The 121,896-nt window shown below is 44.8% G+C and overlaps 1 protein-coding gene across 1 annotated transcript; it reads right to left on the reverse strand.

Moving 5' to 3' along the window:
- Window positions 1-2,117: 2,117 nt before the first annotated feature.
- Window positions 2,118-120,706, reverse strand: LOC135919683 (potassium channel subfamily K member 12-like). The gene is made up of 5 exons (XM_065453533.2): window positions 120,273-120,706; window positions 13,910-14,106; window positions 11,578-11,889; window positions 7,182-7,354; window positions 2,118-6,690 (listed from the first exon to the last, which is right to left on the reverse strand). The coding sequence occupies exons 1-5, from the start codon at window positions 120,625-120,627 to the stop codon at window positions 6,303-6,305; spliced, it is 1,425 nt and encodes a 474-aa protein (XP_065309605.2). The 5' UTR covers window positions 120,628-120,706; the 3' UTR covers window positions 2,118-6,302.
- Window positions 120,707-121,896: the final 1,190 nt, after the last annotated feature.

The raw sequence follows: 121,896 nt of genomic DNA on the forward strand, positions 1-121,896 counted from the left end.
CGTAAACAGTCGACCGCAAGTTAAGCAGGTCTTCAAGGAAGAACAATCGTCCTCAGAAGTTGGGGAAATAATGAAACTATTTGCCATTATAGGCCAGTAATTGATGAACAGATAACTATACTGGGCGTTGTATCCCCCAATCAATGACCAGGGAAGTGTTTATCGCCGCCAAATATGAAATAGGGATGAAGAATTTTTTCAAATCTATGGATCTGATAGCTCCTATTTATATTCTTGCTTTTCATTTTTATTTTCTTCGCGTATGTGCTTTAGTTGCTGCTTATTACCCGAGTATATCAAAGCATATAAAGAGCTATTTACTTGTTACTGACTCATAAGTATTCTAATTATTTGATGCACCGAAACTTTGATTAGAGCTGACTTAAATTCCAGGTGCTTCTCGGCTTCTGACGTTCACACTGAGTGAATTTGCTGCAAGGATTTCGCTGCAAGTTATATGCTATATTGTATACATGAGGGACACAAACTCGCGTAATCACTACCGCGATAGCGTTGTACAGTCGTAAGCAAAATGAGAAGGAACAACGAATTCCTTTTTAGGAAAAGACGGCTTGCGACACATGGATTTGAATATCGCATGTTAATGGGTAACGACTCTCTTGGATCTTGAACATTTAACTCTAATAAACACTTTTCTGCATAGCATGTGTCGTTAGTCGTCGCAGCTTCTTGAAAACAGTTTAGAAGTTCCTTGTCATATTGCCCAAGGGGCCACAGCTAGCACTTCGAAAATGTCTGGTTTATCTATGTCCGCAAATCTGCAGCAACACTGTGGCAAATGTGTTTCTCAGATTTGCTCTAAACGGGAATAGGAGAGACATTGACAATAGCGCGGAATGTCAGTACACGTCGGTTCACTCCGTTAAGTAAATCGTGTCAGGATCAACAAGTGCATCAGGACCCTGAAGCCCATCCGGTAATACGGTTCTGCCCACTCTTGCAGACAAATTCCGCACGTTGCCGGCAGAGAAAGCCGCACTAGCGCATGATTTTTCTTTGATCACGTGGGGTGCTCGCTCTGCTGAGATACAAAAAATATGGCGACCAGCAGTACAACGACGTTGTGTTCTTCGTACCTGGGACGCGTTACGTCAAGAAGACAATGATTTGAAACTATGCAGTCTTTGTCCCTATTGTCACTCACTTCTTTATTATATACACGTAACCCCACACAGTCGTCCTTTCCCTTGTCATGGCCAGGCAATTGCGGCGTACAGTACAAGGTTAAACGTCCACGCTTCGAAGTGTCATAGCACGAACACATTCTACATCCGATGAATCTTGCAGCTTGCATCTTCATGAGTGGCCGAACGAAGGAAACCTCACCAAGAGCCGACATTTCGACAAGAGAACTTGTCTTCTTTAGCCATCCGCTCGACACTCCATCTCGACTCAATAACATAAATTGTGGTGCCACCTATAGACAAAAATGGCCACTGCGTTTCAGTGGCTGAATTGCTGCAGATATTGCTGAACAAATTTTTAACACGACAGCGTTAAGGGCCCTATGTCGCAGAAAATCCGGTGTCGGTGTCGGCGGTGGCAGAGTTGTCTGTGAGCGAAAATTTCCGCATATATTTAGGTACGAGTATATGCCTCACCTAGATATATGACATGCCGTACATACGGCTTATATTGCCACGCCATTCTATCACTAAAGTTGCTCATACCTTGAATTACATTCTGGAGAAAGTTGTTTCTCGCAATTTTGCGGATGGTAGTCTACAAGCAAATGCCATTAAACAAAACACCGAAAGCTAATCCCTTTCATACTAAATGTTCGCAGGCTTAAATATTAAAAGTGCGAAACAATAACAAAAACATGAAAATGATGTGCTTTTTTTTGGATCGGCCTTGGACTACCTCCGGGATCAGCTCACGCAAGAGGCCGTGCTTCTGCCAGAAAGCTTGCCTTCGTGCATAGCGTCTGTCGCCAGCGTTTCCTGATAAACAATGTGGTTACATAAGCTGCAGTTGCCGGGAACCGTGACAAGCAGTCAGGAATTTTTTAATGCAATTGCGATCCACTCTTGAAGGCGAACCTTAAGCGTCCTCCATTTTTTTTTGTAATGAGGTACTCTAGGCATCTACTCGAATGCGTTGGAGTTATTGCCACTCTCAGCTCCTTGTAGGGAATCACCGGAGAACTTTCTTTAGATTTGAAGAGGACAAGTGACCCTGTTGATACGTTGGCTCCCGGCCAATACTCGTATTCCCAAATGGACATGGACTGGAAACTATCCTACCGTGCTTCAATAACACTCCTCAGCTATTCCGTTCGAAAAGGAGTTTCTTCAGAGGCACACTTTAACTCCAGTGCATTCGAGTAGATATCGAGGACATGTCAGTCAATCAGTTTTATTCAGAAATATTCGTAGCTAATCAGTGACGCCCAGTGGGAAAGCAGTATAAAGACAGCACCACCATTCATGCAGTTCAGCCGAGGCGTTGGGTCGATGGAGGTAACGTTCTAATATAAGGAGGTAGGTTTTCCTCCTTCACCCATTATTGATTACCTCCGGTTTTTCGTCTTCCTGTGAACCATCGCTTTCGTTTGAAGCACATGTGCAATACATGGAGCACTCGCACAACAAATGGATTGTCCTCGGGGTCCTTCAAGAGTCTCTCCTTTGGAAAGATGTAGTCTTAACGTCACGCCTTTGCCTGACCGTTGTATTTGCATACTGCCTCGCTTCCGCCTGCTCACTTCTCCCGGAAGTCACCTTGCCTGCAGCTATTGTTGACGCTGTTCTTTTTCTCCAGCCTTTCGTCTCTCTGTTGTCTCTTGCCAGGAATGATTCGGACAGCTCCTGACGTCTTGAAAAGCTTCTCTCATTTTACTTTCTGGGCGCATTGTTTTCACAGACTTCCTTAGTGATACAAAAATGTAAATTTGCATCATTGAGTGTTGTTCATCAAGAGTGGCTTAAACCACCAGCCTCGATTCCATGTTCCAATAAAGAGTTGTTGCCCTGACGAAGGCAAATGCCACTGTTGCACGCTTCCTCTATCGATTTAATTGTGAAAACTTTGTCGTGTTTCAATTGCAGCCGCTTTAGGTCCGTAGTTCTGTTATTTTCGCAGGATTTTATGGAGTTCATGCAACAATAGAGTCAGCTTTCCGATAATAAATGCTCTGTCCAACCGTTCTTTCATTCAACGATAAGTGAAAGTCAGTAGTTGAGCTGGCTGTCTGCATAGATGGTGAATAACCCACCGTAAAACATGTGTACGCTTTCTTCTGAATTTCGATTGGTGAATATCAATTCGACTGCTTTCCCAAAAAACTCATGCTAGACCGCCACTTTAGCTCTATACCATTGCCGTTCTTGTTACCGTTAGCCTCCCTTTCTCAATTCCCATAGTCAACCGGCTCGGCTTCTAGCGTTGCTGTGAACAGAAACATTATGATTTAGCTACGCTTACTATTCTCTGCACGTTGTGGTACATAACAGCGAGATTCACAGTCGGCAGTTTGGTCATCCTGCCTTTGAGGTACTGTGTTCAAGGGCTATCCAGGTGTCAGCCTCAAATTAGCGCAACTGCAAACCTAGACACTGAGCCAATCACTCATTTGCAAAAGCAACGAAGTCTGTGCGGCCCCCAATTTACGTCCGTTGAGTTACACTTTATTGGACTGCAACGTCGTGCAGTTTGCCACTTTAATAGTGGCTACTTTTTACCGGAATTCAGTTTATGTTTTGTTTTGGCAAATCGACTGACTTGAGGAAAATAAAACACTAGGGATGAACCCTACTACGCATCACGAGAGCGGAATAACGAGAACTATTTGGGATACGAATGTGACGAATGGGTTATTTTTGCAGTGTGCCGCATTCGGATTGTAGTATTTTAGCGCCAGATATTGATATATTATTTAGATAAAAAGTAATATTTCTTTTTTGGGGTAAACCGAAACAAGTTGCGTGACCAACGCATTTGTGCGCACCTTTTTACCGCGGTATCGCGTAGCTGTGACATAAATTATTTACGACATGTTGAATAACCAGGGCTGTGTCACATTAAAAGTGAAAGACACAATTTTCAGTGCACTCTCTCGGTAAGAAGGTACAGACGGTAATGCTTATTGGCTCCTTACATTGGTCTCTAGGCTGCAGTGCCTCTGAATCTTTCTCCCCAACTAATGCACACCTAAGCACATGCTCATGGGTAGCTAGCTTTTTTATTACCCTGCTTACGGAATAAATTAAACTTCCCTTTAGTGACTGACTTCGCGAAAGAATGGGATTTGATACTGGTACCACTAGTACCATTTAAAGTACTCCGAATTACTCACAACCCGTGGCCGTATCACATCAAATGCGATCGAGAACGGTATGTAGGTTTGTTACCTTTCACGTAAGGTGATGGCGAAATGATATTTGTCAAACAATGCTGTATATTGTCAAATGCTAAACAGGCGTCATTGCTTAGGATGGGACAATTTTTCAAGCGCTCAGCATAAGCAAACAACTGTGCTGTGGGTAGTATCTATGGGGCATGCTTCCGTCATTATTTCTGTCATCTCGGCTTGGAGAAGTTCGAACTATTGGAACTAAGGTCCGCACTTTACTCATTGAGAGTTACTCCTTCAGTGTGATGTCCGTGGTTGCTAGGGCGTCATTGCTATGAAAAAACAAGCGTTTCGGAGTCCATAGGAGTTTAACCTGCTGTTGCGTCTTCGCTGAGCGCTGGTGGCGGTGCCGGTCGCTATATCATGAGCGAGAGCCAAATTACATCGGTGACATCTCTTGCATTCTTTCTGCAGGTATGACTAGATCTCAATGATACGTTTCTAGCTACGTCCTGCTTCTAAAAATGCTGGAAAAGTGTATTTAGATTCTCCGCAAACACCAACGTGATATTCTAAATTCTGTGGTACTGTCACTTCATGCAATATTTGCTGCTTGATAGCCCAAAACAAGTTGATCAGGGCCAATGTGCGCAGCTAGTCTTGGGTCTTCCAGGTCTGGAACGAACTTTCGGAATGGAAAGTATGGCAACCTATAGGTAATCTGGCCATACGTCACCATCGCTGAACATCTGGTACACTATCTTCAAAGGGCGGAATAAACCAGGCTTGAGTGTCATTGTTCTGCAACTCCGCGAGGCATCTACTTGTGGCCATGATAGCTCATTTAGGTCGCTCCACCAAGTCCGGCTCCACCAAACATCAATCTGTCCTTGTTGAACCAGGCCGGTTGGCTCCTGATGGCTAACACAGCGGAATTAATTGTTTTGACCATAAGTGACCATCACCAAACCTTTAGAACACCATGCTGAGAGCGCGGAAAGCATCAGGCTTTCTAATCTTTCTGCTGCAACGTCTCCTAGTTCTTCTGCTACACTATATGTGTGACGTGTATCGGCCCCAAATATAGCGTATCTCTTGAGGTCAGGCATAGCATTCGCCATACCTTTAGGACGTCATAACCAAAGGCCGACGTCAACGTGTCCTTGGTACTGCAAGTAGGTGTGACGGGTAATCGTCACAAAGGCAGGATGTGTCTCGTCATTCCTGCCATTCATTGCCGTCACCGAACTTTGGGTTACGATTGCCTAAGGGCCAAGTGACACGGCCTGAACGAGTTCTTCGCGCTGCAGCCAGGCATGACGTTTCTAAGGGGAGAATGTGGCCTTTCGAATCATTCTGCTCATACATGATCACAGTAAAGCACTTCAGCATGCTTTTGAAATCAGGCCGTCTGCAACAGATTTCCGCCTCCCCTTTTGCAACCAGCCATAACGTCTCTTGGTGACAAATGTGGCAACTGCGACCATTCTGGTCAAATGTAGCAGTTGCTAAGCCGTTGGTACGCTATAACTAGAGGGCCCACATAAACAAGTCCTTGTTTTTCAACTATATATGGTGACAACGAGACGCCTTTGGCTATCTTGGTTATAAATTACCGTCACAAGATTTTTGGTACAGTATAGCCTAAGGACTGACTGAAAGGGCTCTAACACGTCCTTAATTCTGCAACTATGCACGACGCGTGTTGGTGACAACGCACTTGTGGTCCTTACGATCATACGTGACCATCTCCAAACGTTTCGACACTGCGACTAGAGGGAAGTCTTGCGTGCGCCCTTGTCTTTCAAGTATGTGGTGGCAAATGTGGCCTCAATGGTCATTTTCGTCATACTTTGCAATGGTCAAACATTTTATGACAGTGACCGTTGGACTGACTGCAACAGGCTTGAGCGTGTCTTCATCCTGCAGTTAGGTGTGACGCCTGTTGGCACGGTGTCGGTAAGGGAACGCTGTCTTGTCATCCTGGTCACACGTTGCCGTCGCCGAACTTTTGGGACACTATGGCCAGCGGTCCGACCGATCCGGGCTTGAATGCATCCTTGTCCTGCAGCGCCCTCGGTGGCAGCAGCATGGGAGCGCCACCGCGCTGCGCTGTCTCGTACAGCTGCTTTTGCATGATGGCCAGGGAGACCTTGTTGGCTCTGAGCAGGTCCGACATGCAAATCAGCTCGCCAGTGTGGCCTCGCTCGTTGTCCGAGTCGTACGTTGAGTCGGCGTCCGAGTCGGAGTCCGCGGCCGCAGTCGTGTCATTAGCCGTCTTTCCGGACGACCTCCGGGACGACTTGACGCCGCTCCTGGCCGCGGCTTTGGCTTGCACGCGTAGTTGAGCCGGTGTCAAGGCGTTGCGTCGGGACCTGCATGTGCAAGGAAGATGTGCCGCTCAAATTTGGGTTTCATTCGAGCATTGCAACACCACGAGCTTTCTACTGATGCGTCACCAGTTAATTGCCGAGAAAGCTTTATAAACGACGCTTTTCATTCGAGAGATCGATGCATTTCACTTCGGACGTTTTCAAATACTTCGCGCGTATTTGGTACTGAGAAGGGCAAAGCTACAGGGCGCCCGTTGGCGGCGATGAGGCGTACGGTGTGGGTCACTCAGGAATGAGAGAAAAGTGCAAACATGTAATCGTGAAATTTAAGTGTTTCGCAGGATAACGAACTTGGAAGTGGTACGTTCAATGCTTAGGTACGTGTGTTTAAAACAGTTTAGTATTGACAGCAGCAATGAAAAAAAGCCTGGTAAACAGAATATATGTGTGTTATTTTCCCTGGTGTTCTGTCCTATTGTGGTGTCTTTCATTCCCGATAAGTAAGAAGTACAAAAGAATGTAGCTAAGTGTACCTGGTTGGTTTCTGTCCCGTCTTGCGCCTTAGTCTGCAGGTGCAGTCAAGCCTGCGGATAAGCCAATTGAGTAATTGCTTGATGACGATGGATGTGACGTTGAAGAGGCTGTAGATACAGCAGCAACCCGCTGATAAAATGAGGAAGTTTGCCACGTGGTACCAGCTTGTCACCTGCACCAGAGAAGCACAGAAAGGATAGGAAAGAGCAAAAAAATGGGAAGGATTAGAATTGAACACGGGCAAAAAGCAAAGTAAATGACGGCAGGTGGAGAAAATGGCCGGTAAGGCAAAGCTTAATCTAATAAACACTGATACAGATCGACATTGTAAACGCACTTACAATGCGGCACAGCACATAATGCGGACGCCCAATAACATGCCCGACATACCCAGAATGTGCCCCTGAATATAACAGGGACGTTGTTTTTAAATACGTAGGCATTTCTACGCTTATTGCACAAGAAAACCTTCCCTCTGTCCATGCTGTAAGATGACCGCTTCTACGCTTTCTAGATGGCGCCTGCAGCAGTGAGCTAATTTACTTTGATTTAAGTGATATTTAATTGAAGCGCCGCGTCTCGCTTCAACGCCAGCGAAGCGGTGATAACACATCGCTCACGGAGCTCTCAGCAAACTCCTCACTCTGGCACTTTCGCAGATCGCTTTCAAGATGCGGGCCCGCTCGTCTCTTAAACGCTAATTAGGCTGCGACAACACAGCGTGCGAAGCTATCAGCAGTCGGCGCTCTTTGTCAGCATCGCAGATCTCTTTCAAGATGCGGCCCGCATGACGGTGCCATACGAAGCCTCCACCTGAGTGCGTTTGGTCATGGTTCATAATTTTTCGACGTGGATGGATGAAGCACTGAAGAGCGATAATGACTTATATTGATTGGAACGCCATTTCCGCACCTGGTGCCGCCACCCGCAGCATACTTTGCTCGCGTTATCAATGCACCTTGCGCCACCGTCTGCACCAGATTGTGTCGCCACTGCACTGTCGTTATTAGTGGTCTGATCAAGTTTCATGACATGGATAATGACACCGGGCTGCGTGGAGATGAGCAAGCGGCACAATGCTTACGCATACTTATACAACTCCCGGAAGAATTTTTGCATGAATATTTTTCTTTTTATTTATATGCGATAGTGTCATACAGGACCATAAGCAGTGTTCATTGCTGTAAAATATAGTGGCCTGATTGATCAGACCGTGTAGGGAGAGACATGGTTTTGCTAAGCCTATAGCTCATGCTATTGCTATAGCATGATAACCCATGAGTTTCGTCTCTTCATATTTGAAGCAGTTGAACTTCCCGAGTCACTGTCCAAGATATTGAGAATGTCAGAATAATCTAACAATTTATCCGCTTCCCAAGTGATAGCTTACCCACTCGGCACCCAACTCTAGATTCCTGAATTCCCTTCAAGTGCTGGCTCGATCATAGGGCACTCAAAGGTAGGTCTTAATGGAGGGGCCGTGCGAAATATTCTTCCATACCCACCCACTGTTTCTAAGTTTCCTTAATGGCTATATCGGGCACTTCCTGCAAAGTGAAAGGGGCTAGGACAATGCTAGTCGATGGCAAAAAACGCGTACTTTCCATAACTGTAGCGTAACCATAGAAAAACGACCACAAAAGCAAGTTGTTGAGAGGACAGAAAATTCGGGCACCCTATTTAAAGAAAACAGCAATAAAAGTGATGGTAAAAGTAGCAAACGTCGCATCTATCTTATCTTGTGCTGCCTCTTTTCCATCTCCGCACTTTATTTCATATGTCAACTCGCCTAGAATGTGACTTTTATTAATTTCCTCCTGCCCGTCTCAATAAACAAAGGAACCCGTCAAAGTTTTCAGGGTCGTTCTTGTGGACCGTGACAAAATTACATTTTGCTAAGTTTTAGACAGACTTCATTTAATGATTAGTGGATGATGCTCCATGCACTTGTTTTTAGGTTGTCATAACATGTCGACACTTCTGCTGATCCTGCTTCTTATGTTCCTTCTAATAAACAGTGCAGAATAACATTACACGTACCTACTGGGCGTAGAATGTTTCAAAAGTAGTTTAACATATTCTATACAATTCTCTTTTCCCTGTTTTTCTGCTAGCATTCTGCCACTTTGTTCATCTTTCTCCTTGCTTTCTTTTGATAGGCTCTCTTTTCTTTGAGCTGAATGTAGTGGTAGCCAGCAATTTAGTAGCCAAAATTCATAAAATTCGTAAAAAGACGATTGGGCTGTTTGATTGGTCGTCCTTAAAAATTAATTTATGGGGTTTAACATGCCAAAACCACTTTCTGATTATGAGGTGCGCCGTAGTGGAGGACTCCGGAAATTTCAACCACCTGAGGTTCTTTAACGTGCACCTAAATCTAAGTACACAGGTGCTTTCGCATTTCGCTCCCATCGATATGCGGCCGCCGCGGCCGGGATTCGATCCCGCTAGCTCGTGCTCAGCAGCCCAACACTATAGCCACGGCGGGTGAATGGTCGTCCTGAAGATACCGAATGGCGGAATGGCAGGAAAAGAAATAATTCGGGTCAACAAGATGGCTCAGTGTGGTTGCGATTTGGTGCCATTGATTGCGCATACCGATGACAAGTTAGTTTACGCAATAGTTCTGCGGAAACCCACAAGGAGAAGAGAAGTAATTAGTTAAGACAAAATGAGACATCCACCCAATGATGACGTCCACCCATCCATCCCACTAATTTTTCTTCAACTGTGAGGCTTTTCTTTCGAGGAACCCATATTAGTTTCCCTTGTGGCACTTGCTGCCATAGGGTGGAGGTCTCATTTTCCCTTAAATAAATACCTGTCTGCTCCTTGTGGGCTTCCGCAGGACTAATACGTCAACCTCTTGCCTTCGTTTCAAGTTCGCCCTGCCATCTGCTAGCCGCCTGGTTAGCTCAGACAGTAGAGTGGCTGCCCCGGAAAGACGGTGGTCCCGGGCTCGAGTCCCGGACCAGGACGAATTTTCCTTCAACTGCGAGGCCTTTCTTTCGAGGATCCCGCGTGGGTTTCCCTTGTAGCACTTGCTACCATTGAGTGGATGTCTGATATTTCGCTTAAATAAGAAGTTAGATTATTTTAACATTTCAGGCTCCGTTCATGTGACGTCAAAGAATTTCTGTTTCTCTGTAACGCAATTGGTGACAATTTTGCTTCCATTCGTCTTTCTTTATTTCGTATTGTGTTATCACATTGCACAGTCGGTATGTAAGTGCGCATTCTGCGAATAATGAAAAAAATCAGTTGGAAGTGAGAGCTGTGCGTGTTGTTTCTCGCTTTCTCTTTTTTGGGCTCAGTTTTACGTTGTGAATAGAGTCGCCCTACCTAATCCGAATAATGGAGTAAGAATTCTAGTGACATAATTTAAGAAAGCTGACTGTGAAGAGCCAACAGTCAATGGTATGAAAGTATGACGCATCAAGCTAACACATTCAAAATGCTTGGGCCAGAAGACTACAGGGGCGTCCACAGGAAAATTCAGAAAGTCGCTTAAGGTAACTTCAGGTTGAGGACGGTAGAAGCTATATATTGAGAGTTCCCATAACTGTGCAAAATTTTGTTCGCCCCTATAACGAATCTCATATGCGCCATCAGTCGCATATCCCATAATTTCATTGAACAAATAGACAAAACACATCAAAATTTGTACTTTCACATTTGTCATGTCGGATTGCACAAATGAGGATCAAATATAGTAAAATTTTTCACAGCAAATAAGTAACAACAGAACATGCAATACAATGCGAGAGAGAGACAACACAAGGATAATACAGCGTTTCGCCTTGTCTGTTTTGACGTCACGTAATTCTGCTCAAAAATATTACTATAAGTCTGTCTAATTGGTCGAACAGCATAATTTTCGCAGATACCATCTGCATGTGTATGTGTATGTTCCCATATGTCATACCGAATACTTTACAAATGGGCAATATGAGCGTTTATTTATTAAACATTTTTAGGTGCTTTTCGTCATTGCACTGTCAGTTCGCCATGCAATGAAAAGTAGCCCGTGCCATCCAAGAGGCACCAACCTCTCCTTTGAAATTATGTTATTAGGAAAGAAAAAAAATGGCTATGGCTTAGCTAAGGTTAAGCCCAGGATGCGAAGCATACTAGCCTGGTTGTTGTTGAACCACTGTTTTGCCTGGTGAACTGCTGTTGCTTGGCTATATTTGGTTCGGCTAGACGAAGAAACAACTCATGCAGGCGAGCGCACGAGCTGAGACTCGGCTATGTAGCTACGCGGCCGCAAGCGAGCGCACGAGTTGAGCCTCCGCTTTTGCAGCTGTTATGACGTCATATGGTAGCTACGCGGCCGCGCGCGGCGCAGCAAGGAAGAGCGTGGTTGTGCGGCTAGTATGCTTCGCATAAAAATACCTGCAGCTCCAGAAGTCCAGTGGCATCGGCGGCCTCGGCCTCGCTGGAGACGTCTTCGTCGTCCTCTGTAGTGACGTTTGCCGTCGCCGAGGACGCCCTGAAAGCGAGCTTCTGCCCGGGCACCAGATCTCCGAAGCCGATGGTTGAGAAGGCGACGAAGCAAAAGTAGAAGGACTCCAGGTATCCCCACTGCTCGGTGCGGGCGTAGAGCACCGACGCCGAGGCCGAGAGCAGTGCAGTCGCCACGAACAGGCACAGCATCACCCAGTACACTGAGGGCTTCCAATCGTCCAGCCGGTCATCGAAAGAAAGCTGCGATTTGTGGGCATTGAAGTCGGAGAGAGAGAGAGAGAAAGACAAAAAACGAAGTAGTTGTGAAGCATATGTTTTGTAAACCCGAGATAATCTGGTCTCATGCTCATTTGCTACGACCTCCGTAACACGAAACAAAATACCATATTAATTTCTTGTAATAACAATAGGATCACTTTAGAAGTTGTCCATCACTTTTGAAGTCATTTTTTGGCCTCCAGGTTTTCCATCATTTTATAAACAATAGCTTAGCCTCGCAAGAATTGCGCGCATCCTACGCGCTGCGCGAATAGGTTAAACGACTTCTGCTTTGATGCAAGCCAGGAACGCGCTTCTTGTTCAGCGAGCATTCGCAAGCGTAGCCCAGACGACAAAATCACGTTTTCACCTAAAAATGACTCGTTCGACGTAAAATTGCGCCCCTCTAACACCGCAGACAGGCCAGACAGGAACCAGAGTCCATTTTTCACCGTCTATCATAGATGGTGAACCAGAGTACATCATACACCAAACAAAGCTCGCCCTTCGCGTAGCGTGTCTGAAAGTAGTTGCGTGCATTTGTAAGCGACATGGTTCGCATTCGGTGTGGTCTCCTGGCGAAATTGAGCAACTCTGAGCTCGCGTTCCAAACAATTCTTTGCTGCCAAATAAGGATGGCTATTGAAATGTTGCTGGCATATTGTTGATGAGTTGTTGACTCAATGGCCTTTCAGCAATACCTCAACAACTATTGAGAACACACAGCAATAATTCAACAATAACGTTATTGCGTAGTTCACAAGAAAAAAGTCGTTGACTAAATGCTGTTTCCATATAGTTGAAGGTATTGAGTATTATTGAGCCATGTTTGAGAAGTTCACAACAATATATTGACTGGGCCTCGCTTCTCGTTTCTGAGCGAAATATTCACCGCTCGCTTTTTGTGCTCATCGACGTCACTAGACGCTGCTTCCCTTCGCGCTTACGAGTCAACATGTAATGATGTTCTAAATCGTGTGTTTTGAACCATTACATTCAACAGAGCCCACCAGCCAAGCTTAACTATCACACAGCCGATCAGTAGTGATAATTTCAGCCCTAAGTCATCGTGATCCATCGTGCAAGGCAGTAGACAGCACCCGCGAATTGGGGGGAAGGGAGAGAAAAGAAGGTTCGCTGTGATTTGAGTACCCTTATCATTAGTGTGTTTCAACGTTATGTGTACCCTTATCCATTTTCATTGTTTTACTTTCTTTGTAAAGATGCACATACTACGATCAAAATCATTAGCCTTTTTATGTCCACCAGATAATGAAGTGTTGTCCAAGGGACCTCCAATTACCCTTGTCTAGCTCCAGTGGACCTCATCACAGGTGCATATTTTTCTAATTCCATCCCACCAGCTAATCCTTGTCACACTCGAGTGCGCTTTTATTCTGTGTGCATGTACTATGTAACCACATTAGATCACTATTTACTGGTCGTATGCATTGTTACGTAGGCCGCTCAATTCTACTTCTTTTTAGCGTCAACTAAAATATCCGTTACCTCTATTTACTTTGTATTCCACACCGCTGCCTTCCCGTCTCTACGCGTTACGGACGTGCCGTAAAGTGGTATAGGAATATTATTTCGCCTGCTTTCAGGAGTTGGCCCCGGCTATGCCTTGAGAATGTCACGGTACCGCGGTGGTAGAAGAAAAAATGGCCAGGCTTAGCTTGGTTAAGCCAAGAATGCGTTGCATATTGCGCGAGTTGGGGCCCAGCTTTACCTCCGGCTGTCGTGACGTCACGTCACGTGGTTGCGCTAAAGGTCAATGGTGGCTGCCCGGCCGCGTCCAAGGGCTCAACTGAGTGATTGCAATATGGAACGCATAAAAATAGAAGAAACTTAATAACAAACATAGCAAACTTAAAAGAGAATAGACCCACATATGAGACGCGCAGCAGTGACCAATGGCTCATGCCCTCAATGGTGGCTGCCCGGCCGCGCCCAAGGGCTGAGCTGAGTGATTGCAATATGCAACGCATAAAACACTCGCCTGCGAGTCCCTCCGATCGAGCAGCCCTCGCCTTCGTAACTCCCTCTCGTGCAGACCCTTGAGCAGGCACGCAAGCAGCGTGATGATGCGCTCCAGGAACAGGTTGAAGAATAGAATGGCGCCCGAGCAGCCCAGGAAGCCGTACGCCAGCACCAGGCTGCGGCCGGCCCACGTGCACGGTGTCGTCATGCCGAAGCCTGCGAGTACAAGAAGACGAGCCAAAAAAAGGACGCATTTCTTTTCTGATACGAAGAGCCTTTACTTCACCCTCTTGGGACGGAACACAGGGCTTTAGCAAACGTTACTCAAACACTAATTTTGAGCGAAGTTGATCACTCCGCGCACACGCGCGCAAACGCACACACACACACACACACACACACACACACACACACACACACACACACACACACACACACACACACACACACACGCACGCACACGCACACACACACACACACACACACACACACACGCACACACACCCGCACATATATATGGAAGGTGAAACGCTCAACTTCGCGCTTTTTATGGTTGCCACAAGTGTACAATGGACAAGTTGAAGCAGTTATATACATATATATATATATATATATGTATATATATATATATATATATATATATATATATATATATATATATATATATATATATATATATATATATATATATATATATATACAAAGGGATGCGGAATAGGGGCTCCATTCTGTTCTTCGTGCCCACAGAAAGCCAACGGAATGTCTGGTGTGTATATATATATATATATATATATATATACATACAGGCAGAGTGAGGACTCATAAACAAAGAAACGCAGGCGAACGATTCTTTCCTCCAGAGAACAGTACTCTTATGCGCTGCAAGCGGAGACGAAGAAAATGAAACGATAGAAATGGGGCATACCAGAGGGAACAAGTGACATCACAGACAGCACTACACAAAAGAGTCGATTCTCTGGTATCAGACGAATTCTAGTGCACCTTTGTGAGGAATTTTATGAAAGTGTCTTATACAATTCCCAAGAAGGTCATCTCCTTTTTGGAGACTGATCTATATCCATGAATGGCGGACACTTGGCGTACCGCATAAATTACGCCGCTAGGAACGATGAAAGAAGGAACTCCATGTAACGCACTCCAACTCCTTACAGATAATGGCGAAGCGAATTGGACGGCGCGTTTGTCAGTCCGAAATCTTATTCGCGAGGAGTCTGTTGTCAGATTTTACAAGTACTGTGAAATGCTATTGCATTGTATTGTCCATAAAAAGAAAGATCGGCAGGGGGATAAATATGCTCGCCAATAAGGGTATCTATGCTATCTACACGAGACATCCGTTCTTCAAAAAGTTAAAAAGTTAAATCAGTAGTGCTTTACAGCGTTCATTTGGGTTCGTAGTTAAGTCGGGTTAACGGCGCAAACGCAACTAATATGCCACAACAACCCCGACACGATATATAATAAGGAAAGATGAAAGTAAACGTAGTTCCATTACTCGAGTTGGTTTTAAAATCCAGTGTCGTCTAAAAATTTGAGAACTTCCGCCGGTCACATGAGTGCAAGTTTAAAGAGAAACGCAAAGGGAGAGGTAGAGAAGAGAGGAAAGGCACCAAGGTTAGCCGGACGCTTGTCCGGTTCGCTACCCTGCACTGGGGGAAAGGGATACAGAAATAAAGAGAGTGAGTGAGAGAGAGAAAGAGAGAGAGAGAGATAGAGATAGCCCAGTTTCAAGCACAAGAAAGTTAGGGGTAAAGGCTTATGCAATGTGCACAATTCCTTAACATAATTTCTTCTTCGCACTTCAATAGCACGGTACGTGTAATGAAAATGCGTGGTTTCAAAAGTGGTCCTTTGCATTCGTGGCGCAGATGCCGCCATGTCTCTTCCTCAATCAATACTTTGTATATGTGCATGTCGTATACCCAGACGGTGTAGAAACGTTCCGTCAATTTGGAATATCCAGGTCAGCGCAAGTCGCAGCCGACCCACACTGCACCCTTCTTGGTGCCAGATGATTCCCGAGGCGCCGTAATTACAGCCAGTCATTCCGAGTTGCCAACCGCACTCACTTCCGTTTCCTGCTGCGAAACTTCCTGAAGTCGGACGTGACGAGGTCCGACGCACCGTTGGTGGCAGGAAACGGTTCCTGTCTCCTCGTGTATGCGCGTAGTTTGAGTGCGCATGCGCCGTGGAGGTGGTGACGGATTCAAAGCAAAACACGCCCGGCCGTCGCAGCGCCACCAGCATGTTGGGGCTCGACGGTAGATAGAGCATCCGAAATGGCCAGTGAGGAATGAAGTCCTTTCTGACGGTACTCGTAAGCGCTGACATTTGTTTTGCAACTTGCGCCTGGGCGCTAGCTTCGTACTTGTTACTTCGTACTTCGTACTTCGTACTTGTTCGCACTTTGTACTTGTTTGCCATCGTGAAGCTTCTCTATCGGTGTATCCAAAATAAAAAACAGAAAGTTCTTTGTGAGCCAGCGCGGGTGAGAGAATTTTTTTTCTTCTTCTGTCGAAAAGGTGCCCTGCTTTTTTACGCCAAGCTTCTAACGACGGGTGACTTCAGAAGCACCGCGTCGAATTTGACACCCGAGGGAATATCAGCCAGCCAGTTCGGCCAAGACCTTACGCTTATCCGCCGGCGCTGCGTCTTCTGAGGCTAATGAGTTCGCGCCGATGTTCTCCGTGCCGCTTCTCCCGGTATTACACCGGTGCTGTTAGCTGACGCTGCAAGTGTCTCACTTTCTCGCTGGCTCGTCAGAGCCGCAAGTCCTCGTGAAGCAGATTTATGGCATATATATATATATATACACACACACACACACACATTGAAGTACTTGTTCTGTTTACCTTATAGCATCGCTCAAGTTCTTTACGTTTCAGAGGTAGTCTACAGAATTCCTAACTACATCTGTGGTATATATTCGCAGTTTATATATATAATGAACCAGAAGAAAGGAAACAGAGGGGCCCAATCTTTTATTAGTCATATGCTTAGAAGTCAACAAAGACTGACACCAAGGATAGTATAAAGGAATTTATGTGCCGTTCTTAGGTGAATTCGAAAAATGATAAATCAATAGAACTGAAAGTGGATGATAACAATACTGGCCGCAGGTGAGATAGCAAACCACGTCTTCGCATTACGCGTGCGATGCTCTTACCTTTTCTTATCATTTTTTAAAATTCAATTAGGAAGTGCAGATAAATTGCTCTATGCTAACTTTTGTGTCACTGTTGGCTTCTTATGCTGTGATAAATAAAATACGGCCTCTCGGTTTCCTTTCTTCTCGTTCATTACACAGCGAGGCTCTCGAATACTGCAGCTCTGATGCATGATTTCGGCTTCTAGCGCGAAGTGAAACACGGACACAGAAAGCAGCAGACTGTGTCCGTGTTTCACTTCGCCCTAGAAGCCAAAATCATGTTACCGTACCAACTCGCCCAACTGTCTATCCTTTTGCATTACAGCTCTGATGCCTTCAGGCAGCACATGTGCGGGTTTATTGACCAGCTGCCTTCAGCCAAAAAGTTCACGTAGACGTGACGCAGAAAAGATGTGCCACATCCGCCGCCGAGGCCGTGAGTGGTGGCGCTGGCTAACACTCCCAGTGTTAATTCTAGTGGCTAAACCTATAGATACCCAGAAAGCGGATAACGAAATGGCGCCGCGGTAGCTCGATTGGTAACAGCATCCCACCCGTATTGCGAAGACGCGGGTTCGTGTCCCGCCTGAGGTCAGTTGTTTTTCATCCATTTCCATTCATTTATAGTTGCTGTAATTCAGTTAAGAACTACAGACAATTTCCGCCATGCTGCCTTTGGTGTCATTGTTTGTTGACTTTTGATATGACTGTGCGTACACACACACACACACACACACACACACACACACACACACACACACACACACACACACATATGTATATATATATATATATACTGCTCCGCCATTCAGACGAGATTATCGGCCCTCATGGGGGCGGGTGCAAAATGCGACGGCCTCCTTGAGGACCGATTACCGGGTGGCCAACACCAGTCATTACGGGTCACAAAGCCCTCGCTTTCATTTTGTACCACAATGCATCATCAGCTCGCAGTGGCGTAGCCAGAAATTTTATTCGGGGGGGGCTACGCCACTGGCCCCATATATATATATATATATATATATATATATATATATATATATATATATATATATATATATATATATATTGTAGCGGTCCTACTTAAAGGACACAGTAAACGTAAAGCATTGCTGTGGAACTGGCGTCCATCTTGTCTACATTTTATTCTCACTTCCCTCTTCTCTTCTCCTGAACCCAGACTCCTGCGTTTCTTCATCTTCTATTCCAAGGCTCATACCGCTTCACCCTTCCAGGTTTCTTTTGCTAACCCCTCCTGGGGTAATACTTGAAAACGTTTCCAATCGAAGCACATTCAACTGAGCCACGTTCGCCAATGTACCACACAGTCTTCAATATTCCTTTCTGAGTGGCCGTCTTTGTCACAGAGTAAGGACCATAAAATTTGGCATTGGATTCTCTTACTCCTTTCCTAACTAGAATGAAGTCGGTGACTTGAATGTCTGGAATATCTGAGCAATGTCTCTTGTCAAAATTTTTTTTCATTCGTTTACGGTACCTCTCCTCCTGCGATTTCTGTTTCCTTTCCTCGACGATCTGGAGATTTTCTAACAGCCCAAGTTCACGGTCCGCCTGAAGAATAGGGGTTTCTCCTGAAGAAGCGAATTGCGGGCTGCATCCCAAGCCGCTGGTGTAGGAGCGATTGTGATGTCTTACAGCTGCTTCTAAAGAGCATTTCCAACCACCAGGGAAACTATCGTACATCCTGATGTATTGTTTAACATCTCGTATAGCACGCTCTGCAAGCCCATTCGCTGCGGGATGGTATGGCCCACAGAACTGGATTGACATATTATGGTGTCGAGCCCATCTTGCTAGCTTTTCGCTCTTGAACGCTGGACCGTTGTCACATACAATTGTCTTGGTTGTCCTAAATATATCCCGTTCGAGAAGGGCGATGACACTATTCGCATCTTCTTTTCCTGCCCGTGCCGCGACCATCCTGGTGCATTCATCTATGGCCAGAAGAAAAGCTTGCGTTTTTCGGACTCCTTCTCGTTTCTTATTTAGCTCGGCGAAATCCAGGTGTATAACTTCAAAAGGCACGTTTGAGTGGCAAGGTATTATCATGGCGTCCGTAGGCTGCTTATATTTCACTTTGTTAATTTGACAAATGTGGCATGAACGAACGTATCGATTGACGTCGTCTTTCATGTGAGGCCACGTAAATCTCTTGACTAGCTTGTTGTAGGTGCGCCAAAATCCGTCGTGTCCTCCAGATTCTGGGCTATCGTGGTACAAATAAAGCACCCTGGAAACCAGCGTTGGCGGGACTTGATAGCGACCTTCCCTAAAAATCAATTGTTCAGTGCCTTCCCACAATTTCATTTCATTGATTTCTGCCGATTGTTCGTTGTTGGCCTGTATCATCAGTCTAGACAATGCATCTGCATCAGTCAAAAGGGGTCCAGGTCTGTGGGAGATGGTGAAATCGAACTGCTGCAAATAGTTCACCCATCTGGCGATACGTCCCTTAGGTTGGGTCATATTCAAGAGATGAGTGAGGGCTTGGTGATCGGTGAACAAAGTAAACTTCGCACCTTCTAGGTACGTACGGAAGTACTGAATTGCTTTGAGGACTGCAAGAGCTTCCTTTTCAGTAGTGGTGTAGTTGACTTCCGGTGGCTTGAGGGTGTAGCTGTAGTAACCTACTACGTGTCGCTTTTCTCGCCCGGATGCTTCTGGACATTTCTGGTACAAGACTGCACCTGTCCCATATTGTGAGGCGTCGGTATTCAGTTCAAAGGGTAAAGTGAAATCTGGTATGCGTAGAATAGGGTCAGCAGATATTCTGTGCACCAGATCACGGTAGACTCTCTCACATTCCTCATTCCACTCAAATGGAACTTCTTTCTGTGTTAGGCGCGTGAGGCATCTTGTTTTGATGGCAAAGTCTTTTATGAAGGGCCTGAAATGTCCTGCTAATCCCAAAAATACACGCAATGAGTGTACGTCATATGGTTTTACCAGTTGGGATATCCTCTCGACGGACTCTTGTTTCGTGCTTTTGGTAGTCCCATCAAAGACTCTTCCAAGAAACACCACTTTTCTTTGAAAGAACGCACTTTTCTTAAAATTAACCTTGAGGTGTGCCAAGCTCAAGGCATTTAATACCTGGGACAGGTGTGCCTGATGCTCCGTCTCTGTTTTGGAGAAGACGATAATATCGTCTATGTACACGTTACAAAAGACACCTAGGAAAGGCTTCAGGACTTCGTTCATAATCTTCTGGAACCATGCTGGTGAGTTTTTCCAGCCGAAAGGAAGCCGGTTATACTCGTACAGGTCGAAGGGCGTGATAAAAGCAGTGTACATTTTTGTTTCTTCGGTTAGCGGGATCTGCCAGAAACCTTTGCACAAGTCAATACGTGAAAAACATCGGCAACCACCTGTCTCATCTATAATCGTGTCTATCTTCGGCATGGGAAATGGTATAAGTTCTGTCTGTCGGTTGAGAACCCTGTAATCTGTGCACAGTCTGAAAGTTCCATCTTCTTTCGGCGCAATAGTTATGGGAGAGGCGAAGGGTGACACCGAAGGCCGGATTATATTGGCGTCTAGCATCTCCTGCAATTCCTTCTTCAACCATATCTTGCGCTCTCTTGACATGTTGTAAGGTGATTTTCGGATGACGGTCTTGTCGGTGAGTTCGAAAGGCACCTTGTGTGACGTCATCGCCGGTGGATAGCTTCCTATGCATACTAGTTCAGGATAGGTCGTTGCAATATCCTCCGCGCAATTGACAACTCGCAGGTTATCCTTTCTATCCGGCTGTGTCTCTTGCCTTGATAGTCCTTCCACTAAAACCGCATCGTCCCAGTATACGTTGATTTTTAGTTTCTTTATATCTGGTCTGGATAGCAGAAAGTCATACGTCACCCCCTCAATCACCAGTACTTCACTCGCTATTTCATGACCTTGGAACTCGATGTTTACTGAGGCCCACTGATTATGCATTGTCACTTTTCCATCGTAGCCTTGCACCCGTAGTACTCTTCCACTATGCAGGTGACTTGCATCTACCAGCTTGGCATTTATTATAGACACAGAAGCACCGCTGTCAACCAAAGCCATCATGTGTCTGTTTCCCACTTTCACAGGGATGTGAAGTAGGCTAGAGCAAGTTAAATAAACAGTCTCAGTTGTGGTCATCGGGTCGGACTGATCACCCTTGTTTATCAGTTTTTTGTCGTCGGAGCCTCTTCAGCGTCCGAAAGTAGGGGAACAGGGTCGCTGTCGATGTTATGCACCCGACCTCTGGGAGCGCGCCAACCCAAGCTCTCTGTGCCGCCTGCAAGGCGGCGCGGTTCTCGCTGATTACGGCTTGACCAATCCGTGCCGGACCGTGTGAAGTGACCGCTTGAGCTAGCGTTTATATTTTCTTCTGAAGTAAATGATATGTCGTGAAGGCACTCCAGGAGCCCGTCCATAGTTTTAGGTGACCGTAGTTGCACTTGCTTCAGGACTTGCGCGTGCAGTCCGTGCATTATTAGTGCTACTACGGCAGACGGAGGAAGCATAGGCTCGGCCAGCTTTAAAAGGCGGCATTTGTCAAAGAAATACTCTACGAGGGAGCCTTGCTTGAATTTGAAATTAAGCGCGGCGTCCCACCTTTGCACTGGGTTGCTTCGGAATGTCGTCAAGAATTTTTCTTTCCACTGATTCCAAGAGTTGCCAGCCTCTTCAATAATGTGCAAATCATACCACTTCCGTGCAATACCGCTTAAGTAACTACGCATGTTAGTAATCTTGTCCTCATTAGAGTGCCAGTTGTTCTTTCCAGCGGCATATTCATAGAATTCAAGCCAACCTTCTGGACTTGATGACATGCCGTCGAATGCATCAGGTTCTACAAATTTAGTCACTGGCTTCTCAGCGTTTAAAGAGCTTATAAGCGATGTCACCAGCTGGTTTTGTTGCGAAATCTGTTCTTGTTGTAGCCGAAGTGCTTTCAAAACGAGGCTCACCTCTTCCGTCGACGACTGTGATCCAGAGTCCTTCCGACGCATCGGTTGAAGAACTAATTCGTCGAAGATCACCAGAGGCAAGTTCACGTTCACAGCACCCTTCCGACGTAGTTCATCAGGGTCCATGGAAGCCTTCTCTAAAACCAGGTTCATGAGTTCTGCCGAGTTGAGTTCGCGAGGTAGTTCCACCGCTGGTTCATCTTCAGCTTGGTATCTCGAAAAGATGATCTTGTCCGCGGAGGTCTCCTCAAGGAAAAATCTCACCCACATGTTGGAGTTCGCTGTCGACTGCGCCAAAATAATGTAGCGTTCCTACTTAAAGGACACAGTAAACGTAAAGCATTGCTGTGGAACTGGCGTCCATCTTGTCTACATTTTATTCTCACTTCCCTCTTCTCTTCTCCTGAACCCAGACTCCTGCGCTTCTTCATCTTCTATTCCAAGGCTCATACCGCTTCTCGTATATATAGTATATATATGTACTGCTCCGCCATTCAGACGAGATTATCGGCCCTCATGGGGGCGGGTGCAAAATGCGCCGGCCTCCTTGAGGACCGATTACCGGGTGGCCAACACCAGTCATTACGGGTCACAAAGCCCTCGCTTTCATTTTGTACCACAATGCATCATCAGCTCGCAGTGGCGTAGCCAGAAATTTTATTCGGGGGGGGGCTACGCCACTGGCCCCATATATATATATATATATATATATATATATATATGGGGCCAGTGGCGTAGCCAGAAATTTTGTTGGAGGAAGCTTCAGCTCGGGTTCTCCTATTTAAATATATGTAGAAGGGGAATTCGTTTTTCCCTCCAACCACTTGACCACATTTGAGGAGGTTTGTTGCATTTAAAAGAAAAAGCTTAATTCTAGTGACTACTGCTTTCGAATTTTTGATTTAGGTGGTCAATTATTTATTAAAAATTGCCCAAATCGAAAATTTTCAGAAAACGAAACTATCAAGTTTAAAACTCCGTGACTCAACAATCAAAAATGATATCACAATTCTGTGAATTGCACCTAATAGTACATCGACAGCGGACAAAATAGATATGTTACAAATCAATCTCAAAAAAATTTAGTATTGTGGAAATACGGCTTGTGCAGAACCCTTGTACACAACGTAACCAATTCACGTAAGATAAAAATTGACATTGCAAACTTGTCCAATTTGACTGTTATAATAGATGCCGTTTACAGAACCACAATGTCTGTTTTTCATGCATAGCTATTAGTTTGTAAACGTCGTGCTTCTATTTTTTCAAGCTTTCGAATTTTTCAAAATATTTTAAACAAAATTCAGGCCCTAAATCGAAGTTGTGTTTCCAACAGAACTAGGATTTAACTTTCTCTCTCAAATGCAACCAATTTCAATAAAAGTGATTAGCAGGATTATCTAAGAAAAGCGTTTCTGCGTTTTACGAGTATTTGAATAGGCCGCGTCGGATTGGGCCCGAGCTAAAGCTTCTTCTTAAACAATTTGTCAAGCGATCAAATCCATGAATAATAAGTGCATTGTCATTGCCAAAGATGCTGGAAACGAATTCTTGAACCCTACGCACAGTCAAAACAATAAAATATGTACTTTTTTATAAAAGAATATACTCGTATGTGCCAAAAATTTTGCCCAAAATAACTGATATCAATGCTTCCATATTTTTGTCTATTTATTAAGTAAAGAAAATATCACACGAACTTTAGAACTACATCAGTTCGAAACCAGGAAAGCAGTGCATGCCGCTGATATGAAAAATTAAAAGGCAATGAACTGAACAATTTGAGGACAAATATGTTAATGAAACTTTGTCATTCAAGAACCGTGCTTACATTCTTGTATATATGCAATGGCCAGTGAAAAATCTCAATGACGCTGTCGTTTGTTCCAATGTATTACGCAGGAGCAGCTGTCATCGGTCGTGTATCGTGAGTAATTGCACCGAAATTATAGTCGCAACAGAGGGCACGTATAAAAAGCAGGAATTCTGTCAGATATACGAGGGCAAGTCAAATGAATGTGAGCCAACAACGGGGTACTTTATTTAAAAGTAGTCTTCATGAGAATTTAGACATTTATCCCATTGACTAACGAGTCGCGTGATTCCCGTCTTATAAAACACCTTGGGTTGCTGCTTCAAAAAGTCTGTATCTGGTTCCCTTGAGCTGTTTTTTCGGTTGCCCCAAAATGTAGAAGTCGCAAGGTGACAGGTCTGAGCTGTATGGCGGATGCTGCAGCGTTTCCCACTTGAACTTTGCCAGTTTTGTATTAACCACATAAGCGACGTGGGGACAGGCATTGTCGTGGAACAAGATGACCCCATTCGTCAATTTTCCACGTTGTTCGTTCTTGATTGCGACACGCTGCCGTTCTGGCGTTTCACAATATCGGAAACAATTGATAGCCTCTCAAGATTTAGCAAATTCTATCAGTAATGGACCCTGACGACCGAAAAAAAAGTCAACAACGCCTTTCCAGTGGAAATGATGGCCTTTGCGTTCTTTGGGCGTGGTAAATTCGAATGTTTCTACTGTAAGCTTTGACGTCATGTTTCAGGCTCGTAGTAGTGGCACCAAGGTTCGTCCCCGATCACAATTTCAAACACGAAGTCGTCATCCTCGTTGTGATACCCGATCAGATGCGTCAAGGCAGCGCGAAACTTCTCCGTCTTCTCGCGATGGATCAAAATCTTGGGGATCCATTGCGCACAAAAGAGCCGATAACCGAGAAGCTCATGAATTATGGCGTGAACCGAACCGTGACTGATGTTCAGACCGTCTGCCAGTTCATCGATGCTTATCCTCCGTTCTTGTTTCATCAGCTCATGAACCTTTGAAATTGTGTGGGGGTGATTGCACGATGGTTTTGGCCCGGTCTTGGAATGCCTTTACAACGTCCTTTAAACCGTTTGCTCCAACGCTTCACAGTGGCCAATGATATGCCGTGTTCAACGTAAACGGCAGCCATACGGCGATTAATTTCTGTTTTGGAAACACCTTTAGCTGTCAAAAACTTCGCGACACCGTGCTGTTCAACTTTTGAAGTGTCCATTATGTGATGCAACCATATTCAGCCCAGTGTATGAGAGCATTACCGACCCCCTCTGCGAGGTAGTTTTTAGTGACTCGCAATCCGCAGTTCGCAACTACGCGCGGGGGCGCATTTCCTCCGAAGCTCTCCAGATTCTAGGGAAAGCTGGTCGACAGCACTTAGATAACACCGCCATCATATGGTTTCCAGCGCACGTCGCCACCCCCACCGATGAGGGCCTCATTAACTTGAACGAGGTAGCACACCGCTCTGCGCGAGAACTGACCCGCCGCGCAGAATCGGAGACCGCCTCTTCGAGTTCAGAACTGCTGGCTCAAAACACGCGAGAACGCCTGGTCAGGTACAATGACATCACCAAGCACTACCAGCTAGGCAGGCGGTTGCTGCCTCCACCTCACCCCATGCTGAAACGTCGCCAGGCAGTCATCTGGCGACAATTGCAAACACAAACCTTCCCCAGTCCGGTGCGATTGCAGCACATTTTCCCCGCGCAATACCCGACTGCTCTTTGCAAATTATGTCAGGCAACTAGAGCGACGCTGTCACACATGTTGTGGGAGTGTCGGGTTACATCAGCTACAATGGCAGTAGCTCCGGAGGCTCTTGCGTCGAAGTGGGCCGCCACTCTGCGCAGCTCCAACCTCAAGACACAAGAATGGGCTGTCCAGCAAGCCCGAGAGGCGGCGACGAGGCAAGGCCTCGAAGTCCCCTCATGGCAGACCTGAGCCCGGGTCGTCAAATTTGCCGGATTCAGAATAAAGTTGTTTCCATCCTATGAGAGCATTAAAGAACATTTATCTTCACACCTGCGTGTCACTTTTGTAAATGAGACATGCCGTTCTCCTACGCGCATGCCTCGCAGATAATGAACCGAACCATTATTGCGCGGTTAGGGTAGGCCCACTTTCATTTGACTCGCCCTCGTACATTAGAAATGCAAAGATACAGTGGGATATACAAATGCGAAAATACGGTTGATAAAGGACAAAAAGTGTCACTGGAAACAAAGTTCACAGCATGTGTACACGAAACCTCGCAACAAGATATTTAAGTATACGTATAAGTCTCCAATGAGTCTATGTATGTAAGAAAAAGTAACTGTATATAATGCGTCAAACAAGACAAATAAACATGTTGCACAATCATAGATTCACAGAATCCTAGATTCCGCCCCCATTCCATCCACTCCCCCCGGTGTATTGCGTGCGACGGAAGGCGGCGCGCTTCCTGCCCGCTTTTTTTCCTTTGCGCGCACAAGACTGAGCCACCATCGTCGGCTCACCCATTCCACCTCCCCTCTTACGCTTTCACTCGCACATACAGCATGCAGCGCGTAGTCACGATTTTATCACCCTTGGACTTGATACGAAACATGAGGGCGACGGCGACGGCAGGAATGCGCCTGGAGTGTCCATATAATTGCTTTCGCAATAATATAATAAACGTATCCGGCAACTGAAGCGTCCCGTCGCCCATTACTTTCCGCAAAAGAAGTATCAAAATCGAACTTTCACCATGCGACAATTCGCTGCGCCGCAACAATGAATTTTTTTTCTGTGGGGCGGAGGCACCGAAATGAAAAAAAAAAACGCATAGGAAAGTATGTTGGCCAGAATCGAATGCCTACATCGGGCACCTAATGGGGCTACGGAATTAATACCGAAGAAAACATGAGACGCTTGGCCCACTGAGAACCATACGCATACTGCTCAGTATCCTACACCGGCGAAACAAGACTTTCCGGAAAGGTTCCGCTCAAGGAATGCGGTGCAATCCTTCGAGTCCTCACAGTGATGGCGGCGAGCGACCATTCTTTTTTTTTTCTTGTCTGCTGGCCAGAAAGCTTCCAAAACTCTGTCAGGTGAAAATCCACTCGGCCAAAGCAAACCGAACGCCCACCGAAGTGCACCGCGCGGTGGTCGGGGCCATACGAGAAAAACATATGCGCTCTGGCTCGCTCTGGCAGCCCGCGGGTAGGGTAGCGAGAACAAAAAAAAATTGAAAAAGCTCAATGTGTCCTCCGCGAATAAAAGTCAAAGTAGAAAAAATAAATAAGAACGTAGATACTTTGGCTGGCTTTAGTGTCTTGACATGGATGTTGTGGCGTAGGTTAAAAAAATGTTGATATTTTTTTATGTGACATGACGGCACAAATGAACCACCCCAACGCATCGTCTCATCGGACCTCGCTGCGTGCTTTGTCAACTCGTCTGCTAGTGTGTTGATTTGGCTTGTCTCGTTGTATGTTCCGATGTAAGACTTTAGAAAAGTCAGTGGGCCTTTGGCGTCAAATGTTTATAACAACATTAAACCGACAAAGTTCCGCAATAGAAAATTTAAAACACAACTTTGGAAATGTCAATGCACGTTTCACATCAAGAGCTTATGAGATTTATACCCATAAAGTTTCGCAATTGATATCCATGCGCTCCATAGATTCCGTGGCCTCAGTGAGATGCCGCGGCGAGCCCACTCACCATCAAAGCGCCCTTGAAACTTAGTGCTCGGATGGCACTGCTTGGCGTTATGTGACTGCCGGTGTATGGGCGTTGCCACGAAATCCAGCCCGAGTTCGCAATCTTCGCGGTTAAATGTCATTTCGAGCGTCAAAAAGACATTCTGGACAAAATTCAGAGTGGTTTCCGGCGCCGGGGGTCGCTTTGGTTGGCGGTTCATGGACAGCACTAAAAAATTTCGGGGGGGGGGGGCTCAAGCCCCATAAGCCCCCCCCCCCCCCCTGGCTACGCCCCTGTCAGCTCGGTGTCTCCAGCCCCAACCAGTGGCGCAGTGAGGCGGGGTCTGCCATGAGGACCGATACTATCACGTTCGAATCGATGTGCACCGCACATTGCATTCAGCCGGGTGCGCTGCCGTTTCCGGGTGGCGACGGAGGCGCTGGCTCGGCGCTTCCCACTCGCGGTAGTTCGTGTATAGACCACCAGATGGGGCTACATGCAGCGTCATACGGAGACGGGGACGTACAAAAGCACAGTTCGCTATAGGGGATCAGAAAATTTGGGCGTGGTAGTTCATAGTGTTTTTTTGTCTTTTTTCATTGTTTAACCTAGGTAGGATATCAGGCAGTATAGTAGCAAGAGCTTGGTGGCGCAACCCACCGCCCCGTTCCAAAGGGGAGGCTCATAACATCCATCCATCCATCCTACTAAAGCCCCTCAATTGGCTTTACGTCACACTTGGCTCGTTGGAGAGCGCCGTAATCGAGGCAGACAAGTGAGTGTGCCACGTGCGTTTTCCTTCTTTTTTTTTCGTACACCACCGCCTTTGAATGAGGACGCCGACAACGTGATTACGTGACTAGCGGGAAGTTCAGAGGTGCTGATTCGGGATGTTTACCAGAGCACTCTGGATTTGTAAATTTTGGCCCTAAAGTTATTACTTGCGAATGTAGTTAATTAACTATGACTATGTAGTTATGCAATAAGCAGAATAAAAAACAATATATTCGGACTTGTTTCGTAGAAAAGCCAGATGCATGCATCCAGTTGTGTCCGGCTCTACAGAGTGATTTTACATGTGTTTAAAAGTAAGGTATATGTAGCTAGGACACCTTCTACGAAAACATATTGCTCTTGAGTAATGAATTGAAGTCTGTATTTCGAAATTGCTTTATATATATATATATATATATATATATATATATATATATATGCATATGTATTTCAGTGAAGGCACGAAAGTGCCTTCAGAACAGGCGCAGAACAAATGTCGACAGGTCGGTTAATTCTTTACGCTGTTAGCTCTCGCTCTGTAACGTACAGTCATGTTTTGTTACCCGCCACCCGTCTGTGAAGCTCTGAGCTGTCGATACACGCAAAGTACTCGCAAGGAACTGTGAATAAAGAAAAAAAAAACTTGATCCTACGCAACCAAACCCGAAGTGGTTCGCAAACACAGAATGAAAGAAACTATGGAGAGGCGAGCGCTTTCGGTGAGTGGCAGTTACACACAAACCACGCATCTCGGGGGAAGCTAATCGCGTAAAAAGCGAGGCTTGATGGATGGACTGCCATTTTTCGCACCGCCTTCTTCCCGAATCCAGGAAAAGCGTTTCTCCGAAAACCCTCCGAGGCCAATGGTCGAAAGAGACGTGTTTGAAGTGGGCCGCATGAAGCTGTTCAAACTCAGTGCATCTCTTTACCTCAAAAAGAGAAAGAAAGAAAAGGAGAAAGAAAAGAAAAAGAAAATGTGAAGACAGTTATTGCTAAAAAAATTCGAGTGTCCCACACTACGGGAGCGTTCCTCCGGATACGGAGTCGAAAGATTGAGTGCCTAATCTTGAGGGTTGCCGAAGGCATGAATTGCAAAAAAATATCCCGGAGCGCACAGCGTCGATGCATTCTGACGGCTGCGTTATGCATGCGAAAAATGATCTACCGAACAGCCACTAGAGGGTGCATGTGTGGGTTCTGTTCTCCCTCTCTCTACATCGGACAATCAATCAACTTATCGACATCACTGCCCAGAGGCAAAGGCTCAACGGCCATTTTTGGAAAAGGCACCCCGTAAGTAGCCAGACGTGCCTTTAAAGGACGCTGTGGTTCAATTCGTTAGAAACTTTCTCGCATTTCATAAGCTTTTGTCGCATTTTGGATGGCTTAATTCAGATATTTGCTCCAGACCACTTTAATAACCTTTGGGGGACAAATTTTACTCAGGATAGCTAAGCGAATTCCTAAAAAGAAAGCTTCTGCGTTCACATGTATTTCAATAGGAAGGGTAAAATATAAAGCTTAATCTGAAACGCGCCGCTGTCATTCCAGATTACTCAACATAATTTTTTGGTCAATTCTTGCCCATGTTTTCTTTACGGTAGCAGGTTTCTTTCCGTGTTGGAAATAAGTAAAAAAGAAAAGTAGGCCTAAAAATGAAACAAGTTAGTGAAAAAAAAAAGAGTCGTGTTTTGGGAAACGCCTTGATGCAAATGCTGACCACGAATAGGAAACTGTCGCGCTTCTATAACTCAGTCCCTGTTCGGTCTCGCTCTGAGGACACAGAGACGAACTGCACTGGATATCTGCACCACTTTGTATGTTTGATTCTGATGTCCGCATCTATTTCGTATATGCTGTCCGGCGTCTTCGAGCGCTCCAATCTTATTCGGCAGTGGCAACGTCTTCTGGTTTTAGCAGTTCATTCCCTCGCGTTATTTTGAGTGCCTTTGGCTCTCGCATTCTAAGGCGAGCATAGATTTATTGACTGGACAGGCAATCGAAAATGTCAGACAAGTGCTACGAATGTCGTGTCTGCTTGTTCGGTTTCCACGCGCTAAACTCGCGAAATATTCAACGCACGGAACGCAACGTACATCCTTGCAGTGCAGGTTTCTTTGCGTTCCCTGTTATCACTTTTCACGAAGGAATATTTTTTTTTTCGTTTGATTATAAATGCACCGAGTGCACCGTGGCCATCGAAAGGGTTGAGCGTCATGGTACACAGACAGAATCGATCATTACAAAGTCAAGGATAGCAGTGCTGGCAAAAAAAAAAAGAAAAATCGCATCACCACCGAGTTATCACGAATTCTGTTAATAACTCCGGTAGGAGTTAAAGCTTCAGACTTCGGCTCGCAGTGTTCGTTGTCCACCGTATCCGTTGCGCCTTCGTGGCTCATCGACAAGTAGTGCTCGTTATATTGTTGTTGCGAGGTTCAGAAAGAAGCATTTTTTTTTTGCGGCCTACTTACATGCCATTTTGTTCAGTGGACAGAATCAAAGTGTGCGTACCAGCCTCCCGTGTGAACCTGTTTATCGACTGTTTCGTTCCTAAAGCAAGGCGAGGCTGCCGATACGATTTCCGAAACGGACGCATTTCGAAGAGCGGCGAAGTGCCGGAAACGTTGCTTTGCTTAGATTAGGGGGCAGGTTAAAGACAAGTTCTGCACCATCCGGGGGCTTTACGTGCCACAGCCACTATCTGATCATAAGGATAAAGTGGCAGGGGGCATAAAGGTGGGGGGGGGGGGGGGGTTCGAGTTAATGTTGACCACCTGTAGTGCTTTAGAGCTCACCGTATGCACAACGCACTACATACCTTTTCGCTGTATGCCACCATTGGAATGCGGCCGCCGCGGTTGGTATTGAACCTGCAACCTTAAGCTCAGTAGCTCAACGCCATTGCCAATGGGCTCCCCTGGCGGGTAGAGTTAGAGTTCGCCAAAATTATTCTGTAGCCGCAACTACGGTCCACTGCGCACTTTATCGTGGCATGAAACTTGCCATTCTGTTTTTCTTTTTGTACAAGGCGTTGACTATAAAAAAACAAACAAATTTCCGGCCCCGCGGCTGTTAATCTCCGAGTCCAATAATTTCAATGTATCTCGCGGTTCGGTAATGTTCAGTACGTGCATGTTTTATCGGATGTGCACAAGTCAGCCGGCCGCAAAAGTTCCTGATACACGGCGGCTTGCAATGGAGAATGAGAATTTCTGCTTTGTTGATGCTCGGCGTTTCTCATTTATTTAATCACTGCGTGGCTCTCAAAGGCGCGGTAAACAGCTCATCTCAAAATTGGAGGGTTTAAGCCTATATCCTTTGCGGTAATGCAGCGTTTACGTGAATTGCGTGTCCCGCCAAAGTTTTGCAGCCGGATTCACATCTGCAGAAACAAATCGGCGAATGCTCAAGCAGTGCCGAGTCATGCCAAGTCACAGCAAGATCACGTAGACGCAGTGCCATTAAACGTTCAGGAAATTGCAAAATATTTTCAGCAGTATGTGTAAATCACGCTCGTGTAATAACAAAAAAACTGCTATTATCGCAGGCTCAGTAAACCAGAGAAATAAGCGCAAAAACGAAAGGTCGGTGGCGACACCGCCTTGAATTTTCATCACTAGGTCGTAGTGACGTCATAGGTATTCATGGTTTCTGATCGCACCTATAGTTAGTTTTTTGTCGGTAGAAATGAACTACTGGGTATTTTAAAAAAAGACAGTCAATCAAATTCGTCAGTTCTGAGAATCGTTAGAGCATGAGCATTCAAAATACTAGAAAACACTTCTGAAAACACATTGCTGCACTGTATTCTTGCGATGCTACACCCCCTGAGATATCTGGGTAGGGGGGCCTTTGTGAGGCAGTTGTATCTGCCTTTAGCCCTTACATCCCAGGCAATGTATTGTCTAAATAAAGCATTCAAACATTCAAACATGCGCGACGTCGGACTGGCGAGCCGAGACTAGGGTTTCGATGCACAAATGAAAAAAAATTATTGGGGCCTTTATATTTTGCTGTAATAATGAACATGTTAAATCGAAAATAACTAAAATAGAGTTTCATGAGCTATATCACTTTGAACAAATTTGGCCTATTTCTTCGGTGTGGCTTTAGGATCCATCGAGAAAGCGCTATAGGATGGGCAGGTGCCTCGCTTTGGTGTGCCTGGTACGTCTGGCGTGGAATTACTCAAATAAATGCGCCTTCACTCACGTTATCACGTTCCTGTGGTTTTACTGTCTGTGTTTGCGTGCGCTGTGTTTTCCACTTGTGAACACCACTGTGTACGTCAAGTGAGCACTTGAACACTTGTGATCTGTGTAGAAACACTTCTTTTTGTTCTACGTATGTGGACTTGTAAATTGTTGCGGTAGTGTTCTAGAACTGGTGCCGCGCCACATACAAAGGAAGAAACAAGCCGAGCCGGCCATATAAATAAACAGAGCGCTGACTTCCAACTGGCTTATTGGCAAGTTGCACGAAATATATACCTACAAGAAAGCATCAGGACAAGTCGTCACAACGCTTCGCAAGACGTCCTACCGATAGAAAGCTACACCATCATAAGTCACAGAACGCGCAGTTCTGTCATGCAAGGTTAAACTGATCAAGAAACCTTGCTGCCTGTGGAGACAGGCACAAAGATTGCTTGGCCATAGCTGAAAAGCTATTAGAGCAGCTAAAGAAGGACAGTGACATGGAAGCTCAACAAAGAAAGAGTGATCACAAGAAGCCGGTAGTCATACCATATTTGCATAACTTCTCTTACAGATTGAAAAAAGATTGGCCGCAATGGTTACGAAGAAGTAGTGTTTTCTGCGCCGGTTACGCTACGCAGGCTCTGTACTGTCGTAAATGCGTTCCATCCGCGCACTACTTCCTGTTCGACTACGCGCAAGAAGCGTTTTACAGTCTTGCGTTGTTGGAGTTGTTTATTCAATTCCACTATCATGCGGGAAGAGATATATAGGTCAAACTGGTCACTGCCTTAATGAAAGGCTAAAAGAACATGATTACAATGTGCACCGGGCAATACAGGGACACTTAGGAATTCACTGTCGTGACTGTGTATGTCAAGCGAATTTTTCTCGGTGTGAAGTGCTAACGAAAGCACCGATCACAACTTACGCGGGAGATCATTGAAGCTGATCTCATCGCAAGGGCTGGCAGCACGTGCGTTAGCGCGCCATCTTTGTGCCTGCCTCCACAGGAAGCAAGATGCCGATCAGTTTAACCTTCCATGACAGAACTGCCCGTTCTGTGACTCATGATGGTGTAGCTTTCTATCGGTAGGACGTTTTGCGAAGTGTTGTGACGACTTGTCCTGATGCTTTCTTGTAGGTATATATTTCGTGCAACTTGCCAATAAACCAGTTGGAAGTCAGCGCTTTGTTCCTTTATCTGGCAGGCTCGGCTTGTTTCTTCCTTTGTATGTTGCGCTGTACCAGTTCTACAATGCAATACCAATTGCCCAATCCTCAACCCTAATGCTGTAGCGTTTCTTTAACTTCTCTGTATAACTTTACTCAAGCTCGTGCATTAATTAAGAGAATAGCTCTAGCCAGCGTCGCCTAACAGGCAGCATCGCCTCCTCGCATACAGGTAATTGTACACATTCTGAACAAATATGTAGGTGCTATTTGTAGGTGCTATGTAGGTGCAAAAATGTAGGGTTGTCATTTCTTGAAGATTTCCCATACCATTGTCTTCCCAGTGCATGCATGGTGCAAAAAATGCTATTGCATTAAAAAATTTCATAACTATCTTTAAAAATCACGTATTACAATAGTTACGTTGGTACAATATTCAAGGCCACTTAGCGTCAGTGATCCAGGCTGATTATTGTTTTTGAATATGCCCAAAAATTTATTTTTTTATTTTTTATTTATTTATTTCTCTATTTCATCAGAGGTCTCTTGTTGAGACATTCCACGAGTCGAAATGTTCATTACACCTGTTTGTAGATTTAGTGTGCATTTGTAGCTATGGTATGTGGGTGCCTGCTCAATGAGAAAATGACTGACATCAATTTCTTTCCTGTGTCTTGGGGCAAGGTGGCTCTGATAGCTACTATACCTTCCCGTTTGTCTAGAGTTATTTAAATAACAAAGAAATTGCACTGGGAATTCACATTCGCATGTTGCCTTTGTGCAAACGTTTCCCCGAAATTCCACAGTCCGAACAGCCAACGCCCAGTGCTATTCCTCGACGACGCACACGTAGAAAGAATCTTTGCAGAGTGCCTTTCTTCCAGGCATCTGCAAGAGACAGCATGTTCCTGGCTACCACCACGCGAACTCAAAGACATTCCATACCGCATGATTCGGACTTCTGCATTATGAGCCAGCTACTTTTAAGGCGCTCGCATCCTTTGGTAGGAACCGACGTCACGTATTGACCGCCTCCATAGGAATTCGAAATGCCATCCGAGTGTGGTTATTGCAACAGCAGGCCCCTAAGACACTCATTCCGCAGAGGTTCACGAGAGAAATGCGCTCACATCTGATGAAACGCTACAGCGAGAGGGAGTTAATATTTTACATAAGCTATGGCAAGATGCAAAGCATGCGTTGCTAATAATTGAAATTTGTAGCAAACCGGATCTTCCCCTCTGGTTAACCTCCCTGCCTTTCCCCTTTTCTCTCTCTCTCTCTTGAGCTGCGATGAGAATATCTTGCATTTTTTCCGAAGCAAGGTGAGTAGATGGCACGCTGAAATCCATATGAATAGCGCGTGAATCCTCCCGTCTTGAAGAATCTCTCTGTCGCATAAAAAATGACATTTGGCTACAGACGAACTGTTACACACGTTACATAGCGAAAGGCCGCTTCAGTACTCCGGCGATTTTTTTTTATTTGATAGCAATAGCTGTCGAGAATGCTTCGTCAACGCTGTCGCGATGGACTTCTGAGGTAGCGTAATTGTGGCAGAGGACGTTGACTTTGTGGTAGGGTTATAGTAACTGCATAATCAGAATCAAAATCAAAAATTTATTATTACAAATTGGGTCACAATTACAAGTACTTAGTATGCAGAAGGAGGTCCCACAGTCAAAGACTGTATCGGGACCTCCTGTACAAGAACAGTTATTGTAGTTAACATCTAAAAGCAACAACAGCATATAATAAGGAAGTATACAAGCAACAACTCGCCACTCGCAACTCGGCTTATGGACTTCACTTCCATTTTATATGGAAGTGCCCTCTGCAGTATTCTATAGTTACCCCTCCATGCATGAACACCAAACTATTCCCATTCTGCCCATTTCAAGATGAAGACAAGTATACCGACCTGCAAAACCTACTGTTCTGTTGATATTGTAGATCGAATACTTTGAGGATATCCAGGTACAGAGGGGTCCGTCGTACGTGATTACCCCAGTGTTCACGACTCAGCAGATTGGCGACAAAATTGAAAGTGAGCTACGCTAGTCTTCACAAAGAGGACTTCTGGTCATCCGGAAAACATTGAAACGAGGGAACGATTTAACAAAACCATCGCTCTCACATGCTGTTTAAGTGTGTAGATTTCCAGCACAAGATGCGGGATCAGAATTTGCCGTGCGTTAAGTTAGGGTGCTACCCAGCCATCCAGGAAACAACACGATTGACACTTTTCCGCCTTGTCTACGGGTGGGATGTCCAGACAGCATGCTGGATGCTATGCTTCCTCATGATGACGACGTTTCGCTCGCCTTTGAGACCCCGCAACTTATGCAACAGTCTGAGGCAGCTCACGGGTTCGACTCCCGGCCATGACAATCGAATTTCAATGGCGGTGAATTGAAAAATACGCTCGAGTAACGTTCTTGTGGGTCCACACTAAAAAAGAAAGCTCCAGATGGTCAAAACAAGCCTGGAGCTCACCAATACCGCGTACCACTTAGCCATCGAGTTGCTTAGGGGCGTTATATTACCCACGATATAAATATTTCTACGCTGTTCATTACAGCATTCTACAACGAAGATTGCGTCCACTTTCAAAGCAGATCGGTGTCCCTGCCTCAGTACTGCTAACAAGCGGCCTATGGTCTTATGATTTCCCGCACGAACACCAACCTTTCTGGCTAACTGACGGCCTACCGCTCTGGTAATCGACCTAGACGTTTCAGACATAGACACGGCCGCTTCGTTCTAATCTCTGCGGTAATCTGCTGCCCCGACGCGGTTATCCGCTTATAGCCCCGACGCGCGGTTGTCGGCTTTTATGACGCATTGGGCGTGTCGTTCACGAGACAGTTTCGCGGGTCTCACGTCGGGAACATACCCAGGACCAGTGGCACTGCTCCCATATTCTGCACATATGGCACTGCCATCCCCTACCGAAGTTCAGAAATATTCTGGCTGAAATAAAAGAAGTGTAAGAAAGCCTGACCATGGAACTTTTCACTTGAATAGAAGTGGTGTTGTGTTGTGCCACCTGTCTTGTTCAACTGCAGCTTCTATATTTTCGTATCACTGGATCCTTTTAAGCTTTTATGCACATAAATTAGTTTAAAAGTCTACGTTACTCCTTGATGAAGAACACGTCAGTGGAAAAATTTCCGAAAGAAACAAGAAACAATCGAGTAATATTTTTTTCGACGTAGTCGGGAGTTTGACGCAACATGGCCATCTGGCGAATGAAAATAGTTCGAGCGTGACAATCCTCGCGCGTCTAAAAAGCTTATATTTCGTAGTTGACGAAAGGACATTTGATTCAGGTAATCATAAATCTGAATGCCGCGCTTCAAAATATATATTGACAGAGTAAAAAAGCAGTCACTTCCCGGCTGATGTACAGTGATTGTTACCTTGCCTTAACACATCACATTAACTTCAGTTTAATAAAAAAATAGAGCGGCAATAATATTTATTAGGTTCCCTTATGAACAATACCCTTAAAAAACAAATTTAGCATCAACAAATACCTTTGTTTAGAGTGTTTTAACTTCTCATTCATGTTTCAACTATAAAGAAAGCAAACAAATGGGACAAGTTTATAGGAAAAGAAAAGTTCTAAGTACTTCTACCAAGAAATATTACCTTTAAGAAAACTTCCCTTGACCTCGCGTTATTCCAACTTCGAATGTACTCATGCGCCTCAACTCTGCATTAAGCATATGCCTCCTGATTTCAGCTATGTCGGCGGCACCTTGGATTTATGCAGTCGTAATTGTTTTAGCTCTTTTACTCAAGCTAACAGAATGAACGGCTCTTAGAACGTCTTCAAGTTCACGACTTAGCTTATGTGGGTGCACTGTTCGCCTGTTCTTGTCGCTATATGACTACCTTCATTGGGCAATAAAAGCGCAGCATAGACTACGCAAGGCCGACGCGCTTTGAACAATGGTGTAACAAAGATGGCCTGCCAGGTCATCCGATAAAAGAGGCATGCTGACTATTTGTGGATAATCAGCACTGATTGAAATGCGAACATAGAATATTCGATCAGAAAGCCTGATACGGATAATGACATATAGTTAAGATGTGTAATCACTCGGTAGCCCGTTTCTGAGCTGGCAGTCGTTCCAAGTGTGCATAATGTAGCCCAATTTAAGCGACTAATAATTATGATGATCATGGTATCCGCATGTGCTCTTGAATTTATGTTGCCGCTTTCCTGCCTCTGAGCGCTGAACTCATGTGTTATTTGATGTCCAGCGCTTGGAGTTCTGATGGCTAAGCTTCGGACCCATCATTTTTCTTTAGTTGCGTTAGAGTCAGGTGTCATTGTAATGTGGTCGAAGCGGCCGACACTCAAAGTCATAGCCTGTGAAGGTCACGGTCACTGAGACACCGCGAAGAATTCGCTGTTGAGTAATCATCGCGAAGACGAACCTGTCTCTCCACACTGAGTGCTTGTCGTTCGCGTTCGTTTCCATGACAACGAGGAATTCGGCGGCCACCCGAGCACTGGCACTTGTAGCCGAGACCCCGGTGTTTCCTAATGATTACGTGCCCTGGGAAACGGCTGAGGCATGTCGAGAATGTCGTCCAGTTTTGCCTCCTGGCAAGTCGGCAATTCATGCCCCGTATTTAATGATGAGTGATTTAGCTATGATGATTGTCGCCGCAGGTTTTCTTCAGGAACTCTCATCATAGTTGCGCTTATTCGCCATCGTGTTAGAGAAACCTTGCAGTTTCAATGTATGCTGAGGACACTTTATATACAAATTCTATATGTATGTTATACTAAGCATTCCATATATCCGATCAGCCACAAATGTTTGCGGTACGCGAAATTTGCGAAACAGCTGAATTTTCGTGAGCACTGGGCCCATTGCCTCGATATCAACAGCTTCAGCATGTCAGAGTGCTTGCGACCTACACAATAGCAAATCCGAGAAGCCATACCTTGACCTAACACAAATTCACATCTGTAGGCCTACTCGCGTTTCATAAACCTTCATGGCGGACTGCACGTATTGCACAAAATGTATTGTATACACTCTATACAAGAATAAGTAGTCTGAAACCACAAATTCTGTGAATGACAATATACGTACACCGGGCTTTCACTTCTAGCCTTGCCTGCTTTATAGGCGGACTTAACGTGCAGGCCTAACGTTACATAGGCATGCCACCGCCTGCACAGCTAATGATTAAGAAGATTGCCATTTCCGCAGGCACCTCGCTCCACGCCGCAACTCTGTCTCGACTGACCACAAGTCGGGGCCGGCGACGACACCGTAACGATGGCGACAATCTCGTACCCAAATGGCTGCCTCTTTCCCCCTCACTCTCGCGGAGGTGAAGTTTCGGCGGGATGCTCCGATGTGCAGAGGTCAAACCCCCAAGCAATAAAGCGATTGGCTCGCCGGAGTAGACCACTACTTTCCTTAATTAACTATCTCTATCCTTCGTGTTCGTTTATTGCGGTTCTTCCTTCTAAAGGCTGGCTCCCCTGGAGACATCGATCTGGAGACAGAGCTGCCCTCCCTTGGGCAGCCGCAGGAGAGCAAATGAGTCTGATGAGATGGCACTCGGTTGCGAAGTTGCCCACGAGTTTGACGGCTATTTACCCCGAATATCGGTGTTATTATATTCTCACCGATTTCTGTGGTGCTCAGTAAACTCGATCAAGTCAGCATAGTGACATGACCACACTGCTATCCTCGAGGCGATTTGGGCTGGTGGCGTACACTGTGGCACTGTTCTTACCGCAGTCACATTGTGGAATACATACTGCGTCCTGATGAATTTGGTTTCATGAGATTATGCACAGTGACTGCTGTTGCTATGAATTCAATAGGCGGATTTATTATTAAGACGAGAATTGTGGTTTTGCTGTAATAATGGCATACTACAGAAACAACACTCACAGGTGTAACTTTACTTCCATTCATCTCGAAAAGAAAACAGACAGCACCTGCATTAGTAGGAATTATGATGAAGTGTCACAAATTAACCCCTATGAGAATAATTTTGGCATAAAGTGCAGCAGTCATTACCGTTAAAAATTCAATGTCACAGCATAATCTTCCGTCCATTTTCGAGCATGTGCTTTTAATTGCTGAGTAACTAAGTTTTCATTTATTGCACAGTCAAGTTTCCGCCATCTGTTTTTGATTTCTTTCATAAATATGATTTAATCCCCTGCAGAAAGCTCATGAAAACAGTAATTATTGGGAGTAGGCATTACTATGGGAAAAAGTAATATTTCACTATCACTAACAGGACGCAGTAAGCCGAATCTTGAATGCACGCTGCACTTTTCCTGCCTCTTCATAATTTACAGTTACATTCCTCATCACATCGTTCTTATTTTCTTCTCAGTTTTCCATTGCACCTGTTGTATACTTTTGTTTTCAAGCAAAACGGCACATTCTGCCATCCTTTAATTAGCTGAAATAGCCTGCATATACGTAACACGCTCACTCGTGTTACTTACACGAGTGAGCGTGTAAGTAACACTCACTCGCTCGCTCGCTCGCTCGCTCGCTCGCTCACTCACTCACTCACTCACTCACTCACTCACTCACTCACTCACTCACTCACTCACTCACACACACACACACACACACACACACACACACACACACACACACACACACACACACACACACACACACACACACACACACACACACACACACACACACACACACACACACACACACACACACACACACACACACACACACACACACACACACACACACACACACACACACACACACACACACACACACACACCCACTCACTCACTCACTCACTCACTCACTCACTCACTCACTCACTCACTCACTCACTCACTCACTCACTCACTCACTCACTCACTCACTCACTCACTCACTCACTCACTCACTCACTCACTCACTCACTCACTCACTCACTCACTCACTCACTCACTCACTCACTCACTCACTCACTCACTCACTCACTCACTCGTACTTCACGTGAGTGCAACCACCATGGGGGAAAGGACCACAACCTTAAGACCAGAAACGTCGGTAATATGTGCTACATGCTACGCAACTAAGGTCTGTTGGTCTTCTGGCTGGTTTTTTTTGGCAATATTTTGAAATCCTCAAATTTCGTAAGAATGAGAATTCTATCGCACCCGTCCAGATCCGATAAACGTATTCTAGAACGTGCGCGGTGGAGCCTTCGTGAGGACAACTTCAAATTGGCAGACGCATGGTACCTCGCGACACGCCCGACCGGCACGACATTGGTTTCTGCCTCGTAAATGGCTTCGAGGATCACAAACGACATTTTGAAAATTCGCGCCCCGGCTAACGCGCCTCAGATGTGACAGTGACAAATTGGCCTTCGGTGATGGATTTTCCCGAGAAAGCCGCTGCAAGCCAGAACAAGTCACTTTTTCCAGTGGGCGGAGACGAAACGATGGCCCCGTCTACGTTTTCGTAGTTGTTGATGGGTTGATTTATTGTTTCTTCGAATGTTGCATCGTTCGTTCGTTGCAGTGGCTTTCTTCACCGCACCTAGTGATGCTGTCGCTCGTAACCCCGAATTATGGCGCCCCAGGCACCGGGAGGAGGGTCCGAGAAACATTGATTTAGAAGATGGGCCTCAGAGGTGCCAGAAGATTATTGCTGTTTGGCTGGAACCTTCCTGACTTTTTCCTTTGTTTCTTTTCGTTCGATTATAGATTGCTTTCTTTCAATCTTCAAACGTTCTCTAGTTGATTGACTAGTTCGTTCAGTCTTTCTTTTGCTACGTCTTTCAAAGGAAGGACGGGCTCATGTAGTACTGGTTGTTTGGCCCGTACTTTATGGTACAAAAGATTGCGGCATGTTCAATGCATCTTGCTGGAAGCATTCTTCAATTGTCTAAATAATGCTAAAACCTCATTTGTTTACGTGTTATCGCAGTGTGAATGCACGGTCATGCTAAAGGCCCTCGCCCAAACCACACTGCACAAGCTGCCCCGTGGGGTTTGCTCGGATTATCACACATATTGCATATCGTGCCCATGCTACCCAAAGTCAAACGCTTGCAACTTCCCGCCTTCTTTCTTTCATTTGCTTTCTTTTTTTTATTAACTCTCTGATTTCTTCATTCATTTTTTTGCGAGTTCCTTCTCGTGCGTTTTTCACAGCGATGACGTGCCTAAGTTGTAGTTGCTGGATCTGTAGTCCCTTGCCGAAGAATGACACGCGATGTGCATACGATATACACGTCCGCGTCATTCTAAACACCATCTTGCTCCGCTGACACAAGACTCCCAGCTTTACCTTGCACGGCTATGAGGTTCGATACCGAACTCTGGGAACGATGTGAGAACAAAGTCGGACACACGTCCACATCTTGTTGGGACACTGGCATACAGACGGGGCCATCGATTATTCTCGTCCCCGAGCCTTTATAGATGATGAAACACCACGGGGGAAGACCGACGAGGAAATGCAGCTTCCAGGTTTGTACATTCAGCTGTTTTTTAAAATGAGAAACAGGCTAGAAGTAACGTGATTATGCTCTCCTTTATTTGAACAGTCACATGAACTACAAGTTTTGGAGATGACCTGGAAGCTGTATGGCTGAAATCCAATATATACGACCCTCTATAGTTGCAACATAGAATATACAATGGATCGATAGTGGTTCTCGCTGCAAACTTCAAGTAAGACATGTCCTTGCCGAGTCAAGCTGATGTTCGTCGCTGCATATTTTATTCTTTTTAGTTTAATAAAAGTTTAATGAGCAGAAATATGACATGCTTTCAATACGTCTGATTGGCTGCAGAATGTTTATGGCAGCCAGCTTGCATGACAAGCAGAAGTTTGGGTATTCAATAGGGCATATGGCGTATTTAATGTAATATTTTGTAGGACCTAAGGCTACTACACCATGGCAGAGATTTGGTGTAGCTCTGTATCATTTATAATCTAATAAGAGCGAGTCACTTGAGAGATGAACGCATAGGTGGCGAACAGAAAGCTGTGTACATCTCTTCGATTTTCCTCCCTCGGTTTACGTGCCGTTATAAGATTATTAGGCTGCAACAAACCTACATTTAAAATTTGATGCAACGTGCCATGGTATCGTGAGAATTCTGCTTTTTACAGTGAAGCAGTTAGCCTTTCGGTGGACGGCACTTTTCGTGTTCGTCCATGAGCCTAAATTATAACCACCACCAATGGCTCATACCCCCGTAAGTACGAGGAGGAGGAGTAGATTTTAATGAAGAGAAAGGAGGAGAGGTCGGCCTGGAGAGCGTGTCTCTAGCCTGCTACTCCTCACTGGGGAAAGGGGAAGTGGGAAATACAGGGAAAGGTAGGTGGCGGGTGATTATGTTACGGTACGAAAGTACCATAACATACGTAAGTACAAAAAAGATACAATGGCTTATACTCCCGTAAGCAAGAAAAAGATACAATGGCTCATACCTCCGTAAGCAAGAAAAAAATGCAATGACTCACACCTCCATAAGGGAAATTCCACAAGCGCTCAGCAAAGTAAAGGGAACAGTGCATGCGCTCATTGAAATCACCCGCACAACTGACAGAACAACACGTGCTCCTTAACGAACAAGCTCAAAAGGAAGCATCCCAACCATCAATAAAGCAATGAATACCCTCCTAAAAAGTTGTAGGGTTTGTTTTGCAACGGCTTAGCTGCACATCCACACTTTCGAAAGGCCGGGGCCAAGCAACTCGTACCGTCATCGGGTCTAGTAACAATAGGTCCGAAATGAAAAGCACATTGTTTCTCGAAAGTGACAAAAATTGAAAGCGTGTCATGAACAATTCTTCAATGAATTTAAAATTCGTCAATGTCTTCGCGTATGGCTAATCGTATTTCGTCGTCGGAACTCTCTCTCGAATCTTTTGCACAACAAAACCGTTTTTTACGCAACCTAATTGGTTAACGATACGAATCTTAATCTTGTAAGCTATCTTCTACAGCCTTTTTTTTGCCTGTGAAGAGTGCGGCACACATGACCACCCTGTAATGCAATGTAGAATGCTCTCATAAGTTTTCTCTCTTTTATATTTTACTTCGTTTCTCTCATCATGTCGATTCCTGTATACTGAACAGCTTCTTCACTCCACTTTGAAAATGTCTGAGTGTTCAAGAATCTTAGCGTTATTGCGGGCAAATGAATGTGTAATTCCACGGCTCAGCTCATGATCAAATACATTGCGATGTCGTAGGTAACTGCTGAAAATTCGAAAGACATATTTCTCACGGCAGAAACATGCAGTGGCGGCTCGCCCCTGAATACACCAGCAAAAACAGTAATGAGATGAAACTACAGGCTTAATTGAGTACCTGTTCACTTACTCTATTTAAATCCTTAGGGCGAATAAATTATGCCCAAAGCTATCTGGAGCAGAGTGCTTACAGTGAGGAAGACGTGTCCTTGCACAATGTCCTATATAAGTAGAATTGCTGAGCTATGATCATAATGTTTGAAAAGGTAAAACAGAAAAACGGCGACCAACCATGTAAAGATTTAAAAAAACTGCTTATGGCGCATTGCAGGATAGCAGTCACACTTCAATTCAATAATGCTGATGATGTCTCCGGGAATGGTTTAGTTGGCGCGCGTTTATTAGAAGCCCCCGCAAGCAATGCCGCTCTATAGTAAGACGTCATTGGGTACGTTGCAATGCGAAGGCTAAACAGCACTAAAAGACAATCTTGAAATAAGGTATTACAAAACAGCAAATCAAACATTTTAAGTCTGTGATGCGTATTTGCGAAATGTATTAGCAGACGATACATTGAGTCCTAGAACAACAAATCTGGTTATGAAAGATGCAGTCAGCACACGCAAATGGTTCTTTAGCGAGTCTACATATCAGACTTTTATTTTAGAAATGAAGCGTACCAGCAAATGGTAATTGTATATGTTATGGAAAAGAAGACGGTAATGACGTAAATGCTCCGACAGAATCACACAAATGAACGGTACTCTTAAGAGGGCGCTTTAGCTCGGATGCTCCTATCTAAATACACGTAAAAGGAGAATTTATTTTTCTCGGCAATTACTGCACCATATTTGATGAGGTTTGTTGCATTTAAAAGAAAAACTTCAAATCTAGTGACTGCTGCTTTTGAATTCTTGATTTAGGCCTTCATTTTTAATAAAAATTGGCAAAAATCGAAAATTTTCACTATACGCAACTATCAAGTTTACAACTCTGTAACTCAACAATTAAAAATGATAATACAATTCTGTGAATCGCGTCTAATAGTACATCTAAAGCGGACAAAACTGATATGCTACACATAAATGTAAGAAAAGTATAGAAATATGTAAATACAGGTTTTGCGGAACCTTCGCACACAACGTAACAACTTCACGTAAGCTGTAAAATGACATATTTAATTTGTCCGCTTTTAATAGTCTAATGGATGCAGTTTAGAGAATCGCAATATCTGTTCTTGATGCAGAGCTATGAATTTGTAGACTTCGTGCTTCTACATTTTTCAAGCTTTCGAATGTTGCAAATTATTTAACGAAATTCGGGACCTAAATCGAAATTCCGCTTCCAACAGTCACTGTAATTGAACTTTATTTCACATATGCAACAAATATCATTAAAATCAGTCCACGGGTTATCTCAGAAAAACGTTTTTGCGTTTTACATGTATTTGACTAGGCCTCATCAGAGTTGGGCCCGAGCTAAAGCTACCTCTTAAGTACTTTTCTGCAGCAGAATTCACCAATTCCTTGTTGTCGACTTCCTCACTTCTGTGTAGTTCGATGTTCTTCACTCAATGCCAGTTCAAAGCTCATGTTGAGTTCAGTTCTTTTTATGATGAATGGGCTGCTTTGGTTGCTGACTGCGCTTGTCGCCTCTCCACCTTCTCTTCTAACAGGGTACACACTTATACACGGCGATTGGCCAAGAATGAGCATGTGCACACGGCACATACGCGGTAAACCATGTTGTCTACAGAGGAAGATACTCAAACGGACGTACCGAGCGGGCCAAGCCTTTTGGACGACATGCACAGCACACACACACACTCATTTGCCCGTATTCAGCGGCATCACTTGTAATACCATCGTGCATGTAGCAACAAATGTGTCCGTACGCTAAGCCAGTCCTGAATGCAGTTTTGTGTGTAATCTTGAATGCGGTCATTACGAGGGAAAAGTGTTGCACTGTGATTGAGTCACCATGCGCGTGCGCTTGTACACTTGGGGTTCGGCACATCTAACATCGAATGAACTGCTACGCTATTACACAGGATTCCTTTTCAGACGTGAAGCTTAATTTTCATTGCCAGCTGCAAGAACGCACGTTCTCGCGCTTATGAGTGAACTTTTGCGCCATGCGACGCAGCACGCGTACCAAGAGTCTCAAAGGGTTGACTTGCATGATTCAAGCTGGTAAGGGCGTAATGTGAAATTGTGAAGCGCGCGTCCAGTTCCCAGAAGACTTCCGATTAAGCCTTCAGGTGCAACACAAGTTACAATAGCCTATAAACACACACGACCCTCCAGCTGGCACCAGTTTTGTTGGGGAGTTCGAGTGTTTGAAATGGACTGACAATGACAATGACAACGAAGCTGCCAATAAGCAGCTTTTACCTTAATTGGCCACCTCCATTTGCTTGTAAATGGGCCCAAATAAAATGAAATGAAATGTTGTGGAATGCTACACAATGAAATTGTATTGTTAGGTGCAACAAAAAAAAAGTCCACACATGAGTTCGGCGCATAGTGCACGTTCTTTATATATGAAAACATCAAGAATATGTGCCTACAGTATATTATGCAGCAAAAGTTTTCTTTTTTCTTGGCTAACTGGCCTCTCGAAATTGCTGACCGGAAGTTCTCTGGGGTCATGAACGCACTGCTGCCACATCGCGGATGAAAAAGGTCTGCTGCCGGGGTAAGGGAACAGGGTGTTGGTAAAAACTGTCAAACATCTTTTAGAGCGCAGCTCTTGGGTGTCCGTTCCTGCGTTTAGCTTCGGCCTCGGCGTAACCGATGAGGGCATGAAGAATAGGATCAGAATGCCATTCGAGATCGAATTCGTGCTCCTGTCACCATGTGCCATTGGGAACCGGATGAGCTGTCCACGAAACTGTCTTACACCTTTGTGCTTGTCGATTTCTGTGGGACTTTGTACACCCCGCTGACTCCTAGTTGGGTGGTGCCCTTGCATTAGTTTCGCAAGCCACACAGTGTAGTGCTGTCGTGAATGGGGATGACAGAGTGCCCGTCGCAAACAAAAAGTTTTTCTTCAGAAACATTCATAATTTTATTGCTTCCCTGACAGAGTGTTTATTGCCCTTCTAGTATGTATGTGCGTGTGTTTCAATTTAGGAACGAAATCCCCGACCACTGCATTTCTCCAAAGCTGCAAGTATAAAATATAAATTTCTTGTAGCACGAACAAGGCTTTCTGGGGACAAGCCGACGTCCTTGAACCACAACCACTCTTGCATCCTAATGCACTAGATAATTCCTTGAGCATTTTGCCTGTTTTCACATACTCCGCAAGACCTGCTCATGGTTAACGTGAGATGCGGTTATCTTCGATACAATTTTTCAATGAACCGACCACCCCTTCTCCCCGCCTCCATCCACTGCTCGCTTTCCGATCTTTTTTAGCACATTATTAAAAGAGAAAGCTTGCCGTGTGTCGTCTGAAATTAATGAGTCTATCCATTAACCGCCGCAGTTGTGCCTAGTTAATTAAAGACAGCAGCGACACGGCTCCATCAACAGAAGTATAAGTAAAGCAATAACTCTATAAAGAGGGTGTTGAGCTGCATATATTGATTCCTCATTTTTTTCTGAAGAGTCCTTCATGCCGAGCAGCCATGAAGCTTTTCTTTTACCCAAGGAACCCCTGCAGTGTATTGAAGTGGACGTGAATGAGGCGCGAAACTAATTTGAGAACTCTTATTTTTTTTCTTAATTGAACAGATCATAATAGAGCGGTTTCAAAAGCCAATGACACCGTGATATATATAGAGGACGCCAGGAAATATTGCATCATACCATCATCCTCACACTGCTATGAAGCGTAGCAGAAATAATCGGTGGTCTATTCGAGTAATAATATGGGTGGCTGAAAAAAGGAAGCGCTCTCGAGGGCAGCTGGGGCTTACAGCGGGCTATGAGTACGGGAAACTTACTTGAAGCGAATGTGTTCAGTTGACGAAAGAGAGGGGCATATAATTGCAAATTTCTGGCAGAAGACTTCGCCACGTAGCAGGCTTAGAACAGGCTGAGTTCTTTGTTTAGGATGATACGAATAATAAGGGCAGAAGGAAGACAGGTAGTTCAATGGAAAGTGTTTAATGGTTGGCAAATGGAGAACAGAAATAAATGGAAGGTGAATATGTCAGCCAGCCTAGAGGCAGAGCTTGCTGCTTCAAATGAGCTGTTTCAATTGACAGGATGAGTCATAGAAAAACAACAGAAGCAAATCAGCGCAACAACAAATACACAAACAAAGTAAGCACAGATGGCCTGCAAAAGGTGGAATAATGTCTAGACAGGTTTAACTGTAACAGCAGGGACTTCGTAACGGTAATTGCGTCCGCACTTCTCTCTCAGTTTTCCAGGAAACCTCTCCTCTGTATTCGTCTTTGTGTATCGAGTAAAGTCTGCTGCTGGCCGAGCTGCGGTGTAGCCACGGAAGGGACGCAGCAGGTGCTCAATATAGCCATGATAACTAGCAGTCGCCCTTCGAAGGTCAAACTTGCATTCTAGAACGCCAACAGTACAATTGGGCTCAAGAAATTGTATGGCCGCGCAACTCTTGGACGGAAGTGGTCATTACGCTTGAATGACACTCCTCGGCAGTTTTTGAGAAGCGTAGCCTCTTAATCAGTCGAGGGGCTGCACTGCGCTTAGCTCTGTTGGGTGGAGGATTGTTCCGAGCCGAGAGCACTTAACGGTGACTGTGAGCGACAAAGTGGTAAAGACCGTATGCAATTAGAAGTGCACGAGTACTAAAATGGTTGCAGGTATTACGAACCCTTGGTACACTATCCCTGTCATATTCGTGGTGCCCCTTGGACGAACCCCACGGAACATTCTGTACAGGTTACTAGAGAGCGCTGCGATCACCCGGCTACCATTGTAACGATGCGTAGCATGCGAATTTGTCTGCTCCACTTGCTTGTGACTTCGCAAGTATTTTTGCGAGATGATTTTTTATAACCTTTTCTCTTCTAAATTTCTCATAATTAATTTTCCTTTTGTAAACGCGTAGGAGCAATATATTTCAGCTCACACTCATGATGGTTCCACAGCTGCGTTTATAGTGCAATATTTTGCTGAAAATTGCCGCCTTTCCAAGTCACCAAGCCGTCTGGCATCAGGAAAGTGATGCACTGCCCACATGTATCCTGCTTGCTGGATGAACCGTCATACTTCCCACCGCTATGGACCAGAGCTCCGCCTGGCAATTCTTGTAGGAAACTCTCTCTCTCTATCTCTCTCCCACAAGTTGAAAGATGAAGATTCGTAGTCTAATTAATACGCGGTGACTTTCTTTTGGTAAAGTACTTCGATTCTATTGAAGGATAAAAGATTTTGGTAGCGTGGCTTCGAAGTTATAATAGTTCATACAATCTAGCCTTCATCACGCCTGTCTTGCTCATGTGCATGAGAAAAAGATAACGATTTTGTCGAAATGACGCTGGTCAGTTTCCCTCACTCCGCGGAGAATAAACGAACGTAGCGACGTGTCTTCGTCAACGGCGCGTTCATCCTTACCAGGCTAATTAGGCCCGCCATTAAACAAAGGCTTCTCTCAAAGCACTCTGATTATATGCGCTACTGTGTGCGAACCGCAGGGACTGCATACCCGCGAGATACAGGCTTTTTTTGCCCACTGATTTGCAAACTTCGTTAGCTTATAATTTAACCTCCTCAGCCTCGAACTGCACTTCCATTCTTGCAGAGTTCTTTTTTTCTTTTAACATATATGTGGTTATTTGGAACTTGTTTTGTGCATAGCGTGGCCAGTCCAACTTCTCTCCTACCTTTGAAAATATAATATTACCACTCCGCAAACGTAAGAAACGCTGGTGTCCTATTGTCTCTTGATGTTACGATAACTTTAGAACGAAGTTTTTTTTCCCTTGTTCTCAACAGTTCAGCGTCCGTCCGTCGGTAAGTACAGAATGTAAGTAGCTCCGAAGTTTTACATGCTAAAACCAGGAGATGGGTATGAGGCGCATCGTGGTGGAAAACTCGGCATTAATTTTTACAACCTTGGGTTTTCGAACGCGCACCCAACAAACAGGTAACGAGCGCTTTTAGAGTTCGCACAAGGGGTCGCTGGGGGCGGTTCAGTGATTCGAAGTGCGTGCTATTGCGTTCGCACTGAAGACACATTTTTTAATGCATAGTTTCTCGTCGAGACGTTTCACCGAGCTGGTAATAAGCGAAAAATCGAATTAAGCGGAGCTCAGAGAAAATACACCGACTGTGTAAGTTCGAGCAAGCCAGTCTAAATAAGCGCTGCATGCTGACCTCCAAAGTAATGACAGCGCATATCTCTTGATTTATTTTAACAGTAAGCCATCGTATAGAGCGTGTATATATAATCTCCCCTGATATAGGTACCTCTGATGCACACAAACCTTTGCTATACCTTCTACTTTGATTTATTTCTGCCTGCGTAAAACGATCAATTGCACGCGCGTATTTGAATCATCGTGGCATGTACTCGCTTTGCTGAACATCATTTTCTACTGGTGTTCCGCATTCACTCAGCTGACCCTGTCAATGTTATAACTAGTTGAACGATAATTTCTACTTTATTCCATAGGCCACTTTCGCTTTATTTAAAACTTTATACATGCAACTGGACATCTTTAGCGGTATCTTGTATGTACGGAATGAATGCGATAATGCTCTCGCTTTTGGTGGACATGTCAACTAGAGGACCCTCTCACGCAACGGCATCCAAATCTGAGCCACTTCACTATTTAGTTGACAGTTTACTGCGATTATTTCATGTGTTTCCTCTTCTACTGTTAACAGGAAACGGGAGGAGTTTTCGGGTTGTCAGAGGACACCACCATTTTTTTTTTCGCTGAAATTACGAGCGAGGCCGTCCAAACGCAGCCCCATGTTTTGCGGAAACCAGTCAACGGAAAAGCTTTCCCAATCCCAGTGGCGCACTCTAGCGGAAGAACATCAGAATGTCCACACTGCCTGACTTTCGAAATCAGCGTGGGGAGCATTTTCTCAGAACAATGACCCCCTCGGCGTAGTTGCGGCCACAGAGACCTATCATTTGTCTCCGTGGTTTCGGACACGGTCCTGCGTCGGGAGCAGAGCCCTGTTTTTTTTTAAGCCCCTTTCTTCCACAAATGGCTTCCGCCGTAGACCCCAGCTGACGTTTGCAGTTTATGTTCAAGCCCAGCTTATAAAAAAAAGTAATCTAAGTGGAAGTTCAGTTGCTGCGGCGTTCAGTATTCAGAGAAATCATCAAGATTATCAAATTGAAGTAGGCAAGCTTGTATCATCCACGAGAATCCATTTTGAAGGGACACATTAAGGTGCCTCCACCAGATTTTTCAGGGCCTCAAAGTGAGACCAAGTATTGGCAAAGGCAAGGGTAGAAAGGCCAGAATTCCAATGCGTCACAGGACAGGATCTTCGGCCGTTGGTTCTATATCCAGCAATGTTAACGAAGACAGGAAAATGATCACTGCCCATTCTATCTTTGCTAGTCGTTGACGATGCGAGGATGTCCGTTGAATGTAACGTCAAGTCAATGACACTGTAAGAGGCCGGTGGTCGAAAAAACGTCGGCTGTTTGTCATTTGCCACGCAGAGTCCCTCGGTGTTTAAAGCTCTAACAATTTGCTTTCCACGTGCATCAGTCGTCTTGTCGCCCCAGAGAGTATGGTGCGCGTTAAAGTCCCCACATATAATCCTCGGAGCTGGGCAGCGGCCGCAGAGGTCTCTTATAATTTCTCCCATCGGGACCTTCTGACGAGAGCTCACATATACGGCGGCCACGCTGAGACTTCGGTTTCCCAGCCGCACTTGTACAGCAGTGACTTCCAATGCACTGCTGCAAAGGTCGTGAACTGGTAGAACGTAATGAGGTATTTCCCGTCTCACATATAGCATGGCGCTTCCGTTTGGAAATGTCGAAATACTTTGGTTTCCATGTGCGACATAACCAGCAATTGATCTGGAACTTGGAAGACCAGCCTCGGACAGGGCCAATATTGGCACAGGCGTGTTGCGTAAGAAAAGCGACAGTTCAGGTAAGTGGCACGCAAGACCCGCACAGTTCCATTGAATAATAAGTGGCACTTGTGGACGAGATGGTGAACATTGTGTCCTGACCGCATCCATATTGCTTGGTGCTTTAAGAAGAGGCAGAGCTTACAATCACTGACTCAAGAGCCAGGACTACTTCGAGCATTTCCTTCATCGAGCTCGCCGGCATCTTTTCTATGTGTGATCGCAAGGCCTTGAAGAGAGCACGTAGCACCTGCTGACAGTCCTCCTGTTGATTTTTTTCATCGCAACGCGATTCGGGTCGCTGCAGTGCAGACACATAACTTCGCTGCTCCGGTTGTTCAGCAGTCTTGTCTTCTACGGGGCCTCTGTTCACTGATTTGACTGCTTTAGCCGGTCCGCCGCGCGATGGCACCACTGTGTCCTGGATTCCTGGAGAAGGCTTCAGGCTTGGAAAATCAGTTTCACTCTTTGAGCTCCATTTGATTTCGTCCGACTCTCTGTGACTTTCTGTCTTTTTCTTCGTCGCATCTGTGTCCAACCAAACTGTATAGCCTCGTCGACAGTTGTGGAAGGCGTAGCGATAGCTTCTGCTCTGCGCAAATTAAAGACTTTGCCTCCGCAGAATGTGGTTGTCCTTACGGACTCAAAGGCCGCATTACAACAAGTATACCGTGGTTTGCCATCCCTCAAGTTCCCACGCAATTCCCTAGCCATCGTGAAAGACCTCAACAACAAAGGCTTCACAGTAAAGTTTCAGTGGATTCCCTCCCACACTGGTATCTCAGGAAACGAAAAAGCTGATGCGCTTGCAAACGCAGCGCTATATCATCCTCCCAAAATCAAGGCTCCAAAGAGTAACCAAGTGCAAAAATCTGAAATTCGAAATCACTTTGCGTCGCTTTGGGTTCCACCGCATATGCCCTGCGTAACCAAGAGATTGCACCGAGAGGAAGCCTCACTTCTACATCGTATAAGGACAGGATCTGCTAACACACCGGCCTGGTTATTTAAAACGGGGCGAATAAATTCTCCGAACTGTACGGCATGCAACGAGACAGGAGACATTGAGCACTTTTTGTGGTCCTGCCAGCAATTCCAAGATGCAAGAGACACTCTCCTGAAGAATTTTCAAAACAAGGACCTTCCGCATGCGCGCCTGCAACACCTTATATTTCCCGAGGGATCAGTGATGGCCCGCAAAGAAACTTCACGTCTCCTCATCGATTTCTTAAGAGAGACCGGTTTGATGGACATATGGTGAAACCCATCAGCGGTATTGTGCGAGACGCTCGGGCGGAGCAATTGCCGGCCTTGTTCGCCAGGCTAAACCCGCCTGTTGCTACAATTCACCACCACCACCACCACCACCAGGCCAGAATTGATGAATACACCAAGAACAAAACGTCACTTGGTACTTGAGAAACATCCTACGACAAACACCAAAAACGCTTAGTCATAGGTTAAAGAAATTACGCTTCAAGCGAAAGAAAAGTCTGTGAGCTCTGGGGCCATTTCAGATATTCACTGACATGCCTATTCTGGTTTGGAGGTATTTATGGTGCGCATAACATCCGAAGCTTCGTATGTATTTTTATTGTTACTTTCGTATTCTCAACACATATTTGTTGTGCTTTTTACTCTGAGTGAGAGAGGTGACACTTTATTTTAACTCTATCCGCGCCACGGACCATCACAGCTGTACCTAAATTTCGTAGTGGTCGATGCGGGATTGCATGGTGCAAATGACTCAGGCAGCGTCAATAACCGCTGAGTGCTTGATTTGAACATAGCAGAGCCGACATATAAAAGGGCGTGGATGGAAGATTATGATAATAGGTTTTCGATCTCTTGGCTGATGTTGACCACGTGCACACTTATGTTTTTTCCACGAACTCAGGAATGCATCCCGACAAGGTTAGGATGTAAGGTCGGCTTTTCCCAAAACTCCTTTAGAAAGTATAGTGCTCTTTTTACAATATTAATAGCATATTTCTGAGGTCTTACGTGCATTTGTTTAAAAACTAAGAGTTCTGTAGTGCCTCTTTAATGAGTACTTTGCTGTTTCTTTTCAAAACTCTTTACATTGTTTCTATCGAGAGCTTAACGCATATTGGCTAGGTTAGGCTTGTAAAATGGGCTCCAGCCAAAGCACTTACGAAAGCGAAGTGCAGCCTGTACAATGAGTTTATAACAATATATGGGGATGCGCAACCCGTAATTGATTTTAAATTGAGCATCTTTGTAGTTTCTTGTTAGATGAGAACTTCAGTGCCATGGAGTTATTTTTTCTTAATCCTGCGGTTTTGTCATTGCATGCGTTCATAACTCCGTACGTTATTTCGAACGTCATCAAAGTGCAAAACGGCTACGCTAAACTCGCGGATGGCACTTCACCTAGCGCGCGCCTGTGCAAGGTAGTGCACGCTTTACAGGATAAATTAGTAGCATGAGCGCAGGCGGGACGCAGGAAACAGTATTCAAACAAGTTAAATTGCGTGGTTCAAGGACCCAATACTTCGCAGTGGATTATGAGAGACCTTGTGTTTGAAGGCGCTGCGTTGAATTTGATCACCTCGCATTCTTTTATGAATATCCAATATAGTTAGAGTAAAAATACGTTTCTTAGCATTTCGTCCCCATCGAAATGCAACTGCTGCTGCCGACAAACACGCCACATCATGCTCCGCCGACGAACTAAAACGCTGTGGCGGATTTTTAAGATGAAGAACTTTGCGATATGTTGCAAAAAGATGGCGGTAACTTGGAGTTGCTCTGAATATTTTTCGTCCCACTTTTTTCCTTATTGGTCCTACAAATTGCACAAATGGGATTCTGAACCGTGTCTTTGTGTGCCATCTTGTTATACTTACGGCACACACTCTATTTGAGAAGAAGATGGTGCACCAAGAATTTGTTTTCATTGTGCGGGCTATAAGGATATCGATGTGACAATACTGTTGATAAGAGAGGAGTCATGCAGTATTACATAATTTTAGCGTTTGCATAATTTTGACGTTGCCATAGTAGTGTTATCACGTATCAGATTCTATTGCACCTGTTCTAAGCTGCTGCTGTACTTTTTATCGCTGTACTACTCTGACTTGTGCGCAGTAATAATCAAAACGACAGTAAATATTCAGCGCGAAGTAGTCCACAACGAATAAACGGTGCATCCTTTTTGGATCCACCGACTGCTAGCGCTGTCTCAAAAGTATGAAGAGTTCTGTGAGAACAAATTGCGAAATTTTCGCGTACCTTGCCCCCCTATTCTCTCCATTGCGAGGGTCTTTTATATTTTTTCTATGATGCTCTTTCTTTATGAAAGTTTACCTTATAAAACTCACACGAGCGCGCGCGTGCTTATCGTGAACTCATTCCGAGTAAGTTTGGGGCTCAAGAGTTCTTCCGAGATGTTCGTAAATTTAGTGCCATTTACTAAAGCTCCTCTTCCTTTCTTCGGGAGCATTTCGGCTCAACGCGAAGCCTTCAAGGAATATTTTTTTAAAGAAGTGATGAAGCGAAACTCTATCTCTATGAGAGGAAAGTAATGAACAAAGGTGTCGACAAACGAGCAAGTTTTGGAAACAACCTTATAAATAACGCTAATGGGTTTAGGCTCAATTGAAAACCTGAAATTTAAAAAGCTGATTGAACGTTAAAAATAGAAGCAAAAAGTGGCAATCGAGGCAGAGGACTTGGCATAGAATGTGGAATTTTACTTCATTCCACCCTCAGGGCTAACTCGTTCGTTCAGCGAAAATTATTCACCGTCCAGCACTATCTCTGCATCGAGTGGGAACGTAAAAGTGGTTGTGAAACGCTCGATGGAACTTCAAAGTTTAAAAGGGGAGTCCCGCGGGAACGGGATGACACTTTGCATTCCCAACAAGCGAGGACAGAAGCACCAGTGCAGTAAGGTGCAAAATTTAGTCAAGCATGACGCCTAACAAATGGATCCTAAGTTAGCTGAATATAGCTGAATACACACGATGCAGTCACACAAGGTTGACACGTACGTGTCCGCCACTTTTGCGAAACAAGTCAGGAAATTTAATGTGTTGTTCTGCAGGGTAGCCCATCACCTGAATTTGTGCAGTTGGCAGGAAAGGCTTGCGAGATACGGCTCCGGTGGAAAAAAAGCCGAAATTTCACCCAATTTTAGCTTGCCACCAGTGAAACTATAAAACGCCATATTCCTTGCGAATGCTGTGCATGTAGTATATCTGAAGTCCAGGCTGCGAACCATAGCGTAGAATTTTATTTCCATTTTCCCATACTACGCCACGTAAACTCTAGTACATGTGCTTTCAGCCTAACTTTTGACATAAACTTTCGAAGAACTTTTATTTCGTGCTGTAGAGAGTTCTTAATGTTTTATGACTGCTGCGTACAAAAGGAATGCATGATGCTCGTAAACAAGTGGCCGTGCTGAAACGCCCCATTGAGCTCTAGCTTTTGTTTTGCTAGGTGTACTCAGGGCACAGTAAAGTTCATATTGCGAATGCCATTCAGACTGGAATGAGAAGCTGCGGTCATAATAAGGGGTTGAGATCTTGCAAATAAATCAAGTGAATGAAACGAAGATATTCTTGTTTTTTTCAAGTCAGTTGATGATAGTTTTGCAAGTCCCACTCAGGGCGAAATAAAGAACAGATTGCTAATGCGATTCAGACTGAAATGAGTGCCTGAGGTTATAATTAGGCATAGGGATCTTGCAATAAAAATCTTTTTTTTAAATGATGTGTAGGCACCCTCTCGAGTTTATTAATTTTTTTGAGGAGTCGGATAATGATATTCTTGCATCCCACACGTACTACCGAAACTATACCTGTGATTTGCAGTTGAATTGCGATGTATTAATGCCATGACTCGGTATTTTTATTTTCTTTTTGTGCTATGCCAACCAAATCAAACAGAACGGTAATAACAAAGGAAAAAGAAATACTAAACAATCAGATCATGCTGCACCTAAGCCAACGTAATGAAATACCATAACCTCAATTGACACAGCACTCGATTTCATTACCCGCCCTGCTTTATTTAACATACATTTCAGTTTGTCGTTGAATGCACTTGCGTATTACTGCTGCAGTAAACGCGTCACCACATTTAGAAGCCCTCAAGTGAACCTCCTCGTGCCGCTGACTGTCCAGCGAAACAACACCTTTTGGCGTGAGTGGTATCGTATACGTATTCATAGTAATGGCAGCTTCCCATAGCGCAAATAACATTTTGCAGCCATCGCTTTAAACTATGCGCTTCTCTGTGCTGACTGTCTTGCGTTGTCCATCGTATCTGGAAACTAACGAGTCTCTAGCTGTTAAATCTCAGTTTTTATTTAATTTCTCGCAAAAAAGGTGTCCTTGCGAGAAGCCGTTAGTTGACGGCCAATTCTGGTTTCCGTCGAAATTCATTTTTTTTTTCGTGGGACTTATTCAAATTATGTGAAACAATGTCGGGATGTCGAATGCCAAACTCACGATATGACAATGAGGCACACCGTGCACAGGGAGGCTATGGATATTTTTGACTACCTGGGGTTCTCTAAGTTGCAGCTAAATATAAGCCCGCGAGCGTTTTTGCATTTCGCATCCCATCGACATGCGGTCGCCGCAGTTGGGATCGAACGTGTGACGTCGAACTCGGCAGCGATTCACCATAGAGATTTACCCATCAAAGCGGCTAAGCCTAGCTCTTTCTTTTGCAATAATCTATCGACGTTTTTCAAGTGCATTTCTTTATCCCGTCCACCCACTCCCTGTAAAGCAGCATGTAGGCGAACATACACCAGCTTAACACAACGCTGACTAGTTGACATGAAGGGATCAAAAATAAAGCTCGGCATGCGATTTATTGCGTAAGGTAGACAACCTTTATACCGTTTAGAGTTCCAGAATGGGAGCCAAGGGAAGGGAAGTGCAGTCGAAGACGACAAAAAATTAGGTGGGTTGATGAAACGCGGAAATTTGCGGGCACAAGTTGGAATCAGCTGGCGTAAGACACGCGTAATTAACAAGACAGGTGTAGACAGGTGCAAGACAGGTGCAAGACAGGTGTAAGACAGGTGTAAGACAGGAAGCGCCTTGTCCTATGTTCCTTCTTAGTGTGCTGTCACTCTTGGCGCTTCATCTTTTGAAAGTGTAATTGGAGGTCCCTGGGCCGTGCGTTCCTCCTGCAGTGGACATAAAAATGGGTTTGTGTTGACGATGATGAAACACTCTCAGTAGAGTTGAGGCGTCACCCAACCAAATGGTTCCCAAGCCTTGCTAAGAACTCAGCTTTTTCAATAAAGAACTTTCTTTTTTTGTAGGCTTCCTAGGTAGGGAACGTATGTCTATGGAGCTCTGCCGTATATATGCGTGCAGCTACTTCGTGCGAAGGCCATCGCTATGGGATATATCCGCATGGGGAAGTCAGGGGAGGTACTGGGGAGATTTCAGAGCGTACTCAAGTTCACGCTCCTTTTATCTTCCCGGCGCACTGGCGAATAGCAGCGCCAAGTGGTCACGTAGAAGAGGACGTGTACGAGAGTGGCAGTCGTCCAATAAATCGCGCTCTAATGGCGGAAGCCCAATGGTAAACGGACAAATGGGCATTGCGGATTGTTGGGGGACTTGGAAAGGGAGGGGGGGGGGGAATACGTGCTTGGTACGTTTGCAGGCCTTCCCTCGTAAACCGTCTAGCAATGGATAAAGGAAGTGGACGAAGGAATGATGCAATTGCAAAGGACAGCGACTGTTTTATTGTAGGCTAGCATCTATATATGGTTTCACTGGTGGTTCGTTTTATAGCTTTGGTGCATCTTCTTCGTAAGGAACGTCACTTTCTCTTGCAATGATAGGAAGCCAGCCGACAATTGAGCGAAGATAAGTAAAGAAGAAATTCCCTGCTTCTTTATTTGACATGTAAAATTACCTCATACCTAATCATAAAGTTTGCTAATTACTTAATTCGCAACGTATTACTTTCCTAAGTAGCGCTAACGTCCTCAATAATAACGAATAAGGGGTAAATAAGGACCGTACACGTCCTGCAGGAGTTGCGAGATGGTTTTCACAGGTGGCCGAACCGTCTTGCACCTTATTTTACTTTTCCTTAGTATGAGTTTCCTTAATATGAGGACCATGGAAAATTATGCCCTCCTTTTTAGTGATTAATAAAAGCAATTAGTTTCTTCTATGTCTTCCTTAGTTTGACTGTCTCTTAGCCTCCACTAGTTGCCCGAGCATCCGGCGCGTGGAATAAGCAGGCTGAATATTTGCTGTGTGGTAGGGGAATATCGGAAATAGCAAACTAAAGTTCCTGTTAAGAAAATGACAACCTAATGTATTAAAATACAGGTGAAGAAAAAGAAAGTTCTGCATATGCCATCTTTCTTTTTTCTTTAGTTTCCGAAGGTACTAGCAAGCGGCGAAACCTTGAAAGGACCCAAATTAAGTAAAAATACGGTGATCAGATTGAATGTCATCCATATCCGGGTGCCAGTCCGGTGTCCAAGAAATGAAAAGATAATGGAGATGCAGTATACAAATTGAAACGAAGGTAGGAGGTCTACAAAGTAAATTATATAATCGATATCCATATCCATATTCATGTCATCCATATCCAGGCGTCAGTCCGGTATCCAAGAAATGAAACGAGAATGCAGATGCAGTATACAAATTGAAACAAAGGTAGGTGATCTGCAAAGTAAATTATCGAATATAGGAAGCTGTTTTAGAAAGCCCTCCTTGAGGAAGCAAGGGTTGTAGCATACACGAAGGAGCTCTACGGCAAGAAAATGAAATAAAAATAAAAAAGTAACAAGACGTTTTGCGCTATCAATGATAAAAAACGCGTACCCTTGATTACACTGAATCGGAGCTGTGCTTCGTTTTGTCTTTGGATGACGTCATTATTTCTTGGCACGAATGCATTTGCGTAGACGAGAACACAGATATAAAAATTCCATAACCAGTTCATTTTAATTCAATGTGGGCACCGGTTTTACTTTGTGAAGCAGTTCCCTCTGTAAACTGCTTGTAAACTTCTGTCACGTAATGCTTAACCCACTGCATCGCCATGACGGCTGTTTTCGTGTAAGCGACATATTGTGTGCTTAGGTGGGATGCTCGTTCTTTTAGTGGTCTTAGATCCCTTTCCCGTCTTTGATTTGACCTGTCTTTGATTTCCAGTGCGAATCATGGTATACCTTAAAAGGGGCCTGAATCTCCATTAACTGGATTAGATTTCACTTTTTGTTCAGGCCTCCTCCATTCTGAATGGAAATGAAGGTATAATATCAAATTTTATTGAAAAAGTTAGGATATAGGAAAGTTGGTGGGGCAAAGAACCGGAACACCTTGTATGAAAGAAGCTTTATGTCTGGAATGATTCTAGTGCGTAAAAATATTCCATGATTTAGTATAGACCTGCAACGTTGAATAAACAAGTTCTGCGGCATATGCCTCCATTCATGTTTGAAGATGATGCTCAATGATAATCGACGTCGTCATCGTAACCACCAACAAAATCATCATCATCAGTATCCTTGTAAACGAATCACTAACATTTTCTCACGATTTAGCACGATGGCCATCACAAGTCCTTTTTCTCACTTCTCATGATCGTGGCCACTATTATTATTCTAGGTTTTGTCCACAACATGAACAACGCCTTTCTTGGATCATAATAACCGTCACTACCATCCGTTTCTAAACCTAGGCCACAAATTATTTTTCATAGTGACGCGAACATTTCGCCAGCCGCACCACTGTCTATGCCAGCGATGTCTGGAAAGACGAATGAGCAACACGTGTTATCCATTAGCGCGTGGTTATCTGTTCTACCAAGAGTTATTTGTTCACTAACCTCGTGGTCGAGACAGCCACGCATGTCGAGAAAGGGTGCTAAGTGAGAAACAAGGACTAACAAGGCTCGATCCCGCGACAGCTCCGAAGGAGGACAGGCGCTGTTATCCGATCCCACCCATATTTGTATCGATCTCTCCGGCGTTCATCTTTTTTTTCTTCTGTGGCTGGAAACAAGCCACGCACTTTCGTTCTTTCGGCCCTCTGAGCACCACTGCACAAGCCACGGCGGCGCCAGCGACATCATCATCGACGCGGAAGCCGATCCGAGTTCGTAGCCAAGCCAAGCCACTCTCGCGTCGATGGCCCGGGGATCCCCCTCGACGCTCCATTAGTCCGGTTACGGAGCGATTTGTTGGGAGGGCCACTACGACCGTCGTATCTTTCCGGCTTGCTCTGGTGTCGTTTGTGCTGCCACCTTCACTTTCTATATATAGTTGCCACTGGCTTTCTCCTTTATTTGAGGCACATATGACACCCTCTATATCGGTACTACTTATCTGGTGTTTTTTAAACAACGAATGTAGTTTTGGTAACGCATTGTCATCCACGTTTCCTGAAGAACACACTTTGTTTTGATCATCTCATACATTACAGTGAAGTTCCTAGTGCGACTGGACGCGCTTAAAAAAAAAACGTTGTATGCCTATTTCCGTGGTTTCCTGAAAATGAAACTAGGTCACTCATGAAGTTTACATTTTTACTTGAGGAAACGTAGGAAAGGCTGGGGGTGGCACGCAGCTACAGCAGCTTGAAATATCACCAGCAACACCCTTGCCCATGGCCGAAGGGACTCCAAGGAAGCACGGCGACTGTGACAAAAGAAAAATTGCTTTATTAATACCATTAATTGGACCTTTGCTTAGGTCTGCAATTATTTATTTGTAGGCTGCCACAGTCCAGTCTTGAAGCCCCTTCGACCACGGGCGCCGGTGTTGCAGGTCATACATTTGCACGCGACAGTACGTTCTGAAGTGTGTGTGCTAATTAGGGCCTAAACGAAAACTGTTAAACCCTCGTTTTGGGGCTCTCTAAATGTGTTACATGAAATGCTTACAAAGGTTCCTGTCAGCTTCAAGAACATCGAGTCGTAATTAAACTTTGATTCTTTAGTAGATTTCTCAGGAAAACGACTCGGGTAGAGCCCAGCTTCTCCCCGCAAAATGTTCCCGGAAGTCTTCCGGCGAGAGGCTCGCTACGCAACCGGACCGTATTGCTTCCACACTTGCTCCCCAACTTTAGCACTCGAATTTTCCTGAAGCACAAAGCTTCGGATACGCTCGCGTGGTTTCCCTCGTTTCGCATCTGGTCAATGCGCGTAGATGCGAAGTTTCAAGCCGGAAGGCGTCGATTCGCGTATAGAACACTGGCGATGCATAATGGCTTTCCAAACGAGCGACCCCATTTTTCCTGAAGTCCCGGCGGAATTTCCTCGCGTATTCGTGCCCCCTTGAATACGCGGGCGGCGGCGCATAACCTCTCAGAGAACGCTGGCACGTTTTGCAATGAGCGCCAAGCGTCGAGAGACTGCAAACTATCCAGCAGAGCCCGACGTGTTCAGCTTGTGCCGCGGCCCAGACCTGAGTGCACTTTTGGGGAACGCCGCTGTGATCTACGCAGATACTAGCTACACAAAACTCAAGACAGGGGCCATCTATATATGCTTCTGCGTAGCATAAGCTGGCCAACCTAGCTTGGATTTTCGCGATGCTCCTGTAACCTTTGCGCAACACTGAAGTACAGATGCTGAATATATGGGCACCCTGTGTTCGAGAGTAGGGCCTGTTTAATTTAATAGTGATGATATCATATAATTACTTGTAAAAGTGTTTCAGGGCTCCTTTATTAAGGCAAACGTTTCTAATAATTCTATGCCTGCCTAACCATTAGGCCACAATTGCACATATATTTACATCGTGTCAAAACGGCAACTGCATCTTTGAGGTGATCTCTGTGTGTTGGTGATATTCATGCTATGGCACATACGCCCAACGAGGGATTGCCCAAGAAGCTGGTGGCGAACTTAAAATGAATAAGAAAAAAATGCGGAAATTCAAGGCATTGTAAGACATGTCACATAGCGTAGCACTAGTGCGCCAGAACACACGTGCGGACGCTAGTTTCCTTTAGTTAAAGAGGCAGGAATGAAATCGGCAGACTTATAACATTTCATTAACCACTTCTCGAAATCATTGTTTCACATAAATTCGAAAAAATCGTGGACGCTTAAGCTTCGCCTTTAAGAGTGAAACACAATAGCATTCAAAAATCCATCGCTGCGTTTCACGCTTCCCAGCAACTGCAGCTTTTGTAACTGCAACGTTTACCGGGAAACCCTGACGGCGAACGTTGTGCACGAAGCTGAGCTTTCTGGCGGAAACGCGGCCGCGTAGTGCACAGCGGCGCCAGAAAAAAATGACATAATTTCCAGGTTTCTGTTATTGTTTCGCACTTTTAATATTTAAGTATGAGAAAATTTAACATAAAAGGCATGCGTTGTTGGTGTTTTGTTTCATGGTATTTGTTTGTGGGCTGTCATTATGAAAACTGCGATGAATAAATTTGTCAAGAATCTAAGACAAGGTACGAGAAACTTTGGGGATAGAATGGTGTAGCAATATAACCCGCATATACCTCGTGTCATAAAGCAAGGCGGGTAATGTATATATATATATATATATATATATATATATATATATATATATATATGTATATATGTGTGTGTGTGTGTGTGTGTGTGTGTGTGTGTGTGTGTGCGGAAATTTTCCCTCACGGACAACTCCGCCGACGCCGGCGTAGGCAGCAACACCGGATTTTCTGCCACACGCTAACATTTGCATTGCTCAATTTCTCAATACGTGTTACATAAAAGTGCTTGCCCAAGCCTTACAGAAGCCCGCGAATACAAGCAAGGTGCCACGGGCGGTCACTGTAGTCATGTGTTCACGGGCGTATTTCCTGCTTGGAAAAACACGTTTATGTAGCACATATTAAGCAACAAAAAGAAGGATCGGAAGTCATTCATGTTGCTCTACAATTTTGTTACTGACCCTTTTCATACAATTACAATATTTGAGAAGCTTATTAATTAATTTGGACTAGTTATCAAACCATGCGCAATGCAAAAAAAGTAACCTAAATATCTAGTAACGTATGTTCAGCTACGTGGCATTCGCATAGTTCTAAAAGTTGGCCCATGTCACGTTGGACAAGGTGTATATAAAGAAACTGAAATTGCAGCAGAACCTATCTCACGACGACTGTCGACAGTATTGCGAGTAGCAGTAATCAGTGCGGTGACACAGCGTATTGCCGAAGGCACCTTTATTTACAAGTTGCAGTAATCATACTTACATTCCCACTACTTCGGCAATTTGTGGCAGGTACCCATCTTCCAGGATCAGCCCACTTAGCTAAGACACTCGTTGGCCAGTGTCGGTTACCACCATGATGGCATGACGGGGACTGAATGACGACGACTGCGCTTTCATAAAGCCATTGTGACGCCATCGTCGCCGTTACGCTTGTTGACATTCGACTCTCCGCGGGCCCTCGACATTCTGGCAGAGCCATCATTCAAGAATTGTCATCCATTGTCTTCGAATGAATGAAAATTCTGAAGTGTTCTCTATGCAAAAATGTCAACGGTGGAGGACACTTGGATGACGAGAAGCATAATGATGCCGGTGGTGTGACAGTGACTGTGTGACGACGATGATGTGAGAAGAAACGGATGGCAAAGGCGAACCGCAGACCGAAAGACCATGACGGTGTGCCAACGAATGCATGACGATGACTATTACGACGGCGTATTTAGCGACAATAATGGCGTGCCAGTGTCGGTATGAGCACGACTGAATTATGACAGCATGGTAATGGAGGCATGATGGCACGAAAAAAGATTACATTTTTGCATTATTGAAGACGGGCGAGAGGAAGCTGGAGGGACTGGCACAATGTGGCTAAAATAGGCTAGGAGAGAGAGAGAGAGAGAAAGAGGAAGGGAGCAGCAAAGGCAGGGAGGTTAAAATAAAGAGCTTCTGGTTTTCTTCTCTGCACTGAGGGAAGGGTAACAGGAATTGAAAGACAGAAAGAACAGCATAGAGAGAAAGGCACGAAAGAAAAAAGAAATACAGCAGTTCAAAGGGCCTATTAGAGAGACTACAGTTCTCAAGGGCAAAAAGGGCTACGAATACTATTGACAGTAATAATAGTGACACCATAACCTGGAGTTCCACTTTCGACTTTATATACTGAATATTGCCATGTGTATATTGCCATGTGTTACCAGCTGAAGTATTACTTTAACTGGTAACCATTTCCTGCCAAATCATCAGTGTTATCGAGCTAGCGTTTGGTGCAAAACTGCCTACAGATATTTGTTTTTAATGTTGTCGCCGTTTATACTGCAAATAAGATTACACCGGCCTTGTGAATGCTGTTGTACAGTGTATCAGATATTTCACGATATCACGCAATGTTTTACCATTACTCTAGAAAACACAAGAGTCACTGGAAACATTTCAGAGTAGCGCAACCAGGCCTAGATCCCCTGTGACTGTGGCCATTTGCCTTCCATGTCGCCATCTTCGCTGTGTTGGCAGAGAATCGCGCGTCAGTTAACACTAGCTTGTTAATGGATGTGGTTGGAGCTTCTTGCAGTTCTTCAACTCGGTGGGCGAGCCTTTGGACTCATTGTCTCTGAAGCTCAGCCACATTACTAGATGACGTCTCTTTCTCGCTCTCTCAAATGGACGGCTTAAGAGAGGACTTGACTACGTTTTCTTGCAATATTCAAGCACGTAGTAAGGAATCATGGTCTCTGATAACGGGTTCATCTTTAGCGCAACTTTTGAGCTGGGTGAGTAGAGAGAAGTGCGTGTTAAGAAAAATTGGTTTAGCAAAAAGCTTCACTTGTCGGCACTGGAAAGTGGATTTCAAAGGCTGGCAGCGTTTACATTTGAGTTATTCTTCAGGTAGGAATAATGTGCGAGAAGAACAACGAGTACAATCTCGCACGATTCGAGATGCATTCAACTTCACGTCCGTGGCAGCTTGTTATTGAATGTAACGTTGCTTCATGCCCCAGACGAAATCATGTCGGATGTCTACGTGGAGAAACCGCCACTGTGTCATTCGCTTTTCTTTGTTGAGAACAAAGTGCAAGAAGTACTCCAAAACGGGAATTGGCATTCGCAAAGAAAAGGTTTCACGTTGTGTTGGACAGGAAAAAAATGCTTGTTATTCTTTAAATGTCAAAGAATACCAGAATAATTTACAAAGATGTATTTTCTAAAAAAAAGTAGAAAACCGTATAGTGGAACCTCGTTTAAGGGGAAATATTCTTTCAGAGATGCTTTGAAGTTTGGCGAAATTCCCATGAGCATACCATTAATCGTCCAAAAGTTGTATTGTAAATGTAAATATCCGCGTGTTGAAGACAAATTCAGTAAGAATTGTAGATCGTTCAAAATTGTAACAGTTCTTGTAGAAAACAACACCGAAAAGGCCAAGCGAAGAGTTGCCCGGTTTTACCTAGTTCACTTCGTAGGTTAAGAAACTGCGTACGCAGTTATTTACCAGCGAAGGTTCAAACAATTTCATTGAGTTAGCCAATCGGGTTTACGTGTGGAGCGTAAACAATGCCGTTTCTTATCATTAGAACAGATTTCTCAAGTCCACCTCGTGATTTCATTCCGTGCACTTTTCGGATGTATGTTCAGCAGGCTAACACAGAGGCAACTACTTAAAGAGAATTTCAGCTCTCAGTCAGTTAGATAGAAAATCGTTCACCTTGAACAAGATGTTGGGACCATGGCCTCGCATATCGCTGCTTCGAAACACCACGAAAGCGCTGCCGCTATAGTTGAAAGCTACCAGATTGAGTCAGCGTCTGTGATCCGGACGGAGTTACCGAACGATATCCCCAGTGGTCTTTCTCTTCTTCTTTTAATCTTTCCATGCCATTTTCCATTTCCGCAGTGTAGGGTAGCCAACCGGGCCCAGTCATGGGGTAACTTCCCTACAGTTCATTTATCATTTGCTCTCTCTCTCTTTCTTTCTCTCTCTCCCTCGATACGACCGATCGAATTGTGCACCAAAAGCACTATTTCAGTAAACAGTTCGACATCTTGGAATAGAAATTTATTATCATCTGGTTAATTCTTCTCAACAGCGGAGCGTTTTCTTAAGCCATTTTTTCTTACGTTCGCTTTGTCGAAAGGGAATTTTATATCCTTCTAATTTTGTTCAACCTCCCGGACAGTATTTCCTCTAACTTGCACAAAGCTGACGAACAAATATACCTTGAATACGGTGTTTCGTCGGTATACTGTGTCGACACAGCACGACATCAAACATTTCAAAACACCTTCAAGCAAACGCCTGCCGGTTGGAGGGCTTTCCTAGGAGGGTGGGTCACGTGAGCAGCGTTAGCCAATCGGGCATCCGCGTCGGCGAGTCGGGGGTGCGCGGAAAAGAAAAACCATACCATAATTTTTTTTTATTATCTAGACCTTTTAGTCTAGACCACACTATTAGTTGGTTCGCCTTTTAGGCCCCACTTTGGATCGCATTCCGGCAGTAGCGGTACTTCTAGCTTTTCTAGACATAGAGCTGGCGTTTTCTTCTCCAAATGCCCTTCAAGTGATGTGTAATTGAGTCGGGAAGCCTCGTAATGCGGCTATTATGAACCGGTTGGCTACGCATTTCCGGGTGTCGGACCATCAACCAGCGTATTTCTTTCTACACTTCGTCGTATGTATTGCTTTCATTTTTTCTCTCCTATTACGATTGAGTCTTACACTATTGAGGAGCAGCACAGACCTGCGATTTAATTATTTCCGGCACGAAGTAAGCGCGGCGTTTTGCGCCTCCGAGAATGGTCGGAGAAATAGCATTACCGCGGCGGGAGCGATTGGTCCTCGATCGAAACCCCTTTCCTTTTTTTCCCGCCGAATTCTTCAGTACGCATAAAAGCCCGCGGATTTAGGGATCATTCATTACACTTGAAATCCCCCGGGCACATCGTGTTCATTTCTCGACGGAAAAAAAATGTAGAAAGAAAGAAGTCCCCAAAACAAGCATAACGGCGAAGAAGAACAACTCAATAAAATGTCTCGTTTTGCCCGCGATAAATCGCAATGCGGCAGAGCACGAAATGTTTAGTTGGCACTTTTACGTCCCGGAACAGGTGGCCTGGGCGATAGCGAACTGAATAGTATTCCAAGTTCAAGGTGCGGGTGCAGTTGTAAATAGTATCGTCACCATGTAGTTACCTGCGAAGAAACAGAAACATTAGTAGGAAGCAGAATGAAGAATGAGACTCTATTATGCGAACTCCATTCATTTGGTTCATACTCGCCAGGCTTGTACCATTCCATTGACTATGCGCTGGAGCGCGCCAGCGGTAACCGCAGCGCTCTCCCAGCCGAGCTGGAGGCCCGAACTTGCAATGCTTTCGAAAAGCATTAAAGAGGAGAGGATATTCACCATTCCAGCAATGTGCACATCCACATACCTCCGTGCATGTGGAGTGCGTCGTATGCTTTCTGCGTGGAGCGAATATACACTAACCCGCCGAGCAGCTCCGACCTCCTTAGCCCTTAGTGTATCGCGCATTGTCATGCCACCACTACATGGTTTGGTGACTATAGTCGTTCTGTCTCTCTGTTATTTGTTTGCCTGTTTGTTTATTTGTTTGTTTGTTTGTTTCGATGGAACGATAGTTGTTGGCTGGCCAGCGTGTTATCGCTTCGGGAAGAAAACAGACGAACGGAAAGGATAGGGGGTTGGTGCATTGCTGGTGTGGCCGAACGCCCTTCCCAGTTTCGTTTGGAGAGTGTCGCAAGTTAGCGCCAACCGTTTGACCGGAAGAGACTTCCACTCTACTCACGTTTCTGCGAGAGGCGCAATTGATTGTCTCGGCACACACGCATTCATGAACAAAGGAATAGATTCTCGGGTGAAGTTAGTTCGGGCTAAGTCTGCCGCTGTTTAAGCGCAATACGTGCTTCAATAATCCACCGACCAGAAGCACGGGACCACGCTATAGCTTATCACCCCTAACTGATATTTCTTTCTAGGTAATAAATTACAGGTTTTGATTATAGGTTGTGCCATAGTGGCGGGCTCCAGATTCATCTTCACTATATGGGGCTCTTAAACGTGCTGCTAAATACTAAGTTAACAATTGTGTTTGCGTGTCGCCCAACCTGAATGCATTGCTGGCGCGGTGGGGATCGAAATCGCGGCCTCGATCACAGCGATGCAACGCCATACCCAAAGAGTTACCAATGGCGACTACCGCAAGTCTCTAAGTAAACAAAACCATACACTTAGATTGGGATGTCTCGTCAGCTGCGCGATCGTGCGTCAAGGGCAGCCCTGCACGTTCTAACTCATCACAGCGACGTTTCTATTCTAGTACAAACGCACATCGATTTTTCTGTTATGTAGCTCCAAGGCGGGTCAAGTCTGCCTATAGCGTTATAAAGAAATGCGTGGCTGATGGTGGGATCTAACCTCTGTCATTTAGCACAATAGTCCGATGATCTAACCATCTCACGCGTGCTTCTCCTTTGCCATAGTTTGAAATAGTCTGCTGTTTGAAGTGATATCCGCATGCGTCACCGGCTAGTTTCCCGCATCATTTCCTCGGGAAAGCTAGCGCTCTGAGATGCTGTGTTGGGCTGCACTGCCTTCAAAGTCAGCCCACATTCTTGGTCAGACAGATACCCTTAAATTGGGTGCAGTCGAGCTGTTATTCTATACCATTAAAAAAAGAACAAAGGTGATCGCGCCCATTCCGACTTTAATTGCTAGGGCATTAACAGGCTGCAACATGGGACGCGGCCGTCATCTAACTTACAACTTCTTTGCGACGCAGAAAACTTCAGTACCGCTGCTGTACAGTACTGCTTCATGTGGCCTTCCAAATACCTGCACTGATGCAGCTGCTCTTCGAGTCTGTGCGGTGGGCTACACAACGCACGGGTTACCAAGCTCCAAAACTGCCAGGTCCTTAATTTTTTAGTGAAACTTAAGCTTATGAAAGAAGCATGTATGCTTCTCCGGTAGTCTTGCCGGCCTGGACACACTTGTTGCATGAATTTGTACGTTTACCCGAGTTTTAGGCGAACGCAAAGCGAGGTTGTCACGGATAGCCTCAGTTTTGTTCTCCCCGTATTAGAGGGGAATAAAGCATAGCGATAGCACAGTGTGGTCAGCAGGTGCACCTTCCAAATGTCCATCGCTACAAGAGCGTTGAGCGCAAACCTCAGTGGTGCTGTTGGCCCTGTGGCGAGGAGTACGAAGCTGACGCTGAGAGCTGGCCGGGTGAAAGAGATACGATTATGAAGACGGTCCTCTTCTTCCAGGTGATGCCAAGGATGGACAGATGGACCCATCGTACCTTGCTTCGAGACCGTATAAGTCCTTTCGCAGTAGAGGAATCAGGCACGATATTTATACGACTAGCAGAGCACACAAAAGCACAGATGAAAATAGAGGTAGTCACACGAAAAATGAGGGAACAAAGGTGAACTCAGATTCCAGCCTGCCCTGCTTCTTCCCGGTGCCTTGCTTTTCGGACAAATTGTTCTCCCCACTAAAAGTTTATGGAGATTTAATAGTTTTACCGAGTCTACTTGGCCGAACAGGCTAGGACCAAACGCAATAAAGGGAAAAGAAAGGAGAACTCCCATCATACTATGCCTTCTGAAGTCAGTTTCTAGCTTGGCATTACTGCGCCTTATCTATTTTCTTTCTATCCTTCCCTTCTCTCCCCCTTCCTTTCCTTTTATTATCTCCGCCCTCTATCATCAGTTCGCCTTGATCTGAGAGTATGATAAGCGTCAGTGTACAATCACAGGCTTTGTTCTCCGCAGCATCAAAGGGGCTTTCGAGAAGAACACTTACCGGATCTTGGAAACTGAAATGAACTTCCGACGCCTCACGTTTCTGGTTCAATTGTTCTGCTTGTCTGATAAATCAAAGGAGTTTAGAGCGCAGAACTAAGTGCTTTTTAAAGTGCTTTAAAGGCAGAACCTTCGACAACAGAGGTGGCCTATATATAGTCACTGGCAAATTTCTGCAAAAGGGAAAGTGACGGAAAAGCACTCCTGAAAATATGCCCCTGTTATCATCCGCGCTAGCATAGGCTGGGGAGAGAAAACATTAGAGTGCATATTTTCGCCAGAATTTCTTAGGAGTTCAGAATAGTTTTTGTAAAAAAAACGGTACGTAGAAACATCGATCAGTATAAGGACCACAGTTTCAGCACAGGCATGGGTCATTTGCACTTGCGGCTATATTTCCCCAACAATTTGTTGCTTGCCAAAAGCATCCACACACGGAAACGAACTGGAAGAGCAAACAAAGTTTCCACAGGGCTGATAAAAACAATATCTGGGCCAACGGCTCTGACACATTGTATTAGGTTTGCATACGGATTGCATTCCCGATTGGTGCTCGAGCTGCGAGCTCAACCTTGAGGCTCTGTTTGCTCACGTCAGTCGCGGGTCAAGCGTCGGCGTGGGCAGTGATGCCGATAGTGTTGCAGAGGGCAGAGTAGAGGTCCGATGTCAGCGCGGCATGGTCCAAAGGCACGAAGCTAATCCTTGATCGACGACCTTTTTGCGCAGGCACCACGAAAAGAGGTAAAAAATTCTGCCACACTAATTGTTCCTTTTTTCTTAACTTCTTGTAGTTTGTTTTTGCTTGATTCTAGTGTGCATGCGAGGGCAACGCTAGCCATCTGGCTTTCGACAAACAGAGATGACGTCATCCGCAGTGCTCGATTGCGTACGCGTCGGATATGATGCATATCCTATAACAAGTGCACGGTCAACAACAATAGGCGAAACCCATGCGAGGTTTGGCGGCCGCATATATTAGCGGCATTCTGTCCCATGATTTTCTCTGTTTTGTTTGATCATCTTTAGGAGTGACTACTAAAGAGCAGGCGTCTCTAATTTATTTATAGATATAGAAATGAAAGGAATGTTTCAGGTTATTATTTAGGTTCGTGAGACATGGCAATCACGGATGATGGATACCTTAATTATCGCTTTTTTTTTCGGATTGTATGAGGTGTCTGCAAGTGCGAACATATGAGGTTAAACAGTGGGTACTAAGAAAGAACCTTCAAGGAAGTGTGTTCTAATAAGAATGATTGGTATCAGACCAGAATGAAACGGTCTACAGCCCTTCACGCCTACGAGTGATCTATTATAGACGGGCTTGCCAATTTTATTGCTATATAAACTACATGGACACCCCTGGCGCATTCCTGCCGTCGCCATCACCGTGATGTTCACTACAAAGTCCAAGGGTGATAACACCATCGCCGCGTGCCCTACGCTGCATGTTCGAGTGACAGCATATGCGGGGAGCCGACATGGCTTAATCTCGACCGCGCGAAAGGGAGCAAAGCGGAGAGGAAGCGCCCCCTCTCGCATTCCGAAGCTCTTTCCCTGTAAGAACATCCTGTACTTCAAAAACTTGAACGGACTCAAGATTTCGCTGCTTTTTGGCCAAGTGTTCCTAAATCTGCAAAAAATTCTTAATTTGCTTATTCCACTGTTTTCTCCGAGAGCTTCTTTTCTTGGGCTGCACACTTAGGTGCACGCAACACCAAATCTGTTGTCACGCCCACCATACTGCTCAACAATTCAAGCGCGCTGACGCTAATTTTTTTTATTGCGATAAAGGCTTACCCTTAAAGCATAGTTCTTGATGTGCATATGCGTATTATTACATGTGTCCTGTCAGCCCTGTGTATGGATTGAGGAAGTGTTTTGTAGAATCTGTTACGTGTACAGTGGTGATAGCTGTTTGTCACACTGTAGCGGAGGCTCGCTGGCAGTTGGATACGCGAGCAGTTCTATTATGAGGATAACTGCTTCTTGGGCGAGTTGGTGCTAACTTAACATCATGCTTTCTAGCGCAAAAACTAAAAAAAAAGAAAATCTAGAGAGCCGAAAGGAAAGGAAAGACGAGCGCTCACTTTTCCTTTCTTTTCGCCTTTCTCTTTTTTCTTTTTGAGATAGAAAGCATCACGTTCTGATTGTAAGCCTGGACACGGCCATATCAGATGGTATGCATCTGCCTCCATCAATGGGACGCAGAAGTGTGGACACGTAGCAACCGTTGGTAAATGCAACCTGTTCCGTGTTGAGATCACAGCCGATGTGAGGGCCAATCCAGCCTGAAGCCTCCTAAGCCTACCTTCCCCCACCATGGTAAGGTGAAGGGGGGAGGGGAGCAGAGAAGCGGTGGTATAATCGCGCGCGTGTACTGCCGGTGAAAGTTTTAGGGGCTCGGAGTGAGTTAACGGGCTGAGGTGGGACGGGAATATGCCGGTACTTGCTCGTCAATGGGCGTATATGTGTACGGATGGTCGTATTGGCCCGTTTCGTCATTTAGGTTCGATGCTTTCGTTAGCCAGTCACATAGTGCGAGAAATCGGGCAGTGAAAGTTTCCGACATTTCGAGCATCACGAAATAAATCAGATAGAGTCAAGAACAGCTGAAGAGTGGAACCGTCTTCCTGAATTCGCTACGGATATGCCATTTAACACCGACGCTTAACTAATCGTTAAAAAAAATTCTGATATCTTCCGTGTTATACTTTTTTGTCTTCATAGTTTTTGCCTTGTGGTATCTCTTTCACGGACTAATTGCATTTCGTCGGGGTATGTGCTTTTATTTCATCATTGTACATTGTAATTTCCTGTACAGTGAAACTGCGTAATAACGAACCTGCAGGCACAGCGAATTACTCGCAAAGCTTAGCGATATTCAGGAAAAAAAAAATAAACCCCTTCAAATGAACTCGGCATTGCAGGTGCCGAACTCGGAGTGCCTACAATTTGCGCCGTAAATCATAAAACGTAATGAAGGTTCCTTATACACACTTTTGCACATATCAAATTGCATCATATATCGCACAATACTAGCGCACGAACAGCCTTTTTTTTTAAATAACCGGGATTCGCTGCCCTTCTGCACCTCCCCTCTAAACAAGTTTCTGTATGCCCAGTCGTCAGGTTATCGCATAGCCAAACGCCCGCGCTAGAAAAAGAAAACAAGAAAAAAAACATTGGGCCTGCGAAAGCGCGCTTACATAGGCGTGCCCGCTGTGTGAAACGACGGCGGAGGGAGTATAAGCCCTGATTTTGCGAATGTTGTGTGAGAGAGATCTTCAGCGCCTTGCATAACATAACAAGAAATAGCAGAAGTATATTCAAGCACACCGCGGTGGAAGAAAAAAAAACGTAACTCATTTTTCAACAGGAATTCAACTCAAGTTCACAAAGTGTGCGAGTGGAGGCGACGTTTTTTCCTCTGGAGCAATTCACATAAATTCATACTCGATGCGCACAAACACCAAAAGAATTACATTAGCATTGTAAATGAGCCAGTCTGTAGGGTCTTGTACGAGGAAGAGCTCCGTAGGTCAATTTTGTGTCCGGGCGTCGGATGACCCTGTTCATCTCACGGGGTTTGGTTTTTCTTATTGCGTCTGTTCTATTTCTTGTTCCTCCACGAAAACATATTTCTTTTACTTGTCTCTTATAGGATAAGAAATTTCGTTCATAAAACTCCCACATATTTCATTATAATAAAATTCCGCAGGGTACAGGGACTGATTCAACAGAGACTATTCGAAGCAGTCGAAGCAGTCGAAGCAGTGAAGAAAATACCTAAAGCACCGGTCTTACATGTGTGGCCGAAAAATTTGGGCTGTTGCTAGGCAGACCAAAACTGAAGGGGAGACCTCCAAAGAACCACATCCCGCAAACCTACACAGACAAACAACTCAAGACCCAAGATGGGCAACCCGTACCCAGAATCGATTAGATAAGGATGTTGAGAATGATCATAGAAGCCAAGGGCACCAACGGAGAAACCATTCGCAAACTCGAAACTAAAATTTCTCAGACGACGCGATTCATCAAGAGAAACACCAACAGCATACCACAAATGATGCGCCGCAGAAAAGAAGCTAGACGGCCTGATTAGGAAGGTATATAAACAAGTGATTGGACTCTTGCTAAGCACGATCACGGAGAAACTCCTAGAGCGGAACTGCACAATAGGCTAGACGAGCTAATAGAAGTGGAACGTGTCGGCCAACATGAATGCCTCTCAAGAACACGGCGGGAAGACACATCCTAGATAAACTAGGCATCCGCTATCACACACAACATGGAGACCAATGCGACATACCCAAGGAAGTAAGGGCCGAGCTCACGGTACCCCCACTACCCAAGAATATGCACCATACACACCACGAGGGCAGAAGATGAAGCAGGACAAAGAACATGACGAAGAATTGTGAAAGAGACAAGGTCATGGTCTTTGTAGACGCTGCATACTGCAAGCACAAACGTAGTAGCTTTGTCGCAGCCGTACTTAACCCAAAGAGACAAATCAGCGCAAGCTTCACTATAAACACGACACGCATCGGAACGCCGGAGCAAGCGGTTATAGCGCTAGCCGTAGCACAAACTAACGCATGCTACATAATCAGTGATTCCCAGACGGCAGTACGCAACTTCGCGAACGGCCGGATCTCAGCTGAGGCGCTAAACATACTCAGGAAAGGCAAAACAACAAAGAAAAGCAGATGCGTCCAAATCCATAGGATTTGGACGCATATTAGACGCATCTATGGATTTGGATGCATTTGGAGTGTTTGGACGCCCACAGCCCCGACTCAACGGACCAGGACAACTCTAAGGCGGCGCTACACAATGCAGCTCGAGGACTCACTTTTCGAACTGCGACGGACATAGGCCCCTCGACAGGGCCCTCCGAGGTACAGAATGACTAGGTTCAACGACGTCAGCAACCATTACAAGATGCAAAATGCACTTATCTACTACCCCATTCACAACTCAATAGATCGCAAGCTGTCCAGTGGCGACAACTACAAACCTAATCATACCAGAGTCCCACAAAAGTGCAAGCTATTTGTCCAGAAATATACACAACCGATAGGCGCAAAGTGTGTGGCACCAGCTATACACACGCTATACGAATGCGAGGGACCAATACATGACAATGAGAGAGATAGTTCAACCGACAGTCTCGGCGCGTGATGGCAGGCCTCGCTGCTCAGCTCGAACCTGGAAGACCAACTCTGGGCAGTCCAGCGGGCCAAGGAAGCCGCCGAGAGGCAAGAACTCTAGGCCTTAAACTCTGCAAGTGCCCCAGTCCACTAACTCACCGGACGCGAATCGTTCTGATTCGAAATAAGCATTTTCTCACTCACTCACAGCCTAGAATGCGCATAGGTATTAATGATCTCTCTTTTACTGCATAGCAATACACAATTTTTTAAAGAAAATGCTTGTTCATAAAAGAGAGAAAACAGAAACAAGAAACAACAACAAAAAATCGAGTCATATGTACAAGTTGTGTGCACGGTGTCCGACGTAACTTCTGCCAAAATAAAAAAAAATATGCCAGTGCCACGTAGCTTGACAGAATAAAGGTAATGTTGTTTGCAGACGCTTGGAGCAAGTATCTTCTGCGTTTTGCCTAACTACCTAATTCGTTGTTAGTGAATATTTCTTTTGAGCTGATAAAATCAGACCGGAATTCTCAATCAGAAAATTGTAGGCCATCCTGAAATATTCCCTATGTATATTTCTGTTGTTGAATACGTGCTACGTAATTATGTTTCTTCCAAGCTTTAAAAAAGCCTGTAAAACCCGAAAAAGTGTGGCGTGATTAGTCGCGTGACATTTTTACCGTGCTTTTGTAGGCTTCTTTCAGACTTGGAAAAATACATTTATGTAGCGCATATTCAGCAACAGAAAGATGCATAGGACATTTTACATGATGGCCTGCAAATTGTCTGGTTTGCAATTTTTCCCTGATTTTAATATTTGAGAAGGTATATAAACAACACTGTCAAATTATAAAATTAGACAGAAATACAAAAGTTAGTCTGACCTTCTACAAGCAACAGCAAACACAAGACCACCTTGGTCCGGTCCAACTTCGTGGTACTAGCTTATCTCTGAATTTAGGCACAAGTTACGTGGAACATATTCATACACTACAAAGCTCAGGTGCTTAGAGAGTTGCGGCAATAAGGAAATGGCTGCGGCAATAAGGAAAAAGTTGTGGAACTCAGCTGCAGAAGAAAAGAAAAAAGGCAGTAAAATTAAGCTTATTTTTAATAAATTCAACGTGAATAACGTTCTCTATGCCCGGAACGAGGAAAGTAATGAAAAATACAAGTGTGGCAGAGAACCAAGAACAATCACTGACTGACACGAACAGAAATAACGTTGATGTTTCAAAACGATTAACGTAAACGCAAGAAGCGTGTTGAATAAGGAAGAGACACAAGAGTCAATAATTTTGTATCATGAACACGATCTTATCGTGATTAAGGAGATATGGCTGCGTATGTCTGATGTAGAGTTGCTCCCACGGGGTATAGTATAGTTAGGAAAGACCGACGAAGAAGAGGTGGAGACGTGAATATCTTGATTAAACAAAATATCACCTTCATATTATAGCAGTTCCAGGTGATAGCGAGAGCGTTTAGATGAAAACAAAGTTAAGTAATTGCAGTGTCCTTATTGGAGGCGCATACGGGGCACCAAATACGACAACAGAGCAAATTCTTCATCTGCGTAAACTTATGAATTCTAATTTTAAACAGGGCGACAATATTGTGCTTTTGGGTGATTTCAATCTTCCGGGTATTGATTGGAATTAATATTCACCTCGGCAAACAAACGCGGCACACCGTGAACACTTATTAGAAATTATGTTCTGTTACAATCGTGTGCAAGTACTAAATAATTATACGGGGTTTCATGCATCACGATCTTCCATTCAAGATATTTTCTTTGTTTCTAATTCTCTAAGTAGCTATATAATTGAATACGAAGTTGATGAAAGTTTAGTTGATCATAAAATGGTTATGCTTTCTTTTAACTTGTCTCCATTCTATGGAAAAGGATTTACCGAAGCACATATTGAATTTCCATGCCGCGGATGATGTTAGCATGCTAGACGATCTTGACCATTCCTTTCATGAGTTCACTACAATATACCAATACAAAGGTAATATGAACAGCTTGTGGGAACACTTTTGGCTTGCGGTGGCACATTGCATTGAACACTTCGTTCCTAAATCAACAAAAAAAAGAAAAGCAGAAAATTTTACGGATAAACAGAGAAATAGCTCGGTCAAAGCGAAGAATCCGCAGGAAATGGAAAGCATGCTCCAAAACGCTCGAGCCCAGAAATATTGAATACTCTACGTCAAATGAGGGAATAAGTTGTCTTGTTCGGGATTGGAGGCATAAGTTCTACAGCATAACTACCGAGCTACGCCTATGTGAAGGCGTCGCGCGAGGCTAAATTTAGCTCCGATTGCATCATGCTAGGCGTGACGACGGCGCCGTCTGCATGTTCGACAAATGCATGTTTGACTAATCCCTTCTTTTTTCTCTACGCAACGATACCAAAGTAAGGTGCGTGGTTTGTACGGTTTCAAAGATATAAGCGATGGTGCTACATGTTATATAGCTACATGCGGTTTTAGCGATCGACCCCATCGAACCGATTTTGGAGAGCCATTACGCGGGAAAACTAAGAAACACTATATCAGAAGCGACACGCGAAGTTAGTAAATCGTGCAGGATGTAATAAGTGTTCTTTTCATTTTACAACTTCAAAATCATGAAGCAGAAGTAGCAAGGACTTGGTGAACATATTAAGTACGAGCAAGCGCCTCGTAAGTCTCAGGAACCACTTAAAGTGCTTATTGAACCTATGCCAATATGAAAATCTTGAAGCGCAACATGGTCATAATGTAGCGAATCCCAAGTCAGTGTCATATTGCAGGATACGTCATCTGATGATGTGAAGGCGCGCGGGGCTCACCCTGTTTACATTAGTTTGTTATCCCACATGACGGTACCGGGAAAAGGGCTGCAGACGTTGCGAGCTTCTTAGTGACCATTCGACTATCGTAAAGCTCGAGCCTAAGGGAACACTGGAAACGCTCACTGATTGAGCTAGCAACTCGTCGGCGTTTTCCTTGTTTTGCGCAGCTTGTGAGTCTTGAGCAGGTTTTGTGTAGCGCCGAAGCGATGTCCGTAATGAGCAGTGCACGGCGGAATCATTGAGCGCTCAACCTGGGCGACAGTGAAAGCGATGGGGTCTTCCCTACTTCGTGTAGTGCTTCGACCAGGAGCACTGCCAGTGTCCGTCCCCCCTCCATCCTGTCGTTGTGCTTGTCGTTGTAGGCGGGACTCGGACGGAGTCAGAAAGGTTGCTTGAAATAGCACAGGTTATTAAGCTCCACGGGAAGGAAGTATGAAGACCGTAGATCTTGGTTGGCTCTTAGAGGCCAGGATTACATTGCTTACGGTGCAGAAGCAGCTTCGTTCACTGCGGCAGGATTCCTTAGATGGACTGCATTTTACTTGTTTATTTTTTTTCGCTTCTTTAAAAGCGATGTATACTTCCTTATCAGGTATTTCTCTTTCCGATATCATTTGTAGACGTACTACTGAAACAATGCCTATTGTGATAGTTAGAAGTATACGAAATAAATAAATAAATTAATAAATAAAGCCTTACCTTGGAATTTAGGAAATCCTTCAACCATACATGTATGGCGGCTTGAGGTATCCTAGGTAGAATAAATATATAGAAATACACGAACAGGCGGTTGACCAATCGAGCGAGCGGCAGACACAGATATATTTTAAAGAGATAGATAGATAGATAGATAGATAGATAGATAGATAGATAGATAGATAGATAGATAGATAGATAGATAGATAGATAGATAGATAGATAGATAGATAGATAGATAGATAGATAGATAGATAGATAGATAGATAGATAGATAGATAGATAGATAGATAGATAGATAGATAGATAGATAGATAGATAGATAGATAGATAGATAGATAGATAGATAGATAGATAGATAGATAGATAGATAGATAGATAGATAGATAGCACTGAATGACTGATTGACGGAAGTAACTGACAAATGGCTATGTGACTTTGTAACTTGCTTATTTTTGAAGAAAGGTATATAAATACAGCTATTCATAACGATTATGCATGTGTGCAGAGCCTTATTGCATGCTTCGTTTTGGAAAATGATATAGACAGTGTCCAAAACAAGACCTGTATGACGCGTTTGCGGTTCATGCAATCGCTTCCACCGCATGTAACCAGCCAACGAATATACAAGATATGTACCTGTTTATCCCGAGGGCGTCACCAGTGGGGCTAAGATTCTGACGCCGCCTTTCACCCGGAAATTTAGGTCAATAAAGGCAGATACAGCTTACTTAGTAAAGTCACAAAAATGTTTGGGTCCACAAGCAACTTGGGGAACGCAAATCTTTGTACTAAACATCATTCCCACCGTAGCTGAGTGATCACAGCGCCGTGATTCCCTCCAGTGATTCTTGTAGGAAGCTCAATGCCAACACTCCGTAAATGGGTCGATACGGAGCAAAGCGCCATTGGTTCCCGATGAACGGATTTATCTTCGGTTGAGGATATCCGATCACGTCTAACGCAATCAAGGAGGCTTGCGCGGCTCAAGGGGATCAGGTGGCAAAACAGCACCGGCCGCGGACACGTGAATGGATCAGCAGCAAGTGTGGCTGGTACCGTAGGTAAACATGAAAGCGCCGAACTCATCTCCGTCTTGTGTTTATTACGCGGTTTTCTTCTGCTTGCTCCATGCGTGCGATCGTCAGCTGCGTGCTCTTTTATTTTTTTGGCATTCATTGCTCTATTCTGTGGTACGAACTTGCTGCCACACTTTCAGTAAGGATAAATTTAACGAAAGCCTACCCATTCCTTATTGGAATGGCTTATACACGCCCATCCGTGAGTCATGCAACTAAGAATGGACGATTCAACTGGTCTTGTACCATTGTCATTACTACGACATCAAGCGCGACCTTTCTCGGACTGCGTAAATCTGGTCGGATCTTAGAGCATTTCCCGAGACTGATTGGCCTGATGCTTTGCAGGTTCACGAAGCAACAAGGCATTCCTAAATCCACTGGCCTCAGTGACCTTTGTATGCGTGAGGAGCAGACCAACGTATTCACTATGCTAGCGCTTCCTTCTTTCCCATTTTAGGTAGACAGCAGCTAAGTGCTGTAAACTCGATTTTTCTTGTCTGCCTGTCCATTCCGTTACGCTGAGTGGGTGATGTCGGGTCCTAGGTGTGTCTTAAGCACACAAATTTCATAGAAGAGTGTGCATCACATTCAACGCTTACACTCTGATACCTCTTTTTGCTAGCTTGCGTAAGTGGAAGGGGTTGCAGCGGTGGCGTAGAGGTAGAACACCCGCCTCGCGTGCAAGAGGTCCGTGGTTCGAATCCCGGTGCCGGCAATTTTCCACCGGATTAAAAAAAAAGAAAAAAAATCTGCGTGTTGATAAAATTGCATAAAGAGGCCTGGAGTGTGGCCTGATCCCGGTGACCAGAACCGGTAACGCACTCCCTCACCAGAGCAGGATTGGCCACCCTGGTGCAGTACTTGGCCACAACCTCCTATATGAACAACACAATCAAACCCCGGCCCTCAGTCCCCAGCAGCTGCGAAGCAACTGACCACGGCGGCGGTCAGACCTGCGACGCTGCAGAGGGTGCTAAGAATCACTGGCTCCGGACAGGCCGCCATTGGAATATGAACCTGGCAACGTTTAACGCTAGAACGTTATCTAGTGAGGCGAGTCTAGCAGTGCTATTGGAGGAATTAGAGGGCAGTAAATGGGATATAATAGGGCTCAGCGAAGTTAGGAGGCCAAAAGAAGCATATACAGTGCTAAAAAGCGGGCACGTCCTGTGCTACCGGGGCTTAGAAGAGAGAAGGAAACTAGGCGTCGGATTCCTGATTAATAAGAATATAGCCGGTAACATACAGGAATTCTATAGCATTAACGCGAGGGTGGCAGGTCTTGTTGTGAAACTTAATAAGAGGTACAAAATGAAGATTGTACAGGTCTACGCCCCTACATCCAGTCATGATGACCAGGAAGTCGAAAGCTTCTATGAAGACGTGGAATCGGCGATGGCTAGAGTGAAAATTAAATACACTATACTAATGGGTGACTTTAATGCCAAGGTAGGCAAAAAGCAGGCTGGAGACAAGGCAGTGGGGGAATATGGCATAGGCACTAGGAATATCAGGGGGGAGTTATTGGTAGAGTTTGCGGAACAGAATAATATGAGGATAATGAATACCTTCTTCCGCAAACGGGATAGCCGAAAGTGGACGTGGAGGAGCCCGAATGGTGAGACTAGAAATGAAATAGACTTCATACTCTGCGCTAACCCTGGCATCATAAAAGATGTGGACGTGCTCGGCAAGGTGCGCTGCAGTGACCACAGGATGGTAAGAACTCGAATTAGCCTAGACCTGAGAAGGGAACGGTAGAAACTGGTACATAAGAAGCCGATCAATGAGTTAGCGGTAAGAGGGAAAATAGAGCAATTCCAGATCAAGCTACAGAACAGGTATTCGGCTTTAACTCAGGAAGAGGACCTTAGTGTTGAAGCAATGAACGACAATCTTGTGGACATCATTAAGGAGTGTGCAATGGAAGTCGGTGGTAACTCCGTTAGGCAGGATACCAGTAAACTATCGCAGGAGACGAAAGATCTGATCAAGAAACGCCAATGTATGAAAGCCTCTAACCCTACAGCTAGAATAGAACTGGCAGAACTTTCGAAGTTAATCAACAAGCGTAAGACAGCCGACATAAGGAAGTATAATATGGATAGAATTGAACATGCTCTCAGGAACGGAGGAAGCCTAAAAACAGTGAAGAAGAAACTAGGAATTGGCAAGAATCAGATGTATGCGTTAAGAGACAAAGCCGGCAATATCATTACTAATATGGATGAGATAGTACAAGTGGCTGAGGAGTTCTATAGAGACTTGTACAGTACCAGTGCCACCCACGACGATAATGGAAGAGAAAATAGTCTAGAGGAATTCGAAATCCCACAGGTAACGCCGGAAGAAGTAAAGAAAGCCTTGGGAGATATGCAAAGGGGGAAGGCAGCTGGGGAGGATCAGGTAACAGCAGATTTGTTGAAGGATGGTGGGCAGATTGTTCTAGAGAAACTGGCCACCCTGTATACGCAATGCCTCATGACTTCGACCGTACCCGAATCTTGGAAAAATGCTAACATAATCCTAATCCATAAGAAAGGGGACGCCAAAGACTTGAAAAATTACAGACCAATCAGCTTACTGTCCGTTGCCTACAAACTATTTACTAAGGTAATCGCAAATAGAATCAGGAACACCTTAGACTTCTGTCAAGCAAAGGACCAGGCAGGATTCCGTAAAGGCTACTCAACAATAGATCATATTCACACTATCAATCAGGTGATAGAGAAATGTGCGGAATATAACCAACCCTTATATATAGCTTTCATTGATTACGAGAAAGCATTTGATTCTGTTGAAACCTCAGCAGTCATGGAGGCATTACGGAATCAGGGTGTAGACGAGCCATATGTAAAAATACTGAAAAATATCTATAGCGGCTCCACAGCCACCATGGTCCTCCATAAAGAAAGCAACAAAATCCCAATAAAGAAAGGCGTCAGGCAGGGAGATACGATCTCTCCAATGCTATTCACAGCGTGTTTACAGGAGGTATTCAGAGACCTGGATTGGGAAGAAATTGGGATAAAAGTTAATGGAGAATACCTTAGTAACTTGCGATTCGCTGATGATATTGCATTGCTTAGTAACTCAGGGGACCAACTGCAATGCATGCTCACTGACCTGGAGAGGCAAAGCAGAAGAGTGGGTCTAAAAATTAATCGGCAGAAAACTAAAGTAATGTTTAACAGTCTCGGAAGAGAACAGCAGTTTACAATAGGCAGCGAGGCACTGGAAGTCGTAAGGGAATACATCTACTTAGGGCAGGTAGTGACTGCGGATCCGGATCATGAGACAGAAATAATCAGAAGAATAAGAATGGGCTGGGGTACGTTTGGCAGGCATTCTCAGATCATGAACAGCAGGTTGCCATTATCCCTCAAGAGAAAAGTATATAATAGCTGTGTCTTACCAGTACTCACCTACGGGGCAGAAACCTGGAGGCTTACGAAAAGGGTTCTACTCAAATTGAGGACGACGCAACGAGCTATGGAAAGAAGAATGATAGGTGTAACGTTAAGGGATAAGAAAAGAGCAGATTGGGTGAGGGAACAAACGCGAGTTAATGACATCTTAGTTGAAATCAAGAAAAAGAAATGGGCATGGGCAGGACATGTAATGAGGAGGGAAGATAACCGATGGTCATTAAGGGTTACGGACTGGATTCCAAGGGAAGGGAAGCGTAGCAGGGGACGGCAGAAAGTTAGGTGGGCGGATGAGATTAAGAAGTTTGCAGGGACGGCATGGCCACAATTAGTACATGACCGGGGTTGTTGGAGAAATATGGGAGAGGCCTTTGCCCTGCAGTGGGCGTAACCAGGCTGATGATGATGATGATGATGATGATGATGATGATGATGATGATGATATATGTGCTACTGGCTATGTGCCGCTATTCAATGAATATCCCGGACGCCAACTTGCGTCACTGGCTATGTTCCACTGAGCATGTGCCGCTATTCAATGAATGTCTTGGACACCAACTTGCATCACTGACTATGTTCCACTGAGCATGTGCCGCTATTCAATGAATGTCTTGGACACCAACTTGCATCACTATGTTCCAATGAGTATGTGCCGCTATTCAATGAATGTCATGGATGCCAACTGGTGCCACTGACAATGTTCCACTGAGTATATGCTGCTATTCAATGAATGTATTGGACGCTAACTGGCGTTCCTGACAATGGTAAACTGGTTATGTGCCGCTATTCAATGAATGTCCTGGACGCCAACTTGCGTCACTGACAATGTACCCCTTAGTATGTGTCACTGTTCAATTAATGTCCTGGATATTAGCTTGCGTCACTGACAATGTTGCACTGAGTATGTGCCGCTATCCAACGAATGTCCTGGATGCCAACTGGTGCCGCCGACAATGTTCCACTGAGCATGTGCCTCTATTTAATGAATGTGTTGGACGCTAATTGGCGCCACTTACAATGTTGCACTGAGTATGTGCCGCTATTCAATGAATGTATTGGCCGCTAATTGGCACCATTTACAATGTTCCACTGAGTATGTTCCGCTATTCAATGAATGTATTGGACGCTAATTGGCGCCACTTACAATGATCCACTGAGTATGTGCCGCTATTCAATGAATGTATTGGACGCTAATTGGCGCCACTTACAATGTTCCACTGAGTATGTGCCACTATTCAATGAATGTATTGGACGCTAATTGGGGCCACTTACAATGTTCCACTGAGTATGTGCCGCTATTCAATGAATGTATTGGACGCTAACTGGCGTTTCTGACAATGTGCCACTGAGTATGCGCCGCTCTTCAATAAATGTCCTGGTCACCAACTTGAGTCACTGAGAATGTTCCACTTAGTGTGTGCCGTTATTCAATGAATGTCTTGGACGCCAACTTGCGTCACTGACAATGTACCAGTGAGTATTGCCGCTATTCGATCAACATTTTTCAAAAGAACAAGGGCCACTTGGAACTAGGAAGCATGCCAGTTCTCGTTCCCCGTGGCCCAAGTAGGGGGGCATACGCACACTCCTTTTCTGCTTAGGGCAGTCCAGCGTTTTCGTTTTTTTCTGTTGCTTTTTCAAGACATAACAAATAACATTCCGGCTCGTTTGCTAGCCCTGAGTGTTTTCCACTGGGTAAGGGCCACGGTTAAAGACCCATAAGTAGTGCAACATTTGCAACCAATACAAGTTCATCATAAGTAGGCGAGATTATTGACCACAATAACGTCACCAAACGTTGCAGCATGGATACGCCGCTAATTTTACAGCGAAGTGGTAATGCTACTAGAAGCACGCGGAAACATTATATGCCAGTTTTCACGGTTATATAAAAAAATCTAGTCACTCACTTAGTCTATGCTTTCAATAAATGTGCGGATTGTTTGAGAGGATAGGAAGGAAAATTTTGAAATGTCTGTGTTAAATAAGGTCTACATAAAAACTGTGAAGCCTTCGTTTGCGGACCGTTTAAATTTTAGATGAAACGTTTAAAGTGTTTTTCCTCTTCCGTGAGGGGCCCATATACGGCAGAGATATCATACTCAGTTTAAATGGGGGTCATTAAATTGTGGCGTGTGTCAAACGACTGAGAGAGAGAGAGAGAGAGAGAGAGAGAGAGAGCAAAATGATAAAGGAAAGGTAGGGAGGTTAACCAGGACTGAGCCCGGTTGGCTACCATACACAGGGGAAAGGGAAAAGGGGACGGAAGGATTAAAAGAAGAAGAAAAAGCCTACTGGGTATATCGTGCGGTCAGCCAGTCCGGATCACAGACGCTGACTCAATCCAGTGGCTTTCAAATATCGCAGCAGAGTTTTTGTGGCCTTTTGTAGCTGCGATATACGAAACGACTGAAGTGTCTAGCGTAATTAAGTGCTTTGCAAATGGTAAATGAATACTCGCCTTCCTCAATTTTTATGCCTTATACGTAGCATGTAGTTGCTCTTTCCCGTTGTCCTTGGCGAACTACGCGAACTAGGTTACTTATATTTGGTTGAAGTAGCAAGCATGTCTCCGGATGTACTCCGAAATTTTAACGTTGGGGGCTTAATCAAGAGTGTTACAAATAATGATTGAACTCACGTTTTCTCGATGTTTCAATGCGTAATAGGAACTTCGCCCGCTGTTCTCGTTGAACTGAGCGAGGCAACTTGTTTCTGTTTGGTGCAAGTAAGAGCTAGGTAATGGGCGATATGTAGGCAACATTCAAAGTTGTTTGGTTTGTTGCAGTCTTTGCACTCAATTACGTATGCAAGTGTTATGGGTGTTCTACAAGTGCGCAGAATTTATTGAGTTTTCCTTGGAGAAAGAAGTTCCACCGCGTTCAAATTTAGCGGAAACTGGGAAGAAGCTGTGGCACATCTGTTTGCAAGTGTAAATGCGTACGCAATAAGTACTGCTTGTGCGATAAATTTAAGAAAGTGCCTGGAAGTGTCATATTGGCTGTTAACAGCTATGTTTCTAAATAACCTGTGGTAACTCTATTTGAAAATTTTACGTTTGCTGGAAGGGCGGGTCATGTTCAGTGCAACGCGCGACAGAATAACTCTCGTGGCCTGACTAGAAGCGTTCCAAATAATTAGTGAACCCTGCTGAAGCACGAGAACTACAAAAAAGTGCCGTGCGACTACCTTTCTTCTTTTTGTTTTGTTTCAGCATCATATGAAGTTCGTAGCAGGTTTTCATCGTGCCCTGGATGATATAAAAGGCACATTGTTTATGTTTGTTTACGATTAGAAAAGGTCAAGGAGCCGGGGGGGAAGGCATATAATGGCCTCAGGGGTACATTACGTATGCAGGCTATCCGGGTCTTTGTGACTGCGTTTGAGGAAGGATGCAGTACTCAACCGGCTGCCCTGGGCAAACAGCAAACGCCAACAAGATCAAATGTAGTGAAACTAACTAACCATTATGTCCAATGTACTCACACCGTAAAATGCTGCGGTATGATTATTGCATTATAAATATTTTCCCAAGTGTACACAACGGGTATATTCTGGCAAGGTTTCAAACGGACCAGACATATAGGGGCAACGTCTTAAAGTGTGTGATTTATTTACAGGCAACTGGTATTTTAGTGAAAACTCCACACACAGACAAAAAAACGCAGTTTCGCTGAAAAGTGAGTTGTTGTTCTGCAAGGTCGACACAGGTCTGTAGTGTTTCTTTTTTCTACTTTCTGGAATATTTTCGGACGAAAACTACCGGTTTGCCAATTTTGCCCACATTGCGAAGCCCGTACCCCTTAAGCTAGCTTTGTCGTTTCACTTGGACTCCTCCGCTGGTGTTTCACGTGCGCGCGGGTGCAAAATGTCAGCCCCACGGCGCGCGCGAGGCCACTCCCTGATTTCCAGGAGAAACAGTGCCACGACTGTTAGCGGGCGTCTCACAATGCAGGCGTGATAAGCGCCGTCAGTGGCGTAGCAGTGGCGTCCCGCCTAGAGAGCCTACATGCAAGCGCTGTCTACATGCAAGCGAAGCGCTGTTTCAAGGCGGTGACAACACCAAAATTTTGACCGCTATTTACCGCCAAATTTGTTGAGTAGCCACTTTGGTCCCCAATCTCACTGGAAGTCGCGGTGCATTCCGCCTTTCTTTTTTGTCACGCTCTGATGTACACATGCCGGCACGCGATCTTTTAACTGTCTTTAATTTAGTTATGTACCAATGCACGCATGGAACCTGCAGGCATCTTTAATATACTAGTCGCCCTTTCATTTTATTTTAACGCAAGAAACTTTTTTTTTCTAGTGCATGTCATGCGACGCGTTTAAATGAACAAGTTATAAGGCACGGTGGCGTGATCGTAGCAGCAATTATCTGACGCTGAGAATGTGAGCAGCATTCCGCATTGCTGTTGCCTTCCACTTGTACGTAACATGTAAAGGATATTTTCCGAAGTGTGTGGTTATAAAGACTGCGCTTACTAGCCCGCTTAACTAAAACATAGACGTACCACGTACTGCGCTCAGACACGCTATATGTCTCTGGCTGCTGAGGCCAGAGTTTATTAGAAAACGTTAATTAATTTCACGTCACCAAGGGCTGCGGGAACCGTGGTCTGTCGGCTGGCCTTTCACCATTTTACGTCCCACATCCTATAACTTGTCGGTAAGTTTAACCCGCCAATATAGCTGGCGGTCACAAGTACCCCTACAAAACAGCACTTCGCTTGCATATAAGCTCCTTAGTTGTACATCGAAGGTGCACTAGCCGAGACCGACGGGAAACCGTCGGCCTTAGCTAGCGCCCCGTCCATTGTTCGATAACGCCACCCTCACCCTCACGTTTGCTGCCCTTTGTGCTCAGGGCATTGCTTACGCACAGCAGCTTAGTCGGAACGCTAGCGTGCTTATGGAGGCATTCGCACATCGGCAGGCAGCGGAAGAGGCGATTGAGCGTAGCGTTTGACGGGGCGTCCACTTCGCCTCGCCGCTGTTGCAGCCAATCCGAGTCCGCGGAGGCCCTCGAGCCCTCACTGCGTCAAAGACACGCATGCATCATCTAGCGAGACCGAACGACAATGGCTGGCACCGACGGCGTTCTTGCGCCTCGATCATCGGTATAAATGAAAAAAAAAACAGAAAAATTGTGCAGAAACCATATACGTTAATTCTCGATGTAAGCGAAGGGCCCCACGCATCTGCAAAGTTACTCGCATTTCTTTTTTAAACGAAATAAATTGTGGGCCTTTACGTGCGAGAAACACAATCCCATTCCGAGGCACGCGGTAGTGTTGCACTGCGCATTGATGTCGACCACCTGGACTTCTTTAACATACTGCTAAACCTAAGTACACGAGCGTTTCTATCTTTTTTTTCTTGTACATTTCACCCACATTGAAACGCGGCCTCCGCCACGGGAATTGAACCCACGACATCGAGCGTAGCAGCGAAACATCAAAGCCTCTAGCCTCGCCCACTTCAGCGTTCCGAGACGCCTTCATCGAAGTTCTAAACATTCCTATCACTTTTAATGCTTCGCCCTCGGGCTAAAGCGCCATTTTTCGTGTGACTTCTGCCTAGGAAGCATGATGCCGATAAACAGAATAAACACCTCTGACAGATACCGTGGAAAAAAAGCGATGATAAGCAATGAAACAAAAAAAGAAACGCCGGCTCAGTCTGCCCTTTGCGACGGCTCCTTGTTTTCTTTTTTTAGTACATCCTAAATATTCGGGTCGCTGCGCTAAGCCCCCTGAAAACAGCTTCCGTTAACGTTGTGCGTTAAACCATCGATCGTTTCATTTGCGCACATGGTAGTAAAATCGGCACGCATCCTTTAACTGCCGGAAGAGTAAGAAGACGACGTCCATTTAGAGGCTTGGAAGTTCAGGAAATTCGCGCATAAAAAGTCAATCCTGTCCTAAATACCAAACAGAAGCTTTTACTGACAAAAATGCCTGAGAGCAGAAGACCGGTGGTTATACCACGACTAATCATTAGTGTTCCAAACGAGGTGTTGTTTCATTTGTGTGTCATCTTTCGCTTTTACTTCCTATAACGACATCGCCATCCTCACAAGGCTCAGGCTAAAGGCGGCGATATTTATTGGCGGCAAAGACGTCGTGAAAGGCAACGAAGCCAAGAAAACGCATGCACACTCACAAAAAAAAAAAATCGTAGTAGATGCATGGCTAAAATGCATTTTCTTGGAGCGCGCGCTTGGAACAGCATTAGCACTTTTGTGCATAGCGCTCTTCTGGTGCTTAATATATCTGCTTTCTTTAAACTCCGGCGCGCACGATAGAGGCGGTGCTTACGCCAGCGCGAAGAAACTGCCGCCACACATTCCACGGTGCTCTTCATAACCCGGCACGTTCTTGGAGAATGGCCGTAAGGAATGGCTTGGCGTCGTGCCTTTACCGTCGTATTTCGTGCGCAGACTTTACACACTTCAACTCCCCGGCATAGACTTGTTTGTCTTTCTTTTTTTTGCCCATAAACGCGGCGACTTGCTTAGGCTGTGAAGCACTCGTGTGTTTATTGAGTGAGAGGTCGAATTCTCTCCGAAGTGCGATTTGGGAGTTCTTTGGATCAACCTAAACAGAGGGAAACGACGTTGGAGACGTGTTTATGGATTCTAAAATTGCGCGTTTGTAAAAAGAAAGCAGTCAAAACGCTTGGGAATAATTCAGTAGGCCGTATGAACACACCATTCATGCTACTTGAACAAGCAGTTTTTAAGTTCGCTGACGAAAATTGCATAAAGCCGTGCTTGTCAATGCGAAAGCACAAGTGCTTGTTTGGCCCCATTTTATAACTTGTGGTGCATCTTTTTTTTGTTTCTCAATGTCACCCTTTCTTAATTTATGTCCGACATACTCCTGTGAAGAATGCGCCATTGATTGCAGCTGTCGATTCATTTATTTCTTCCTCTCTTGTCGTGCTTAAACCAGCACTGCTAACTGAGTGGTTTAAGAAGGCTGGACAAGGATGCTGTAAGCACTGTCAGAAAAAAAAGCGAGAAATTCTGAAATTATATTAAGGAGCATGCACTCAACATCGATCGATTACGGAAAGTTAAACTTGGTGCCATTGTTTTTCTGTATCTCTCGGGCTGCGAGATGAGGGAGGGTGGAAGGAAATTTTTATCAAGAAAATAGTGTAGAGAAAGGCTTACAGCAATCGCTACCGACGTTGAGATAATGCTCGCTATATGGCTTTTGTTTCATGGTGGTGGAGTGAACTTTAGTGCGGAGAAGTTGTCGTTATAATGATACAGTTTAGCTTGACCATAAACGTGCTAAATGATGCGGAATATCAGAACACCAGAAGAACAAGCATGCACAGCATAAGCTATGTAGATAAAGAATTATCAAGGCTGCGCTTTTCCTTTTATTACACTCTCCTCCGCCTGTAATTCTCCTCCTATATAAAGCACAATAATCCCTCTAAAAAAGCTTCAGACCTTTATGGACAAGGCACAAAACTTAAAATAAAGAAACGTAGCTTTTCTTTGTGTGTCACTACATTTGTTATCTATACCATATGGGAAATAATATTCCGTGCATTAAATCCCTATTCATGACTATGCTGGCGTAAGCCATGTTACGTAAAATAACACAAAGAAAGATTGCACAATATGGGGGCGCTAGTGATTAGTTTGGCTACTTGGAAATGCCGCCTCATCGCACTAAGCCTATAATGCAAATTAAATAGTGGGAGGGCGCGAGGGCGAGGAGCATGGCAGCTAGATGAAAGAATAGCGCGACCTTGAAACGATATGGCGCTCATCGAGTGACTCTGATAAACTGAACTCCACAAAAGTACAATTTTTAGTGGTCACGTTTTACGCGCAATATCATCGGCACGCGCAGTTATGGTGAAGTTAAGAAAAAAGCTTGTATTTTCTTTTGCCACTTCTGCGAGAACAATCACGCGAATCAAAAGACGTTTGGGGAGTCAACGTGCAGGTGTGCCAAAAATAGAACGAAGGGTGGCATTGAAAAACGGTGCCTTGATGAGGTGCACTACGTCACGTTCCCTCCAAATCGCCTTGCTGCCTCAACGCTTACACTTGTTGAGGCACATATAACAGATACAACACGAAAGCCGGTGTCACAGCTCAAGTGATAATCAATGAATCTATCGATGATGAATGGATCAATCACAGCTTTAATATAGCGCAGAAGTGCAGCGATGTAGCTTTCACATTGGTGCACTGAAACAGTTATACGAGGAGACAAAATGTAAACACATGAGAAATGTCGTAGACCAAAAAAGAAAGTCGCAGTTTATCCCGCAAGGTGAAGCATCGATCGCGACAGCAAATTAGTAGACCGCTATACGAAGTAAGGATAACAGCTTTATCGGCCGTAAAACAGGCAAATATTCGCTTAATAACTGAATTAACAAGCATGGTGTCACGCGCGCACAGGCAAACACGAACACATCTCACTCGATGACCGCGAAAGCTCACTGGTAAAAACACTGGGGTGATGAAGCGGGAATACATCGACTTATAGCAGATAGTGACGGCGGATCCGGATCATGAGACGGAAATAATCAGAAGAATAAGAATGGGCTGGGGTGCATTTGGCAGGCATTCTCAGATCATGAACAGCAGGTTGCCATTATCCCTCAAGAGAAAAGTCTATAATAGCTGTGTCTTACCAGTACTCACCTACGGGGCAGAAACCTGGAGGCTTACGAAAAGGGTTCTACTCAAATTGAGGACGACGCAACGAGCAATGGAAAGAAGAATGATAGGTGTAACGTTAAGGGATAAGAAAAGAGCAGATTGGGTGAGGGAACAAACGCGAGTTAATGACATCTTAGTTAAAATCAAGAAAAAGAAATGGGCATGGGCAGGACATGTAATGAGGAGGGAAGATAACCGATGGTCAATAAGGGTTACGGACTGGATTCCAAGGGAAGGGAAGCGTAGCAGGGGGCGGCAGAAAGTTAGGTGGGCGGATGAGATTAAGAAGTTTGCAGGGACAGCATGGCCACAATTAGTACATGACCGGGGTTGTTGGAGAAATATGGGAGAGGCCTTTGCCCTGCAGTGGGCGTAACCAGGCTGATGATGATGATGATGATGAGGAAGCGTGGCAGCAGCAAAGAGCAAATTGACCTTCGTACTGCCTCTCGCTTCAATGCCAGCTAATCGGGGAAAGCACAGCGCACACGAAGCTATCAGCCTTTGGCGCTCTGTGTCCCCATCGCAGATCGCTTTCAAGAGAGGGCCCGCGTGGCCGCACGTGGTCCGCCGTATGCAACAGCCGCCGGACTACAAAGCCCCCCATCCCCTCCCACCGGTGCTTTGCGCGCAACTGAAGACGGTGCGGTCCCTCCCTACTTTCCAGCCTTGCGCGCGCTAGGTTGAGCCACAATCGTCGGCTCACCCTTGTATGCTTTCACTCGCACACGTACCACACGGCGGCCGGCGACGATGTTATCGCCCTTGATTTTGTAGAGAACATCACGGCGACGGCGACGACACAAATGTGCCTGGAGTGCGCATATAATTTTTATCGCAGCAATACACGAGATAGAGAAATGGAAACAAATAGAGAAACAGAAAACGAGGAAGCGGGTCTAAAGGCCGTTATTCATACAGAATGATTATCTACCCGATCAAAGTACTGCAACACACTCACGCAGAAAACGCGTAATGCTGCTTGGTATACTCTTGCTTAATGGAAAATTGCACATGATAACGAAAATTTTGACAACGTATAATGCCATGGGCCACCTTAGAGAGGAACAGAAAGTTTGATTTATACGTATTAATTTCGCACACAGTTCACACCACCACGGAAGGAAAGACAAAAGCAATTCGAACGAATTAAACACCTCGTAATACGCGTATCACTTTTCAAATTATCTCTGACGCGCACTGCTCGTCGCCTGCTCGTGCTGGCACACTCGACGCCTCTCGGTCGCGGACGCAGATATTTGCACGCGTGCAGCTTGGACGCAAAACTCTGTCCTTTCGCCACCCGAGGCGCGTCCCGCTATTCTGTTTGGAGCTGCAGCGACGCCCACGCATCCTTCTTGCTTTCAAAGAACGCGTGCTTGCAACTCCCTCCCCTCTCCCCGTCCCAACTCCCCCACCCTCGCAGTGGCGTGGTTTTGTCAAAAACAAGGGCGCGACGTGTGGCGATCACTTCCGACTCGTCCATCCTCTCCCGCCTGAGAGGGGGCGTGTCGCGAACCGTCCGTGAACCCTGCGAGGCGCCGAACACGACGAGTGAGATGACACGCCAAGCGCGTAGAAAGCTCGCCGACGCCGTCAACCGGAAGGACACGTATCCGATCGTGCCGAAGGCGTCCCGGATCGGGATCGATCGCCAACGCTCGCTCGCGAGTCTGATCGCGTGTATCGCTTCAGCGGCAAACGAGCAATTTGTCTTCATCGCCTCTGTATGGATATGCTCCGAGCCGCCGCTGTTTGGGTTGTCCCAGATCTGAACAACGCAGTTTGTCCTCGTTTGTCGCGGCTGTACCGTCTTTGTTGCCATTTGCTTCGTGCGAACAAATCGGGGTTGTGAATTCAACCCTTCAATGGCGTATATATATATATATATATATATATATATATATATATATATATATATATATATATATATATATATATATATATATATGTGTGTGTGTGTGTGTGTGTGTGTGTGTGTGTGTGTGTGTAATTTTTTGTGTGGCATGAGTAAAGGAGGTGCTTGGATACAAATTACATTGAGTTTCGCTTCCCTACAACATGCCGCCGTTTTTTCAAAGCCGGATGTATTTGTCCCACTCAGACTAAATGATCCTTCAAAAAGTGAGGCGAACATGTACACTCTTAAAATTTTCACACCCTTATGGGTGTAATGCGGGTGTATTCATCTTTTCACCCCTTGTAAACACCCTTGAAACACCCTTTTTCAGCGCAAAAGGGCGTTCAACAAGAAAACACCCTTGGAACACCCCCAGTCTTTCTAATTTACACCCTAATTATAAGGGAGTAAGTGAACAAGCTTACAGTATATGATAAATGAACATTGCCAGTTAAGGCGTTGATATTGGCTGTACATGAAACGCGCGCTACCTGCGCTTGAATCAGGTAGCTGGAATGATTAGATCGGGGCACCTAGGCAGCAGCGCACTGGCTCCGAACAGTGGTCAAAAACGAAGTTTCCCACGAATGTTGATATCGAACGGGTGACACTAACGCGCAGACTTTGCATAGCCAGATATCTGCAAAAGGCTTCATATGATCAATAGCAAAATATTTACAATGCTATCACTCAATGCTTAAAGGTGTGCAACCAGTTAGACTAGGAATGGTTAGAAGTGAGGGCTAACGGTAAATAGCTCACCAACTTACGGTTTGTAGATGACATTGGCATACTCAGCAACACTGCAGACTATTTGCAACAAACGTTTGAGGAACATGTCGAAGAAAGTGTAAGTCTGACTGAGAGTTAGTATGCAGAAGAGAAAAGTAATGTTCCGCAGCGTGGCGAGAGAACGAATGTCATGGTCCGCAGTCAGCCTCTAGAACCTGCGCAGAAATACGTTTATTGAGCTTAATTAGTCGCAGGGGCCTCTGATCAAGGAAATTAACAAAAATAAAATATTAGCTGGAGAGCTTACGGCAGGCATTACTAAATCATGACCAGGGAGCTTACTGCTAACCATTGCTTTCTACCGTTAGTAACGTATGGGGCCGAAACTTGGAAGTTACCAAAGAAGCTTTGGAAGACGTTGAGGACCGCGCAACGAGCGATGCAATGAAAATTATTAGGCATGATGATAATAGACTGGAAGACAGCGATGTGGATTAGAGAGCCAACGGGGATAGCTGATATTCTGGTTGACATTATGAGGAAGAAGTCGTGCTGGGCAGACATTGCAATGCGTAAGGGAGAGAACTGCTGGTCTATTGGAGTTGCAGAATGGGTGCTAAGGGAAGGGAAGCACAGTCGAGGACGGCAGAGAATAATGTGGACGTGATGGAATTGGGAAACTTGAAGACACGTGGAACCAGTTAGCACAAGACAGGGGTATTGGAGATCGCTGGAGAAGCTTTCGTCCTGCGATGGACGTCAGAATAAGCTGATGGTGATGATGACGTGACGACATCCATGCTAGCTTCGCGGCATGTCATTCATGTTATGTCATGCATGCGTGTCATGCACGTTCTGATAGCTCGATTTGCGTCGATTGCGCGGGGGGGAGGGAAGGGGCTAGTAGCGGCGTAGCCAAGTGGGGCACGCCGGGCACTTGTAACGCTCACTAACAGTAAAATTTTTGCTGCTATGGCAATGGCCCCGCTCCTTCCCCCTCCACGGCCAATTGGGACCCCCCCCCCCCCTCACACGAAAAAATTTTCTGGTTACGCCACTGTCGGGAGAGGGTGTAGGATTGCTCTAGACCCCTCCCTGTAACTTGTCAACGGAAACGGGGGACGGGAGGGCAGCTGCCGCCGGGCCGCAAACCTTAGGCAGCCCAATTACCGGCTGCATTTCCCTTTGCACGTGAATACTGCTCTAATGCCATTACACTGTAGGATCTGTGGCGGTTCGAGGGCATGCGACAATAAAAAAAACCCATACAGCCATCAGCAAGTCTTAGCTTGAGCAGATCTTTGGGAGCTGGGCAAGACTCTCACAAAAAAAAAAGCTTGGCACCCCTCTTACAGGCATTGTCAACTCTGGGTCCCACCGCTGACTGTACATTTCCGGTAAAAAAAAAATCACACCGGAACTCCTCTCGGATTTGTCTAAGTGTGCGTAAGCATTGTGACTCTTCCTCATCTACACGCAGTCCATGTCGTTATCAATGTTATGAGACTTGAGCCGACAAGTATAAGCGACAGCGCTGCGGCGACACGAGCTGCTCTGGTCGGCGGCGCAAGCAAAGTACTGCAGGTGGCGGGGCCAGGCGCGCTGGTGACGTTCCGTTCGTTTTGAGCTGTTATCGCTCTTTAGCCCTCCTCATCCGCGCCGAAACATTATCAACCGTTCTCCGGCGGCGGCTGCTTGTGGCACGGCCGCGCGAACCGTATCTTGAAAGCGAACTGCATTGTGGACAGAGTGTGCCCACTGCTGAAACCTTCCCGCGCTGTGTTCGCACCGTTTACTTCGCTTTGAAAACACACGCGCGTACACCTATCTTGAAAGTGTTCTGCGAAAAGCGCATAGTGCGGCATGAGCTGAGAGCTTCGTGAGCGCAGTGTTCTCGCCGCTTCGGTCGCGTTGAAGCGAGAGCTAGCTAGCACGAAGGTGAATTCACTCGCTGTTGCGGGTTCTATTTTGAAACGTATCGTGTGGTACGGACTGACGGACGGATGTTTTTTCTTGTTGGAGAAGTATAGAAATGCTTACGTTATAAAAAAATCGCAGGGTTCGCGAATTTCGCGATAAGAACCAACACCAACCCACTCCTCGGCGCCCCGCGGAGCGATGCCGTCTTGATCGCCCCCTCCCAACCCCGGGAAAAGGGACACTACCTATCTCAGTTGAAGAAACGATGATGAAACGTTAACGACAAGAACGGCATCTCCTAACGAGTTGTCTTATGGCCTCTGAGATTTGCGCGCGCAGCTGGCGCGCGCGAACCTGGGAGGCCCTAATTGGCCGCTTAATAGCATAAAAAGACAAAGATAATGCCAAATGACACAGTTAAAAATTGAAACAAATAACTGATCTTAATTATACTGTTTGGGAAAAAGAAATAAAAAATTAGACAGCCGCAACACACGCCACTAAAGCCACCACCGCCGGCATAACGCGGAACCAACAGTTGGCAACATTCATTCGCGCGTCATTGCTTCGTTCGCTTCGTCTTCGCAACGAGAGCCGCCATCTTCTCGCGCCTAACGTTTTGTATGGCTTTGTTCTCTGCAATCCGCGCACGCAGCTCATCGGTGGATGCACGTCTGCTCGGCGTCGCAATGCGGCCTGCGTCATTTTTTGGTGTTCGCGCAATCGGTGTGAAGCATGTCGCATGTGAAATGTTTGGTAGAAGTGCCTCACGTCCAAGTCAAGCCGCCGTACGGGTGTATGGCTGTGCGCCCTGTTCTCGGAAGCGTCAACGGCTTTCCGGCATGCGGATTTCAGGTACGTGCAAATGCGTTTCGCCCTCCTATTGAGCTCCGGCGCAAAGCGTGCAATATTTCATGTGAAAGATGCAGTGCCCGTCATCATGGTGTGAATTTCGAGCGGCAAACGAGAACTTTGGCATTTAGAGCACACCGCGGCTGCTAAGTTAGCGTGGAAATTGTTTTACGTTACCGTAATATGTTGCTGTCAGTCTAATCTGCGGCTTGTGGACAGCTAGCCCATTGACTTTTGCTTGTGGCAGCGATAAGTATATAAATGGAAGCGGTAATAATTTTCGAGAGCAGAGAGTTGTTTCGCTCGATGTTTGGTCGTGTTCATGGCGTTATGAAAGCTAGAAAACTAACTGGCTTTATCGTGCTTAGTTCCAACTCCAAGGGGCGTAACGTTGGCGCTGTATATGCTTGTTTTCGGTGTCACGAGTACCACTTTCATGCTTTTGTTGCATGAGAGGTAGCTGCTGCATGCCGTCTGGGCAGAATACAACAAAAGCAATTTCCTCACTTTCATACGTATGCAGTGTGACGTAACAAAATTTCCAGCGTTTTATTCGGAGCGTAAATATCCAGTATAGTTTAGTAAGAAACTCGAATTCTGTCTTAGCTTAGTAGGCGTGAAACAAGTGAAACTCTTTCCTTTTTGAATTCGCCCGCAGATGCGTCATCGGGTAATTCACAGTAGCTTCGCTACGTGAGTTGTTTTATGCGCCAATATTGCCTGGTTAAGTATCCTGTTAATTTATGCCGACGCTCGTTCATCTTGATTTTAAGCGGTTACTATCCCCGAGTACCGGACGATGCCAAACTTGTGAGGTGTAGCAAACGCGGGAAATTCAATGTGGCGTGGCTGCAAGTTCCTGTTTTTACGTTTCTTGCATTCAAAGCCAACAGAGTATCACTGATTTATTTTCCATTTCTGCTGTACTTGATCAATCTAATGTGTCAACTGCATTTGCTCTTTAATGTTCTCCATTTACTGTGTATTCAGCTTGGCTGCCGTCCTCTCTTCAGAGGATGCTGCTGTGATAGCTCTTTCGTATAGCACATGCCTCTAGGCCCTTGTGTTTCAAGGGCTCTGGCGAGGCAGCAGTGCTCCAAGTAATTTTACCATCCTGTATATTTTCTATTTTGCATCATTCTTCCACGATGGATTTTAATGTTCATACTATTTGTCATTAGTCATCGCCATAATTTTATAGCACGTAGATTTTACGCACTTTACAGCGACAATTTTTAGGCCAGTTTACAGCCAAGTTACATCTTCCATAATACATCGTCAACATTACCACTTGTCATGGCCCCCTTTGGCCAAACGTGGCCCTTGCGCCATAAAACACCACACATCATCATCATCAGCTTGGCTGCCAGAAAATGCTTGAATTTCTTTCAGTATCCAAGTGACGAAATATTCCACTGACGGCCGTGTGTGAAACACGCAAGATGACAAAACTGATAGCAAAATGATGAGATCTTTCTTTTATAGCGTTTGGACTCGACTTTTGGTGAGGCTGTCGATCGACCTTGGGCCTGGTGACAGCACACCCGACATCGCCAAAGTGCGGCCTATCAGTTGAGTGCCCCCGAATGGACCATCAACATCGGAAACTGAAGCAGAGCCAGGTAGGGCCAATTTTTACTTTGGAACAGAATACTGACAGCTGCCTCTTTTTTTAAGAACTAAATAACATATTTACAAACCAATCCTTTCTCTTTGTGCAGCCTACATAGAATTGTTTTTTGTTCTTATACAGACCTTCAGAAAGCAGTTCTTCTGAACCCTTTTTGCATGCACAAATAAATAAAGAGGAGTTCACTTTCTGAAGAAATTGATGCACTGAAATGTGCGTTCGACACACAATGAGATGCAAGGTAACCAACAACTTTAAAGCGGTAAAAAAACAAGTTTGAAACAAGTTCTAACATCATAACCCGCCTTGGCATACGGATCTAAATATAACAGCAACAGAGGTGCATGCAGAGAAGTGTTTGTAAATGTTTGCAAGATATGTACATTGTCCATGAAATTGTTTTATTTACTTAGAGCTTCTTGGTCCCATGGCAGTGCAGTAAAAGCTCAAAATTATGCCCCTGCTCCTAATAAAGCACCTTTAGATATTAAAATTAAATTATGGGCTTTTACATACCAAAGTCACAGCCTGAAGTTTTGGGAACCTGGCCTTCTTTAATGTACACCTGAATGTAAGTGCATAAGCGTTATTGCATTTTACCCTCATTGGAGGGCAGCTGTCATGGCCTAGATTGAAGCTGGGACCAGCATGACTGAGCAGCATGGCATCATAGTAAGTGGGCTATAACACTAGGTCAAAATGAGAAATACTGCTTAGAACTACCAACTTCTTGGCTCACAAGCACTTTGCACTAAGTTAAAGGAGTATGGAGTACTGACAGCGACTGTTTATGTGCCAATTTCTTTTTAACCTGACTCCATTATTAAAGTGCGAAGCTTCAATTAGTCAAAACCAGCCTAAATTACAGAACCAGCTCAAAACACGCACCATGTATAGCTGGATTTGGACATGAAAATGGAGTCAATTCATGTCGCCGAAAATGGAGGTGGCAGTCACACTATTTCATGCATTTTGCCTAAAACGTAGTCAATAATTAATCAATTTCTAAAATATTCTTTTCAAAAAGTTTTTTTTCAAGCATGAAAGGAGGAGCCAAATGGTGTTCAGGTGTACGAGCGGTTAGTTGCACGGCACTTGCATGTGTTCACTGGCTTCTTTCAAGCTTGAAAGAAACATTTGTTGCACCTATTGAGCAGTAGAAAGCTGGATTGGGAATTTTTCAGGGTGCTCTACAATTTTCGCACTGACACTTTTGCTTTGAATATAATATTTGAGCAGTTAAGTAATCGTTGTTAACTAATTACCTAATTACGAAAAATGCAAGAATTGGTTTCACTTCCTCAAAACAATGGCAAACGACATTACCTTGGTGCTGTCCAGCTACGTTGCAGTTGTACATATTTAAAGCTTGCATGTGTTATACAGACCACCTGGTAATTACAAGGCATATATAGAAGTGGCTAAGTTGTGTAAGCCAGCCATGTGTAGCGAATCATGAGAAACAGCCATGTTTCTTTGACTTAAGGGCATGATAAGATTGACATGCTCGACACCTTGTATCAGTGTGTTCTAGGCCTGTTCGTAGTTTAGCTACTACATAAACAATATTTCTCCACGTGTAAGCTCATATGCATCTTTCAAGTATGTTGCCTCGTGTGTCCAAAATAAACCATCCTCGCGCTTCCTTCATTATGTCTTTATCTGTTGCTGTGCTAAATTTTTAACATGCAACTGCACAAATTTTCATCTAGTTTTCATGTTTCCTCGTTGTTTGGTGGCTTTATTTCTGAACAAGTTGTTTTCGTTAAACCCTGTTGCACACAGCAGTACACAGCATTTCTGCCTAGAGTGGAAATGGTTTTTTTTTTCAGATTGACATAAATACACCTTGCCTGGGCAATGTAAGGCATTCTACATAACACTGCCATGCAATAATGTTTATATTGTATTCCAGCATCATGCAGAACTGTTTACTTACCGGATTAGAATATGTATAAGTGTTGGAAGTAACAGAACTGGAAGAAGCCAGCAGATAATGAGGCCAAGGAAAGCATACAGGAACATGTGTTAAGTTTTTTTATATGAAGTATAGAAATGATAAATTCTGGGTAAGTGAAAGTGGATTAAAAGATATCCACCTGTGGGTGGAGAACGGACCCATAACCTTCACATTACACATGTGATATACTAACCACTGTGGTACTACTGCCGTGTTCGAGCGTCGACAATCTTAGGGGCCATTGTGGACGGTTGAATGCTGCCTCGGTGGCACAGTGGTTAGTGCATCGCATGCCTAATGCAAAGGCTGTAGGTTCGTTCTCCCCCCATGCCTGGTTGTTATTTTTTTACCATTTTCATTTCCCTTTATCATTTCTACATTTAAATAGAAAATTACAAATAAGTTTCCACGTGCCTTCCCTGGCATCTTCCAGCTGTGATTCAGAAAAATTTTGACCCTCAGTATCCTTTCTTCTCCTTTGGAAGAACAGGAGCTTCATTTTAAAAATAATGAATTCACCTTGTTCAGTATCTCAATGTGGTCTCAAATCTTATCATAGCATGTGTATTACTAAGTGAAGTTTTTGTTAAGATGATATAGCATGGGACCTAATTAGTAGCCTTTGTGTACAGATATATGACTAGTCTAATAAATAGGAGGATTTTAAGAAGCACTTCTAACATGGTCTGAGCATGTGTTTAAAAAAACTAATCTAGCATGATTTCAGGCATAACTGTTGCCCCTGAAAAATATTTGGATAATATGCATTGGCATTGTTTTTAGAGAGCACCAATACTGCTTTGATAGAGGTAGCCTCGTGGAACATGAAGCATCGCTTCTTGCTGAGTCAAGGAAATATTTGCATATCTGAGGTGCATGTGTCATAAGCTCGAATGCTGTTTAGAGGCTGCTAATAAGAAAATTACTTGACTTGCCTTCCAGAGATTGCTTCAGTAGTCTATGCTACTCCATCATAAACAATTTACCAGGGTGAACATTCACCACAGTTGGCTTTGCAATGTTTATGCAAAATACCACTATTGGTTACTAGACATGTGACTGCACTAAAACTTGGAATTAATGACCAGTAAGATTTATGGGACCAGCAAAACTTAGTTTATTACTCCAGAACAAAATGCGAGGCACTTCGGTTATTTCTGCCATAGAGTTTCTTACAGTAATTACTAGAGGGAACTCTGGCGCTGCAGTCGTACCACCATGGGAATGATGGGAAGCACATGGATTTGTCGGATAATCGTGCTTGTGAATTCAGACGTTCTTGTGGCTTCGTATATTATACGCTATATAAATCTCATTGCCGTAAATTTCAGCGCAGTCTATACTCTTCGAAGTGCAGAAGACGGCGTCAACACGCACAATTGCTATTAATTGCAACGATTGAGCTTGTCCAGGTAGCCAAATCGAAGGGCGCCAAGCGTCTCAAGGCACTGGTATGCCCGCGATAAATTCATCAGGGCGTTGCACTCGCTTGTCGTTACATGCCTCCGTGGCTTAATGGTTTCAATATCAGACTTCTGTTCTAGAGTTCCTGTGTCTGAATCCTGTCGTCGGACGATTTTCATGTTTATTTATTTATTACACAGTATATTGTTGAGAATGACTAGTTTACAAAGTCACAAAGCCGTTTGAAGCCAAACAGATGAAGTTTAGGCAAATCCATGTACTTCCCATAATTTCCATGCTGCTACAGCCGTTCTTGTTTGATCTCCTGTGGACACTAACGTCAGAGTTCCCTCTAGTAATTATTGTATGAAACTCTGATTTCTGCGCCTCACTCGTGCAGAAGCGGCACCACACCTGCTGCGTAAACATGCACTACCTTTCGGCCAAGTGCAGGGAGTGCTGTGAACTCGCCCTGTACAAAGCCTGCACTAAGTAAAACGAATCACAACGTGCAGGTGCTGCCACGTTGAACTGGTGGAATGAGGAGTGAAATTCAGCACCTCCTGAACTAGTTCAGAAAGTGCAGGTTAATCTAGTGGAGATTATATAGTAACAGAAGTTGAGTGATTCTGCGTTACATTCACGAAATATACTTCATGATACTTTTCCATTTATTTCATCAGTTATTAAGAATCCCTTTTGCATTGTTGGACAAAACTACAGAATGCCAACATATTTTCTAGCATTCACTGGTAACAAACATGTCAAAACTTGTTCTAGTGTCTGGATTGCCGCTTTAGCCGTTAACCCCCAAGTTAATTCCGGAAAAATGCACCAAATTTTTTACGTACTCAATTTTTCGGCGTCATTCTCATTCTAAAAATATATTACTTCATTGGTCTCTGGTTAGAAATAACACAAAAATAAGAGCTGCTCTTGAGGGCAGCTTTCCCTCAATGCCGACTGTAACTCATCTTTGACAATACGAGCAGCATAACATCGGGCAGAAAGAGTGCAACTCGTCATTGGCGATATTGGTACTACCTCCAGTCACTAGTACAGCTTGGGATCAATGGTTAAATGTTGCGACTTTGTTGATGCCCAATTTTAATTCTGCAGCTGTTACACTTGGGTGTAGCATGTGTATGTACGTGTGCATGCATTAAAATGACTTCACGCTAGAGCAAAGCAACTGTAGTGCAGAGAGGCATTAGTCATCTTTATATATTTGCTTTGTAAAGATGCACTAAGTTTATTTTTTGCAGTATAGGCTTGGCGCTAATTGGCCAAAGATGCCCTTGTGCTACTAAAACCTATCAATTAATTCGCTTTTTGCAGTAGCAGGTGCTTATTCCTTTTTCAGGATCGGTCTGTGAGTTTTAATTTGTTTTTCTTGAACTGTGCAATTTCCACTCACAGGACTGCATGTCATGTGAAGTGTTCCTTTTTCAATCAAGAATGTTGAGGTTGTGTTTGTGAAACTAGATTTCTTGCCTCAAACGAGCTTGTACAAACTGACCAAGCTGATAATTCTACCTGCTTATATATTAAATGTGTTGCGGTTATGAACCCTCATAATGAATGACACACAGTATAAAAATTTTATCTAATAAAACGATTTAATGAAATTTTTCATGTTTTTCGCGTTCGTGTTCACTTCTCTACTGTCGTGTCCTGTCTGCATGTCTCGCCTCTTTTTTTTGCATATTAAATATCGTATAAACTTAACCATGCTTTTTTACCACAATGCAGGGGGAAAAAGCTCTGGTAACACCATGCATTCAGTACGTGTATGCAAGCAACCTCCTTCATGTGGACCAAGAACTACTCTGCAGTGTCTCACAGTCTTCCATGCGAAGCCCTCAACATTCTCGTCTCAGTGGAATGGCTGCCCATCTATCTGCGTGTCCATCACCAAGACGGCTAGTTGTAAAGCTCCTGTACCCGTTTAAGAAAGCTTAATGATTTTTTTATTTAGTTTTCACGGTTGGCCGTAGAATCTTAACATTTTTGATGTTTCTAACGTTTTTACCTGGCACAAAGTGGCGCAATAACTTTAAACCAGTGTAATGTATTTAAGTGATGCTCACTCTAATGCCTATCTGGTTTTGTTTGTGTTTAAGAAATTTGAATGTCTGATGAGGTAACAGCATTTAAATTTGTCATCGTGGCTTGGTTCAATGAGCTGCTAGGAAATAAGATGCAAAACTTATCACATGCCAGTTGTAGCATTTTTGTATTCATGACTAAAGTATACACGTTTCAAAAGATGGAAAGTGGGGAAAAAAAGCCTCAAGAACATAATCATCCTAGGATTGTCATGTCCTTACAACTCTGCAATGACTAATGCCTCATGCATCTTGGGAGCACAATGGTCGCAATGCCTACACGTATACTTGATAAGAGACTAGCTTGCAAAAATTTAGTTGAGAGTTAGCGCTCATCCTGTCTGCTTCTAGTCTGTGTCCATGCCACTTCGCGCTACAATCCACGATCATGTTACTGTACCAACTCGCCCAACTTTTTATCCTTGTGTTAAAGACACACTCAGACTTGTTCTTACTTATGTGACCGGTTATTTTTGTGCTTTATAATAAGATGCAGTGCTTTTCGAATGAAAACCTGATATTTAGTAGTGAGGTTATTTAAAAAAAACTGTTCTGCTTCAAATTTAATTGAGCAAGCCTGTGCCATTATTCGGTGCTTATGTCTTTGTATTGGTATGGTTTTACTCATCTTCCTTTTTACTTTTAAAATGTGCAAACATTATTATGTAACCATTTCTCTTGAATGAAATAAATACTTCTGACATTTCGTCACAAATTTTACAATGATGTTGTTCAATTACGTAACCTTAGACTAGCTGATTGTTGTTCTGGTAGCTTAACTTACAATGCCTTTGCAATATTCAATGCAAGCACATGGTGAAAAATAAACTAAGTTATTGGGTATAAGCAGGTATCTTTCAGTAAATGGAGCATACATATATTTCAGGAAATAGTGCATGCTTATATATTGAACAGCAAGGACAGCTACACATGCTGTTTTGTTCGTAAATGCTGAAACATGATTCGACGTGGAAGCACTTTGTTCTTTGGCTTTGAGTGCTACCTTTAAGTCATGTGTCAAAGTAGTAGTAGAAGCATCCCGTGGCGATAAATGACAACTTTGATGAATAGAGGTGTAAAATGTGTGCTTAAAACGGCAAAAAACTGTTTGACAGGCAAACATATGCTTCTGTAGTACTGTACTTGTTACCGTCGCCAATCCATGCATTGCTTGTGCTCTATTGCATTCAATATGAGCTACAACAACGAGTTGTGGTGTCTTTCCCTCCTGGTCGAGCTGGTGTTGCGAAAATGTTTGACCAAGAAAAGTGGAGGTTTTTAATTATTTCTGAAATGCATTTAACTATGCTTTTGGCTGTGTGCTGTTTCCACGGGGTTATAAGTACTGGTGCACCAAGGTGCGGGAGATCCTGTGTCCTTAGTGCAGCGCGCATTGTTATTGCGCTCTGCATCCGACCGGCAGTGTACTATCACTGCAGAGGAAGATTACGAAAAGCATGGCCTGTGTGCCTTGCTGCAATGGTGAAACCTTCAATTGTTTGCCTGAAAGGGTCGCACGTTATGCTACCACATGACGGACCAGAAGCGCAATATGACGACGCCTCACAGATTCTGGCTCATACTGAACAAGGTAGTACCGTAGCTAAGGCTAGGCAGCATTCACAACAGCTAGTCTGCCCATTAACTACATGGCTGTAGTGAACGCTAAAATACTTGCAGGGATAACACCCTTTTGGAAGCGTCTTGTCCATGCTACACCCATATTGAAAGGGTGGTGTCTCTGTTACACCCCATATAGAAAGGGTGTTGTTATCTTTACACCCATAGGCGAGGTGACGTCATATTAACACCCCTTCTCTTGTAGGGTGTTAATTTGCACCCTTTGCTTGAGGTGTAGCAATACACCCAAAAAGGGTGTCACCCATGGGACAAGTCATTTACACCCTTAAGGGTGTTAAAATTTTTAGAGTGTACGACTGGCCCCATAGGGTATCACAAGAAAATTATTTCTGACAACATGCCCCGTGACAATGGGGAAATACACGAAGGACAACGCGGCACAGGAAACACTATCCATGACAAAAAACATCGTGTGCACGTCCAACGCTAAAGGAATCGGCGCCTTTCTCTATGTGCAACTTCTTGCACGCGCATTGGCAATGTTGAGTTTTGCGAGCAACCTAATGGGGCGTCAAGTTAAAGAAAGGGGGGTTTGGAGGAATGGGGTCTTACTGCACGGTAAATGTGCCAGTCTAAATGCGGCAAAGACGAACACGTTAACGAGTATCTTCACATGTTTTCCCTCGTGACCAATCGTGAGCCGAATTCGGAAGGGGTCGCACGCTAGTCTCGACATAATACCCACTGCCCTAAGTATTCTCTCATGAAGTGCTGAAACCTTACGATAGGATGAAGCAAATAAAAAACGAGAAAAGTGCGTCCCGTTGGTGCTGGGAATTGTTTGCGCGCATATCACAATTTAGGATGTATGTGGCCCGCTGTCCTGCAAATGGTTTTTAAAGGAGCATGCTCTCATATTCACTTGAGCGCATATACTCTACCGCACGCTCCTATAAGATCCCGCGTGGCAAACGTAGTGGCAGGAAAATCAACTTTAATTTGGTTGTGAAACTCTAGTTATCTTAGTTTGGACACCGAAGCAGTCTCGGAATGACAGACCTGGCATCATCTACACTTTTTTTTACATCAAGACAGGAAGACTGGCAGCAACATTTTCTGACATTGTGTAGGAAACACACTAGATATCATCACTTTGCTCGTAAAAAAACAAACAGAGACCGCCACAGCGTAGAAAAAGAATTCATAGTAAATTCTGTTAAATTGGGTTGATTTTCTGTGCCAAAATCAGGATTTTATTGTGAGCCATGCTGTAGTCTGGGAATCCGGATTAAGCATTAATCTTCTGTAGCGTGAAACTAAGTCCAAGTACACGAGCGTTATTGCATATTCACCCCACCAAAATGCGGTCGCTGCCGTAGGTAGCAAACCAGCGACCTCGATCTTAGCAGCGCACCGTTTTAGTCACCGAGCTAGTGCTTCAGTGATCACTGTGTCGTAGCGAGTCCATGTTTGAAGACGTCGACACTACGCCAACCTCCTCTTTACCAAAATGAAAAGTTATTCACAGCGACAATGGGTATATAGTAAATTATTAATTACTCTGTGACCTCTACTAGTAATTTTTTAAAGCCTAGAGGGAATTGTAAGTTCGCTCGACGCAAAAAAAGTCAAGTCAGTAATATTACGTAAGTACTGCTTTAAAATTAATTATTTGCTCGGGGATAACTAGAAGGTTCCTCTTCAAATACACGCACAGAAATTATCTCATGGAGTCAAATTAACACAAAAATTATCTCATGGAACAACCGACAGGGCGATTAGAATAAAATTTGCTGCAGAAGGGTAAATTCAGGAATTGCCGGAAGCAGAAGTTTCATTTAGAAAGTCGGACTTTTTTGCGAAAGTTGTCTAAAATTGGTAATTCTGGGAAAAAAAGAGCACTTGACGTCGAATGTTTCCAAATCTGGAACTCAGCACCGAAAACACATAACGCACTTCCATGAAACACATCTATTGACGTATGACTTTCTCTATATCACTTTAGACCTTATGGAAATGTTTTACAATACTTACTAGGGTTTCGCAAAGTTCGCTCTAACAGGTTCATTGTATGTTCGAGAGCAGTGCATATTACATCAATTTTATGGTCTTTGGATGTAATAATACTTGAGTTTACATAATGCTGATGACCTTATTACTCAATTACGGGCTCAAAAACAGTGCATTTTTTAGTTTTGTCTTCTTGAAGAGATCTTAATAAATATTCGATGGGCTAAATAAAAAAAATCTGCAGTCTAAATTCTCTTTTCTTACCTTATTTAAAGTGCAACAAACAATCAATACCGCTGTAGTAGTCAGAGAGAAAGCAATTTCTCCGTTGCGATGCATTGAGATAGGAACTTGTGTTGTCAAGGTTCTTCTCAAAGACGGCCACGTTTGACCTTGCCAGAAAGCACACGCTCACACAAACCACAAGCAAATGGAAACGGGTTGCAGCATTTTGGCTTTCTTCGCGGCGTGTCCGTTTTCTGTTTTCTCACGATGTCAAGTATGCACCAACCATGCCAACAAAACATGCCGAAGGATGGCACGGTTGGCACGTCGGCGTTGCGTTTGAGCTGACCCCACAAGCACGCATCTCAAGTTTAAGTGATTTACACAAGCTTGCCGCGTTCGTGGAGATAAGAAAAGTTTGGTAACAACCATCAACACTTACGCTGCAGTTAGACATTTCAAGCAGTTACGCCGAAAAGGTGTGCTATATTGTTTCGTGACAGTTAAGTATTGTCACGTTGTCGTGTCGGTGAAGAAGAGGACACTGCCAATGGCGTGAGTTCAGATAGGATGTTATTGGGCGAACTTGTGCCCAGAGAAATACGAACAAAACTCAGAGCAAGACGATAGCAACGAGCATAATCGTACATTCCATGGCAATCGCTGGTGCTCGCATACGTTCCGAAATGTACGACAAGGTTTGCGTCACGCACGCATTAGGCAAAAACTATTGCACTAAAGAATCGGCGACGACATTCGGGAAAGTTCCGATTCGCGAACGCGCGTCCTGCGCACAGCGACAACCTTGTAACGGAGGTTGACCTGTCAAAAACGATCACCCAAGCAAGATAAACAATGTGCGCGCGTCAGCATTGTCCCGCTTTGTAAGGGCGAGGCGATGACGAAACACTTCAGTAAAAACAAAGAATCATTTGATTGGGCCGGGTCTGTGCCCTCAAAAAAAAGCTCTAACTCAGCAGCTGGCGATTGTGGCAGGCAGAGTAGCTATCGGCTGATCAGAACAAAAATACCTGCTCCTCGGTCCCTATTTGTACTCGACGTAGAGTTTCTCGAAAACACTTGTATAGAAAGGACAGTGTTTAGGAATGAGATGAAAGCCTCGCGTTTATGACATACGTAGATAAGGTGATGACAACATGACATCGAGAAAACACTGGTAGCGGCCACGTGCAGAGGTAATGCAGAACACGCGCTTCAAGACGCAGAAGACAAAGTAGTTGCGCGAGAGGCGATAATGAAAGTAAAGTCAACGTATCAAGTGGCGGTGTCATTCCTGACCATCTGCACGCGCAGGTGCTGCACATTTCAATATTTATTGCACATCACACAGAAATAAACTCCAATTTCAAAACTTTTTTCTAATAGTTCTTTTTTTCAAGCTACTCAACTTTCCTCCAACAAACTCCTGTTTCTGATATGACAAGCAGTAGAAAGGACCTAGAAAAATGCGATTACTATTATTTCTTTTGCACCTATCTTGAAAGAAGCAAACCTGGCGCCTTATGTAAGTAGGGGCTCCACAAAGCTCCTGGCTTTCGTTCGCGACTTGAGCCTCGCATATGTACAAAGAAAAAAAAACTTTGGCATGATTCGGAGTTCGAGGTAGAACGGACTTACGGACGAATGCGAACAGGTCGGAGGCTTCACGGATGTCATTAACGCGTACACGAAGAACAACGGCACGGCAGATGTCGGGCGAGTGAATCGATCTCGCGTAGTACCGAGAAGATGGGAGATTTGCGAGATTTCGCAAATGCACGTTAGGGGACGGAATGGGAGACACCGGAGGTGTGAGTAAAGATTGATTTTGCCATTACGACCTTCCCAAGCAAGCTGGTGCCTCCACATCGTGCCATCTGTCACAAAAGAACATTCCTTCCCATTTGATATGTTATTTCCAATAATGATAGCGCATCTGAACTGGGAATGAATACCAAAAGAGAACGCAATGAATAAAGGAATGTATTTGCAACAATGCGTCAAGAAGCAAGCTGGGTGGTAGTTCACGGTCTTATCTGCGGCAAAGAACATCCACTGTGATCGCTCACTGCGGACATCTACCGTATTTATTGGCATGTAGTCCGCGGACTGGACGTTTCTAAATGTCGAAACTTCGTGTGGTGCAGCCTATGTAAGGGTGTGTACTTTACATGTAGGTTTTGTAATCGCAGACGCACTTCATAAAAAACAAGGCCTGACTTCGCCTAGAAGGCTTACAGTGATAAATCACAGCAATGTCCGTCACACTGTGTAACATTATGCATTCTAATAAAAGACCTGTGGTCGTACTCTTCGACAACTTGCTTTCTTACGCACTGTACAATGGTGATACATACACATGACATGACCAGAACTTTATTTGAGTCCTGAAGGACTGAGATCTTGGGGAGCTAAAACCGAAGGCTTCCGCAGATCAAGTCGGTGGCCAGGCTTGTAACGAGGTCAACATCCACAAAGATCCATTATGTACTTTCCATGAAATTGTTTCCCATTATCGACTGGGCAGGAGGACAATTCCACCCCCTCACCCTAAATTGAACAAACCTCAGGCTAGCACACTCAGACTTCTGCAAACTCGTTCGTATCCCACTCCTCGGTCTCTCAAGAGGAAATATCCTGCCCGTTCACAGTCGTACCCCAAATGTGGTCATTGCTCATGCTCTGGCTGTGCCCAGCCCTTAACGCCTCTTTACCCATCACGAAAGAACAATGGCAGGAATCTCTCAAGAGCAGCAATCGCCACATGCAACTCCAGGCTGTCCAGAGGGCCCACGACATACACAGATTTCCAAAAAAATTATTTTCATCTGAAGTTCTACCCTGAGCTGCGCACACCGGGTGCGGACTACACTCCGGAATATATGGTAGTTAGAAAAGTGTGCAGACAATGCTTGCTGAAAAGAACTTCATGGTTTAGGCCATCTGCTGAAAATCGATGGTGTGGCCTTGCGTGATAGCAGAGTATGCCTCCTCCTCAGGGCTTGCCGGATGGGATGGACTCGTGTATGGGATTTATCGAGTTAGATTTCTAGTCACTAGTGCCATCGCCTTAGTCCAGAGGCGGATTGATGGAGAAGGGCAATGTAATGCGGATTTTTGTGTGTAGACAGATGTGAGCTTGATATAGAATTTTACTATGATGTTGCCTTCAATATATATATATTATATATATATATATATATATATATATATATATATATATATATATATATATATATATATATATATATATATATATATATATATCGCACCATGGCGTTTATTGGAATTGCCGTTGTCACACTTCCCCTTCACTCGCACCTTGTCCGTGCACTGCAAAGCTCATTCTTTTCCTGCTGCTTATGCTTATTCGACAGTAAACAGACTAGACGTGTGGCTAGGGCCAAAAATAAATCAGGGCACCAGAAAAAGAAGTGCTTTACATATTTATTTCACACATGTTTACCCGTCTGGATAATTGTGCCATTTTTTTCTTTGGCTTGTTCAGGATATTACCTTCAAACTATCGTCGTGATGGGACGAATAAGCGAAGAACGACAGCGTTTGAGACTTAACAACGGAAACCGGGATTGGTTCTCTGGAGGAGCATTCTTATCAGACGAGCATGCACATATAGGCGCGTCTCATCCGTAGTAGTTCTGGGCACAGCCCGCATTCCACGGTTGCTGCTGTCAATGCCCAGAATTTGTAGTTGTTCTCACCTGCGTCCCACCCCTGCCGTATCGTTACAATACGCCACTTCTGCACAACGCGTTGTTCCATGAACACTGATCGTGCCGTTTTTCTATACTTTTCTGTGTATTTTAGCGGGTGGTACTACCTAACTATCGTATGCAGTGTGACCCACTACTGAGTGTGTTGCTGTTTTGTTACGTTTAATTTTTTTTTTCTTCTAGTAGACGAAACTGTATTGAACATTTTCGTCGAAGCCGAGAAATGCGCAAGAATGCGTTTCCATTTTTATTTTACGTCAAGCAGACATTTCGGGGGCGGGGGGGAAGGAGAGGAAGGAAAGGAAAAGAAAGAAAGAAAGAAGGAAAGAAAGGAAGAAAGAAAGAAAAAAGGAAAGAAAGGAAGAACTTCAGCCATAGAGAGGGACAACAATTTTGACGTGGCGGTGTTCACGCGAGTCTCTCTAAATTGTTTATTTCTCTTCTTATGCCCCCCTGCCCGTCTTGCATTGCGATCGTCGCTCCACCTATCAACCTTTCAACGCCATCTCTCTTCGGAATTTGCTTTCGATGTCGTCTACGAGAGAACCGCGTGGCAGACGCTTCTCGCTCTCAAGAGGGGCGTCTGTGCATTGCTCGTCGAAGATACGCTCAAGGTTGCCCGCAGTTCGGAATGAAGTGCGCTCTTCTATTTTGCATATTGAGAGCTGCGAGCTAACTCCCAGGAGAAGCCGCATCTGCACCTCGAACTTTTAAGGGAGCACGAATGCAGTGCGCGTTCCCCCTTTGCCTCAAAGCGTCTTTATTTTCTACCGCTCCGCACTACTCCCGTGCCCTGGTTTTCTTATCTGCCTTCCTTCGTCCTTCAATACTTGCTTTTTTCTTTCCATTTTTTTCCATTTACTTGTCCTCTCCACATTCAACTCTGCGATGCTCACTTCACCTCCTCTCAACCTTCCCCGATACGGTTCCGCTCGTGCTAAATGCTTCGTTTCTTTGCTCACTAACTCAAAACCTTAATTGCGTTCTTCCTTTCTTCTATATTAGTTCTTTACGTTCCAAGTTGCTTATGTAAACTTTATCCCAAACTCTCCGTCTTGCCTCTCCTTTTCCTCGTTCCAAACGTATTACGGTGATGGCGAGGTGATAACTCGATTATTCTTGTCGTGCCGCTGCCTCTAATCATGACGAAAATATCTTACAAGGGCTGCAACCTAGAGCCGCCGCTTCTGTTGTGCTCGCCTTTTCGTCGTCTTCGTCTAGTCAGAGCAGCTGCTTGTCAAATATGAACTGTATTGAACTGGACCTTGACATTCTGGGTATTGTCTTTGGGAGGCTACCCTATTGTCATAAGGATGTCTGCGTAACTGTTCAGAAGTTTCATGTCTAATTAGGACAAATTTGCGAATTTTTGAAAACGGGGTTATATTACTCCTTTTTTATATGTGATATCAAATTTTCTCATTATTATTTGTTTTCTTATTTGATTAACTTTATTTTCTAATTTATTCGATTCTTGGTCAATCCCAAGTTGGTATGAGCTGCTCATAAAGGCAAACCAAACAATCACCACACTGTTTCGTGGCAGGCAATTGAGCGAGAATGTAAAATACCCTGAATTTATTTATTTGGTTGCCCGACAGGCACAAAACCAGAAAGACACACCAGACAACATGGCACCACACTAGTGTACGCAACTTTCTACCCCACTGGAATGGCGACAAGGCAAGAAGTCACGGGAGCCCACACCAGACAGCACCAGACCACGGTGGTCGGCTCACCAGGCTGCGCCAAACTATTTCGTTTTGCCCACCTTTTGTCACCAGCATGTGGTGAAAATTATTTAAATTCTGGTATATTACGTGTCCAAACCCCGGCGTGATTCGTAGGCGCGTCCATAGTGGTTACTACATATTAGTCCTGACCAGCTGGGTTTCTGTAACCAGCGCCTGAATATAAGTACAGAGGAATCCCTTGCATTTCACCCCAATCAAAATGCAGCCGCGGCCGTCATTGAACCGTCGACTTCGAGCACACCAGCGCAACGCCTTAACAGCTAGGCCATCACGCTGGTCCCAGAATGCAGCATTGGGACGGTAAACACCAGGCAGCACCTGAAAGCAGCAGTAGGTACGCCACCCAGCACCATACTTTGGCACTGCACCTACCTTGCTGCACCAGAATACTGTGGTGTGATTGTGAATATCTGACAGAGCCAGGCCGTAGAAGGGGGCGCACCCATATTCCCTAGACCAATTAGACGTGCACAGAACTCTGCGCCAGACTATGCTTCAGTGCAAATAATTTAGACACGAGACTATTGCCATGTTTACGCTAAATATCCTGACATCGTTCTGGTGCTTTTCAGCTAGGAATTGTTTAATTCGTGCTTTCTCGTTAAGCTTTCTTCAGCAGGCATGCATTTTTTTATTCTTCTTTCTTTGCTTAATTCAGTGTTTCCTTACTCGCTTCCCTCAAGCCTTCACTGCTAGCTTCCATTATTCCTTGTTTGTTCTATCCTCGTATTGCTTTCTTCTTTTTCTTCTCTCGTTTGCTTTGCTTCCTTCCAGACTTCTATGCAAGCTTTTTTCCTTTGCTCGTCTCTAGGTAAATTTATCTCATCTTCTGTGAGTGCGCTGGTTCCTTTCTTGCTTTATTGTCGCCCATATGTCCGTTCAATGAATATTATGAGTTGCGCAGTTAAAGGAACGTTTTATTCACACACGAAAAATGAGAGCCTGAGGTAAGGGACAAAGACGCGACTAAATTAGGACGTATTTTCTCCATACTCATTCAATCTTCGAGGAGATGCAGCGATAGATCTGCGAAGTGCAGAAGAGAGAAATAACGACGGGCTGGTACGACGCAAGGACCCGCAGACCCGGAAGTGCTCGGCCACAGATGAAAGGGCTCAGCGGTTAGGAGGCAAAGAAGCAATTCCGCTCAGAAGTCAGGCAATCACGAAGTCATTTCGCGTTGTTTACCCAATCAATGACGGGGAAAGTTTCTAGCAGCGCATTCCCAAGCCGAAAGCAAGGGATTACGTTTTTCTGTCTCTCTTTTGAATCTCTGCTTTCGCTGGTGTTTGACGTTTTGTGTCGATAGCCTGGTTGCTTTAACCCTTTCTGATAGTGAGGCAAATGGACAGTAAATTGCTTGTCGGCTAGACTGTGGTCGGTTAGATCATCAGAGATGCTACAGTAGGAAGCTTTCAATGTCTTTGGGAGTCTCCTGGCAATCATGGACACTGTCTTTGTTCCACAAAGTCCCAAAGGCAAACACAGTTTGGTAACTAGCTGCTTCTGTGCACGTGACAACACAGATTTTGGGTGCCTGTTTTAGGACTTGCCGATAGAAAGGTCATCTCGCGTCGCAATTCGTTGCTTGTGCAACTTTCAGGAGATGCATCGTCAGCGAGAGTGTCGTAAGCTATCTCAAGCAGACCCAGTGTGTTTTGCTCTTGTAGAAAATAGCCCGAATGAACCTAAACTTAATGCACAACCAAACTGCAAGCGAGCATTTACCATGGCGTAAGCGATATTCGAACTGCCCCGGGTAGCATGTGATCTTTGCAGTACAGGTTTCTTCGGCAATAGCTAGCCATTGAAAAAAGAATATGCCTCACTGATTCAGAAAGAAACCACCGTGACAGCACCTACATAGCGATTGCTGTCAACCTTCGATTCTCAAGGAATAGCGAAATAATGGGCACATCAGAGAAATAAGAAAGCGTGGGGATTGGCGCTTAAGAAACAGCATAGGCGAGTAGACGTGTTCTAAATTAGGGTGGTTTATATCCACTATGACATACAAAAACATATACATGTACTTAGCATGTAGGACTCCCTCCTCACACTAAAGTGTCAAGCAGCTCTATATCCAAGATCCGATCATCAATTTGTCTGTACTCTGCCCTCAAAGCTGTAACAACGCCAAATAACATTGACACGCGTACCTCTCTACCTTTTCTAGGTGAGCGCTAAAAGTGCTAAAGTTATTGAATGCTAAAGTTATTAAGGCGCTTAAGTTAGTTCATTAGTGCTAAAAGTTATCGCTGACCGGAAGACGCGCCTCGCCGTATCAGAATTTTTTGTAATGTTATCACTGGTCCTATCTGTCGGCTATGTTTTTCCCGAGCCTTGTGTATTATCACACGAACAGCGGAGTACATGTTTAGGACTTACGCGAACTCTAACGCTTATGCTTGAACTTTCGACGAGTCATGCGTAAAAGCCGATGCGTGTGGCCAGCAAATCAGCTTTCGATGATCCTCCCCTGTACTCGCCGCTGTCGCTCTGTTTGCACGTTAGTTGTTTTTTAGGCGCAAGTTCGCCCTACAAAGTGTTATTCGGACAACGATCGAAACGGCCACGAGCCACGAAAATTTCTACAAATAAGACGTTTCGGCTCCCGCGCAGGTGCTGAAACGTCTTATTTTTGTGAGCTTTCGTGGTCCGTGTTCATTTTACTTGTCATATATGTTCCCGGCCAAACAAGTTTCCGTCGAAATCTTGATTTCAAAGTGTCAGTTTTGTGACTAGCAGTTGTGCGGTCGTTTTATTTTTCAACATCACTACACCATGACAATATACATAAAAAGATCTAAGTATCGCCATTAGCTGGATTTTCCGCGGAGGTGACAAAAGTGCCTTCTGCCATTAATCCAGAAATTAATTATATTACCGGTAAAGTGGAGTGCTATTGAGAGCTTGTAGAGTCCTACTAGCTCTCGATAGCTTCTAGGAGGTTACAATAAATATAGAGTCACAAAATATAATTCCGTACTTTCGAGGTTCAAGTAAAAACTCAGAGTTAAATACCCACCGCAGACACTGGATGTCTCATAAATCGGGCGTGTGCAAAAAGTAAAGAAATTTTGAGAACTCGTGAGGTATGTATGGTGATTTACCACACCGTGTCCTCTAGTCACTGTCGAGACCAGTGAACCATCTACGGAGAACCAGATTGGCCCCGAACGTCACAAATTCTACTTACTATGAATGAATACACTAACTTACAATTTGTCACTTCTTGCGTCGTGACATTACGCATCGCATCTTTGAACCACTATCACATTGTAGTAAGGCAGTCATCAGATAGCCATCCCGCAGCACGGACAGCCAGCGCCAAAACTTCGCGTCTCTACCATAGCGCCGTAACTAAGATCCTAACGAACAGAGGAAGCACTGTTCAATAAAACATGCACAGCTAATATTGATGCACATGCGTTCAGCTTCTCACAAACGATGAACACCGGCACCCTAGAATTTTGCCGCGCACACACTCGTTGCAACGCGCGTGGCCATGGATATGGATCTTGGCTGCACGCTATGGGCCAAAGAAAACGACTGGAGTGAGTGCCCCTTCACTATCCTTCACTATCCTTCGACTGGAGTGAGTGCCCCTTCACTACCCTTCACTATCCCCTTCACTATCCTTTCTTTTTGGCACATTCAATCTACCGTACCACCGACTTTCGTGGCACATTCATACCGTAACGCATCTTTTTAGGCAGAGCAGCGCGTAGGAAACACGGGCAAATAAATTAAGTAATTTATGGCCTTATATGCGCCGAAACCGCCCAGAGAGTGTTGAGGGACGTCGTAGTGGCAAGCTCTAGGTTAATTTTGAGAACCTGGGTATTTTTTCGCGCTGACCTCATGCTCAGTACAGCCTTTTCTTCTTTTTTTTTGCTATCAACTCTGCTGCAAAGGCTGGGTTCGAACCCACGACCAAACACGGACAAAGATGCACCGCTTGAAAAAAGTACGCGCGCAGGACTGCTGTCCGTATCCCTTCTTAATCCATGGTTTTTTTCGTGCTTCTCGACCCATCTTGGGTGGAACCAATCAACTAACCTGATTCAAAGTTTTCTTGAAATCTGTAGCGCTTTTGCAGGAACGCTGTCTATGGCTAGGATGTGGGAAAAAAGGTGTGTCCGAGATGTTGAAAAAAATCATGTGGGCCGACCCTGTGATAGTGCAGAAAGGGTCCAAGCTCAATGGCACATACCCCTCTGGGCTCTGAGACCTGTTAACGCGTCCTCTCCTTGGCGGCCCGAGCCTCTCTGCTCGTAGAACGAGATTTGCAAACATAATTATCTGTCAAGAAGACATCTGCCTTTGACGCACTCCTCGCTGTGCGGGGCCCAGACAGTCACTCTCAGACTTCTGTAAACAAGCCCTTAACCGAGCCCCGCGGCGCTGGACACAATGTACCCAGAACGGTTCCCAAGCCCGGACTGCCCTCTGTGTGGTGATTATGCAGACTTCGAGCATGTCCTAAGGGGCTGCGTCTCTGCTGGTCCCACTTTCACCCAAGAGGAAATGATGAAGCTCATTAGGGCTCAGGTCCAGACCTCTCAAATCCTGGTAGTCCAGAGGGCTCGGGAGAGGGCCGTCAGGTTTCACCTGATCGTCCCTTAGTGGGCCTAGCCAGGTGATGTGGAGTTTGCTCGCGTATATTGTTGACCAAATAAAGTTGTTTCACTCACTCACTCACCCGGCCTTGAACGGCGCTTATCGCACGTGGGACCCAAAGAAGTCCCAGGGCACGACACTATACAATGACGGAAGAGTTTTTAGGACTTTATGCGCCGGATGAACGTTGAGCAGCATGAAATTCTCGCAGAGCTCGTTCACCACACTCCAGCATCCAAACTGCTGTGGGTGTTCCTCACGGGTCCCGCAAGATGGGGAAAGACCTTTGTCCTCCGTCTGATGATGGAAATTTACAACCGATATTGCAATGAGAGGCCCGACTGCGGATATAACAACTACGTTGTGCGCGTAAGCGCTGTAAAGGTGGTGGCGGAACTAGCAGGAACGACGTTCTTGTGGCGTGCAAGTTGATGCGGCACAATGACGGAGGGCTCCGCGATAGTGATCTAAACACCTTTCGGCCCGCTGTCCCCCAACGTGAAATGTGTGATCATTGACGAAGTGAGTAGGTTATCCGCGGATACCTTCGACCCCGTCGACTCGCGCCACCGTCAAATCACATGCAAGTACGCTGAACCATTCGGAGGCCTGGACGGTGTCGTGCGGTGAGCTGAGGCAACTACCACCTGTCAGAGCGAGTGAAATATTTAAGCACGCTCGATGACACAAGATCTACCAATTGTGCAACCAATTGCAGTTTGCCATAGGGACTGTAAGTCCATGTTCAATATGGTGACCAAGTGAATGGAATTTTAAAGAAAGAACAAGACAAAAGTAAACAACAAAGTTATGTCTTGGGTGTTCTTTCAAGCTATTTACAATAACAACCAAATTAAATAATTTAAAATATATTTAAACAAAACCCACAGCTTATCTGGCCATCTATCTCTACATAGTGGAAGGGCACTGCATTTTTATTTTCCTCCTATTTGTCGATGCACGTTTTGCGAGTAATGGCAGTGCTACTCGTGATCAGCATGGCTGCTGCTAGTAATCTTGACCATTTCGACCTGAAGCACTCCATCGGCATCGTTGCGCCTGCTGTATCCTGCATCCTTCGCCGCAGAAAATGCAGACCTCGTCAGGCCGATTTTTTTAAGGGCAAGGTGAGGGGGGCTTTTTGTCTGCTTTTTCAGTATCTGCTCCAGTTTAACAAAGAAATATCGTTATTGTATAGCGAAAGCCACTCACCGATCGTGGACACCACGGTCCCGACAAAGTAGAAGGCTCCAACGAAGTCCCAGCGGGGCCTCTTGCTCGGGAGCAAATTCCGGGAGGACGCGTTGCCGTGCTCCTCGAGGAGCCGGACCACGTCTTCAGGGTCCACCGTGCCGTTGTACTTGAGCCAGAAGTCGCGCAGCACCTGGTTGTAACGTTCGCGGGCCTCCACTTCCCCGGGTCCCTCTATGGCCCTGAAGAGCAGGGCGCCCAGGATCATGTACACGAGAAGCACCACGCCGAGAAGCACGAAGCGGGCGTTCTCCTCGCGTAGTCGCAGCAACCGTCGACAGCAGCCGCCCTGGCGGCGAGGCAGGTGCCGCTTCATGCAGCAGTACGGAGCCGGCACTTCACCGTCGCAGGTCGTCGCCGGTCTTCTGCCGCGTCTTGCGTGGACGGCGTCGTCATTGCGGATGTGCTCAGCCAAACGTAGTAGCGTAGCACGTGCCGGGTCATTACCTCAAGAAGACGTCGTGAAACGTTCAAGACCCTAACACGATGTAAACGTGAGCGCTGATGTGCCCAGCCAAACATCGTAGAGCAGCACGCAACTGGCCATTAGCACAAGAAGACGTCGCGAATCGTTCGAGACTCTGGCACAATGTAAACGTGAGGTACTCAGCAGTACACCATTCGTCGCCGTTGTCTACTTGGAAAAGTTTCACTTTGAGACGCTCGCGTTATCTGACGCTGAACCTCGGATAAACGTGGTCTCGGGAAAACGAAGCACTGCCTAGGTTCTGCAAATGTTATCGAAGGAATGCACCTTATGGAAGTCCGCGCCATGGAGAGTTGTTTCGAAGGTTCAAGCAAGGAAATTGTTTTGAAGCGGATCGCGTTAGCAGTCACTCTTTTGAACGCGCTGTTCAAGCCACGGAGAAAGCATTGTTCTTGCTAGACCTATTGCTCATTTTGAAAAAGTTTGCTTTCTCCTATTGTCATACTGGTCTAAAAAGAAATCTGGGGTTACTATATAAGGACATATATTTGTAACACATAAATGTTACAAAGGCTCGTCTGGCTCTTTCTGAAGGACATGTGGTCATCCGATGTCAAGCTGAGGTTTCTTATTATAACATATTGAGCAGCCTCTTTTGCTGTTTTTAACATTTTATCGAGGACCTTCTTCTGTTTCTTGTGCAGAATTTCAGTACTATTCTTTCATACAGGCGTTGTGGCAGGACTATGGCGGTGTTTTCGAATGACATTCTTTATCATTTTGCTCAATACACAAATGTGCAATGCCATACTAAAGATCCTGACCATGCATATTTGTTAACACAAACCAATATACTAGAACACATGTTAGAAGCATGTCGCTTGTTACCCAAGATCACCTGGATCATGAAGTTCTTACACAAAGCGTGAAAGAAGCTACTGATTAGCTCACTAAAATGCCCTGATGTCTCTCATCAGCTCAGATGGTCGAGGTACGAATTTTCCTTTAGAATTTGCAACCGTTCTTGTTGAAAATGACCTCATGGAATCATGATGCGCTCCCTAAGGTGCGTTTGACTCTTTGGTTAAGAAAAAATCAAGGTTGTGCTACCGCACAATGAGAAGTTTGTTTTACGCCTGTTTTAAGCCTGTATAGCTC

The sequence above is a fragment of the Dermacentor albipictus genome, chromosome 10 (genome assembly GCF_038994185.2).
Source record: "Dermacentor albipictus isolate Rhodes 1998 colony chromosome 10, USDA_Dalb.pri_finalv2, whole genome shotgun sequence".
Lineage (NCBI taxonomy): Eukaryota > Metazoa > Arthropoda > Arachnida > Ixodida > Ixodidae > Dermacentor > Dermacentor albipictus.

Excerpts from the sequence above, each read along its gene's own strand:
- LOC135919683 (XM_065453533.2), bottom strand. The coding sequence starts at position 120,627 with ATGAAGCGGCACCTGCCTCGCCGCCAGGGCGGCTGCTGTCGACGGTTG. Across the intron at positions 14,107-120,272 it reads GACCGTGGTGTCCACGATCG|GCTTCGGCATGACGACACCG; the intron begins GTGAGTGGCTTT and ends TTGTACTCGCAG. Across the intron at positions 6,691-7,181 it reads ACGGGACAGAAACCAACCAG|GTCCCGACGCAACGCCTTGA; the intron begins GTACACTTAGCT and ends TTGCACATGCAG.